The sequence below is a fragment of the Eucyclogobius newberryi genome, unplaced genomic scaffold, assembly GCF_026437365.1.
Source record: "Eucyclogobius newberryi isolate DKJ021-1_F unplaced genomic scaffold, fEucNew1.0.hap1 SCAF_8, whole genome shotgun sequence".
Classification (NCBI taxonomy): domain Eukaryota; kingdom Metazoa; phylum Chordata; class Actinopteri; order Gobiiformes; family Gobiidae; genus Eucyclogobius; species Eucyclogobius newberryi.
In genome coordinates, this window is record NW_027316500.1 from 14806359 (window position 1) to 14943072 (window position 136714).

General features: G+C 40.4%; 19 protein-coding genes across 25 annotated transcripts in view; 10 read left to right on the forward strand and 9 right to left on the reverse strand.

The window, feature by feature from the left end:
- Window positions 1-1923: 1923 nt before the first annotated feature.
- gclc (glutamate-cysteine ligase, catalytic subunit) lies at window positions 1924-7236 on the forward strand. Its single transcript, XM_072436681.1, has 16 exons — window positions 1924-2184; window positions 3373-3485; window positions 4348-4530; window positions 4616-4729; window positions 4821-4879; window positions 4986-5122; window positions 5274-5348; window positions 5455-5571; window positions 5640-5778; window positions 5855-5967; window positions 6038-6130; window positions 6204-6308; window positions 6372-6453; window positions 6522-6643; window positions 6835-6955; window positions 7028-7236. Exons 1-16 carry the CDS (start codon window positions 2035-2037, stop codon window positions 7207-7209), a joined length of 1905 nt encoding a protein of 634 aa, XP_072292782.1. The 5' UTR covers window positions 1924-2034; the 3' UTR covers window positions 7210-7236.
- A 4803-nt stretch (window positions 7237-12039) lies between these two features.
- elovl5 (ELOVL fatty acid elongase 5) lies at window positions 12040-23395 on the forward strand. Its single transcript, XM_072437078.1, has 8 exons — window positions 12040-12074; window positions 13415-13474; window positions 16189-16376; window positions 17145-17222; window positions 18678-18849; window positions 19548-19672; window positions 22172-22306; window positions 22823-23395. The coding sequence occupies exons 2-8, from the start codon at window positions 13417-13419 to the stop codon at window positions 22934-22936; spliced, it is 870 nt and encodes a 289-aa protein (XP_072293179.1). The 5' UTR covers window positions 12040-12074; window positions 13415-13416; the 3' UTR covers window positions 22937-23395.
- Window positions 23396-24626: 1231 nt separating this feature from the next.
- fbxo9 (F-box protein 9) lies at window positions 24627-27777 on the reverse strand. Its single transcript, XM_072436596.1, has 13 exons — window positions 27607-27777; window positions 26956-27036; window positions 26749-26871; window positions 26608-26665; window positions 26438-26525; window positions 26189-26319; window positions 26001-26115; window positions 25809-25930; window positions 25641-25731; window positions 25466-25561; window positions 25309-25402; window positions 25056-25210; window positions 24627-24985 (listed from the first exon to the last, which is right to left on the reverse strand). Exons 1-13 carry the CDS (start codon window positions 27607-27609, stop codon window positions 24877-24879), a joined length of 1266 nt encoding a protein of 421 aa, XP_072292697.1. The 5' UTR covers window positions 27610-27777; the 3' UTR covers window positions 24627-24876.
- Window positions 27778-32388: 4611 nt separating this feature from the next.
- Window positions 32389-48787, forward strand: LOC140351085 (serine/threonine-protein kinase ICK-like). 2 transcript variants are annotated; one of them, XM_072436746.1, is made up of 14 exons: window positions 32389-32525; window positions 32895-33144; window positions 43814-43868; window positions 44476-44597; window positions 44679-44758; window positions 44824-44956; window positions 45032-45203; window positions 45944-46111; window positions 46188-46673; window positions 46748-46950; window positions 47019-47161; window positions 47246-47362; window positions 47847-47954; window positions 48030-48787. In XM_072436746.1, the coding sequence occupies exons 2-14, from the start codon at window positions 33044-33046 to the stop codon at window positions 48173-48175; spliced, it is 2034 nt and encodes a 677-aa protein (XP_072292847.1). In that variant the 5' UTR covers window positions 32389-32525; window positions 32895-33043; the 3' UTR covers window positions 48176-48787. The 2 variants fall into 2 exon arrangements, with proteins under 2 accessions (XP_072292847.1, XP_072292848.1); XM_072436747.1 differs by lacking the exon at window positions 32389-32525 and adding an exon at window positions 44001-44035 and having other exon boundaries at window positions 33081-33144.
- Window positions 48788-50218: 1431 nt separating this feature from the next.
- LOC140350853 (glutathione S-transferase 3-like) lies at window positions 50219-51542 on the forward strand. Its single transcript, XM_072436362.1, has 6 exons — window positions 50219-50360; window positions 50461-50512; window positions 50703-50835; window positions 50901-51036; window positions 51099-51224; window positions 51300-51542. Exons 1-6 carry the CDS (start codon window positions 50274-50276, stop codon window positions 51438-51440), a joined length of 675 nt encoding a protein of 224 aa, XP_072292463.1. The 5' UTR covers window positions 50219-50273; the 3' UTR covers window positions 51441-51542.
- Window positions 51543-51558: 16 nt separating this feature from the next.
- tmem14a (transmembrane protein 14A) lies at window positions 51559-53741 on the reverse strand. Its single transcript, XM_072436363.1, has 5 exons — window positions 53648-53741; window positions 53283-53374; window positions 53093-53194; window positions 51900-51987; window positions 51559-51822 (listed from the first exon to the last, which is right to left on the reverse strand). Exons 2-5 carry the CDS (start codon window positions 53356-53358, stop codon window positions 51780-51782), a joined length of 309 nt encoding a protein of 102 aa, XP_072292464.1. The 5' UTR covers window positions 53359-53374; window positions 53648-53741; the 3' UTR covers window positions 51559-51779.
- Window positions 53742-54189: 448 nt separating this feature from the next.
- On the reverse strand, window positions 54190-60058 carry agpat5 (1-acylglycerol-3-phosphate O-acyltransferase 5 (lysophosphatidic acid acyltransferase, epsilon)). Its single transcript, XM_072436361.1, has 8 exons — window positions 59277-60058; window positions 58893-58962; window positions 58714-58829; window positions 58547-58636; window positions 58150-58240; window positions 57224-57385; window positions 56188-56311; window positions 54190-56028 (listed from the first exon to the last, which is right to left on the reverse strand). Exons 1-8 carry the CDS (start codon window positions 59493-59495, stop codon window positions 55803-55805), a joined length of 1098 nt encoding a protein of 365 aa, XP_072292462.1. The 5' UTR covers window positions 59496-60058; the 3' UTR covers window positions 54190-55802.
- A 946-nt stretch (window positions 60059-61004) lies between these two features.
- mcph1 (microcephalin 1) lies at window positions 61005-80432 on the reverse strand. The gene is made up of 14 exons (XM_072437037.1): window positions 80359-80432; window positions 80194-80285; window positions 79991-80109; window positions 79832-79913; window positions 79641-79752; window positions 79426-79557; window positions 79244-79318; window positions 77324-78463; window positions 76840-76925; window positions 75640-75677; window positions 75311-75473; window positions 75154-75231; window positions 61943-62180; window positions 61005-61357 (listed from the first exon to the last, which is right to left on the reverse strand). The coding sequence occupies exons 1-14, from the start codon at window positions 80393-80395 to the stop codon at window positions 61305-61307; spliced, it is 2445 nt and encodes an 814-aa protein (XP_072293138.1). The 5' UTR covers window positions 80396-80432; the 3' UTR covers window positions 61005-61304.
- angpt2a (angiopoietin 2a) lies at window positions 65503-74701 on the forward strand. Of its 2 annotated transcripts, none has more exons than XM_072437038.1 (9): window positions 65503-66009; window positions 69302-69457; window positions 70555-70676; window positions 70758-70996; window positions 71803-71942; window positions 72515-72616; window positions 72854-73020; window positions 73392-73522; window positions 74515-74701. In XM_072437038.1, exons 1-9 carry the CDS (start codon window positions 65743-65745, stop codon window positions 74685-74687), a joined length of 1497 nt encoding a protein of 498 aa, XP_072293139.1. In that variant the 5' UTR covers window positions 65503-65742; the 3' UTR covers window positions 74688-74701. The 2 variants fall into 2 exon arrangements, with proteins under 2 accessions (XP_072293139.1, XP_072293140.1); XM_072437039.1 differs by having other exon boundaries at window positions 65513-66009; window positions 71815-71942.
- Window positions 80433-81763: 1331 nt separating the features above from the next.
- Window positions 81764-86160, reverse strand: LOC140351632 (neuropeptide Y receptor type 4-2-like). Its single transcript, XM_072437548.1, has 2 exons — window positions 86022-86160; window positions 81764-83364 (listed from the first exon to the last, which is right to left on the reverse strand). Exon 2 carries the CDS (start codon window positions 83296-83298, stop codon window positions 81964-81966), a length of 1335 nt encoding a protein of 444 aa, XP_072293649.1. The 5' UTR covers window positions 83299-83364; window positions 86022-86160; the 3' UTR covers window positions 81764-81963.
- A 266-nt stretch (window positions 86161-86426) lies between these two features.
- Window positions 86427-87703, reverse strand: LOC140351502 (beta-microseminoprotein-like). The gene is made up of 4 exons (XM_072437352.1): window positions 87674-87703; window positions 87314-87413; window positions 86687-86789; window positions 86427-86612 (listed from the first exon to the last, which is right to left on the reverse strand). Exons 1-4 carry the CDS (start codon window positions 87674-87676, stop codon window positions 86495-86497), a joined length of 324 nt encoding a protein of 107 aa, XP_072293453.1. The 5' UTR covers window positions 87677-87703; the 3' UTR covers window positions 86427-86494.
- A 156-nt stretch (window positions 87704-87859) lies between these two features.
- LOC140351307 (sphingomyelin synthase-related protein 1-like) lies at window positions 87860-94974 on the reverse strand. Its single transcript, XM_072437089.1, has 6 exons — window positions 94872-94974; window positions 90619-91242; window positions 90405-90500; window positions 90178-90295; window positions 89910-90060; window positions 87860-88905 (listed from the first exon to the last, which is right to left on the reverse strand). The coding sequence occupies exons 2-6, from the start codon at window positions 91236-91238 to the stop codon at window positions 88598-88600; spliced, it is 1293 nt and encodes a 430-aa protein (XP_072293190.1). The 5' UTR covers window positions 91239-91242; window positions 94872-94974; the 3' UTR covers window positions 87860-88597.
- Window positions 94975-95777: 803 nt separating this feature from the next.
- On the forward strand, window positions 95778-102112 carry LOC140351410 (dual specificity protein phosphatase 13A-like). Its single transcript, XM_072437233.1, has 4 exons — window positions 95778-96004; window positions 101033-101247; window positions 101564-101764; window positions 102029-102112. The coding sequence occupies exons 1-3, from the start codon at window positions 95841-95843 to the stop codon at window positions 101755-101757; spliced, it is 573 nt and encodes a 190-aa protein (XP_072293334.1). The 5' UTR covers window positions 95778-95840; the 3' UTR covers window positions 101758-101764; window positions 102029-102112.
- A 66-nt stretch (window positions 102113-102178) lies between these two features.
- LOC140351411 (dual specificity protein phosphatase 13A) lies at window positions 102179-103251 on the forward strand. Its single transcript, XM_072437234.1, has 3 exons — window positions 102179-102358; window positions 102598-102815; window positions 102882-103251. The coding sequence occupies exons 1-3, from the start codon at window positions 102234-102236 to the stop codon at window positions 103091-103093; spliced, it is 555 nt and encodes a 184-aa protein (XP_072293335.1). The 5' UTR covers window positions 102179-102233; the 3' UTR covers window positions 103094-103251.
- Window positions 103252-103882: 631 nt separating this feature from the next.
- On the forward strand, window positions 103883-105357 carry dusp13a (dual specificity phosphatase 13a). The gene is given in 5 exon segments (XM_072436719.1): window positions 103883-104051; window positions 104146-104271; window positions 104340-104584; window positions 104946-105038; window positions 105041-105357. Coding segments are annotated over 4 exon segments (588 nt in total). The 5' UTR covers window positions 103883-104051; window position 104146; the 3' UTR covers window positions 105166-105357.
- Window positions 105358-114192: 8835 nt separating this feature from the next.
- On the forward strand, window positions 114193-116050 carry LOC140351066 (dual specificity phosphatase 29-like). The gene is made up of 4 exons (XM_072436718.1): window positions 114193-114310; window positions 114571-114758; window positions 114844-115067; window positions 115139-116050. Exons 2-4 carry the CDS (start codon window positions 114580-114582, stop codon window positions 115360-115362), a joined length of 627 nt encoding a protein of 208 aa, XP_072292819.1. The 5' UTR covers window positions 114193-114310; window positions 114571-114579; the 3' UTR covers window positions 115363-116050.
- LOC140351064 (adenosine kinase-like) lies at window positions 115504-121663 on the reverse strand. Of its 2 annotated transcripts, none has more exons than XM_072436716.1 (11): window positions 121521-121663; window positions 119599-119673; window positions 119108-119161; window positions 117825-117903; window positions 117576-117748; window positions 117301-117409; window positions 116943-117113; window positions 116824-116859; window positions 116639-116753; window positions 116477-116563; window positions 115504-116405 (listed from the first exon to the last, which is right to left on the reverse strand). In XM_072436716.1, exons 1-11 carry the CDS (start codon window positions 121616-121618, stop codon window positions 116281-116283), a joined length of 1122 nt encoding a protein of 373 aa, XP_072292817.1. In that variant the 5' UTR covers window positions 121619-121663; the 3' UTR covers window positions 115504-116280. The 2 variants fall into 2 exon arrangements, with proteins under 2 accessions (XP_072292817.1, XP_072292818.1); XM_072436717.1 differs by lacking the exon at window positions 121521-121663 and adding an exon at window positions 120734-120889.
- Window positions 121664-122294: 631 nt separating this feature from the next.
- Window positions 122295-126701, forward strand: ap3m1 (adaptor related protein complex 3 subunit mu 1). The gene is made up of 9 exons (XM_072436715.1): window positions 122295-122390; window positions 122929-123240; window positions 123955-124126; window positions 124209-124346; window positions 124425-124510; window positions 125136-125269; window positions 125356-125563; window positions 125655-125799; window positions 125878-126701. The coding sequence occupies exons 2-9, from the start codon at window positions 122968-122970 to the stop codon at window positions 125976-125978; spliced, it is 1257 nt and encodes a 418-aa protein (XP_072292816.1). The 5' UTR covers window positions 122295-122390; window positions 122929-122967; the 3' UTR covers window positions 125979-126701.
- LOC140351062 (vinculin-like) overlaps window positions 126694-136714 on the reverse strand; it is a 24650-nt gene continuing 14629 nt past the window's right edge. Inside the window, exons 6-23 of one of the 4 annotated variants that reach the window (XM_072436711.1) lie at window positions 136402-136562; window positions 135197-135287; window positions 134972-135119; window positions 134745-134898; window positions 134451-134626; window positions 133723-133913; window positions 133414-133440; window positions 132457-132656; window positions 132242-132370; window positions 131651-131800; window positions 131452-131560; window positions 131053-131355; window positions 130849-130979; window positions 130100-130285; window positions 129263-129439; window positions 128335-128538; window positions 128158-128262; window positions 126694-128079 (exon numbers count right to left, since the gene is read on the reverse strand). In XM_072436711.1, coding sequence (XP_072292812.1) covers window positions 127933-128079; window positions 128158-128262; window positions 128335-128538; window positions 129263-129439; window positions 130100-130285; window positions 130849-130979; window positions 131053-131355; window positions 131452-131560; window positions 131651-131800; window positions 132242-132370; window positions 132457-132656; window positions 133414-133440; window positions 133723-133913; window positions 134451-134626; window positions 134745-134898; window positions 134972-135119; window positions 135197-135287; window positions 136402-136562 — 2789 coding nt within the window. In that variant the 3' untranslated portion in view covers window positions 126694-127932. The remainder of the gene's footprint in view (window positions 128080-128157; window positions 128263-128334; window positions 128539-129262; window positions 129440-130099; window positions 130286-130848; window positions 130980-131052; window positions 131356-131451; window positions 131561-131650; window positions 131801-132241; window positions 132371-132456; window positions 132657-133413; window positions 133441-133722; window positions 133914-134450; window positions 134627-134744; window positions 134899-134971; window positions 135120-135196; window positions 135288-136401; window positions 136563-136714) is intronic. The other 3 variants (XM_072436713.1, XM_072436712.1, XM_072436714.1) reach the window with 3 other exon arrangements.

Genomic DNA, 136714 nt, shown 5'->3' on the forward strand with positions numbered 1-136714 from the left:
TAATAATAAAATATAACAACAATCTTTACCATAGAGAAAAAAACTAAATTGGGACGCAAAAGCTATTTCTTTTGAAGAGGAGAAAAAAACATACCCATCTTTTTATTTCTATTCAGCCAATGTAAAATGACATTCCAAAATTAAACATTTGAGGATCTTTCAACACCAATAATGTAAGTAAATAAGAATCAGAATCAGAAAAGGTTTATTGTTATTGTCAATGAACAAAATTCACAAACATAGGAACTTGCTCTGGTGCTTCAGTGCGATATATGAAAAAGGAAATGCGGTTGCACAATTGTGACTAATGACAATGGAATTTGATTAATTCCAGTTGGACAACTTCTTTGCCTTTGTTTTGTTTTGCAGAGTCATACTGACTTCTGATATTGCTCTCAACACATAAATGTTTATATGAGCAATTGTGACTCACATTCAATATCAAATAGGCAAATATCCTTGACAATGATTCAGCAAAAAAGTGGAGCCTGAATAAACTTAGTTTATCATCGAAAAACACAATAATGACGTTTGAAATTCACAATGCATTGTTATAAATTCTATGATTGCATTTGCTTATTATATTTCTATAGCCTTGTTATAAATGTAAAATTCAGACTTACTGAAGATTGAGTTTTGTTAGCTGCAAAAGTAACCAGTCTGCATCTGATTGACAAACTCCTTTTATAACACTTTTATAAAGCTTTCATTGTCAGTGGTAAGATTTTTCTCTCTCTCCTTTTTTTTTTTTTTACGGTATATCATAAAACACATACTTTGAAGGCATACAACTTTAATAGTTGGCGGTAAATGCACCTTTTCAGTTGGTGGCCAACCACCATTAAAGGTTCTGGTTCTCTTCCTGAGTGGGTCCAGCTCCACTGTCAGCTTGTCCGTCTGAAGGAGTCAGATCCCCCCGACACTGTGGAACTCCTCCAGGTTTCTATTGTTTCCCAAGGAGGTTTTCATCGTTTTTCCTGGCCGAGAAGGAGGGTCTAAGGACAGGGGACCCTGGGACATCGCCCCTCGTCCCTATGGACATTGTTTAATCTGTTCTTCACTGTCGCCCTCCGAGACAACCTCTGTTGTGATTTTGGGCGTTACAAAAATAAATTGAATGGAATTGAATTTAAAAGTAACACCACCACCACCACCAACCATTAGACAACCTTGATCTGTTCTTATTTATTATTTACATTAGTTGTGGATTATTTATATTACAACGACCATATTTTTCAGTAATAGCATGCAAATCAAATTGATGTGTATTAAAACAGTAAGTTTTTAGGTTACCATGGAAGTATGTAAGTATTACTTACTTACATATTATTTGTATTATTGTTATTAAACGTATCAAGAACATTAAGACCCAGTGACATTTGCTGTTGAATATATCATGTTTTTAATCATGAATCAATTGACCTTGCTCACCTATGCCCTTAAACGTGAATATTTCTGACTGTACCTGAAAGCGGCGCGGGGAGGAGCCAAGAACTGCTGAGTCACTGCGCCGACGTCACCGCGCTCCGCCTGACGCTGTCACGTGTGCAGCGGGACAGCGTGCCGCGAGCTGGGCGTTTATATATTTATGAACTGTAGCCCAACCCTGGGAAGCATAAACGAGCCGTACCGGTCCATCTCGCTCTCTGTGCATCACAGAGCAGCGTTTTCACGGCCACAGATAAGCCTGCTCAGCTATTCCTCACGCTTTGAGGTCGTTAGCATTTAGCATTATCTTCTCTTGTTGTGTGGGCTTTGCGGCGGTGGGGCTAACTAGGTATTAGCAGGTGATGTGCAAGGGGCCTTTTTCTTTTATGTTGATCAACGGCTACGGCTACCAACAAGGCACTCGAGTCTTATCCGTTTCACTTCCGCCAGTGGACTAGTTTTTTTGGTATCTCGAGAACTTGTGCCGGCCTTGAGATTCATGCTACGAGCCTCGGAGGAGACGTTAGAAAACTAGCTGAGAGTCACAGAGAGTTGAATAAGTTGGTGTAAGGAAAAGCAGTCACCGGTTCAGAGCCTGACTGTGCGATGGGTTTGTTGTCACAAGGGTCTCCACTCAACTGGGAAGAAACCAAGAAGTATGCCGACCACATTAGACAACACGGGATTATCCAGTTCCTCAACATCTACAACAAGGTCAAAGAGCGTCAGAAAGATGTGCTGAAATGGGGGGATGAGGTAAGAACCCAAAGTGAACGTGGGGCTGCAGCTCTGTTTTGGTTGTGAGCGTGTTAATGATGCAACAACATGACTGATGACAAAATGAGTCACGCGTGGCCCAGGAGAATTCATTTGTAGAGCACAATTCATGCTCAAAGTGATTCAAATGGCTGTCTGAGGATGGACGAGGTGCCACAAAATGCATGGCACAGTTTTCCTTGTAACTGGTTATGTCCTAAGTCACACTTCATTGCAATTGGTTAAATACAATAAAGGAATATCTTATCTTATCTCATCTTATACACCTGTCACTCACCTGGTATATTACTTAGGCTGACCAATGGGAGGAGTTGGTGGGGGAAACGTCATCATTTGAACATAGAGCTGCGTTCAATCATGATATGAATTACAATTTTTACATTTTTATCACCATGTCGCCCAGCCCTACATTACAGACCAAGAAAGATGCCTTAAAATCACAATACAAATACATTAAAATAAATAAAAACATAAATAATCTCATTTTATATTCTTGATGAGTGCAGATGAAATCCTGTTAGTCTTTGGCAAAGCTAAACAGAGCTGTTTTGTGCCTGGATCCCAACCAGGGGTACGTGGGCACTTGGGTCTTTGGAATGATTACAGATTTTAAAAGGTGAAATTTAATAGTTAGCATCTTCAATGTTTTGGAGGATTATGGACATACCTTATTATTTATATGGTATTACCCTATAACTGACACTAAACTACTGTAGTAAAAAGATGTATTTGCCTAATAGGCCTGCATGAGTTGGCATTATTCTGCATGTGAAACAAAGCACAAGAGACAAAAAAGGATGGATTCCATGTTATTCTTTCAGCACAGATAATTAAACTGCGATGTCCTCGTAGATTAAAAAATAAATAAACATTTTGCATGGATTTCTAATGATTACCTTCTACTCATACCTGCATTTGCCCTCCGGTCCACAAACGTCACCGTGCTGCAGCTTAAGCCAAGCGTTTTGATTTCGAACAATGTGGAATGTTGTTGTTATAGATTAATCCCACTTTCAGACAGGGATTACTGCCCAGTCCAAGTGAAGGAAACATGACTGATGGGTTGGAATTGATGTGGTGGCGTCCAAAGCCTGATCTTGAGCCCTTATAGTCTGGACCAGTTTCAGGATTTGCTTTGTTTTAAGTCTTCATGTGTTTACTATTCAGGTGGAGTACATGTTGATGGAGTGGGATGACAAAAACCAAAAGGTGAGGCTTGTCCTGAGAACTGCTGAAATTTTGGAAGCGCTCCAGGAGCAGGGGGAAAAGACAAACCCAAAGTAAGTAAGCTCTCCAAGGCACGCATTTTAATGGCTCGCATCCAAAAAGTCTTCCCTATTTTTAGTGAAATACAACAACACTATATACAAATAGACAGACTTAAATGAACTATAATGAAGAGATTGTAACTTTTAATCCACACATTATTACTAGTGTAAAATAGACAATAGCTCAAGCACAAATGTAGAACAATTATTATTTTAAAGTCTTCAGTAAAAGCACAATGTTAATTTAAGGTGTTTCTTGTTGGGAAGGCAGTGTTACTTAATGGTTTTCCTTAAGCCTGGCTTTAAAAAAACAAAAGCTTTTGAAAATGTTTATAGTACACTTCAACTATAATTCAAACTGTATGTACTGGCACAAAAAGGGTCAAATGACGTTTTAATTACTTGTTAATTGATATTTGCCTGAACTTGACAGGTAGACTCTTTAAGCACGCATTTGAAAATACAATAATGCACCGCTGTCAATGTGTTTGCACAGGCAGCTTGTGGGTGTTTTGCTTGCTCGCTGCACATGGCGTTGGTTTAAATCTATGGAGCCGACTTCACACAGGGGAAATACCAGTCCCGGGGGAATAGTAGAGCTGATGCATTCCTCATTACTGCCTCTCTGTCGCACACACCAAAGAACACACTGGACATCTCATACGCAGGTTTTGTTGCCTAGGCCTAAGATAACGGGTGACGTGTAAAGAATAAAGCTGAATCAAGGACACCACTTGACAAATGTATCTAGAGTACGGTAAATATGATCACTGTGATGTCAAATGTAAGAAAATAATACTGAAAATGATATATAGTAATGTTATGAGCGAATATCTAGTCAGACATCTTTCCTAATCACCGTGTGTGTTTGTAGTCACCCAACCCTTTGGAGACCAGAGTACGGCAGCTACATGATAGAGGGGACCCCAGGGCAGCCGTACGGGGGGACCATGTCAGAGTTCAACACTGTGGAGGGCAACATGGGCAAGAGGCGGCGAGAGGCCTCGTCGCTTCTCAAAGACGATGAGACCCTCGCCACCATCACAGCGTTTCCAAGGTACAGAAAGTGATTTCAACTGTCTTCCTGAACTCTTGGAGATTATTATAATTATTCATGTCATTGTCCTTTGTCTCTTGTGTAGATTAGGTTGCTCCGGTTTTACCAGACCAGAGCATGCACCGACTCCCGTTGAGAAGGGAGTATCAAAGTCACTGTTTTTCCCCGATCAAGCCATCAATGTACATCCCAGATTCAGGTAGGCCTTTTCACAAAGACTTGGGTAATAGTCTGATAGCAAAACATATCATTACTGTAAATGTAATCTTAATTTACTGGATTTATTTCAGTACCCTTACCAGAAACATACGTCACAGAAGAGGAGAGAAAGTAGTGATCAACGTGCCTAGTAAGAGACTAAACGGTGTAACAGCAGATATTTGAATACATGTGTGAACTTTGACCAAGATATTCTCATGTCACATATATAAATCCATATAAAACTGTGCTTTTAGTATTTAAAGACAAGTGCACTCCCTCTCCTTTTGTGGAGAAGTTTCCAGAGGACGATCGTGAAGCGGCGAGAGCCGCTCTACCTGATCATATCTACATGGACGCCATGGGCTTCGGCATGGGCAACTGCTGCCTGCAGGTAGGACATGACTCAGCAGAAACAAGCCTGCTTTGTTTGGATGTAAATGAGTAGTGGCCTCGTCGAATGTTGTTTGTGTGAGTTTACAGTCACAATGAGTCATGTATAAATGCACTTTGCATACAGTAGTTTTTTTTTTTTTTTTTCTTAGGTTACATTCCAGGCTTGCAGCATTGATGAGGCAAGATACCTTTATGACCAACTCGCCACTTTCTGTCCTATTGTGGTCAGTACTGTTTACAAGTCCAGTTATTTACGTGGACACTTGAGTTGATTGTACTTTTTTCAATGCAGTGTACTTTCCCAAATATAAGTTGAGCATTTTGTTCCAGATGGCTCTGAGTGCAGCGTCGCCCTTCTACAGAGGCTTTGTGTCGGATATTGACTGTCGTTGGAATATTATTTCAGCCTCAGTGGATGACAGGACAGAGGAAGAGCGTGGATTAAAGGTGGACATGGTTTCATGCGTAGACTCCACCTTTAGGCCTTTAGTAATAACTGAAATTCTCTCTTGCAGCCGTTAAAAAACAACAAATACAGAATCTCAAAATCGAGGTATGACACAATCGACAGCTACCTTTCAACCTGCGGGGAGAATTACAATGACATTAAATTAATAATCGATGAGGAGGTCTACAATCAGCTGCTCAGAGCAGGTGGGACTTTGTGAAACGGATGTTTGACCATTTCAAATTGTAGCACCTGATGTCACATTCCCCAAACTGTTCACAGGCATTGACAAGCTGCTGGCCCAACACATTGCACACCTTTTCATCAGAGACCCATTGTCTGTGTTCGAAGAGAAAATTCACCTGGATGATGAAAATGAGTCTGATCACTTTGAGGTTTGTTACTTCTAAATCTTGGTTGTTTTTAGTTTACCACATGCATTTGATTGATATTGTGTCGTTATAGAACATCCAGTCAACTAATTGGCAGTCGATGAGGTTCAAGCCCCCTCCCCCTAACTCTGACATTGGCTGGAGAGTTGAGTTTCGCCCAATGGAGGTAGAATCTACTGCTAATATACATATTATCTGTTTTAAAACTGTATCAACACAGCTTGTCTTTTTCTGTGAAGGTCCAGCTAACAGACTTTGAAAATGCTGCATATGTGGTTTTTGTTGTGCTGCTCACAAGAGTCATCTTGTCCTACAAACTGGATTTTCTAATTCCCTTGTCAAAGGTAAAAGATCTTCAGTTTGATGCACACGTAGCCAGACGTTACAGCTGTTGTATGTTTCTCCAGGTGGATGAGAATATGAAGGTGGCTCAGAAGAGGAATGCAGTACATGAGGGCATGTTTTACTTCAGAAAAGACATGTTCAAAGGTGGGTTTTCAACAAACGCCTGTATGTGATGAGGCCCGAGGCACATAGTGATTTATGTTTGAACACAGGTTGTAACCCAGGGCTCGATGGTGGTGCTGCTGCTGCTGCTGCGGCGCACAACGGCCTGGAGACGGACGGCACCAACGAGGAGTACACACTGATGAGCATCGACACCATCATCAATGGAAAAGTGGGTGTCAGTTATAATGTCATTGACAAAAAACGGCTAAAGTAATATGCCATTTTCATGTGTGAAGTGTAATAGAGCTTATAATTGTATATAGCATTTTATTTAGTTGTGATTGTCATTTAAAGTCTTCTATTTGAAGTGAGAAATGGCATCACTGCATACATTCATACTCAACATACATTTGTGTACAGGAGGGAGTTTTTCAAGGCCTCATTCCTCTTCTCAACTGCTATCTGGAAAATATGGAAGTTGATGTTGACACGCGATGCACCATTCTGAATTATCTGAAACTTATTAAGAAACGCGCCTCAGGTAACGGTTAACCTTTTTTAAAAGTATACATTTTATCCTCAATGTAAAGTTTCTTGAATGATTTTAAAATAGGTGAGCTGATGACCATGGCCAAGTGGATGAGAGAGTTTGTGGCAAACCACCCCGAGTACAAGCAGGACAGTATTATTACTGACAAAATCAACTACGACCTGATGAGAAAGTGCGACAGGATCGCAAAGGGAGCGGAGCAGTGCCTTGAGCTTTTCGGCAATCCACTCAACAGGGTCAAATAAGTCATTACATACAATAAAAGAATAAGACCAAATGTCGGGCCCAGAATGACAGTGGTCCAAACACGACAAGTGCAAAACTGTAACACGCCTGCATAAAATGTATGTAAATATTTACTCGTATCAGATTTTTTAAAATTATACAATTATTTTAATAGGGTTAAATCATATATAAGGGTTGTGTAATAGAAATCAAATATGTATTTATTTTTTTCTTAAATTTGAAGCTGTGTGAGAATGTACATGTAGAAAAGAGCTGTAAAGTGTCTTTTAACCTTATGTTTGTATGCACTGCACCTCTTAATTAATGTGTTTCTGGGCATGATCTTTCTTTGCATTACTAGTTTTTAAAATGTTTTCATTTGGTGAGGTGTTTGACCTGCTGACTTATTTTGTAGTGGGACCTTGGAAGGTGATGGAGTTGATAAAAAAAAAAAAAAAAATCTGTTTGCCAAGTGTTCCTACTTGAAATAAATCCATACAATTGATAAAAGTCCTGAAGGAACTGTGGCTGTATCGCATGTCTTTAGTTCAAGTTGTAAATGCTTGCACAAGCTTGCTTCACTGTCTTGGCCATAAGATGGCACTCTTTAGCTGTGTTTGACATACATACAGACCTTCACTCAGTCCATCCGTGATTACTCTAACGTTCTAAGAGAATGATTTCAAAATCAGAAAGGGTTTATTGCCATTGTTAATGAACAGAATTCACAAACACAGGAACGTGTCTTGGTGATTCGGTGCAACATAAAACAATTGCATCTGCCTTAAATTGCGGGTTGAAATCTACATTTTTCACTCTGGGCCATGGCCTTTTCCACAGTGTCATCTTCACAGGGAGAACTTCATGTCTGAGGAGGTAAATTCTACAGTTACCATGGTGACACAATTCACATGTTAAATATGTCTTCTGAAGCATGTGATCAATACTGGTCCTATTTTAGTGTTACTTTAAACAAAGTGCAAACTGTAAAACACTTAAAAGCACAAATCAGTTCATCTGTTCCATCTCTGTTATTTTCGGATGGCGTTGTGACAGAGCTTCTGACACAGCAGTCCTTCAGTTTGTCAGATCTATTTTACCACCACACTAAAGGCTCCTCCACCCTTGCAAAGTACTATACCGTAATGAACATTTCCATACAAATGCTATCGTCTAATCTTTTTGGAATTAAGACATTCATATTTTAATCTCAGGGTTACACACTTCAACAAATTTGAGAAATCAGTCTTTGAAGTTCAATTGTAACTCCATGATCAAAATAATCAGGGTGGAAAGTAATTACAAATACTCAAGTTACTGTAATTTTGCTGATGTTTTGGGGGAAACAGGATTGTACTGTCAGGTTATCTCACTGCTTCTTTTTACTGACAAACACTTAAAAAACAGCACTGTATCATCTGCTCCGATCACTTATAGAGAATAAGCACATAGTGGTTTGAAAACAACTTAATTGTTTTAAATAGTTGAATTGATCAAGTTTTGTATAAAAGACTGATCCAAAATGCGGCTTAAATTGCATAAAAAAAGGTAACTAGGACTTATTTTGTGTGTACATTTTACTTTTACAACATTTTGGCAGCAGCACTTGTATGCATATTTGTAATCGAGTACATTTTTAGCCATGTAACTATTTTTACTTGAATACACCTTTTCGGAATGCTTTCCATTACTGATAATAATAGCAACAACAGCATAAATTATCAATTTATATTTTGGACAATCAAAGACGCTTATTGTTTGTTGAGTCTATACCGCAAGTTGATATGTCAAAAATGTAGGACAGGAGCATTATTAGAAAGAGTTGGGCAATTTTTTTTTGCAAATATTGTACATAGTAAAGCAAAAAATAAGTGTAGCCTAGGTCCCCTAATATGCCTGTATTATGGTATTTGCCTATCCGCAGGCATAATATATCACAATAGTACAGAATTGATTAAAAATTCCAAATGTTCCACATTTTGTTATGTTACAGCCTTATTCTAAAATGGATTAAGGTTGTTTGAATTATTTGTGATTAAAGAAAAAAACATTATTATTATTATTTAAAGCACATCCTTCAGCACTAATTACAGCCTCAAGTCTTTTTGAGAATAATGCTTCAATCTTGCTACACCTCTTTATGGGCAGTTTTTCCCAGTCTTCTTTGCAGAACCTCACAGGCTCCATCGGATTGGATGGTGAGTGTCGGTTCACAGCCATTTTCAGTTGGGTCTGAGCTCTGGCTGGGCCACTCAAGGACATTCACAGAGTTGTCCTGTAGAGTTGTTCTCCTAGCTGTGTGCTTATGGTCGTTGTCTTGTTGGAAGATGAACCTTTGCCCCAGTCTGAGGTCCAGAGCGATCTTTTTTTCTTTTTTTTAAAGCTTTATCAGACAGGACAGCGTGAGTGTGAAATGGGGATGAGAGACGATGTGAAGGGAGGACATGCAGTAAATAGTCGGAGCCGGAATTCAAACTGACAACACTGCGGCATATGTGCTGCCGCCTTAACCACTCGTCTCTGTGCACTGCTGGATTCATCTTTCTGTTGATCCTGGCTAGTCTCCCAGTTCCTGTCTCTGAAAAAGAGCCCCACAGTGATGCTGCCACCACCATGCTTCACTGTAGAGATGGTACTGGCCACGTGATGAGCAGAGCCTGGTTTCCTCCAGACATGGCACTTGCTATTCAAGCCAAAGAGTTCAATCTTTTTTTCATCAGACCAGAGATTTTTGTTTCGCATGGTCTGAGAGTCTTTCAGGTGCATTTTTGCACCACATTTACTCTCTGACACTCTACTATACAGGCCTGAGTGGTGGAGTCAGAGAAAGTTGTTCTTCTGGTGGTTCTCCTCTCTTCACAGAGACACGGTGGAGAGCTGTCAGAGTGACCTTCAGGTTCTTGGTCCCTGACTAAGGTAACCGGTCTCGCAGACTGATCTGTGTCTCACTCTGAAATTAGTTCTTCACATGAATCAAGAGTTTCTGAACTCACAAAATGTGTGTGAATTCATCTTGCTGGCAAGGTCATTTATTCAAGGTGTATTTATCATAGGCGGACAGTCAAGTTGTATAAACAGCTCAAGAATGATGAAAAACGATGTAAGCTAAATTGAGTGTCATGGCAAACGTTGTACTTGTGTACAAGTGCTTTATAGTGCTTACTCTTACAAGTGGTAATAACCTTACGTTGTTATTTTAGGGTATTTAAAGTAGAATATTGAGGGAAATAATGAATTTAATCAATTTTGGAATAAGGTTATAATGTAACAAAATGTGTAAAAGGTGAATTACTGTGTGAATATGTTCTGGATGTACTGTATAAACAGCCTTATTTTGGTTAATGAATTCACATATTGACATACTTTATAAAACGTAGGCCTCTGTGTGCAAAAAGGTGACGACTCTCACCTGTCTCCTTCTGTCCTCAAATAGCCCAGCAGTTTCAGGAGCCGCGGCACGGCCATATAGCCTCATGGCTAACCCTGACCCTAACCCTAACCCTAACCCTGACCCTGACCCTAACCCTGCCCTAACCCTAACCCTAACCCTAACCCTAACCCTAACCCTGCCCTAACTCTAACCCTAACCCTGACCCTAACCCTAACCCTGACCCTAACCCTAACCCTGACCCTGCCCTAACCCTGACCCTAACCCTAACCCTAACCCTAACCCTGACCCTGACCCTAACCCTGCCCTAACCCTAACCCTAACTCTAACCCTAACCCTGACCCTAACCCTAACCCTGACCCTGACCCTGACCCTAACCCTGCCCTAACCCTAACCCTAACCCTGCCCTAACTCTAACCCTAACCCTGACCCTAACCCTGACCCTAACCCTAACCCTGACCCTGACCCTAACCCTAACCCTAACCCTAACCCTAACCTTGACCCTGACCCTGACCCTGACCCTGACCCTGACCCTGACCCTGACCCTAACCCTGACCCTAACCCTAACCCTAACCCTAACCCTAACCCTGACCCTAACCCTAACCCTAACCCTAACCCTGACCCTGACCCAGCGCGGCCTAACCCGGCGCGGTCAAATAGTCCAGCAGATTCAGGAGCCGCGGCTCTGTAGACACTCCCCAAAGTTAAAGGCCTTGTAAAACCTGTTTGGGGCGTGGAATAAGTCTGAGGTTAAATCACCACCAGCCTATTTGGATCCACAAACACAATACACACAACATGGATCTATTAAGATAAACGAGTGAAGAGTTATTTTCCCATTTATGCCTCATTCAGGCAATAGAAAAAAAACACTCAGCAGCCTGGTGCAGATCAATAGTGTTAAACCGGAAACGCAAACGTCGATCAATCAATCAATCAATCAATCGGCCAATTCTTTAATGGTTGCGCCGGAATCTAATTAAATATATGTATTTTTAATGTGAAGCTTTAAATGTTTCTTTAAATTATGTATTGACACATTCAATTAATTAATTTAACTTGTAATTAATTAATTGTATTATTTCAATGAATTAATGACATATATTTAATTATTAATTTAGCCTTTAATCATGAAAATTTGGCACACTGACCCCTCCATAAGAGGCCGTGTCCATGTCACCAAGTCCCGTTGTAATCTGTTCAAATTCTGGTTAATGTGTGACAGGGCCGTGGTTTTATCGGCCACGCGTGCTCAGTCACCTTTATGTCACCTTTTGGGCAACATAAACGCCCTAAAGGTGACATAAACCTCGACTGCATCACCTCCGACTGGGTCACCTCGTGGCTGGGACCTCCTGCAGGGCATGGGGCCAGGGCGCGGGTTCCTCCCACTCTTTCCCACTGAGCCACAAGGCTGCACTGTGCTCACACTGAGCTGCTCCTCACACGGGTCACATCAGGCGGGCTCCCTCTCCTCACCGGCTCTGCTTCACTTTGGTAAGGACTTCATGGGGTTTGGGGAAAGGAGAGTTTATGGTGCTGAAGCTGTGACTTTATGTAGGCTTTAGTAGAACAGCAGCTGGTGTTTGGCTTTCATACATTTGTTGTTTCAAACGATGCAGAACTTTTACTGATGTTTGTCACTCAGTTGTATTTCAATCTATGGTTTTATGATTCATTTATGTTAAGTAGACGCGTAGACTGGGGCTGATCTGATGGAATTATATAACAAAGTATAGGCTGAACTCATCAGCAGAGGGATGTGATGCTCTTCCACGCTCTGTTTTAACACACACAAAAATCTGTCCTTTGGTTGTTGTGTGATTATTTGTCTGAGAATGACCCAAACAACAGCAGCACGTTTTTCATTTAAATGCCTATACCATGTGCTTCCCAGCTCCATAATCTGTTCATTATCTATGTTTGTTTATGTTCAGCTGTAATTCAAAAATACAAAATGTTATACAAAAGACAGCTACATTATTCATCAAAATCAAGAGAAAATACAATTAAAAAGAATATAAAAAACAAACTATTTCCAATTTCCATCAATAATACACTTTATGTGCAAATATTCTTAATCTAGAAGCCTTTAGTCGCCACGTTTCAACCTTTATTTGGTTGATAATGTATTTGAAAATTCTCCATATAAAATATAAATAATTGTTTGACTAGTCGACAAATCAGAAAAATAATCGTTTTATTAGAATGGATTCCCTGTATTTTATTGGTTGACGATCCATTTTTGCTGCTGCCACTGTTCATCCTCGAAGCCAAAGCGACGTTGGCTGCGACTCGCTCCGCGCTCTGTTGTGGCTCATCACGCGCTGATTAAATTGTGCAGATTATCATATTTTGCTATTGCATCACTGAGCATCCGAACGATCACTGCTATTTATTTTACTCTATGTGTTCAAACCCACAGTGAGAATATAGTTTACTGGAGCACATCATATCACGTTGGCCGTTCTGTCAAGGTTAATTTGACATTCTTGCCCTGGATAAGTTGTGCCACGTCTCAGTTATCACAATAAACCAATGGTGAAGGTTGTAGGGTCGGACTGAAAGATACAGCTGAACCTTGTGCAGATTATAGTTTTATTGATCCTGTGAGCGTCCCGGTGTTTTGTCACTCAATATTATGTAGGCAAAACCAATTTGCAAATCACTGCAGCTTTAGGAGGTATTCTGTAGTGACGGCCCTGAGACGAAGTGAAACAAAAGATAATCGTGCTTCTGGATGTTTCTATCGCACAAACACAATAAAAGTAAGCTGTCTGGATGATAATGGTGTCATTTCTTCACAATCTGACTCTATGTTTTGTTTTATGTTCCAGGAATGGGGACAATCAATCACAACCTGGACAGTCACTTTGAGTCCTGGATTGGTCCCAAAGGTAAGTCTTTTGAATTAAAGACGTAATGACAGTAAACCACTGTTTAGTCACAAAGGTCAAATAACAAAGCATTTGATCCACACAAACAGTTCTCTCCTTGACGTAAAAACGATGATGACAGTGGTAAAGTGATCTTAAAGTCAATGCAGCAAAGTAAACACAGACAGAGCCTGACTGTAATACAAGTCAGTTTTTGTTTTAATGTGATCACTTTCCAAACAGAATGAATATTATTATTAGGCATCACAAGTAATTTGTGACTAGTTCAAACGTTTGACAGCAACAGATTTAGACAAGGACTTGCCACAGTGGCCAGTGAGCAAAGAACGTTTATGTCAGACCCTGAACAAACCCTAAGTGTTTTTCTTCAAAACTTGAAACAAAACGAGTATCTCTTCAAGAAACAAGTATTTACACCAAAATACAAGATATTAAAGTTCTCAGAATATGCTTATTTTGATCATATACATCTGTGAGTTTCATTTGGTGTGTTAAAACCCAAAAAAAGCAATGGGTACAATGAATAGCTATTAAAAGCCTCATTATTTCCATGATACTAAAGTTGCTCCTCGTCGATTGAGATATGGAGGCCCTCGTGGTCTCTGGTGGTCTCTGGCCTTCAAGAGGTTTAGGCAGTAGGACAGCTCTCACACTGAGATCAAAACTGGATTCCACTCACATTAACAAGTCATTGGTCATTATATGTGACTGTAGTAAAGTGAAGTCTGTGGAAAAACCTCATGGAGAGAAAACAAACATGTCACAGAATGGTAACCATAGTAAACTATTGTGTAGCTTAAAGTACATGTGTGCATAAAGTTGCCGTTAAATGCAATAGTTTTAACATTCCCATGTACAATATTTTACACAACTTTTATGAAACCCTTACATTTTAACAATAGTTTTAACGGAATATTTAACAATTATAACTTAAGGATTTAGCTTCTAACTAATATGGTAAACCACCAATGAAATTACGTAAAAAGGTGTTTTATATTTGCAGTGCTTTTAAAGTCTTTTATTGACTTTATATACAACTTCAGATCATAATTTAACATAAGTTATCCATCAAGTTACTGAAACTACGTAAACATTACATAAATATTCAAAGGGCAAAATTTGACAAAAGCATGTTTCTTTTTAATTTTGGATGGTTTTATTGTACTAAAATGTAATTTAAAAAATCTGTCTCCTTACAGTGCACAGATGCAGCTTGCATCTCCACAAACATGACTCGTATTTGTCCTGGAAGAGCCTACTGTTTCAATGGAAATTTTGTTTCTTAAGCGATAATATTACACAATGTGACATAAAAACCATAAAATGTATCTGCACAACGAATGTTCTAATGTATGGTTTTAACTTTTGATTTCCATTAAGGCGACTTTCCACATGAAGAAAGTTACATACTGCGCCTCTAAATCTTATTATTATCTTTCATGAGGAGTTTCAACTACAAATACATTTCATTATAACAAAGACAAGATCAACATTCTCCTGTGAGCTTTGTAGATACATTTTAAATCAAAGTTAATATTGGCCATAACACCTTGACCAAGTCTATTGTAGCAGAATTCTTCCTGCACAGTCTGGATATTAAAATGCCAGATGATACTGTCCTTTGTGTGCCTGCACTCAGTGTGCCCGTACTCAGTGTGCCCGTACTCAGTGTGCCCGTACTCAGTGTGCCCGTACTCAGTGTGCCCGTACTCTGCCCGTACTCAGTGTGCCCGTACTCTGCCCGTACTCAGTGTGCCCGTACTCAGTGTGCCCGTACTCTGCCCGTACTCAGTGTGCCCGTACTCAGTGTGCCCGTACTCTGCCCGTACTCAGTGTGCCCGTACTCTGCCCGTACTCAGTGTGCCCGTACTCTGCCCGTACTCAGTGTGCCCGTACTCAGTGTGCCCGTACTCTGCCCGTACTCAGTGTGCCCGTACTCAGTGTGCCCGTACTCAGTGTGCCCGTACTCAGTGTGCCCGTACTCAGTGTGCCCGTACTCTGCCCGTACTCAGTGTGCCCGTACTCAGTGTGCCCGTACTCTGCCCGTACTCAGTGTGCCCGTACTCAGTGTGCCCGTACTCAGTGTGCCCGTACTCAGTGTGCCCGTACTCTGCCCGTACTCAGTGTGCCCGTACTCAGTGTGCCCGTACTCAGTGTGCCCGTACTCAGTGTGCCCGTACTCTGCCCCTACTCAGTGTGCCCGTACTCAGTGTGCCCGTACTCAGTGCCCGTGCTCCGTGTGCCCGTGCTCCGTGTGCTCGTACTCAGTGTGCCCGTACTCAGTGTGCCCGTACTCTGCCCCTACTCAGTGTGCCCGTACTCAGTGTGCCCGTACTCAGTGTGCCCGTACTCTGCCCCTACTCAGTGTGCCCGTACTCAGTGTGCCCGTACTCAGTGCCCGTGCTCCGTGTGCCCGTGCTCCGTGTGCTCGTACTCAGTGTGCCCGTACTCAGTGTGCCCGTACTCAGTGTGCCCCTACTCAGTGTGCCCGTACTCAGTGTGCCCCTACTCAGTGTGCCCGTACTCAGTGTGCCCGTACTCAGTGCCCGTGCTCCGTGTGCCCGTGCTCCGTGTGCTCGTACTCAGTGTGCCCGTACTCAGTGCCCGTGCTCCGTGTGCCCGTGCTCCGTGTGCCCGTGCTCCGTGTGCTCGTGCTCAGTGTGCCCGTGCATTCTTACACAAAACACACATATCTTGCCGTGTACATTTGACAGATCGGCGGGTGCGAGGATGGCTGCTGCTGGACAACTACCTCCCGACCTTTGCCCTCACGGTGCTGTATCTCGTCATTGTGTGGATGGGCCCCAAGTACATGAGGAACAGGCCGCCATTCTCCTGCCGGGGCCTGCTGCTGATCTACAATGTGGGCCTGACTTTGCTGTCCCTCTACATGTTCTATGAGGTAATTCAAGCTCACTTATACCTCCAGCACCATCAGTATCGACCAGACTCTAACCATTGAAATGGTCCGGGGGTAAATGCTCATTGTGAAGAATGCATCCAAATAATATTCCTTCTGTAACTGCTTTAATCCTACAGTATCCCACTTCAACTACATAATTAACATTTTCAAAATATTCTTACAATAATACTTTTATTTACTTACTTGTAAAAAATGGTACTAAAGTAAGATTAATGTTACTTCAAAATGATAATACCCAAGTAGCAGAACAAAGTAGTGGTCCAAGAAATTACCAAAGTAAGAGAAAAGATATGTGGAGACACGACTACTCAAGTTAGAGTAAATGTTCATTTAACACTTCTGCAAATAATATTGTTGATAATTAGTAAATGTGCTGGATCCCTTTGTTAATCAGCAAATTAGATCAAGCACCACCTGTACCTGGATTATATTATTCCATTTTAATCTCATGTGTGCCCATAACCTGCATCAGATTTTTGGCTTTTATGTCAGTTTGTAAATCCTCTTATTGGCTTTGACAAAATGACTGAATCGGCTCAGCTGACCTTCAACAAATCTGAATATTTATTGATTGATGCAACAGCACAATCTGTCTTCATTTCATTCCTACATTTTACCACTGTTATTATCAATGTTGAATTCATCAATGTGAAATGTATGGTGTGATTACTGATGTTCATCTGGTGTTGGTGAGTTGGTTTATTTGTTCATATCATATCTAAGTGTCTCTTTATCTTTATTCTTTAGCTTGTCTCTACAGCGTGGCATGGCAGTTACAATGTCTTCTGCCAGAGCACCCACAGTGCACCTGAAGTGGACATTAATGTAAGTTTAGTCTGCGAATCACAACAAACCAAAGAACTTACAATTCAGTTAAAGGCCAGGACAAAAGGTACAGTACAGATCTGTGAATCAAGAGTTCAGAGGAATCGGTATTGATGACATTTACAGGTGAAGCGATTGATACTTTCCAACTAAATTCACTTGGAAAACATTCAACATACAGTACTGATGTTTTTGAGTATATTGTACTTGGACATTTTTGAGAATAATTTCACAAATCAGCTTGTGTGTAGTATGTGCCATGTCAGAATATATCATTACGTTTAAAGTTATTGCACTTACTGGTATGTTTTTTGACATATTGAAAAGGAATTAGGTTAAGAGCATTACAAGTGGGTGGTGGATTCAAGTATCTCGGGGTCTTGATCACGAGTGAGGGAAGGATGGAGCGTGAGATCGACAGGCGGATCAGTGCAGCGGCTGCAGTGATGCAGTCGCTGCATCGGACCGTTGTGGTGAAGAAGGAGCTGAGCCGAAAGACAAAGCTCTTGATTTACCGGTCGGTCTACGTTCTTGCCCTCACCTATGGTCATGAGCTTTGGGTAATGACCAAAAGGTCACATAAGCGGTCAAAATGAGTTTCCTCTGCAAGGGGGGGCCAGCTGAGATGGCAACATTTAGGCCACAAATAAATGTAATGACTTTTTGTGGACTTCAATTTTATCCATTTGTAGAGTTTCAGTTTAAACATTTCATTCAAAAATGCATTCCTCATAGAATCCCTGCCCTCCATCTGAAATATGGACCTATCTATATGGATCTCTTGCCAAGGCTGTGGGTCTAAAAGCAAAACAGTGCCCTTTTTCCTAATTTATGGCTCTGATGCCATGCTGTCAGAACCTGTAATCCATCAGATAAGCCTTAGAGATAGAAGGTCGATTTAATCCGACTTGTGTCATGATCATGACTGTTGGGTGGAGGCAGAACGGGAAAATGTGCCGAGCTTTGCAGTCTGACATGATTAAAAACTTCTCAGTTGTGTTCCTGCTATAGATGGAGAAAGGCCTTTGCAAAGACCTATTGGCATGGAGCTTATCACTTTACATTATAGATCTTGTCCCAGAAAAGTCCTGTCAAATATGTAAATGTAATGATGTCAAAAATGTAGCTGTTTTCTTTCAATCTTAACTAAACTAGAAACAAATATTTTATTATTCATATTTGTTGTGCACTATGAGCCCTGGGGTTTAAGCTGGGCATCTGGGATAATAGCCAAATGTCTCTCCCAGTTCTTCACTCTTTCATGCATGTCTGTCCTCCTGCCTAATAAAACATACCTCTTACGAAATGAATAAACAAGCGAAAATAAACCTGGTAATTAACTGTAAGATGTACAAGTCGTTTTGACTGATACATCTTTAGAGTTGAATATATAATAAACATTTATTTGTAAACTGTAACTGGCAGTACTGCTATTTTAGTTTATTTTTGTTGCAGGTGATGAGGGTCCTTTGGTGGTACTACTTTTCCAAGGTTATTGAGTTCATGGACACCTTTTTCTTTATTCTTCGAAAGAACAACCATCAAATTACGTTTCTCCACATCTACCATCATGCCTCTATGTTCAACATCTGGTGGTTTGTCATGAACTGGATCCCCTGTGGCCAGTGTAAGTGGTTATTATTCACCTTTTATTATTTAACTTTTCACTGTTGGGCCTCCGTAAGTTAAATAATTCAAGCCCTAACAACCCTAGAAAGTAGATTTCAGCCATGTTTTACAGTACATAAAACAATGCTTATTGACGTCTGCAACAAATAATGCATTACCATTGTGTTATTGTGTTGGCAGGTTCATGCATAAAACACAACACATTTTTATTTCAGGTTACTAAAAATAAATAAATAAATATATATATATATATATATATATATATATATATATATATATATATAAATATATATATATATATATATATATATTTAAATATATATATATGTATATATATATGGGTATATCAGAATCAGAATCAGAAAAGGTTTATTCCCTCTGTCAATGAACAGAATTCACAAAAACAGGAACTTGCTTTGGTGATTCGGTGCAACATAAAACAATGAACAATGATAAAACAACCTATATAAGTCAAAAAGAAAACCAATTTCCCTGCTATAGGATAAAAAATAAAGATAGGCTTACTATGTACACAGATGTTCAGTTGAACATGTAGTGCAGAAAGTTAACAGTGCAGTGAGTGATTCAATCATGGTTAAAGTGTATATATTATACCCATTTAAATATTGTAGCTTGTATTTGCAATTTGTAGCACGCATTCCTTAAGAAAAGTGACCTCATTCTGTTTTCTGCCAGCCTTCTTTGGACCCGCCATCAACAGCTTTGTCCACGTTGTGATGTACTCGTACTACGGCATGTCCTCCATCCCTGCCATGCGGCCGTACCTCTGGTGGAAGAAATACCTCACGCAACTGCAGCTTGTAAGTTCAGCAGTTCAAAGTAGTAAGATGAAGTCAAGTAAAATGGGCCATCAGGCAAAATTGTTTTTTAAATTCATGTATACCTTATTTGTAAAGTAGCAAAAGGCTCAGAGAAAACACAATTTTAAACATTTAGTGTGACAAATGAACACTGCAGCCACTCTTTGGTCCAAAGCACATGCTTATGTCGACCAAAACATAAACACATGCTTATGTCGACAAAATATGTACAAAAGAGTACATATTTTGAATGCAACCTTCATGTCAACCAAATAAAATATCACTGACACTTTTATTAAAGTTCAGTGCTGAAAGAGTTCAATATTAGGGATTGGGCCTGAACCTGGTCAGTGGCAGAACATGTGCACAAAGGATTTAGTGTGGGCTTTAGAGATGCTACAGACAAGACTCCTGCTCACAATAAAATAATTGGAAATAAGCTAGGCTGAGTCAGAACATTTTATAATTTAAAATACAATCAAATGTCCTTGATGGTTAAGCCTCAGATTCCCTGACTGGCTCATTTTACCATTAGATGGGGCTCATTATTTCTTAAATCATAAAACGTTAGATTTAAATTAAAGATTCTTGAACAGTAAACTGGATATTTTCTTCTGAATAATTGAAGTAAACTAGTGAGTCACGAAGGCCCAAACTGATGGAGGTTTACATTGATATTAACAGACCATTTATTCATTTCATTCATTAATTTTCTACCGCTTGTTCTCGTTCGGGGTCTCGGGTGACTGGAGCCTATCCCAGTGACTTTGGGCCTTAGGCGGGGTACACCCTGGACAGGGGCCAGCTTGTCGCAAGCTTGTCGCAACAACAGGGTTATTTTACATGTGTGTTTTTCCCATTGTAATAGTAATAGTGAGTAAAAGATAGTATTCATTGTTTGTGCTGGAGTGGATATACAAATCACTGAGTCCAGTTAGAACTGAAATTAAGTCACTGTTTAATAGGTGGTGGTTTATTGAATGGAGTTGAATTGAAGTGGTCGTAAACAAACGAACCAATGACAAATAATAATATATATGTAATAACACTCTTTGTTCATCAACAAGTATGACTAAACTGTACAACAATAACACTCTAAACATATGTATATGTACAAGTGTACCGACGTTAACGTCGCTCATTATTAGGATGTACAGGTGATAGACGCATGCATCAATTAAGTAGTAAAACCGATTATAACTCACCAAACTTAACATTTACACATATCCTTCAACACCGGGTGTTGAGCAGAAAAATACTGCTCTTGGATACTGGTTTACCTCCTCCGGGAATGGCTCTCTCTGAGCTTGTTGCAGAGCCTCGAGTTCAGCAGCAGCAAAGGAATCAGCACTCACAGGGTCAATGGGGTCAGCCGCCCATGTAGCTGACAGGGTGTGTCCTCTAAGTAGCTGTCCAAGTTCTGGTACTGAAGTGGATCCGGAACACTTGAAGTGTATATGGTTAAGAAGAGTTTTAGCTCACCTTCCGGTTCACTCTGAGGCGGAGGCAATGGCTCAGGCCATTCACTGGTTTCAGGAATGTAGGCCCATTTGTCCATCTGTGTCCTCAGCTGATGCCTTGGAGGGTGAGACCACGAGTGATGTCATCTGTCGGATTATCCCTCGAGGACATGTACCTCCTGGTGGCTACTTCGGTCAACTATTCTGTTTCTGCCACACAAGGGCCCACAAAGACCTTATAGCGGCTGGAATCTGAACTCAATCAGGTTAGGTGGCTGAATCAGCACAAAAGCTGCAGCTGCGGAGGGTTAACTGTTCTGAATCAGAATCATCAGAACTTCTGATGACACAGCTTTAAGGCGAGGAAAGGATTGCTGCTTTTTGAGGACAACACAAGAGTGGGCTGCATTCCCTCTGAATTCTCTCAAATAACTCGTGCCTGTTCTGAGGCGTTGCAGAACACAGGGATGTCCCACAGACTGCTGTGCTGGTCCATGTTGGTGTAACACCTGGGCAGAGTTATCTCACTTAAGTGTACAAGCTCTGCTACCCACAGGCCACTTCTCCTGGAGCTGTGGGTCATCCCAGTCCCTCTCCTTCTCCCACAGGTGGCGCACAGTGACTATGGCTCGGGTTGTAAATGGCTCCATGAAGCTGAGAGGATCAAACATTAGGACTGGATGTTATGGCTTGAGCTGGTCTCTGTAGCGTCCAGGGAAAATCTTCATGGCTGATGGTCCACCAGCCCTAATCAGTCCGACTGACTCTACAAATGTGATTATTTCTAACAGTATACGTCAGTAAAAGCACCGGGGAGGCAAACAAACTGCAAACATAAACTGAAGCTTAATAACTTTAATTAAATGCCAGCACTACAATCTCTAATGCAGCTTTTTAACAGTGAGACAGAAATTGTGTTATCTACATCCATTAAAGATATTTTGAACTGTCAATATATGCTATGCTATATGCTATCTATGCATGTCCTATATATGCCCCGGTCACCTTCTCACGCTGAGTTCTCATGTTTCCTGCACAGATCCAGTTCTTGCTCACTGTGGTCCAGTCCTCATGTGCGCTCATCTGGCCCTGCGGCTTTCCCACTGGATGGACATACTTCCAAATCAGCTACATGTTTACACTCATCATCCTTTTCCTCAATTTTTACTTCCAGGTAAATAGATACAAACTCCCTACAAAAATATAATAAAATATAATATAATAAGACTGTAAGCATTTTTGTTTTCGTAAAGATATGGAAAACCTTAACTTTGGATCTTCTAATATAAAGAAATTGATACTTTTATGTAGATTATTTTAGTCGTCAACTAGTCAGTAATTTTATTTCTATTGCACATTGAGATTTTTAATGTAGATTTTAACCAGGTTTAAATATGTGTGGTTTATAGCAGGGGTTTCCAAATTTTTCAAGCCGAAACCCCCAAAATGACCATAATAAGGTCACTATCTTTGTTATAAAAGATCTTTTGGCATGTTACTTTAGAGTCTGTATAGTCCAGTTTACAATTAGGGTTATTAAAATACTATTACAATTAATTTAAAGGTCAGTTATTCAACTAATTGTTCTACTTTTGTGTTGCATGTTTTTTTGCAGAGAGTTCTGTCCCATAATATATATTTGTAACTATACAATATCTGTAATGTTTTCTCTCTGTTTTCTTCTCCTTAGACGTACAAAAAGCGTGCACATTTGTCCAGAGAGAACCAGAATGGCTCCAGTGCCACAAAAGAACATGCAAATGGGACAGAAAACTATGCTCACAAGAAACTCAGGGTGGATTGACATCTTTTACATCCTAGCATGTGTGCTGTTGCTATAAGATTAAGATGAATGTATTATTGTTTATCCTTTTTAATATTTGTAGCCAGATATTTAAAACACTTTGCACGGAGCCTCGATGCATAACCAAATGTCCTTGTCTCACCAGAATTGATCTCCAAGTTATGATTCATTGCCAGGCAAGGGCAAAAGATTAGACCAATAGGTGTGTTGGCAAATTTTATTTGTTTACGTCACACAATAATGTAATCCAGGGAACAGGGATGCCTTTATTGCTGAGGTGGATTTGGCGTTGGACTTTATCTTACTCCTGTGTGTGTCTTGTTTGCACTGTTGCCTAATGTTTAATTTGGCCCAGTGTTGAACTATGATGCAATAATATACAACATATACAATAAAAAAGCAATAAATCACTTTGAAATCGCTGCACATGCTAAACAATCCTCTAAATGGCTTGAATGATCATCAGCATACTATATTATAGCAAATATCTTTTAATTAGCTAATTTATAGTAGGCCTTGTCATCATAATCATCCACTTATGTGTATATAATTACCCAAGTCAAGAACAGTTTAATGTGACCAAAAGGAGACTATTATGTATGTATGTATGTATGTATGTATGTATACGTTATATGTATATTAGGGCTGTGCTCAATATGTTGATATTGTGACTTCTTTGCAATCCATGCATCGATACAGATACGTATCGTGATACTTTTAAACAACATGAAGTCATTCGAAATTGCCGAGTTCTACACTTATGAACCTACAAACTGGTGCGTCAAGGCCGAATCTGAGGAGCTGAAAATGTGACTTAATTATGGGACAGTTGTATTCTGCTATTGAGGACCGTGTGAACATGAAATTCAAAAGCATTTTCATCAAAACATCATTTTAGTAAACTTTCGACTACGGTTTTAAGGGATATCAATGAATCAGGACGCGTATTGCATCAAGTTGTAGAGGGGATTCATATTGTAATGTGGACCCTGTATCGGAATATGTATTGTATCGTGAGGTACGAGGCAATTACCAGTAACAGTACACTAATATATGTATGTAAGAGAATAAATCAAGAATAAAACGTTTTATAGATAATTACTGGTATCATGTGTGTTGCATCTATTTTTCAAACAAAGCCATAGATACCATTTAGATATTTGTTGTTTTAGTCTCTTTCAGGTCCTTGCATATCAACTACTGTAACAGAAACAGATATATAAACATGTTAGATGCATTTTATAAAACCAAAACTAAAATACATTTTCTGATGTTTACTGCAGCCTAACTGCACCTTCACTAAAAACGATTTAAATATCTTCCATACTGATTGTACTCTATGAATCATTATTTTTGACCACTTGTGTGGGACAAGTGGTCAAAATGATTCGGAGGAGCTCAGAGTGGAGCTACTGCTCCTCCACATGGAGAGGAGCCATCTGACGTGGCTCTGGCATCTGTTCCGGATGCCTTCAGGACATTTCCCTGGGGAGGTGTTTCAGGCATGTCCCACGACACCTCTGGGAAGACCCAGGACACGCTGGAAGGACTATGTCTCTCGGCTGACCTGGGAACGCCTCGAGATCCGCCCTGAGGAGCTGGAACAATTATGTGGGAGCCTCTCTTGATGCACCTTTATGCAGACATGGGTGATTAGGCATGTGAGGGGGGTAAATAAGACTAGTTCTCAGTCTGTTCACCAATCTTTATTAGATAAATGAAAGTGCACCATTAAGATATAGTTTAAACATTCATTTTTAAGATGAAAGAAATGCTAATCATTTTAGCTTTGATTATGTAATCTTTTCTGAAATCAGAAAAATAGGTTGTTTCTATAACATAAATCTGGAAGTATAATCTGTCTGTGCATTCCACACTGCAGTGTTGAAAAGAAGAAATAGTGAATGAACTTTAATGTAATCATTGGTGAAAGCATGAGCTTAGAGGGGCTGGTTTGAGAAAGCTGTGTAACTCTTCACTCGAGCAAAGAAAAATGGTGTATACATCTGGTCCAGGTCAAACGATGTCACAACAGTTTCCCCTGTCACTCTGAAAGAAACACATGTAAATTACAATATAGATATTTATAGATTGTTAAATACTCCCCTTTCTCTTGCACCTGTATTTGATGTGGCAGGAGTGGTGGACCCACATCAGCTTATTGGAACACTGGCGCCCCCCAGAGGCCAGCTGCAAACCCACATGGAAACTGTGCTCCGCGTCTGGCAAAGGATTTCGCCTGGAGAACCGACTCCTAGTAAACTCATTCTTTTTCTGAAACAAAATATGAATAATACATAATAATAAACTAATAATTATTGCCACCTTTTACTGTGTAAGCAGTTATATACCAACTTCATATTCACACTTACCTCATCTTTTTTCTTGGCAAGAACTGCAAATACTTTGGTTTGATTGTCTGTCTCCTGTGATAGACGGTAATGGCCAAGCAAAATGGCATCCAATCTGCAAAATTAAATAAAATTATTTAAAGCAAGCTGGAATTACGTATGCGCTTGGAGACTCTACCTTGTGTTCTTGGTTTTTAGGTGAGGAACAATGGCGAGTGGGTCCTCAGGGGTGGTCATCATTATGACATGACCATCAGGGAAGAATCGCAGGTACCTGTAACACCGAGCATTTATTTAAAATGTATATTATATCTGAATAGTACAGATATAATAATAATACTATATGGACTTACCTGTAGTATTCAACATGTTGCCAAGGCCTATAAAACCCATCCAGTGACTCCTCTCCTTGACGAATATATGATGTTCTGCTGATATAGATTCCTAAATGTAAAAATATATTAGGGAAAAGAGTGTTTTCACATTTATTTTGAGTTCCTTTTGGTCTTTAGCGGGCTGACCATCATAACGAACACGTGGCTTTTGTAGAAACATCTCCCTCCATGAGGTGTAGGGTTTGGAAAGTTTAGAGCAACTCTTTCCCCAGACTTTCAAACAAGCACATCGCCAGATCTCTGTGTCTCTAGAAAATTAAAACAGATAATTAAAAAAATAGTTCTGAATTTGGTGTGTGAGTTTCCAAAAATCCAAACCTTGCACAAATGTAGAATCCACGACAAACCAAAGACAGTTGCTCTAGAGCTCGCATATCCAGTTCACTAGACACCACCCAACGAAATATGTACATGAGGATTTCTCTTGGCAAGACTGCGAGGGAAAAAAAAACTCTTTCAGAATGAGTATACTGGATTTTTGGTGCACTATTTTCCAGACAACATACCTGAGATATGACTTTGAGTCATGTCCACCTCAGGAGTGCAGAACTTTGGATAGGAGCTTTCCAGAGTGAGTTGCTGCTCAAAATATGAGAGCAAATCCTCAATGTCACCGTCAGCATCACTCCCCCCCATCCTGCAAATATCAAACAAACACTCACAGTCAAACTAAATTTACTTACTGGTCTATTTAACAAAGGAGGCTTAGAATGTGGAAGTAAGTCAGGCAAATTAATTCAATCTATCAGACTAACATCTTATCTGCATCAGTTGGGCGGTTGTAGTTGATTTTAGACTCAATGTCAGGCACAAGCTGCAGCGCCATGCGATAGTATTTGATCGCTGAAACATAAATTAAAGGCTTGACCTGGGTTTTTAAGAATTTTTTCAGAAACTGGCAACTGGTTTAATAGACTGATTGTACCTTCATAGACTGCTCCAATCTGCTCCTCGTGAACAGCTCTTAAGAACAGCTCTGTGGCCTGAAAGCAAGGGGCCCCACTGAAGTCACTCAAAACCATTGCAGACATGTTCCAAAACAGAACAAAACATTCTCCATTCTCACCTTTTCTTCGAGAGCCATTTCTTGCGTCTTTTTCTGCCCCTTACTTTGCAGGAGTCTACCCCTCGCGTCAGAGCTTGGTTTAAGCTCAGACATCCACTGAACTCTGAAAGCATTAAGCTCCCCCTGAATAAAACAAGAAATGATGAATGAAAGTTAAGGTTCTCCTTAATTTACGAATATACTAATATTGTACAATACAAGTCTCACCTGAAGATCTGGGTCCTCTGAACCCTCATCTTCATTATCTACATTCTCCACTGTACCTCCAAAATCTGCCTCATCGTCGGCCTGTTACAGAAGTCCCATCAATGGTTAAATTCTCCATGTGACTGTTGAATAAAACCAACTTTTCTTTAACCACATGATTTGAGAAGCGTCACTTGTGTGTATGGCATTTAGCATTTAATCTAGTACCTCTATGTTAGCTGATGAAGGATACTGTAAATGCTGCTGTATTTGCTGTAACCAGTCCATGGTCCAGCCTGAAAGTGCCTACACTGTGCTGTGCTGTGACTGAGCAGGTGCTTTAGTGGGTGCCAAACAGCACAAACAGGTAAGATGATGCCTCTGGGGATCGTAAACTCATAACTAGTCGGGTCAACGTAGCGAAGTGTAGTGGGACAAAATCACACAATTGGATGTTCAAATAAATACATGTTGCTTTCTGATTTACATGGCCTTTTATTGAATGCAACCATTGGACAGTCGGTCTCATCGCGGTGGGAACTTGAAGGAGGAAAGCACATTAAAAGCAGCTATATTTAGAACGAGATGACAGGTGACGTAGGCTAACACGCCAGCTAACTAGCCACTAGGTCTACCAGCTCAATTTGGTCTTTAAAAAGCATAGAGACCCACCATGACAGCTCAGCCAGTAGTTTTTAGTTTGCAGCTCTCGATCGGAACTTGCGTTTACAGTTCACGGTCAGAAAAACGCACAACACAGTCGACATATTTACGAGCTCGCAGGAACGCAGCCATTTCGCTGAGCAGCCACGAGCCTGTGTGCTCAGAACCAGGAAGTAAACTTTGAGGTTACACAAGACGTAAACAAACGAGAGGCGCGCGCACACTGTATTTATGATCGTGTTATTACACCAGTAAAATACAATATTGTAAACTAAAAGTAAAAAAACATGTTCAAGCTATATGCCTGACCTGACATTAATTTTGTTGAAATGTTGAAATATGATAAACGTTAAGATATACAGGCTCATGCACACCTACTTAAGCACCTCCACCGGCTTAGCGAAGAAGAATAACGATAAATATAGCCGCAAGCGGCAATGATCGGCCCTCGCCACGCCGCCATGCCGCAAGAGGAGGGGGCGCTAACGCGCCCCAATTGTCCTTTTAGTACGCCTACTGCTGAATCTATGACGCTGTCACATCTTCTCCCCTTTGTTTTACCATCAAAAAGCAATTTTATTTTGAATTCTTGGCAAAATGTGCGGCTTTGCCGCACAGACACCGTGACTCTTTGAATAAAAATGTGGATAACTTTTGATGGTCCACCCCTGAAGATGAGTCTCACCAGATTTCACATTGATAGGGCTGACACCCTGGGAGGAGTTGTTGAAAGTATAAAGTGTAAGCATGTTCTGGTGATTTCCCCATTGGAATAACATGGGAGGTTTCGGTCATCGCTACAGCAAAGCCGTAACAATTATGAGTTTTGTGTCAAATTTCAGATAATTGTTGTTGTTGTTGTTGTTTTATGGCGGTTGGCATCCAATTGTTGCATTACCGCCAGACTTTATTCCTCAGACTTTTCGTAGTCCTCAGACTCTGTCGTAGTCCGTAAAAGTACTCCTTCCATTGCTTTGGTGTTACAAGGTCATGACATGTCTTTGTGACTAGAATAGTTGTTGTTGTTTCAGAGACCAACCGACAAAGTCTAAGGAATAAAGTCTGGCGGTAATGCAACACTCGGATGTCAACCGCCATAAAACAACAACAACAACAACAACAACAACAACAACCGGCTTTATTCCAGGGAGACTCTTCTTCATCTTCCTCTCCTTCTTTGACGTTTGGTGCTTCCACCGTACAGCTTTATTCTTTAGGCTTCATTCTATAGGCTTTAATATTTCCACTGATGTCGCTGCTTGGTAGCCGTGCGTCTACGAGACTGGGCGAGGACAGGAGACCACCCCCACCCCCATCTCGTCACTCTGATCACTCTGACTCCCCAAAAGCAGACCCCCATCACTCCGACTCCCATTCAGCGCCTCCAGCCTGCTCTCCACATCTGCCCAATCAAGCTCCCCCGTTCCAAGGAATCTCCCTGCAGCTCCAGCAACGATCCTGATCCTTTCAGTTCTGCTCCGAGTCTGAGCAGCACAGTTTACAACATCCACCATAAAGAGCACAAAATCCTCTCCATCCACAACCAGGGCACTCTCATCAATTCTGGAACCTGCACACTCGGGACCCCCACTCCTGAAACCTTCACACCCCCTGGGAGCCACGCTGGCCCCTCTCATCTCGCCCTGGCCGGGAGCAGCGCCGGCTCCTCTCTCTGCACCCACTCCAAACTCGCTACTTGAAACTTTCTTGACTGCATCTGCATAGGACATACCCTGAGAGTCCTTTATTCCAGATAATTTCGCAAAACTAAACATTTAACCTCCATATAAAATCTGTAGGGGGCGCTGTGGCGCCAAATTAATTAATTTCACTTCAAGTAGGTTTAGGGCAAAGAGTTTAACAACTGATTCTAATTTGATGCAATTTGGACTTTATCTGCGCAAAGGGCAGAAATGTTAAATTTGGGAGATTTCTGAAATTCTAGCTACAGTTTGCGGCTTCGCCGCACAGAGACCGTGACAGGTATCAATGTAATTTGAATAACTTTTGATGTCCCACTCCTCAGTACCATTTTCACCAAATTTCAGCTTTTTAGAGCCAACGCCCTGGGAGGAGTTCGTAAAAGTACGACGTTTGGAAAAACTCCCGAGTCATGCTTAGCCATTTTTGAGCCAATATGGCCGATATTTGGTTGGGTGGACGGCGTTGCCGTAATAATATTTTTTACTTCTCTTGTCACCATCTACCTCTGCCCCGAATTTCATGATTCTACGATCAGATTTTTTTTGAGTCATTTCCTATCTCTCAATGCATTTTTGGTACATTTGGGGGCGCTGACGCGCCAATTTTTTTTATTTTAGAAAAGGGAAATAGCCAGAATGTATAGAGGCACGATTTTTAGAGGTGTGCAAATTTTTGTGACTTTTCGTCAATGTTCACTGGGTGAAAAATGGGGGGGTTGGTCCCGAGAAGAAAGAAAGAAGAAAGAAAGAAAGAATAATATTCCGATGCGAAAACAATGTTTCGCATTTTTCAAATATCATAAACTATACATTTTCGGAAAGCGCTCGCGCTTTCCTACCTCATGGTGTGGGTCCCTGGTCACTGACGGGTAATTTCGTTAATTTTGAGTGGGCTCCGCCCACTTTGTGTTTTTTGCCCTCTATACAGTAATAATGTTCAATTTTTGCATTACATGCTTATATGCACGGAACATGCAAGAGATGGGGAACGTATTCGTGAGCTACTTAGCGCAAATGAGTGCTTTATAAGGGGATGACGACCGCTTTGCGGTTTTGCGGTCGTCATCCCAATGTAAAGTGCTCGCTTAGTGCGCACTTTTGCACGGGCTTCGCCCGTTTACAACGGTAATGTTCCATTTTCCTACTACTAATTAGTATGCACGGGGCGTGCATGAGTGAAGGAGTGCGTTAGTGAGTGTTTAGAAGTGGGCGAGCGCTTTGCGCTCGATTTCGTGTGCACTACTTGCGCACTTTCGCAGCCGTGCTTTGCACGGCCTTACGAGTTTAATAGGCCTCTCGCCAGCTTGTGGCGCTCGGGCCTAATAACAATAAAGAAAATTGCATTTTAAAAAGCGGACGGTCCTAAGTTACATAGAATAAAAGATCCTAGTGAATCAGTCACCATGGCAAATGCGGCGGCCATCTTGTAATTGTAAGCGCAACAGATATTATAATAGATCCATGCAGTTGCAGCGAGTTACAGGGCTTTCCAAAAGTGTTGATTTACCGGCAATAAGATAGAAAATGAATTAATGAAGGCGCCATAGGTCAATAATAGCCAAGCAGATTAACATCGCTCACAGAATTTAAGTAATTGATATGTAACTGTCTCATAGACCCTCAAAACCTCAATGAACGAGAGATCCAACTGGACGGACAGGCTGCACATGGTTCAGGACTGACGCGTTTTCATTTTAATTTTCCCTATTTTCAGATTAAGACTGTGGAGTCAGAAAAACTTAGACAGAGGAAGAGGGCTCATCTAGTGTTGGGAGAGGTCATCCAGGCAGGGTTTACATGGACATAAAATTGTTTTTGGTTCAAAATTGCAGAGAACTTTGACTGCGTCCGTTGCATTCTCTGAATTATGGAAAGAAGATTCACCCTTAGCACTTAAAAACTGCCTTAAACTGTGTGTTTTTTCGCCATACGGACAGAACATAGATCATTATTCTGATTAGTTCACGCCTATAGCTAAAAAGGAAGAAAAAATTAAAAATAAAATAAACAATCAACGTATTTAAGAGAAAGCTGAATTCAATGGAGACGGAGAGGGACCTACAGTGGGAGAACAAACTAAATTCTCTCTTCCTGAGATTTTATCAATCACCCGCCCCTCCCCCTGCACAGCTGCATGCCCTCTCTTCCACAGCTGGACAATGGCCCACACCTGTTCCTCTCCACACCTCTGCTCCGGTCCATCAGCTCACCACCCCACCTGGACTCACCCATCCCCCCAGCACAGTCCCCCTGCCATCCACTGAGAGGAGAGCTGAAGAGGATTAAAATAAGGAAGGCAGTAGGACCTGACGGTATCAGCCCCAGGCTCCTTAAGTCCTGCACAGATGAACTGTGTGCAGTTATGGAGCATGTTTTCAACATGAGCCTGTCCTGGGGGACAGAAGGGTCCTGGCTAAACTCACATCTATGCTGGACCATGAGTCTCACCCCCTGCAGGGCACTCTGTCCGCTCTGGAGTGACAGACTGATCCACCCTCGCTGTGTGAAGGAGAGGTTTCACAGGTCTTTCCTTCTTGCTGCTGTCAACAAACACTGTTAGCCCTGAACATGTTTCATTCAGCCTCATAATCATGTGCAATACTGTTTTTTCAATATTCTCTGTCCATATAACAGCTGTAAATAAGAGTGTCACTATTGTCATTATTATATAGTATAAGAGGTTTTTTATAAGAGCTTTTCAATAGTGTTTTTTATATGTTTTTTATTTTTATTTACTTCTGTACCTACTTTGTGTTGCAACATTGGTATTTCCCCATTGTGGGACAAATAAAGGCTCATCTTATCTGAACAGTCAAAACATGGCTGCTGCACTATTCGTTGCCATGGCGATGTTCTCTGTAGCTCTCTAGTGTTTTCAGCACTACGCAAAAGCTCAGACTTAACCAAAAACGTAAGACTACGCACGTAATGTTTCACGTTGTAGTGTAATAGTAAGACAACCGACTGAATGTATTTATTTCATATCAACCTTAAGGCTTTTAAACATATTGTTGAAATATTATTATTGTTATAATTATTATTTTTCCCTTGGAGACGAGCTGCTGCGGCTGTGATTTGTTGAGTGACAAAAGCATCGCGAGATTTACGCCGCGGTTTAACAGAATCTGTAGCGTCCGCTGCAAATCCTCTCGCATGGGCTGAAGCAATTAGTTTATAGAATATGAATGCGTGGGTATGTTCTCCCGTGGATATGACACGCGTGGGGTGAGCTTTATCTTGTTATGTGATGTTTTTGTGTCGAGAAACTCTCCTCCTCCTCCGACCCTCGCATAGCGTAAGCCGTATGTTGTTTTGTGGCTGCTGAGGCCAAACACTCTGATTTTCCTGTGCCATTTGTCTTTGCAATTTGTCCAGAAGATGCGTTTGAGATGAGGTCAGAAGCGCGAAACGAACGCCATTTCTGTTATAACAACGCAGCACAGTGGTGAACTAATCTAGCTGCATTTGAAACCATAACCGCGTCCTTCTAGTTCATCGTTGTTCTCACTCAAACCAGGCCCGATGCTGTCACTCGGGAGAATGCATGGGGTTCACCTTTGTTTTGTGTATTGTTTTTTTTTGTTTGTTTCCCAGGTAGAGAGGAGCAGGCCAATGGGTCCTTCAGCTCTGCCGGAGATGTTCTGCTGTTGCCACAGGAAAATCTGGCTGCATTCAGCATCAGGAGCGCCGCGCTTTCCCACATTTCCACGTCCAGCTGAGCGTGCGATGGGAAAGCAGTCACGATGAACCGGTACAGTAACATCAGACAGCTCGGGGACGGAACCTACGGCTCCGTGGTCCTGGGCCGGAGTCTGGAGTCTGGGGAACTTGTGGCCATCAAAAAGTGAGTGGTGGGTTTGTCAGGAGGTGGTTGAAATGACCGCGGTGAAGTTAGTTTCACGTTGGACGTTGGACATTCGCCTCCGCAACTAGAGCGGGAGCTTCCTCTGAGTGTGCCCCGCCTGCAGTAGCTCGACACAGGGAGCTGCGCGCTGAAGTGCCGCTTGGTACGCCAGTTAGGGACCGTCTCTAAAGTACCGTTTGTTATCTTAAAAAATATAAACATATTTATAAAAAAAACAAAAAAAAACAACAACATTGAGCATGAATCCAAGTTGCTAATCCTAGATGTCATAGTCCTTTTGGGCTAAAAAATTAACCCTTTGTAGATTTTTAAAGAATATTTTTAGTCAAAAAACAAGGATTCTTTACAATAGCTCCTAAGTCAGCTGACCTAGAAAGTCAAACCCAAGTGATTATAGTAGTTGTGGTCTCCAGGTATCACGCACACCTTTTACTTTTTCAAAATAACCCTTTGTAGATTTTTAAGGAATATTTTTCATCAAAAAACAAGGATTCTTTTCAATAGCTCCTAAGTTAGCAAACCTAGATAGTAAATGCTAAGTGATTATAGTAGTTGTGGTCTCCAGGTATCACGCACACCTTTTACTTTTTCAAATTAACCCTTTGTAGATTTTAAAGGAATATTTTTCGTCAAAAATCAAGGATTCTTTTCAATAGCTCCTAAATCGGGTAACCTAGAAAGTCAACCCCAAGTTATTATAGTAAATTGAGTCTCCAGGTATCACGCACACCTTTTACTTTTTCAAATTGATCCTTTGTTGATTTTTAAGGAATATTTTTTGTCAAAAATCAAGGATTCTCTTCAATAGCTCCTAAGTCAGCTGACCTAGAAAGTCAAACCCAAGTGATTATAGTAGTTGTGGTCTCCAGGTATAACGCACACCTTTTACTTTTTCAATTTAACCCTTTATAGATTTTTAAGGAATATTTTTCGTCAAAAAACAAGGATTCTTTTCAATAGCTCCTAAGTTAGCAAACCTACATAGTAAAAGCTAAGTGATTATAGTAATTGTGGTCTCCAGGTATCACGCACACCTTTTACTTTTTCAATTTAACCCTTTGTAGATTTTTAAGGAATATTTTTCTTCAAAAAACAAGGATTCTTTTCAATAGCTCCTAAGTTAGCAAACCTAGATAGTAAAAGCTAAGTGATTATAGTAGTTGTGGTCTCCAGGTATCACGCACACCTTTTACTTTTTCAATTTAATAACCCTTTATAGATTCTTAAGGAATATTTTTCGTCAAAAAACAAGGATTCTTTTCAATAGCTCCTAAGTTAGCAAACCTAGATAGTAAAAGCTAAGTGATTATAGTAGTTGTGGTCTCCAGGTATCACGCACACCTTTTACTTTTTCAAATTAACCCTTTATAGATTTTTAAGGAATATTTTTTGTCAAAAGAACAGGATTCTTTTCAATAGCTCCTAAGTCAGCTGACCTAGAAAGTCAAACCCAAGTTATTATAGTAGATTGAGTCTCCAGGTAACACCTTTTACTTTTTCAATTTAACCCTTTTTGAATTTTAAGGAATGTTTTCCGCCAAAAATCAAGGATTATTTTAGCAGTTAGCAAACACCGTAGAGTTGCTGAACTGACTGGTAAACGGTCAAGGAAACGGCCTGTGCTACTGGACCCTGGACCACAGAATGTCAGCAGAGCTTTGAGGCCTTAAAAGCCAATCTCACCACGGCCCCGGTACTTTGCCTACGCTGACTTCTCCCTCCCATTCATTCTGAGCTCAACATGTCCAACTACAGCTCCATGAAGCTAGAGTTGTTGGCCCTTAAGTGGGCCCTGACTGAGAAATTCAGGGAGTAACTGCTAGGACACAAATGCGTGATCTATATGGACAACAATCCCCTGAGTCATCCCTCCTCAGACACACTGGGAGCTGTTGAGCAGCGCTGGGCCGCCCAGTTGGCCTGTTTTGATTTTGAATTAAAATATCGTTCAGGTAAGTGTAACCAAAATGCTGACACTTTGTCTCGCCAGCCTGGCACTTCCTTACAGGAAGTGGCACCGGGAACTTGGGGCACATGTCTGCCTGGGCAGTTAAAACAAGCCCTACAAGGAATGGTTACACAGGCAACACAGTCCTTGTGACTTTTCTACCGCAAGTTGCCCCTGCTGACCTCCGCGAGCGGAGATCCTGACCTTTTGGCAACAAAATCGACAGCCCACTCGTGAAGAGCGACGAGCCCTCTCTTCGACTGCCCTCTTAGTGCTGGCCCAGTGGGACCGCCTGGTAGAGTTAGAGGGGCTGCTGTATCGGCAGGTGTTTCGTCCTGACGGTGGTGGGGCTGTGTATCAACTCCTTCTGCCTAAAGCCTTGGTCCAGAATGTCCTCACCCAGGTCCATCAGGAGCACGGACACCAAGGAATAGAGAGGACTCTGGCCTTGCTGTGTTCCCGGTGCTATTGGCCAGGTATGTCACGGGAGGTAGCCCAATTGTGCCAGGCTTGTGAGAGTTGTCAGCATGCAAAGGACAACCAATCGGTTCCTCACGCCTTTATGGGCCACTTACTGGCTTCACAGCCAAACGAGATCCTTGCTATCGACTTTACCCTGTTAGAGCAGACCTCCACTGGTCTGGAAAACGTGCTGGTCATGACTGACGTTTTTAGCAAATACACACTTGTAGTTCCAACCCGCAACAAGCACGCTTCCACTGTGGCGCAAGTCCTGGTCACAGAGTGGTTTGCAAAGTTTGGTGTTCCGGCACGCATACACTCGGACCAGGGACGAAACTTTGAGAGCCCTCTCATCCAGCAGTTGTGTAAGCTGTATGAGATTACAAAGTCTCGGATATTGAACTATTGGCTATTGGCATGAGGCCATATTATCTGCCCCGGGAGTTCTCGCATGTGATTTTGATCGTAGTCTATGTGGCCCCGTCTGCCAATGCTGAATATGCTTGTGAAGCACTGCTCTCCTGCACTTGTAGGCTGCAAACACAGCATCCACAGGCTCTCTTCCTCATCTCTGGTGACTTAAACCACGCTTCTCCCTCTTCTGTTCTACCAACATACACCCAGTATGTCACCTGCCCCACCAGAAACAATAGAACATTGGACTTGTTTTTTGCCAACACCAAAGAGGCTTATTCTTCTTCCCCCCTCCCTCCCCTGGGCAGCTCGGACCACAACCTTGTACATCTGAGGCCTGTGTATGAACCCATCATGCGCAGGCAGCCTGTGGTGTCCCGTGTGGTGAGGATGTGGTCTGCTGAGAGCGAGGAGGCTCTGAGGGACTGCTTCAGCACCACTGTCTGGACTGAGCTTTACGGCCATGGGGAGGACATCAACACCATCAGAGAGTGCATCACGGACTACATCAACTTCTGTTTTGAGAACATTGTTCCCTCCCTGACGGTGCGGTGTTTTCCAAACAACAAGCCATGGATTACCCGTGAACTGAAGGCTCTGTTGAAGGAGAAGAAGAGAGCCTTCAGGTCAGGGAACAAGGAGGAGCTGAGGACTGTGCAGAAAAAGCTGAGGAGGAAGATCAGGCAGGCTGAAGCCGGCTACAAGAGGAGGATGGAGGAGCAGCTGCAGCAGAAGAACCTTCAGGGAGTGTGGAGAAGCCTGAAAACCATCTTGGGCTTCAAAATCTCCCCTGCCCAGACAGAGGGGGATCTATAGTGGGTGAATGATTTAAATGCTCACTTCTTGAGATTTGATTGGTCACCCGCCCCTCCCCCTGCACAGCTGCATGCGCCCTCTTCCACAGCTGGACAATGCCCTGCATCCGTTCCGCTTCATTTCTCCGCCCCGGACCATCAGCTCCCCACTTCGCCTAGATTCACCCATCCCCCCAGCACACGGTCCCCCTGCCAACCACTGACTGTCACAGCAGCACAGGTGAGGAGTGAGCGGAAGAGGATTAAAGTGAGGAAGGCAGCAGGACCTGACGGCATCAGCCCCAGGCTCCTTAAGTCCTGCGCAGATGAACTGTGTGGAGTTATGGAGCATGTCTTCAACATGAGCCTGAAGCTGAGGGTGGTAACACAGGTCTGGAAGACCTCCTGTCTGGTACCTGTGCCCAAGACACCGCGCGCCAAAGACCTCAACAGCTTCAGGCCGGTGGCTCTCACGTCCCATCTGATGAAGACACTGGAGCGGCTGGTCCTGGACCACCTCCGCTCCACCGTGAGCTCAGTCATGGACCCGCTGCAGTTTGCATACCGGCCTTGCATTGGAGTGGAGGTCGCCATCATCTCCCTGCTGCACCGCTCTCTCTCACCTGGAAAAGCCTGGCAGCTCTGTGAGGTTCCTGTTCTTCGATCTTTCCAGCCCCTTCAACACCATCAGCTCCTGAGGGACAAGCTGGAGACTGCTGGTGTGGAGTATGACCTGGCAGAGTGGATCCTGGACTACCTCACGGACCAACCCCAGTTTGTGAGAGCACGGGACTGTGTGTCTGACACTCGGACCTGCAGTGTGGGGGCGCCCCAGGGCACTGTCCTCGCACCCTTTCTCTTCACCCTTTACACTGCAGACTTCAGACACGACACTGCAGAAGTTCTCTGATGACTCTGCCATCATCGGACTCATCACGGACGACGATGATGCAGAGTACAGGGGACTGGCGCAGTACTTTGTGGACTGGTGTTAGCGGAACCACCTCCTCATCAACGCGGGGAAGACCAAGGAGATGGTGGTGGATTTCCGCAGACGCCACCCCACTGCCCCCTTACCAGTGAACATCCAGGGAAGGGACATTGAGAGAGTGGACTCATACAAGTACCTGGGTGTTCATCTGAACCACAAACTGGACTGGACTCATAACACAGACGCACTGTACAGGAAGAGCCAGAGTCGGCTCTACCTCCTGAGGAGACTCAGGTCTTTTGGAGTGACAGGGCCACTCCTGAAGACCTTCTATGACTCTGTGGTGGCATCAGCCCTCCTGAACGGTGTGGCCTGCTGGAGCAGCAGCATCGCAGAGAGGGAGAGGAGGAGGCTGGACAAAGTCATCAAGAAGTCCAGCTCCGTCCTGGGCTGTGCTCTGGACTCGGTGCAGGAGGTGGGGGACAGAAGGGTCCTGGCTGGATTCACATCTATGCTTGACCATGAGTGCCACCCCCTGCAGTCCGCTCTGGAGAGCAGCTTCAGTGAGAGACTGATCCACCCTCGCTGTGTGAAGGAGAGGTTTCGCAGGTCTTTCCTTCCTGTTGCTATCAGACTTTATAACAAACACTGTTAGTCCTGAACACTCGCAATACTGACTTAACAATGTGCAATTCCGTCATATGTGCAATATGTGCCGTCATGACACATATTCATGTGCAATTACTGTCGTGATCACATGCAATGGTATTTATGTATTTATTTTTATCTTTATTATTTTTCCCCTCCATCCCTTGTTGGGTAATGTGAGTTTTTGTTTATAAGAGATCTTCTACTGAAAGTGTTTTTCAAACTTCCTATAAGTGATCTGTTCTTTTCTTCTGTATCTACCTCTGTATCTACCTGCGTTGCATCAATGAAATTTCCCCATGTGGGACAATAAAGGAATATCTTATCTTGTCTTATCTTACTCCGTACCACCCAGCAGGAAATGGGCAGTGTGAGCGGTTCAATCGAACACTTCACAATATGTTGCGTGCTCTTCCTGCATCCCGTAAGAGGGACTGGAGTGGTTGCTTACCCCAGGTTCTCTACGCATATAACACCACTCTCCACCAGTCCACTGGTGAGTCTCCATTCTTCCTGATGTTTGGGCAAGAACCACGTCTGCCTATTGATTGCTTGTTGGGTAGGGTGCAAGACCCCGGGGGGGGGGGGGAAGTGTGCATGAGTGGGTGTTACGACCACCCGGCTCAACGGCAGCCAAACAAAGAGGGGAGTCCACACAGCACTCACAATAATTAATAGTATATTTTTATTATAAATAATCAGGCCCTGCAAAAGAAACTAATGTATCTGTGTAGATGGCAACTAAATAAGTGTAGTGTGATATGTATCATTGCAATGAAAATGTGCAAAAATAAACATAATTAAACTGTGCTGCCACACAGTACAGCAACCAGTCTTGGGGCGTGGCGAGAGAGAGAGAGACCGCTCCCACCAGCCTCCCTTATATCCAGGCTTGCTCCACTCAAGCCAAACGATCCTAAGGTGTGTTAGGAGGGACCTGCAGTGGAGAGAATCACCTGGCAACCAGGAGAGGGTGCTGACTCCCACTGCCCAGGGAGCTGACACCCCTACAGAATCCCTAGGTTCGTAACAGTGGGTGAAAAGAGCACCAGACGCGTCTTCAGGTGGCTTTCAACGGGGCAAGAGAAAGATTGCGTCTGGCGGCCTCACGCAGAAAGGCAAATCATGACCAACGGGTCATAGATGTGCCATTTAAGGAAGGCCAGCTGGTGCTACTTCGCGATTACAGTGCTAGGGGTTGTCGGAAGACCCAAGACCTGTGGGGTCCTCAACCTATGTTGTCCTGCAAGCCCCAAGGGAAGATGGTGTGGTGTACACGGTGGCTCCTGTGGATCAACAAACCAAGGTAAAAAGGGTCCACCGATCCCCGTTGAAGGCCCTGCTTTGCAGTGACTCCCCTGCCACTGTCCCTGGTGTGAATCCTCCGGATGCACCTGTAGCACCAATCGTAGAAGATGAACAGTCATTTGAGGATGATTTGTTTTTACAGCCGCCGGTGCGGCAGCCAACAGTTGTGCCCCAAAACTCCTCCCACGTCCCATTACACGTGCCGAGTGCTCAAGAACCATTAGTTGCTCTCCCCACCGTGGTCACTGACCAGGCTCCGCCAGCAATTGACGCTGTGGCCAATCCTGGCTTCAGCGAGGCATCTGTACGCCGGTCCACTCGCACGACCGCTGGCCAATACCTAAATCCCCACCGTATTCCAAGGTCCCTAGTTGAACAACTATCCGGCCAAGGTGCTCCTGTGTCATCCTCCAGGCTGACACAAGTAGTTTTTAGGCCTTGGTGTTAAGTTGTGTTTCATCGTCGGGGCGACGATGCATTTCGGGGGGGGTGGAATGTGGCAATATGGGCTGTAGAGGCCTGTGCTGAGGGTACACTTACCTGCCGCTCCGTGGCGCTCAGCTGGCAGACACTTTAAGCGCGCCCTCCTCATCCGCCTCTCGTTTCACCCACACGCTCCTCCGGGCCTTGGTTGTTGGCCACTCCGTCCTCCATTCCAGGTAATGACAATCCCGCGGCTTCGATTCATTTCACAAATTCATGAATTAAATTCTTCCGGTAGTGCCGCTGCAGTGCCACAGGCACCCATAATCCGGTCCGGGGCTCTGGCAAATCACCTAGCAGGTAATGAACTCCCAATTCTCCTCAGTCATTCAGTTTCAACGCTCCTAAATCCCGGTTTGCCCCAGATACACCGGTCAAGTACACCCGTTTGGCTTTTAACGCCTTGTCCATGACCACGTGCCGCAGATTGCGGCGAAGGCGCTGTTGTGCGGCAACAGCTGGCCAACGTTGCATGCGCTGGTCCACTCAGTTTGGATGCAGCCTGTGGTGTGGAGCGATCCCATTGAGCAGCTAAGGAAGTATTGTGTGCTACTCTGTCAACCATGCCCGGTATGTGCCGAGAATTTATTTTGATCAGTTTCGATTGAATGTAGTAATTCCACTGGTAATATTGCAGGTCTCCTGTGGTGGTCCGCAGCGGCTTGGGCACGCCCCCCTCTGCTGTTCAGTTCCTTCTTGGCTTCTTTTTGTTTTGTTCCTGCTCTGTTCTGATCCTGTATTGTGCCTATTTTGCCGTCCCGTTTTGTTCCTGTTTTGTCCCTATTTTGATCTTATTTCGCCTACTATTATAATAACTTGGGTTTGACTTTCTAGGTCAGCTGATTTAGAAGCTATTGAAAAGAATCCTTGTTTTTTGACGAAAAATATTCCTTAAAAATCTACAAAGGGTTAATTTGAAAAAGTAAAAGGTGTGCGTGATACCTGGAGACCACAACTACTATAATCACTTGGGTTTGACTTTCTAGGTTTGCTGACTTAGGAGCTATTGAAAAGAATCCTTGTTTTTTGACGAAAAATATTCCTTAAAAATCTATAAAGGGTTAATTTGAAAAAGTAAAAGGTGTGCGTGATACCTGGAGACCACAACTACTATAATCACTTGGGTTTGACTTTCTAGGTTTGCTGACTTAGGAGCTATTGAAAAGAATCCTTGTTTTTTGACGAAAAATATTCCTTAAAAATCTATAAAGGGTTAATTTGAAAAAGTAAAAGGTGTGCGTGATACCTGGATACCACAACTACTATAATCACTTGGGTTTGACTTTCTAGGTTTGCTGACTTAGGAGCTATTGAAAAGAATCCTTGTTTTTTGACGAAAAATATTCCTTAAAAATCTATAAAGGGTTAAATTGAAAAAGTAAAAGGTGTGCGTGATACCTGGAGACGACAACTACTATAATCACTTAGCGTTTACTATCTAGGTTTGCCAACTTAGGAGCTATTGAAAAGAATCCTTGTTTTTTGACGAAAAATATTCCTTAAAAATCTATAAAGGGTTAAATTGAAAAAGTAAAAGGTGTGCGTGATACCTGGAGACCACAATTACTATAATCACTTGGGTTTGACTTTCTAGGTCAGCTGACTTAGGAGCTATTGAAAAGAATCCTCTTTTTTGACGAAAAATATTCCTTAAAAATCTATAAAGGGTTAAATTGAAAAAGTAAAAGGTGTGCGTGATACCTGGAGACCACAACTACTATAATCACCTAGCGTTTACTATCTAGGTTTGCCAACTTAGGAGCTATTGAAAAGAATCCTTGTTTTTTGACGAAAAATATTCCTTAAAAATCTATAAAGGGTTAAATTGAAAAAGTAAGGAGCTATTGAAAAAGTAAAAGGTGTGCGTGATACCTGGAGACCACAACTACTATAATCACTTAGCGTTTAGTATCTAGGTTTGCTAACTTAGGAGCTATTGAAAAGAATCCTTGATTTTTGACGAAAAATATTCCTTAAAAATCTACAAAGAGTTAATTTGAAAAAGTAAAAGGTGTGCGTGATACCTGGAGACCACAACTACTATAATAACTTGGGTTTCACTTTCTAGGTCAGCTGACTTAGGAGCTATTGAAAAGAATCCTTGATTTTTGACGGAAAAAAAATCTTTAAAAATCTATAAAGGGTTAATTCGAAAAAGTAAAAGGTGTGCGTGATACCTGGAGACTCAAACTATTATAATCACTTAGCGTTTACTATCTAGGCTAGCTGACTTAGGAGCTATTGATAAGAATCCTTTTTTTGACAAAAATATTCTTTAAAAATCTACAAAGGGTTAATTTTTCAGCCCAAAAGGACTATTGCATCTAATATTAGCAACTTGGATTCATGCTCAATATTGTTGTTTTTTTAAATATAAATACGTTTGATATTTTTTAAGACAACACATTTTTAAACAAACGGTACTTTAGAGTTGGTCCCTAACTGGCGTACCAAGCGGCACTTCAGCGCGCAGCTCCCCGCGTCGAGCTACTGCAGGCGGGGCACACTCAGAGGAAGCTCCCGCTCTAGTTGCGGAGGCGAATGTCCAACGTCCAACGTGAAACTAACTTCACCGCGGTGTTGAAATGGCATGTAAACAGCAAAAGTCTAGTATTGGGGGCAGGGATGTCACCGTGTCAGGTTTTAGTCTTACGATTGTTGAGAGAAAATCATCATGATTTAACGATTATTCAGGATTATTGACCGAACAACAGTGGAATCTTTAATTTTCTTTCATTCCCATGGTCTAAACATGTTTCTGTTCCTCAAGTTTGTGACCGGCTTTACAGATTTGAACTTTCTGAAAGACAGAATAAAGATGTGACCTAAAAACAGCCAGGTAAACAAACAGTTATTTACGTGAAGATCTATTTTTTGGATGGACTAATCTAAAAAGACTTAATTTTGCTTCTAAAATTGTCATGATGGTTATTTTTTGGTTCTTACGATTATATTGTGAATAATCATGATTATCGATTAACCTAATAATCTTGACGTCCCTATTGGGGAGTAATCTGATTTGTTTCTGATTTGTTCCTTCTGATTTCTCACATCAGATTTTGGAGTTTGCCTGTCATTTAAATAATCTAGAATGTTCTGAAAGGGGTGTGCAATAACAGCTTTTTAATGTTCTATTAGATTCCAAGGCTTGAATTGACGATATCAATGCAGATTCTGGTTGCAAATATAAATTATATACACATACATCAAGCCCTTTATTTACAAACTCACACATATTATAACTTACATAACATATTTGTATCCTTATGACTGAAATGTCAAAAATCTTTTGACGTATGAGCTGTTCATGGGTTTTAGAGTGATGAAAATGTAGCACTGTTGCATTCAAAACAAATTATTATGTATTTTCTGCACAGTCACAGCAACGAGAAACTACTTTCAATTTACGTTTGCCGTATAAAGTTAATTTGAGTAAAACAATAGCTCCATGGACAATTGGAAACATTTTTGGCCAAAAAAGCAAAGAAACACATTTGATCAGTTGCGCAGCTCACAATTGAGGAGCATTTTTCAAATAAAGTGATGTAGAAAGGATTATTCTTCTGTAACAGCCCGAAACCTTAACATTGACATCCTCTCTTTACACCGCTATTTGTTGTGTTTATTTGTGATTCAACAATAATATTCTGTTTCTTTCAGGATGAAAAGGAAGTTTTACTCATGGGAAGAATGCATGAACCTTAGAGAGGTCAAGGTAAAATATAATTAAACTGACACAGATGCAGTCATTAAACTAAAAGTGTCATTTTGATTCAGTTCAGCTTTATGTAATGTTCATTGGTTTCTGTGGTGTTATTTGTACATTACGTGTTACTATTCCTCACAGCACAAAGTCGCGCTGCTGAGTCACTAAATTAGAAGGTGATTTTTATGTGCTCTTGGTTCCCTGACCCAGGCACCCCCCGTTTTCCACTGCAGATGAACCAAAGTAGCCACCTATATCCCGGCAAATACTGTAAACAAGCATGTGAAAAGGCTTTGTTAATGCGTTATAGCGTCTTAAATTTGGCATGAAATAAACATATTATTATGTCAGTGCATGGGAAATCTACATCCGCCCTGTCCACAAGTCTTTTTAGGCATTTCCCCCCAAAGAATCAACTCAGTTCCTCTGCAATACTTTTTGTGCTTTTTAGATGAATATTTTAAAGCTTTTATTTAGTAGTATTCAGGACCTGCTTCTATAAATCCCCTGAAGTGACCCGTGCAGTATGTGTTCTTTTCCAGCATGATTAGTTTTGCTCTCAAATTGAACTACTATGTTGTTATCCGCATGCTAACTTTATCTGTTTTTTTCCCAGTCCTTGAAGAAACTCAACCATGCAAATGTTATCAAACTTAAGGAGGTAATCCGGGAAAATGACCACTTGTACTTTATATTTGAGTACATGAAGGAGAATTTGTATCAGCTGATGAAAGACAGGTCCGTATGAATGTCCAAAGTCCATCATTCAGTTTTATTCCTGGACTTGATTAACTGTGGTTTCTTTTTTTGTGTGTGTAGGTCTCGGCTGTTTCCTGAGTCTGCTGTAAGAAATATAATGTTTCAGATACTACAGGGCCTGGCGTTCATTCATAAACATGGTTCGTGTAATATTTTCTGCCATTTTTTGCTGTATTTTTGCGTATTGATTGTGTTGTTCTTTCAGGGTTTTTCCACAGGGACATGAAACCGGAGAATCTTCTGTGTATGGGGCCGGAGTTGGTGAAAATCGCTGACTTTGGCCTTGCGCGGGAGATTCGCTCTCGTCCCCCATATACCGATTATGTGTCAACGAGATGGTGGGTGGTCGTCAAATAAGAGGTTTTTGAAACGCTGGCTGTAAAACACAATGTGTGTTCTGTCCGCTTTAATAGGTACAGGGCTCCTGAGGTGCTCCTCAGATCCACATCGTACAACTCACCCATCGATCAGTGGGCAGTGGGTTGCATTATGGCTGAGCTGTACACACTTCGCCCTCTTTTTCCTGGTTCCAGCGAAATAGATACCATTTTTAAGATTTGCCAAGTCTTGGGAACACCGAAGAAGGTATGTGTTTTAGCAAGGATGGAGTACATCATGTTGTGGGTGTGTCATTCTTTAGTTGTAGCACTCAAGACATTTCATCCATAACAGACCGCCTACTAGCAGAAAACAGTTGGATGAATATCAACTTCTTGAAACTGAATGATAATTAAACAGAAGTGCTCCACAAACAAATAAAAACTGTGCTAAAATCTGTGAGTCTTTGCTAAATGGGTCACACAGAATGTAAGTCTTGGGGTAATCCTTCACACAGATCCAATCTTCAATGTGCTTTTGCTTTAGAAATCTTTCAGAAATCAGACGTCGAGAAGCTGATTCTTGCACTAGTTACAAGTAGACTGGATTAAAAAATATATACAGACTACAGCTGATTCAAAAGTGTGCTGCAGAAAAAGAGACTACTGGTATATCACTCTTATTTCATCCTCCTTACACTGGCCACATCTAAAGACTTATAAATTCTTAAACTGCCCTGGCCCTGTCTACATCACCGGCTCCTAGGTTAATTGTAAATGCTGGAAATCCCCCAAAATATGTGATGCAGCCTTTGTACACTTTGCTCCAAAGCTCTGAAATGCAGAATCTCACAACGTTATAGGTCCCAGCTCACTCAGCATCTTCAAAACAAAAACTGAAAACACATCTTTTCACATTCACTTTTAAATAATTATTTCACTGTAAAAAAAAAATATATAAGCACTTTGAATTGCATCCGTGTCAATTAAATACATTTTTTTTCCTAGAATGACTGGCCTGAGGGATATCTCCTGGCAAATGCTATGAATTTCCGATGGCCTCAGTGTGTTCCCAGCAGTTTGAAAACGCTCATTCCCAATGCCAGTCCTGAGGCCATACATTTAATGACAGACTTTCTCCAATGGGACCCCAAGAAGAGGCCAGCTTCAGCACAGGTGTCCATTCATACATGTTGAGACAAATGCATTATGTAAAGGAGAGATATGTGTTTTAAACATTGTCTCTCTCAAGGCTCTCAGGTATTCCTATTTCCATGTGGGCCAAGCTTTGGGCACTCCTCAACAAATCCTAGAGCAGGGCAGACCCCACCCAAATCTTGTGCCAATGGAGACGCCATTACAGGCCCACTCGATGCAGCAGCCGCAGCCGCAGCCGCAGCCGCAGCCGCAGCCGCAGCCGCAGCCGCAGCAGCAGCAGCAGCAGCAGCAGCAGCAGCAGCAGCAGCAGCAGCCGCAGCCCCTGCTCCTGAAGCCTGTGCCCCCCTCACAGCCCCCTCCAAACCAGCACTGTTCCTCCAGGCCTCTGCAGCAGATCCAGGCCTCTCCTGTTTCTGCCGCTGCTCAGGCGGCTGCTCAGGCGGCAGCTCAGGCCGCCATTTACCAACGGCACACAGATCTGCTCCGCGAGCAGCCCAAGCACATCGTGAAACCGGAGCCGACACAGGGAACAGCACAAAGCCATCTCCCCTTCATCTCAGACAAAGCTCTTCAGACCAAGGTGTGACAAACATTTGTTTGTACGGTAGTAACTTTCCCTCATGTATATGTGCATTCATTACCTGTTTTGTACAGACAAGGGAGCAATCTGAGAACACAAACTTACCAAACTACCAGCTGAAACCCAAAGGTGGTCGCCGCCGATGGGGCCATGGCACGGGACAACATAAAGGCGATGAGTGGGAGGACTGTGGAGAGACTGACTTGTCTTTAAGTGTTCTTGGAAAGTCAACCTTTTCCTCAGAAATGTCTCGACATGGAGGCGGCCCCCTCCCCAGGTGATGCTCCTGAAAACATTTAAGATTTAAATTCCTATGACTCATTATTAAAGACTGTATTTTTACAGATATGGCAATGCTCTGGATTATAGTCGTCCTAAAGTACAGGAGGATGGTCCTTTGAATTTAAACAAAACCACAAACTACCAGGAGCCTTCAAGAACTGCCTCTGCCAAACAGCATTACTTGAGACAGTCACGGTATTTGCCTGGTAATTAATTCAATACCTTATGGTTGTCTGAAATATGATATTGGAGTGCTTTCGGACATACTGTAATGACACTTTCTTATTTAGGAATTGCTACAAAAAAGAATGTGGCGGTAAATGCAAGTAAAGACTTTAGTAGTAGCCATCTTTGGGGAAACGGTGCCATTCCATTTGGAGGCACTTTACCAAGCAGAGGTGCTCACGGTGAGAACAACTCTTTTACTCTGTTTTACGTTGTGAAGAAAAGCAAAAAACAACAAAAAAAACAAATCAAAAAGAAAGAAAGTAGGAAGTAGTAGAAATCCCTATGTAGGAGTAATTAACGTGCAAGGGAGGCATTCTTCTGCCAGTTAAAACATGATATTTACGATGACAAAGGTGTCATATATTTTTATTTGTCAGATCATAAATATTGTCTAAATTAGATGAGCTGTTGCCCTTATTTAAATTACCTCTAACTATGTCACATCTGCTGCCTGTGTCCAACCAGGAAGTAACATAGTACATTTTACCAAAATTGTCAAACTAAGGAAAACTGGTAAACATTTAACCCTCATTTCTGTTTTCCTTTGGGTTATTACTATATGATAACTGGTTTTGCTAAGACCCAGTCTTTGGTGGCACTAATCTGTCACATCATATGCACTTTAACTAGTCCGCATCTGTAATCATACATCTTCTCTTTCAGGTACAAACACAATACCAGGGGGATATTTGCCATCGTTTTACAAAAAAGACAGAAGTTCTCTCGGTCAAAGAGGGCCTCAGGTTTCATCCGTCGAATCAACAGCACCAAGTGAGGATTTTACTGGAGCAATTGGTCATTTTTGATGCTTCAGTTGAATAATACGTTGTCTGTCATTTATTATAGATTATGCAACTTGGCGGTCCGGACGCAGTCAGATTAACAGTAACGTGTCATTGCCCACCAAGAGCACGCTGGGTACTTTGCCTCGTGCCCCGGTCCAGTCTATCCACGGACGCACTGACTGGTCAGCCAAATACGGACACCGCTAGTGGCCTCTTTATGCTTCTGGACTGTGCTCCAGACCAGACACTGGCACTGTTGAAGAACTCTTTCACCTCCAAAGAGTAGGTTTAGTGATCTTGTGTACATACATCTTAGCACAGCAATAAATCTGTGTCATTGTATGTACTGTGGATATTGTGAGTTATAATATAAAGGAACATTTTGTGTATGATGAAATGAACCAGCTAAAACTTGAACCTGAGTTTTTTCTTGTTGTAAATGTTGTAAAATAAGTATTGCCTGTTTAAATGTGTATCTTTTGTATTTCAATTATCACTGAATGTTGCACCAAACTGAAACGCAATATGCATTCTATCTTGAGGAAAACATAACTGTGAGATGTTTTGGCTAAAATTCTGTTACTGTAAAATATAATTTTTATATTGAATATAATTTTTTTTTTTTAAATAATGGTTGTAGCCTTGTTAACTGGAAAATGTATGAATGTTTCGTTTAAACAGCAGTGCTCTATTTTAAAGTAATGCAGATTGTTGCCAGACAATTCAGTATGCAAGCTAATTCATATATTTTTAATTGCACTTGCACTATGAGATATGACGTCTAATTTGCCTAATTTGTTATTAAATCTTTCAGTGGCTACAATATTGTCACTTTGTTTGTTTTATTTTTTACACTGCTAAAATAATAAAGTAAGCATAGTAAAGCATAGATATTCTTTCTTTGAAGTATAAATCGAGGATTCCTATAGTTTAATACTGAGCTGGACACAGGTCAGGTTCTATGGTGAAACTTGCTGCTGGGTTTATCTGCACAAAAAATACTTAAATGTCCTCTCTAGCTAAGCCCAAGGGTAATAAGATAAGATAATCCTTTAATGTCCACACATGGGGAAATTTCGTTGTTACAACACAGTAGATACAGGAGGAAAGGACAGAAAACAAAAAACTCTTAACAAAACTTATCTCATATCTTAATAGGGAATGGAGGGGGTGGAAAAATTAAATAGAATAGATAAATGGAATAAAAAGATGAAGATAAAAATAAGATAATAATGATAAAATAAAGTGAAATAGCTAGCATAAGACTTAATAATACTAATAGTAAGTAAGTACAAAATAAAACACCATCTCAGATGTAGAAATAAAGGAATGTGTGGTGACTGTGGATGGAAATGGAGGGACAGACTCAGGAAATTTAAGCTCATAGATAATACAGCAATATTAACACCAGATTAAATTAAATCAAAAATCATGTATTTAAATCAATGTGGGACGAGGGACATGAACCTAAATGGACAGCCAATGGAGGGACAGATGGTCTGCAGAAATAAACAAATGTGTATTCTTAACAAACGACGTTTAGATATTTCTTTCAAACGTGTTGTTGGTGTTATATTAGCCCCTGAAATTACGTCCTCAGAGAACAAAATGTACAATGACATTCGAAAATGTACATGACATTCGAAAAAGGAAGGCAGACTGCCACGTGCAGCGCCGCATTCGGATGTGTCTGAAGCTTGGAGCTTGACTTCCCTACGTTTCTCCTACAAATGGGCCTTGAGCTTGTTTGGAGGTTCTAGCAGGGGAGCGCAGCTACTGGTATACCGACGATGGTGCTCGTCCGCCGGGGGGAGCTCGTCCTCTTCCACCGAGCGCGGAGCATCGGGAGGGACACACATGGACCGGTGAGGGAGGAAGGGGACACCCGCCTAGCCAGCCAGATCAGCCGAATCAACCCTAGCGATCGATGGGGTGACAGATGTCGCAGCCAGATCGCCCTCACATCCACATAACTTTAGTCTCTAGTGGATTTATATAGAACAGCAAGGTACTACTGTCCTCTGTCAGGGTGGAAATTCCCCATGATCCTTTGCGGCAGCCAAAGTATGGTAATGAGGGACAACCATGGGGACAACACTAACCAATGAAATGTTCTTTCGCCCCTTTATAAAGAATCCGAGTGTAGTTTTACACTCTGAGGTGCTTGGACGACGCAGAGGTAACGTGTCACAGTCACTTAAACTTGAGACATGCAATTTGTAATCGTCCTGTTTTTCGATGTATGTGTTTTTGTTTTTGCAGAATTCCAGCCTACTCCCCGTCTGTTGCATAAAACTCCCAAAAGATGTCTGATAAGGTCGTACTGCACTATTTCAATGGAAGGGGGAAAATGGAGTCAATCCGCTGGCTTCTGACTGTGGCAGGAGTCGAGGTAAGTTTATTTTACTTTATTGTTTAAGGGGGAAAAAAGCTTATGTATGTCAATTAATGCACCACAGAAAAGCATTGAACTTTTCTTTTTCCTTTTTCAGTTTGAGGAAGTTTATCTCACAACTCGTGATCAATACCTCAAACTCATCGAGGGTAAGTCTATCTAAGGCAATCTCTACTACCTGTGCACTCTAACCTGAAAGTGACTCGAGTTCAGCAAGTCAATGCACAGCATGACTCAGCATTGTATGAACAGCACCACACCTATAGACCGACTTATTCTAATCTATGCTGTGATCATTGTCAATGCGGGCAATGTGATGCCTTTGTATGTCGTTCACAGATGGAGCGCTCATGTTTCAACAGGTCCCTCTTGTTGAAATTGATGGCATGAAACTCATTCAAACAAAGGCGATATTGCAATACATAGCAGAGAAGTACCATCTTCACGGGAAAGACATCAAAGAGAGAGTCAAGTATGGAGTCTCAGCATATTATAATGTTGATGATAGACCCGCTCCTATGTTCTTCCTCTCTGCAGGGTCAACATGTATGCAGAGGGAATAACAGACCTTATGGAGATGATTATGATGCTGCCATTTACAGCCGACCCAAAATCAAAACTTGAAAACATTGAAAACAAGGCTAATGAGCGTTACCTGCCCGTGTTTGAAAAGGTACTTTCATAATACAGCAATCATGCTTAAATGTACAATATTATAATTGAATAAAACCCTAGGCACTGTCGGGGCCCGTCTTTCTGGTTGGAGGCAAAATGACCGTTGCTGATGTGCTGCTGCTTGAATGCACATTGATGCTGGAGGAGAAGTTTCCAAATATCCTTGCCAAGTTCTCCAACATCAAGGTGAATATGTTTAAAATTGAGTGCAATGTAACAGAGAAAAAGTTAAACATAATATACTTTTATCTTCCATTTCAGGCGTTTCAGGGGAGGATGACCGCGACAGAAGCCATCAAAAAGTTTCTGAAACCAGGCAGCCAGAGGAAGCCACAACCTGATGATAACTACGTGAAAACCATAATGGAAGTGTTTGCCATCTCTCAAATACCACCCATGTAAACCTATCAAATCAGAAATGGCAATTTGTGACATTTTTAAATGACTAACTTCTTAGCTGCTCAACACTATCATTCTTTAACAAGACATTCAAATGATTGTAAATAAAAATTTACAATCATAAAAACAAGGTTGCTTTATTAGTGTTCATTGCATTTATACAAAAGTTATTCATGTAATCTATATCATTACAAAATATTGATAAGAAACATTGTAACAATTATGAAACTTAAACACTTTCCCCGCTCTGACAATTTACACAACTTCTGTTACAAAAAGGGGAATGGTCCTTTTTCCCCCAAGGTCTCCTGATTAGATCCGTGGACTTAAATCTTTTTCTGGTCAAACAACGATAAGTAGTAGCAATCGAAACACCATAAATAAACTGTAAAAGAAAACAGAATTCATGATTAGATCTTCTGATTCATGGACATTATGATTCTATTACAATACAAGTCTGACCTTAGCCCTGCCATGATACCAGCAGGCATTATTTTCCTCGATTTCTTGTATCTCATTCCCATGACGACCGAGAGCAGACCAGAAGACACTAAAGTTTAACACAAGCAAAACAAATCGGTTTAATGTCCAATGGGAGTATTGTGATTCCGAGTTTCCCTCCGGGCATCGCCTTTAGTCTGAGAATTCATCAGAGTTTTGCAATCGGGGACTGGGCCAAATCTCCCACAGCAACACACACTGAAGCCCCGGATGACAAACTCTACTACAGAGGTGGTGCTAGGAGCTTCTGTCCCGGAACAACCCTACAGAGGTGGTGCATGGATCTACTGTCCCGGAACAATTCTACAGAGGTGGTGCATGGAGCTTCTGTCCCGGAACAACCCTACAGGAGGTGGTGCATGGAGCTTCTGTCCCGGAACAACCCTACAGAGGTGGTGCATGGAGTTACTGTCCCGGAACAACCCTACAGAGGTGGTGCATGGAGTTACTGTCCCGGAACAACCCTACAGAGGTGGTGCATGGAGTTACTGTCCCGGAACAATTCTACAGAGGTGGTGCATGGAGCTTCTGTCCCGGAACAACCCTACAGGAGGTGGTGCATGGATCTACTGTCCCGGAACAACCCTACAGAGGTGGTGCATGGATCTACTGTCCCGGAACAACCCTACAGAGGTGGTGCATGGAGTTACTGTCCCGGAACAATTCTACAGAGGTGGTGCATGGAGCTTCTGTCCCGGAACAACCCTACAGGAGGTGGTGCATGGAGCTTCTGTCCCGGAACAACCCTACAGAGGTGGTGCATGGAGTTACTGTCCCGGAACAATTCTACAGAGGTGGTGCATGGAGCTTCTGTCCCGGAACAACCCTACAGGAGGTGGTGCATGGATCTACTGTCCCGGAACAACCCTACAGGAGGTGGTGCATGGAGCTTCTGTCCCGGAACAACCCTACAGAGGTGGTGCATGGAGCTTCTGTCCCGGAACAACCCTACAGGAGGTGGTGCATGGATCTACTGTCCCGGAACAACCCTACAGGAGGTGGTGCATGGAGCTTCTGTCCCGGAACAACCCTACAGAGGTGGTGCATGGATCTTCTGTGGATGGTCACACCCGAGGCGAGTCCCAAGGTGAAACACACATCACTAGTTAAAAGGAAGTAGCGGGGGTTACACTGAGTAATTGACTTTAACTGACCCAGTAGTATCTTGATATCCTTGGGGTCATTTGAGAGGTTGTAGGCGCCATAGGCTGACAGTCCACCAAACACCAGGCCAGCCATCAGAGACATCACACTTCCTGCACATGTGGGAGGAGGTCAGGATAAACTATAGCCGGGGTCACCTTACAAATTAACTACGCTACAAGGCACACGTTACACACGCACCTCTTCGCTTGTATCCCATACAACCTCCAATGGCGACGGCTGCAGCGTAGCAGAACCCCATCCAATCAAGCGCCATCACTGTGGATGCGAGTCTGAAGAGAAGAAATGATGGTCAAAACACGTATAATAAAAGTACACTCAAAATAAGTGTTTGTTGAGCGTTGGCTGCGCAGGAATGAAGCCAGTCTCTAGTCGTCGCTGTTGTAAAGATGAACGTCAGCGCTACACTGGGCTAATGGGCCTGAAACATCGATCTATTATTATATTATCGGCCTGACAGCGGTAACATCACGATAACAACTGTTTGCAGATATAAACCAGTCAACTACCCCTTCCTTTTTGTCTTCCACAATTGAATAACTTACTTGATTTAGTGCACAAGAGCAGTAGATCTGTCTGCGCAGCTTTTGATCACTTCCTTATTTTGGTTGCAAAACTGCGCACGCGCGTTTTTCTGCCACTTGATGGCTCAGATCTAGATCCATGGATGTAAAGATACATAATATAGATGCTTGAATCGATGGAGGGAGAAAATAGAAAAAAATACAGCAACAAGTTTCACCAGACAGCAGTGCCCTCACGTGGACAAATGTTCTAGATCAAATGTCAAAATATTTAGCCGTTTTTTAATCTGTGTATTGGATAGTCTGTTTTGACAAAATTAACTCAGTTTAATCTTGGAAATCAAACCGCCCCAAAACACGACGAGTCGTGCCTGACAAAATGTGAGTGCAATGCTTTAAATACGTCCACACATCGTCTTCCCCTAAGGTACTTAAGTAGTACATAACTATTGAGGTTTCGTTTTTTATAATGCATTTACAAATGTACAAAAAACTGCCCAATGTTACGTAAGAAAGCAAAAAACAACAAAATCTTGAAGGAAAATTAAATAAATCAACGGAAATGCAATCCCCCCAGATTACTTTATTTATCAGACACCCTTTACCAAAATGTCCACACTTTAAAATGTTCCAAATTGAACAAGAAAGTTAGAACCAAAGCGTTATTTGAATAAAATAAGCACTCTGCAGTTTGGGCTGCGTCACATGCAGTCACCAGGCGGACTGTGGTCTTAAGGGCTGAGGACAGACTCCTCCAAAGAGAAGGCACACATTTCCAGCAGTTGGCATTGTACAGTCAGTCTGCGGTTTCCTGATGAGTTAGTCAGATCTTGTGTTAAAATACTTGTCAAATGTCTTACACAAGGATCATTTTTAACGTGAGGTATTGCAGCGACATGTAAAAACGTACATCCACACTTCACAACAGGGAAACAAGTCTAAACGCTACAGGACAAGACAAATGTAAAGTGACGCGTGAAAAAAAAACAGTAAACGTAAATAGACAATAAGAGCATAATACAATGACAGGTAACATAAATGGCTTTGAGTGCACAAAACCTGTGACATACTGTTTACATGGCTTTGTCAGATAGGTAGATACTATTTTATGAGCAATAACATAAGAATCAATGCATATAATAAGTTTCCATCTGTACCATCATGTATATAAAACACACAATAAACAAAATACTTTGTGCAATGGCAACAAATGCATGTAAAAATAAAATAAAAATATGTGGCAAACAGTCCCATGTTTTAGCAATAACTTGTGGTTTAAAGTAAAGCTACATTTCCATGAATAACCTGCTTTTCCTCTATAAAAATTCAATCAGTGTGTTAACATACCATTCAACATTAGTGGCTGTTAGACACACATTAAATAATACACAGCAAAAAGTAAATAACCGTTAACATAAATTAAACAATGTAGTTTTCATGGTAAAAAATAGAAGCTGGTGCAATCTCATGAACTCTGACAGAGGAGGGCAGGTCATATGTTTAATTTAAAACTGGGGGAAACAAATCAAAAAGGTGCAATGTTTGGCTTTTCAGTCCCCTAAAAATGAAGACATGCCTCTTGATTATCTATTGGAGTCAAAAATATCTTCAGGATTTAAAATTCTCAAACTAAATTGACTAAATCTAACACATTCCACATTTAAAGCAAAGTGCATGATCCCTGTGAGACAAACAAGAATAAAAACATGGTCAACTGATCAATAAGTCAGTGCACTTAATTTGTAATACTTTAAGAATAGGCTGGATTGTTGTACGTCAGACAAATACTGGTCATAATTACGTTTGTTGTACTTGGCACCCTTTTATTTCAATAAATGTAGCCTATTGCAACTACTATTTAATACTTTTGTCACTTATCAACGATTGATGACAATGAAAGCATGCAGGATATATAATCTTGATTAGGGGTCACCATTAAATAGATACATTAAATATTTAGTTTAGAGGGGACACCTTTTTTCTTTTTAGGGCACGAAACCGTTTCTTTAAACCTGCAGTGTTGCCGAGAACAGTAGTAGAAAACGCTGGGACAGTAGGAGCTTGTCGTCACTGTGCCACTCCACAGCTGTAATATACCTTGTGTTCTGATACAGAAAAATGGCACTGTTGTCTGCTCTTTTGTGCGTGAATATGTGAGCTACAGCTACAGCTTTTGTTAGGGAAAGACATTAACCCAGAGCCATCCGAGCAGTGTCCCATACACCCAGGTCCTCACATACACTCTCCTGCCGCCCTCAGTCAGCAGTAAAGGCAGTGTCAGCGCTCCAAGAATCACCACTGATGGGACTGTTTTAGACAGGCTCAGGGGGGAATGTCTGCCCTCTCCTGGGAACCTGCAAATCTTGTCTGCATCCTCCGATTCATAGAAATCTGTCAGCAACCTTAGAAAACAGATATCAGAGTTAGAATGTTTTCTTTGCTTTAGTTTTTGGAAATTCACGGAACATTTTTTATTTACCCCCCAAAGAAAAGGTTAGCATTAATGAGTTAAATTGTGTTTATGACAGAAGATCACATGAATCATTCCACCAGCCTCTTACCGGTCCTTGAGCTCAAAGCGCTGGTGCAGCCAACGGCGGAAAAACATGGGCTCTGGAGGAATTTCCTTAATGTCCACGCGCTCGAAGTGAATGTGGATACGGGGACATTCTTTACACAGGAATTCTGTCAAACATAAAAAAATAAAAAGACTAAACAAAAACAGGAAGAGCCTTTCAGCAAATCGGCACGTACATTCAACATAGGTGACAATGACTCACTGATTTATGAACTCAGTAATAAGTACAGAAAGTCCAGCCTAATCATTTACAACACACAATTGCAAATGTGCTTTAGGGTTACTCAGTATTGCAACAAAAACATACAACAGAATGACAGTAATAGTTACAACACAACATATAATCCTTTATTAAGTTTCTCACAATTAGTTATATCAAGATTGTTCATTTTACAGTTAAAGGTGCACCATTTCACTTTTCTGGTGGAGGGTCTGCTACCTGCTGGTTTTAAGATTGGAAAGCGATACAATGAAAAACATACATTCTCCACAGATCTGACCTGTAACTTTGTCAAGTGTAATGCCATACTGTAAAACATTCCAGGCAATGCAATAACATCTCTGTGAAGAGAAGTGGGGGGTGGACCCTCCACCAGGAGCATTATATATAGTGCCCATTGAGCTTCAAAGAATAACAGTTTTGTGATATTGAAGTCAATTACCAAAAATATTATTGGCCAACAATACAGGAAGTGCGTGATGGAAGACTACTTTTTTTTTCTTCCAAACACTTGGATGTGTACTTGCGAGAGAAACGGGATGTTTTCTTTTCCTGTTCAAACAGTGTTTATTGACCCAGGAACGCCAAAGAATAAAAAACACCTAAACAAAGTCAATCTGCAGGAAGGGAACACTACTGATGAGGTTTGTTTTGATTACTATTTGTTTTAGTTTTATTTTGGGAAAAACGAACTCAGAAACCAATTGGTCGTATAAATATATTTTTGTTGGGAATTAGTGTGAATATTTATCTAAAAAGACGCTATGAAAGGTTAGTAATTTAACTGGCACACATTTACCTGGCATGGATGGAGCAGGTTTTCTGTGGCCGTTGCTGTCCAGAGTACCCTCATAGGCCACAGTGATGTCATACACCGCGTCCAGATGGCCCTGCATCGCCTCTAAAGCCACTCGCGACGCTTTCATCCGAGGGGTCAGTGTGTGTTTGAGAACTGAAAGACCTTTGGGCAAAACAAAGAAAGCTCAGTTTGGTCCCTGCTCAAACTTTATTTTTAATCTCAATACTGTTTTTCTTTTTATTATTCCAATGACAATAGTGAAAGGATATTTTGGAAATCCATTAGTATTAGTGTCAATCCCATTTCATGCCTGTATGTAATGGTTGAGGTTAATATATTGCTGTTATTACGTCACTTCTTTCAGTCTATTACCCTTAAATGTTAACACTGCAAGTTGCTTGGATATTCACACTTTCAAATCTTCATAACATTTGCGATATTAATTTATCTTCATTGTCCACTGTGTGATTTGACATTTTTATATTGAAAAAAGAAAAGAAAAAAAAAGCTCTATTCTACAGTATTATATAGGCTTATAAAATGGTTTTGTTGTAACTCAAGAGTTACAACACACAACACACAATACGGTACTCATAATAAATGACTGAATGTTGTAACGTGGTGTAAGTGCATTCTTGGGCCAGATTTCTGTTTGTTGCCTCTAAACCACTGCTGCCACTAATGCCTCACTAATAACAGATAATGTCATGAGCGCATAATTCCTCCTTGTGATTTATTTGGATTAATGGGGGAAGGTGATATTTGGAGCTTTGGAAAGAGACTTAATCTCCACAAAGTGAAGGTTTGAGAGCCTACTTAACAGCACAAACTGTATAAATACAATTACAGTTAAATGTGAAGTGAAATATTATTTATTTCAACATGTGTTTTGAAGGTGAAGATGCAAAAACAAACTGTGCCGTTACCCTGTTTTTGAGCAAAAGCCTGACTGTCAGCGATAACACTCCTGAGCTCCGGATTATAGCGAGTTCCTTCTGGGAAGATGACAAGGTACATCTGTAGAGGAGAAGCAAAACTTAACGAAGCCAACCACAGTAAATTGTCAACATTTACACAGTGTGACCCAATTAACTCTGAATAAAACTGTCTACTCATACAATTCAGCATGCAGTTTGTTTTTGCAATTGATCGATATTGTTACAGCTTAGCCTCAGATGCATTATTGAAAGTGCTTAAGTAGATTTCCCTTATGTACACTTGTATAGGTTCTTATCGAATGCACGAGCCAAGCATCACAGGAAGTTTAATGCTAATGCTTAAGTTATGGCTTTTCTATTCTGAATAACAGTGACAGAAACATACTGGTGCTCCTTCTCCAGTTTGTCTCTGTAGTTTCTTCTTCATGGACTTCTCGTTGAACTTTGAGCTGCGTTTGACATAAATTCCTCCGTGCTAAATATACAAGACAAATAAACGACAGATAACAATGCACATTTTAAATTACATTTAAAATTATACCGCCGTATTACCTGAGAGAAGTACCAGCCGTAAAGTGGAAGCCACTTGAGCCCATCTTTGAGAACGTACCGAACATGACCAAGTGCACGCTGTCTGATGGCCATCATGTCAGCAATGATCCAGTCAGCTTTTGATCAAGAGGAGGACTTTAGAAACAATACATCAAAAACACAGACGTTTTCAATTTTACCTGTGCATTGATGATTGGAAAGGTAAATCACATTTTCTTTTTTCTTTGGTATATCTCCATACACAATAATCTAAAACAGAGGAATCATTCAATGAAGGCTGATGTATTATATACAGCAAAAAGACACACATTTTGAATTATACACTGATTCTGTATTTGGTAATTCTTGTACGTCACAAGCTAACTATCCAAATGTGTTTAATGCTAGGAGTGGAGCAAAAGAATGCAATTTATCTGGATTATCAGGACATGTCAAACAAGCTTCACGTTTGCACACCTAAACTAACTGTTGCATTTTCTATTTGTTTGCAAAGCTTTTGCGTTGCAATGTGTGCAGATATCTACAGTTACACATGTGGATGTGTAGTTTGTCGGGTCGCTTACCTCTACTCCTGTGTAGTTTTCAAAGAAGAATAGGACCATACTCTGGTAAATACAATACAGCCGGTCATCTAAAGTGTGGTAGACTCTAGCAGGGAGGACCGTGGAGAAAAGGCGCCACACTCCCCATGACAGGAGGTATGCTGGAGCTGTCCCCAGCATGATAGTGGCTGGAAACCAGTACCGCAAAGAGTACGTGTGCACTACCAGAGAGAGCAGCATGTTCCCAAGTACAGCAGCCCTGATCCAGACTCCAGGACTAATCTGATAGTCTGAGAGCTACACTTTGCAAACACTGCAATTCAATTATGGACAGCGAGTCCTATCTGCACTGCACCTGGCCTATTTTCAGCACAAATACCCCTATAAGTCAGCATCAATGTAAAAGAAAAGGCTGCAGTAGCAGATTGAGAAGCTAACCGGTGGCTAATGCTAATTTTAACCTTGTGAGCAGATACAGAAGGCAGTCTTAAGTCTTACATCCAAACAACGAGTCGTATAAAATAATCTTTACGAGGTATATCAAAAGCAGTAAAGTTTGAAAAGTGCTTTAGCATAAAATAACATGATCGCGAAAAGTTAGTTCCATAAATGCTTCTTCTTTAAACAGTCCGTGTTTCTTTGTGTAAGCTTCAGTTCATAGATCCACACCTCTCCATTGGTGTTAAGGCAAAACAAAAATAGTAGTCTTCCTATTATATCTAGGACTGCTTGAACTATTGCTACCTCTCTGGGAAATGTCACACACGCCTCCTCCGCTCCGTGCAGCCAAACCACTAATTCACGCTGCAACAAGGAGGGCTTCCATTGGCCAAGGGACCGCAGGACACAGCCAATTCGAACGGCTCACGTGCGACCACTACTACTGCACGTCAGGAGATAATATAATAGATCCATACAGGAGAGATGTAAATATCACTTTTATCACAATATTTATTCTAGATAATGTTTTTCTTTCTCTAAAATTCAAGCGCAGAATTGGCACTTCACTGCGGTAAATACGGCGTTTCAAGGAACAGATGCACTCACGTTCCCTCACGTCATTGTGGATCACCTTTACCACTGACGGTCCACGAGCCACAAGCACAAGGAGAGATCAGACCGGAAAGAAATCGAATGCACACGCATTATTGTCTCATATGCTTGACATTATCACATGAGCGGTCACTGGCAGAGCAAGTTCAAAAGTTAGATTCAAAAAGGGAACTGTTGGTTTAGTGAGTTTTTATTGATTAAATTTCGTGTCATTCAACCAGCGTCAGACTGGAGCTAGGTAAGAACAAATAAAGAATTACCATTTTCCCATAACATCACAGTTACTAGCCAATTGCATCAGCATAACTGTTTTGCATACATTTGTAAAATAAGCATTCAAAATGGTTCAATAATACATTCATATTACAAACATTGTTAACCTGTCGACTGTAGCTTGATCTTTCACCGTGTTTATGTTTTCACCATAGCTTACTTCACAACCTTTTTTTTTTTTTTTTTACTCCAGAGTAGATTTTCGGGTCACTGATACTTCCGGTCACAGGAAGTTACCAAAATAAAAGCGAAACCTTATCAAATTTGCCTTCACATGGAGGGAGACCATGATAATATAATACATCCATGACCAGTACAGACTGTTGCGCTTAAAGATGTCTCCAGAAATACTGTAGGTTTAGCAAGGTCATAGAATCAGAATCTAAAGTAGGGAGATTTTTTTTTTAATAAAAGATAGTGATCCATCACATTACATTTTTATTAATACTGCATGACATGAAATTATAGGAATACATTCAGTGTTAATTACATCTAATTCAACAGAAATAGAGAATTATTTCTTCATAACCAATGAAAGCAGTGAGAGTTAAGGCAATGTTTTTCACAGTGATGTTTTAAGTTGTTTTGTAACACGTCATAATCCTGAGATAGAGCAGGTTTCCGGATAACAAAGGATAAACAAATGACAACAAATGAAATGTTTTTTTAAGAATACTTCCCCAGAACCTCAGTTACAGCCCTTTTATTTATACAGTCCTCCTTTTAGTCCAAAGTGTAGTCGTCATAAGGCAGCAGCTTCAAATGAGTGATACTGTCTGTAATATAAACAAAAATGACATCAATAAAAAAATTATGTCAATAATTTTGTTCATATTTCTGTGTCAAGGCAGTGTTTTCCACTGAATCTACTATGGTAGCAGAGGCTTGTTGTTGGAATTATTATTTTTTCAACTTTTGGAGTAAAAATGTCATTAATAACACCTTATTTTCAACATTTCAGTTACCGTAATATAAATATTAACTATATATACATAAATAAATAACAATTAGTAAAAATTTGCCTCTCTTCAGACAATTTTGAGCAAGCAACCCATGATGAAAAAATGTGATGATAAAAAAATATTTACTGGTTGAAATGTTAAACAGCAATGATAATGCTAATGGTTGCGTTTTCCCCACCTCTGACTTGAAAAAATGCCCCGTGAACTGGAAAATCCCACTGAGCTCACTTCAGAGATGGCCGAGGGATTCCCACTTCACATGTTAAACTGTGACGTTTTACAAGAAAACCACCACAATGTGATGCGAGTGGTTAAGCAGCGCTCTGACGTTCATAAATCTGTTATAATTCATTCTGCTTGTTTGTTCTATTAAACGGGAAACCCTGGTAGATTTCTTACCAAGCACCCACTGCTCCGACAGCACCCTGCTCCCCTCTGGCCTCCTGCCGCTGTACTTGCCGATGCAGAGACCGGCCTGGCGGACAGTTCTGCACACAGTTCCTCCGCAGAGTTGAATGAGCTCGACGAGGCTTTGAGGGGGCGGCTGGGAGAGCTGTGAGACAAACATGGAGGGCTGGTCCTGGAACAAGTCCTGCTGGTGCTCCCCCGCGGACAGGTGCCTCTGGAGTCTGCAAATCTGAGGAGACCGAGAGGGAGGGAGTGAAAGTGCTCCTGTATCAGTATTGGCCAATATATATTTAATAAAATAAACATTAAAAATATTTACAAATATTTAGTGCCAATATTTTTGGCAGGTGCCCCAGTCTGTGTGGGCTCAAGTGTTATTCCCAGTTGGTCCTCGGTACATTCGATTTGTCTTTTTGAACGGACTAATGAGTAAAAATGGAACTGCAATTAGCCTAAAAATATGACCAAATGTTTACACAAATCATGCTACAAATTATGTTCATTCAAAATAAATATAATTATTTTCTACTGAAGTGAAAAGATATTTTGCGGTCTTCAATTTAATTAGTGGTTCTTATTATGGATTATAAACTCAAAATATCAGTATTCATGCAGTAACCGCTTCATAACTTTAAAAACACAGAGATTGAGAGACTGACTGAGAGAAAAGGGGAAAGCGAGAGGGAGATGGAGAGAGAGAGAAGGAAAAGAGAGACGGGTACGGAGGAAGCGTCAAGTCGAGAACTAAGAAGGAAAACAAGGAGAGAGAGAGAAAGTGGGAGAAAGGTGAAAGGGGGAGCTGTCAATCACACCTGGATGGTTCACTTCAGCACTGCTCTGATGTGCAGGTGTTTTCAATTACGTAGGTTAATTAGAGACTTTCCGGCGACTGAGATATTCTCGACGCTTCAGAAGGAGAGCTTTATTTATGCCGAATTATTTTCCAATCAGCTTTGGCCTTCCCTATAATTTTTGTGAGGCAGCTTTAAACTCGGCATCCTTCGACTGTCCGCCCTACCATCAATGTGACTCCAAAACATCTCAAATCTGTCTCTGATGTACTCATTTCTAGCCACATCCAATAAAATCATAGACAAATCACTTACTTACACATCACACATCACATCACAAAACTCTCAAAAATGGAGAAAAGGACTGTTTTTTTGCCACCTGCCGCCAATTGGTTCTAGTTTCTAAAGTACACAAATCCAAACATGCACCAACTGCCTTAATTATCAGTATTAAATAAGTTTGTGGTGATTTTCAGCTCAAAACCGCCTCTTTCAGTCAATGCAATATCTGCGCCGATCTGTATGATGTTGTTTGGCAGAAACTGATATATAGACAAAGTAATTTTTTAATCATTGACTTACAGGAAATATTCAAGGATTTTTTTAAAAGTTCAGAAACAAGATCTTGTTATAATAATAGCGCCAAACACAAACTAACATAACGTTTGTTTAAAGCTGTACATTTTCTGGTAGAAATTCTGAAATCTTGTCACCGAGGAGACCGTGGAGCAATTATCTACAGTATGGCATTAAAGTTATCCATCTCCATGGGGACAAGGAGGTAACGCCAACAGGCCAAATTATTTTTGTGTAATTGAATAAAGGTGATATAGACAAGTTTGGATACAGTGGAACATTTTAGGCAAATAAAACATAATAATGTTGCCATGAGATGAGCAGGTGGCAGACCATTCAGAAAAGTTACATAGTGCACCTTTACTGTCAGTAGACCTTTTGTTATTCATTGTAACTGGGGAATCTCAGTTCAATCTATTCTTCAAAAAATATGATATGATATAAGATAAGATAAGATAAGATATTCCTTTATTGTCCCACATGGGGAAATTTCATTGGTGCAACGCAGGTAGATACAGAGGTAGATACAGAAGAACAGAACAGATCACTTATAGGAAGTCTGAAAAACACTTTCAGTAGAAGATCTCCTATAAATAAATAAAATCTCCCATAGACAAATGAATAAATAAATACATAAATACCATTGCATGTGATCACGACAGTAATTGCACATGAATATGTGTCACGACAGCACATAGATTGCACATGAATTTCACAGTAATTGCACATGAATTGCACATGAATTCCAACAGCAATTGCACATATGACAGAATTGTCAATCAGTATTGCGAGTGTTCAGTACTAACAGTTTTTGTTATAAAGTCTGACAGCAGCAGGAAGGAAAGACCTACGGAACGGATATGTAACGGTACAAGATATGATAGTGTTTTTTTCAATCAGGCCTTTTCCCCCTCAGAAAGTTCGATTCCATAAAGTTAGTAAGGAATGATGATCCATTAAACTTGCGAATGAAAGCAAAGTATTTAAAAATAATTGTGAAGTCGCAATGTTTCTTCTCAAAATAAACATAACATTCGAATGTGATGTTCCTAATTGTAACTGGAGGCAGTGAGGCAGCAGTGTGAACTCTTGACAGCACAGGAAAACAAATAAAGCGCCGGGTAATTCTGAGACCGTTATGAATCAATGAAGGGCTCCCGGAGGCGACATGTTTAAACAGATTATAAATACACCTTCCTTTGTAAAACACCACAACAAGAACTGTGAAGTGATTCAAGTTGAACACCTGAAATACTGTGTTATTGGAACAACCGTCACTCCTTCCCCTTTTGCAATTCATCTTATATATGTTCATTTTCCTTTTAGAGAAACAAATTACATCAGCCGGCTTCCTACAATTCTACTGTACAATCCAAATAGGTTACAGCAAAACATGAAGCATTTCTGTCCTGTCCAATTGTCCTGAGACAATTTAATTCTGATTTACTGAAGTTATTATGAACAATAAAACATAAATTGATGGACATTTGAAAATAATAGAATGGAAATTAAAATCAATTAAAAATATGGACTATTTGCAGAGGATTACTTTGAAGACAAGACAATAGAAAGCTAAAATCAACCACTTTAACTCTAATTTCAGTTCAGTTTCTTTTTGGCAACCTTTTGAGTTTGACTTAAAGAGAAATTATTTGTTTTGAATTTTTAATTGTTGTGGAATGTGTGCAGCCAAATGTTAAACCTACAGAGCTTTTAAGATGTAAAATACTAAATATGGCAGTCATTCAATAGTATTCTGACACAAGTGTGATAAATGTATTTACCAGTAATGACCCAGCAGTTCATCGGGTCGTTTGTTTACTTTGTTACATGGCGGTTTTGCACGTCTGGCCAAAAAAGAAAAGATTTTGACGTTCGTTCCTGAGCTCTATTATATCCATGTCAGACTATGGTCAGTTTCCTTGGACTGTGCCGTTAAAAAGTGTTTGTACGTACGCCGGGAAATCGTGAATGAACGGCTTACAATCCCTGAGAGCACTGGAGGGGGACAGCTGCATCCTGAGTCCAGTTTAATGTGACACGGACAAACATGTGGCTCTTGGAGGATATAACAAAGCAGTGTATGTAATGTAATGCATGTGTGTGCAGTTTGTGTCATGTTAGTGTAAGCTCGGAGAGGAATCTTTACCTCAGTGACCGGCCACAGAGGAGGCGTGGTTGGGACAGTGCTTTGGCTAATCAGAAAGGGGGCTCTGGGCAGCGCTACAAAGTATCTGGACTGGGACTTGATGAAAGGCTCACACATGCAGTCTGGCACTGGTCACCTAAAGGGAACTGCTACGTCCAGATCCTCATTCCGCTACTGAGCACACACGCAAGGCCGGGACACTTCAATTTAACTTGGGACAGAACTTCAAACTATTTTTTTTTCTGTCTTCATAAATTGCCAGAGGAAAAGCTAAAATGTTGCTCATAAATGTGTTGACTGTAAGTGTGTGCCTTACATTAGGATCCTGCTATAACGGTTTAGATGCCAACATCGGTAAAAGGCAGTATCAGATCCAGAACGGGCCGTGCAGCTACACCTTTCTCCTCCCAGAGCAGGACAAGTGTAAAGGCAGCTACAGTGACCCAGTGCAGAGGGACGGGCCCATGGACAGTGACGAGTCCTCAGTGAGGCTGCAACAACTGGAGAGCATCATGGAGAACAATACACAGTGGCTGCTCAAGGTAAACGCTCGGATCAACTATCACATTTTTAGGATCATTATTTTGCTCTACTGTTAATTTGACAATGCAACAACAATACAGCGAGAATATACGAGGAACCTTCTCTTTACATTTCAAACAAGGACATGACAAGTGTACATGGCAAAGGAAAGATAACTGAGCCTTGAACTTGGGTGATTTAGTTCAGGGCTAAATGCTCCATTTAAGTTTGTTATTGCAATAAGGCAATATATAGTTTTACAATATTTTTTTCTGGTTCTATCACAAAGACATTCACCAGCCATTACTTGAGTCAAGAGAGTAACTAAGCAAAAACAGCATGAATGGTCTAAATCAGTGGTTTACAAACTGGGGTACCCCCAGGGCTAAGCAGAATGACCAAGTGAGGAGAGTTTGATTGGACCTCCCAAGCGTGCCAAAAAAAATTAAATATGATTGTGTGTTTTAATATGATAAAAAAAAAAACTATTATATGTTGTATAATGTGTGCAGCATCTATAGATATTTTTCTTTGAGGCATGTGACCAAGTAAGTTTGGGAACCACTTAAAAAATAAAATAAACTCTGAATTGTATGTTTTAAATTATGGCAAATGTATTTCCCCCATTGTATTATTCAGTGATGATTTCAAACTAAATTGAAATTATAAATATATATATTTTTTATAATAAAGAAAAATTACTCAACTTTTGATCTTAATTTTATGGACATCAAACATCAACTCTTAATCAGTAAAATTCTGCTCCAAACAACATGCTTTTATTTATTAATTTGAGAGCGACAGTAAATATTGATATACATCTGTAACAGTTACAGTGTATATATGCCAGATTATAGCAAAGAAGAGTTTACTTTTTAAAATTGGCTGTAAACTTATTAAAACTAGTTTAAACAAGTTTCAAAGGAAAAAAACATGTCAAGGGTGTGTTCTGCACAAAAGGAGACTTGTGGAGTGACAAAGACTGTCACAGGTGCGTGCCAGTGGGACGCAGAGTTCCCTTTCACTCATGACACTTTAGTCAAAAAGAGAAGCTGAAATGCAGCTTTTGTTGCAGGCACATTTCCACCATCCTCCTCCTCCTGTGTCTGATTAATGAGCAAACTCTAAGAGACAGAGAAAAGCTGGTCTCACTGTGCCATCGCTCATTCCTTTTGGCATTGGAAAAACGCTCGGCTTCATCACAGAAGAACTAAGAGCACTTGATCCTCACGCCATTCTTCCACACAAAAACAAGATGAAAAGAGCGGCTTCACAAATCAAAGCCTCGTCAAAAAACATGCACCGACCATTTTAGTAAGGCAATTAAAACCGGAATTATTAAAGGAAAAATAAAATCAACAACAAATAACAGTAAAATACTTGCAATCACTCAGACACCAAAGCGTTTATCATTGCATTATTCATTCGATCTACACTCAGTGGTGGTAAATCATGGTTGCCACAGCTGCCCTGGGGCAGATTTGACGTAAATTAAGCTCCAAACCAATCATTCAAACAAGATCGGGTATCGTCATGGTGGAAAGGCCATCTATAGTAATCACTGGACCAATGATACAGAATAGAGCTGAACATCAAAATCAAATAGCCAAGTCAAAAAATAATAATTAACAAAATATAATCATTTTCTGTTCATAGAAAAATGTTGTTGTACCTGTAGTTTAGACCTCTACAAATATGTTTTGAAATGCACCGGGTTCTTGAACTAGTTTATTTGTTCATATTTCTCTTGTTGGCATTTTGCCTGATTATTTAGAATATTTGCTGAACTTCAGATCCAGTATTCACTTCACTTCACTATTTTACAATCGCACCGTCAGTACCGGGTTAAGAAAAAAGGCCTTCAGCAACTTTGCTCACCGTCTGAGGAACAAAACAGACAATTTAAAAAGGTAAATTATTTTAATGATAGCACTGGTTATATGATTTATCTCATAGTGTATGTGTAGGTGTGTTTTTATGTATTTGTTAATTTCATTGATTGTTTTTTTGGCATTTTATTTGGATAGCCTGTGTTTGTTAAATCTGTATTCTGTTTTTAACAGGGTGCCCACAAAAAGTGTTGGGTTTTCCCTGTATGAATAAATGATGAATACATTTCTCAAACATTAGTTATTGCTCCTTTCCATGTCTGAAATGTGCATTAATATTGCAGATGAAACTGTAATCACAATGCATGTCAAACAAACAAAAAGCACTACAGATGCATGTGGAATGTAAAAAGATTTTGATAAAACTGAAAAGGTCAAGAACAACAACAAGGCCAAAAAGAGTGAGTCAACAGGACGAGCTCCCAAACATCTATTAATTGTTCAAACACAAACAAACAGGAAGTCCACAAACACAGGCAGTAATCACAATAGTTGGTCAAACATGCTGTGAGAAAAATCATGACGTTTTGGAAAGCCGTACATGAAACACCGAATGCCTTGCAAAGCTCCGACAGATGGCCGTGATAATTGGACAGTGGTCTGCGGCCGCGTCACAGAGGATGTAACTCCTCACTCATCACTCCATCCTGTTTACGAGGCGTGTGACCTGATTGCCTCTCAGGAACACCTCCAAGACGGAAATACCTTAATGACGGGTGTAGCTCTGAATCTGTTCATTCACAAAAGGTACAGGAGATAAACCACCACCTCTACGTGTATCATCAATAGGACTGCGTTATATGGCCAACAGATAAACTTCTCCGCGGATGAATGGAGTTTAGGGTCTAGGTTTAGAGGTGATATGGTAAAAGTAAATCTCAATGTTTAAATATACTTTTATTTTGCATCATCTCGATAATGATATTCAAACAATGCATCAAGAATGTGCAAAAATGTCTGTAAATGGTTCAATTAGTGAGGAAAGCGACACGCACATCCCTCCTAAACTCAGTGTGCAGGATAACGAATGCGACACAAAATGACAAAGAGTTAATTTCAACTTCGCTCTAAACCACAGATTTTACAGACAAAAGATTGGCTGTAGATCAAAGAGAAAGAAGCTGATCAATGACAATTTGAAACAACTGGATCTCAGTGAAAATGTAATTAATTGGGACAGCTCTAATCATCAATGTTCTTTAATTATAAGTGGAACAAAGCAGCACAGTACAAAGTCACGTCACGCCTTAATTGACACAAGAACTATGGGTCTCTATGGTTACCACTAATAAATTGGAAAAGGACAGCAAGTTCTATCAATGTGAGCAACTCCAGTCCAACGAACGAGTCTCTAATAACCTGTTGTGTTTCCCGAATGGGGACAAGTCCGGACACTAGTGAACTGGTGCGATTTGTGTTTCAGCTGGAGAACTACATACAGGACAGTCTGAAGCACGACATGGTTCAAATCCAACAGACGGCCGTCCAGAACCACACAGCCACAATGATAGAAATAGGAGCCAGCCTGCTGAGCCAGACTGTGGAGCAATCAAAGAAACTCAGCAATGTGGAGACGCAGGTATGTTCCTTTTCGTCTGAACTGCACAATGAAAAAAATAATAGAAATAAAAAACAAACCCTGAGCCAGGGGGGAAATATAGGGCACTGCACCTGTTAACACATAGAGTTGTTTTTGAAGCATTGGAACAAAAATATTTTCCGCACCACTTTCATTCCGCCATAGTTCCTCTCTCTGCATTACACAAATGCTAGAGTGAAAAACAGTGTTGGGTTATTATTGTGGCTACACATCAGTGACCTTACGTGAGCCAACTGTACATGCATTTCCTGTTATTAGCACGGCCGTATTCCCACAGTAAGGGTCTATCAGTTTGTCACAATCACACATCCGTCTGTTCAAAGACATCACCAGCCCCGATACAGACACAAACCCAGGATCTATAAACAGACGCTTTCTGCTGAGTTCAGTTCCTCTAAACCGCAAACTTTGGAGGCAAGGTCCGCAACCCCTTGTTTTGTTGAATTCATTGGTCTATATGGAATTAAACTTTCCCTCATTTAGATTTGTCTGGTCACTTTTTTTTACTTTGTTGGACTTTCCGTTTCAACAATGGTTTTAATTCACGCTTTAGATGAATGAACAAGTGCGTGAAAAACTTAGAGGACGCAAAGATCAGCCAAGTCAGACAGATTATAACAATGTTTCCTCATATGAAACTACAGGAGGGAAGTCAATGCTATGCCTCCTCGTTGTGGCAGATGGACTATGTCTACAACAAACATTCTCCTCCACAAGATTGAGGTGGCATTTAGGCAAACATCAACTGTAAAATTAACACAAACCTTAAGAAAATAAATACAATTTATTTATTCTCCTTTTAGAGGATAACATTGCACATTTCTGTCAGGTGTATTATTATTATTTTTTTTTACCAAATCTTTATGCAGCTTTGTAAGTTTTATTATTCAGGGGGTTCAGCTTCCTGTTCATAGACGCCAGCTTTGAGCACCTTTCACCAATTTTAGTTTTGAATTGTTCATTTATATGGCATTTCTTATATCAAACCCTAACCCATGGACCATTAGAAATATAGATATACCTTGTTATTCCAGTGTTGCGTATCTTCAGAACAACAATTTCTATTTCTGTTTTAGGTAATAAGCCAAACAACTCGACTTGAGAAGAAGCTACTTGAAAACGCGCTGTCAACAAACAAGTTAGAAAAACAAGTAATAGTTCAAACCAATGAGATAAATAAACTGAACGACAAGAACAGGTGAGTCTATACTTCTCGCGTTCACTTCTGCCGACAGAGCGGACACATTTAAAGCATTCCCATTGGCACCGTTTGTCGCAGTTACCTGGAGAAGAGGGTGGAGGAAATGGAGGGTCAGAGGCAGGTGGAGCTCAAGACTCTGCACGAGGAGAAGCAGCAGCTGGAGGCTCTGCTGCTGAGACAGACGGCAGTGATCGGACAACTCCAGCAGCAGCTCCTCAGAGTCTCCACAAACAATACTGTCCTGCACAACCAGCAGCAGCAGCTCCTGGACTCGGTCAACAGCCTCATTCACTCCATCGCCGTGAGAACAGTCGCAGGTGAGACGCACACTTTGCATTTGGGGAAATTATCTAACGGCGATCTTTCTGACATTGCGCTTTATGTTTTAATAAAAATATTCTGCCCAAAGTGCACATTCTAAACACGCCCAACAGAAAAGACAAATATGAACTGACAAACTAAAACAATAATCACATTTCAGAACATGCAAACTACAGGGATAGCAGTGTTTAATCAGAAGAAGACAGGATATTTTGTCGTGAATGGCAAATTGTGGTACTTTGCCTTTGCGATTTGCCAATTACGTCCATTCAGATTATGATATAGATTCAATACTCGATTAATTAATACTGCAAAATATATCACAATCGAGTCGACATTTGAATTGGCAAAGATTGTTTGTTAAACAGAATCTCTACGAACAACTAATAAGTAAGTTTAAACCTTTAGAAACCAATGTGAAATGCATGGAGGGTTTCTTGTGTTAGTTTAGCAGTTCAGATTTAATTCTTCTCTCAGATGTTAAAAGCCAAAATGAATACCAATTTGAAAACATCATTTGCAAATGTAATTACAATAGCGATTTTAGCATTTTTCCAATATCGCGCAGTCCTAACAATCAATTATGAAAATTTTATTTAAAAGCAAAAATAAACCAGCAAAAACAATACCAGGAGCAAAGTCAATTATAGCAGCAAGATTCACAATTAGCAAATAGTACTGAAGATTATATTAAGAAACAATTCGTTCTAAAAAAAAATATATATACGGTATATATCTCGTCTTACAATGTAAACGACCTCTATATTCTACTAAAACATTCTAAATATAATTAACTCTGAAGACATTTTTGCAGAAACCAAAACAGCCATGATGAAAGATATTCCAAATACATACGTCGACTGTGCTGCCGTCTTTAAGTCGGGAAATACTCAAAGTGGAGTCTACACTCTGACTCTCCCAGACTCGACACAAGAGGTCAAGGTGAGAACTCCAAATCTTTGTGGGACAAACTTCAAATGAAATGATGACGTTATGAAGGAAATGCCAAGAAAACGCCAAGAAACATTTGAATACATGTCAAATTTAGTATTTAGCATCTTAAAAGTATTCTGACTCTTGTGCGATAAATGTATTTACCAGTAGTGACTCTGCAGTTTATCGGGTTGTTCTATGTCTTTTGTTTACTTTATTCCACATTGCTTTATACTGTATGTTACTCTATGGACATATGGCAGAAAATGGCCAGGAGCTCTACAGTACATCCTGCTTCAACTGCACACCACCATTTGTGATTAAAATAAAACTGTAAACGCGCCCACACAAGTCATCCAAAAAAAATCCTTTAAGATGCTGAATATTTTAAATTGTAATAAACCCAATTGAATCACAGGAGGGAGAAGTTATCGTTTTGTGCACCTTTAATCAGCAGTCTTAAAAATTAAACAGCTTCCTCTCTCTCACTTTAACGTGATAACTTTTGCTTTCTATCTCAAGCGAACATTTGTGGTATTCATGTATGAGGTCATGTGAGTTTATGCAAATTGTGTTGGAAGGCCTTCTGTGACATGGAGACGGATGGAGGAGGCTGGACTCTGATACAAAAACGCTTTGACGGCCGTGTTGACTTTCACCGTATGTGGCAAGAGTACAAAAAGGTGAGAGCAAATTCTTCCTGTAGTAAAGTCAAACCTTGGATACGCTTTGCTCTCCAAATTCAATTGAAAAAAGTCCAGAAAAGTAAAGCGCGACTTTGGACTGCCTCAAAAAGCTGTTATTGGTCAAACTTTGCTGTTGCTCTATAACTGAAAACTGATTTAAAGAAGCTTCATTTTTGGTATTGATCGATTTTGTTATTCATTTCTCCTAAAAAAATCGATACATGTTTTTGGCAGGGTTTTGGCGAACCTTCTGAAGAACACTGGCTTGGTAATGATTTTGTCTACAAACTGACAAATGTGCATCCTTACAAATTAAGAGTTCAACTGAACGACTGGGAAGCGAACTCCGGCTTCTCACAATACGACCAATTTTCAATAGAGAGCGAGGCACAGAATTACAGGTGAGTACTTTCGACATCAAAGGAAAAGTTTTCTGTGTTGTCTGCAAATGTGTTTTGTATAATCTGTGCTTCTTGTAGCTCTAGCATTAACTTAAGGACAGACGAGCCCATCAGCAATACTAATGTTTTCTCTTATCACACTCTGTTCCTTTGAAGTCTGCTTCCAATTGCTTTTCCAAAAGTTTTTGTTACACAAGCAAAGCAACTTTAAGTCTCAGAAAGGCATCTTGTTAAGTCATAATTCAGAAAACTCTTCAGATGAACACAGAATTAAATACACACTTTTAAAAAACAGCAAAAAAGGCAGTGAAAGAGGCTGTGCACTTATCATCATAGAGGGATAAGGAATCATGGCAGCCCTTTCATTACAGGATAAACCTTAAAGGCTACAGTGGAACCGCAGGGAAAATCAGCAGCATCGGCCAGCCAGGAAGCGAGTTCAGTACAAAGGACGCGGACAACGACAAGTGTGTTTGCAAATGTTCCCAGCTTACGACGGGAGGTAAGAAACGCTCCTATCAAGCCACGAGGGAAATACATTACAACACCAATAATGCCCAAAAGCTTCCACTGTCTCACCCAAGTGGGCAAAATATTCTCAGAGGTATTAAAGGGGCGTTTGGCCGTGGAACACAGTCAGAATTAAGATAATCACCGTCCGACTCGGAGAATTTAGCTCCAACAATAGCTGACATTAAGAGGGCTGGGAACACGGCTCGAGTTTGTTCTGCTCCTTGAAGCCTCCTCCTGCATTCTCCTGAAAAGCCCTCGGCTGCCACTTTCTGAGTCTGAGTGGACCAAATAACAGTGTCGTTAGCCTTCTTTTTGAAAACGTTTCTTGTAGCACAATGGTTGAGTTTTACTTCGAACTATTCAAATTAAGGACGCAACAATAACCAAAATATCTGGATATTATATCGTCAAGTCTCACAATAATAACGTGGGCAGTCACAATATATTAAATTATTATCCTCTTTGCTTAAATACACAGTTGGTACAACAGCTAAAGAAACAGAACTACAAAAACCATGATCCTTTGCTCCATTTCACAGCAGACAACATGTTATTAGCACTTTCTTCTTAATCTTTGGAATATAATGTAATAATTCGCACCAAAGGCTAGTCAATGCATTTTAAAAGTTAAACGTATCAATTCAACAATTCTGTTCTGACTCTTCACAATATTGCTATAAATATCGTACAGCAAAATGAATGTGATCATTCTGTACTATGAGATTTGTGTATTTTTGCATCTCTAATTAAAATACGTTGCAAATTATTTGGCATCAACAGCCATTGACTCTCATGACAGGGCAAATCTTAAAGTATTATTAATTTTACCTAATTTAAATGAGTCAGAGTTGTAGGATTTTCAAGACAAGAGTAAACTGCAGGAGGCATGTGAATAACTTTTTGGTGCAAACCTGAATGTATTTCTGGACAAACTGCATTGCACTGCACTGTAATTGTTCTGTATCGTGTTCACTCGTCTAGGTTGGTGGTTTGATGCCTGTGGACCTTCCAATTTGAATGGGATGTATTACCAGCAGGGCCAAAACTCAAATCGCTTCAACGGAATCAAATGGTACTACTGGAAAGGCTCTGGTTACTCACTGCGAAGCACGACAATGATGATCAGACCAGTCGACTTCTCAAGCTCTCTCTGACACCGTAACCCAAACCCAACCAAAAGATTAAGGACATTCACTTAATTATCGCGAACAAAGCTCAGTGACTGTAATTGTAATTTGTGAACTTGTATCTAAAACTAAACAAGCCTTTTATAAACAACCAAGTCCTAACTATTTGTCCACCAAAATATAGCCAATAGGAATGAATTACTGCTGCTCGGATGTAGAAAATGGTACAAAGATGGCCTTAAAGTTACTACTGATTGATATTTTACAGGATACTAAATTATTTAAGATTGTAAAATACTTTTGTGTAACAAGTTTGGTCTATAAGTGTATATTTGTATTTATGTGTTAAAGGGTTTGCAGAATACATGTAGGTAATGCTTAATGAAGTTTAAAGAAGTATCCAAAATATTGTCTTCTAGGTTTTAGTTTTGAACTCCATTGTGATCATTTTAATATTGCATTTTTCTTTTTGCCGTTTCTCAGTTTTGCAAACCTGTGCTGCAGGAAATTTGTCTGAAAGTTCATAGGGCTCCTCTGGGATCCACTGTCTTTTCTCCAAGCTCCAAAGAATCTAATTGTCAAAGAAAATAAAACATTGAATTAAAAGGATGTGTGATGTTTGAGCCTGGCCATATTGTTCAGTGATGTACCCAATCAAAAGACAGAATCCAGCAGCCTCGAGCGATGCCCAGGAGGATATTCAAGGTCCGGCGATGACCACCTGACACCACATGAGTCGTACTTGCACTAACTTCATCCACGAGCGTGAACACACCCAGCGCCTTGACCACCTGAATCACCGTGCTCTGCTTACTGCAAATAAGAAATCACAGTAAAATACAACACAATACAACTACTATATAGATCCAAGTCACCTCATAATTCAATTGATATGAAAGTAATGTCAAAAAAATAATACTACAGAGTTGACTGGAATGACTGCAATGTAGATGAATTGGGAAGGATGATTAAGACTTACTCTGTGGGCATACTTGTCATAACCAGTGTCCTTGCTGCCTTAACAAATACAAAGAAATCAGGTTAGTCATTTCAGGCATTATCAGGTCGTTCATTTTAAATAACATCCTCAGAAGCTAAATAATTTGAAGTGAGGCGAAGGCAAAACATTGCAGTTAAGTACGCATAGTTTGCAGTAAAAGCACAGAAGCTAAAGCTGTGTTTGGTTGTATCCCAGCAGCACAAACAGCTGAGCGGCGGCAGTAAACAGGCCGTTGCAGTGTTTCCTGCCACACGTTCATATCTGCTGCAGCAGCTGGAAGTCAGGGGTTAAGGCCCACTGCGCACAGAGCGCTGCCAAAATAATCCACAAGCACAGCACAGCACAGCTTTCTACAACCACACACTCTAATTGGCACAACCTTTAGACAGCCATATGTTTAACAGAGATTTTGGCCAACGTTATAGAAAGCTTGGACTCACCAGCACTAAGAAAAGCTTTGTTATGAATTCGAGGTTATAAAGTTAAACCCTTAAACCCTGACAGACGGTGAAATATTGTTGTATTCAGCCTGCTGAAGTTGCCCCAGGTGCATTTCAGAGGAAAGGAAGTGGTCCATGACATCAGACTCAAAACTCAGGAAACCCTCTGGACTAGAAAGAACCACTTGTCTGGATGTTTCAAACCGTTTCATCCAATAGAAATGTGCAACAGATGCAGAGACCATCAGTCACAGCACTGTCCAGACAAATTAGGCTTTTATAAAAAGGTAAAATCTGCAAACGTACAAATAAAAGGCGTGGGCGATATTGACAAAAATGAATATTGCGATATTTCTATATTTTAAATCTTGATATCTTTAACAAAGCTGCACTGTTTTCAATTAGCTCTTTATATTGGCTTAATGACGATTAACTCACCAAATCAACAATCACAAGAGCAAGAGCATATATTTTGCCAATATATCTCTCACCTCTAACAAATGTAACACATTGTTTACTAGGATAGTATGAATTATTGCATTTTGTCTCTGAACTTTTGTTTTTTACTGAACTACATCAACTAATAAGATTCATATGTTTTCACTATAAACAAACTAACTGCACTCTCAAGTCTATTAGACTGAGACAGTTTAATTTAGTATTACTTACAAAACTAAAATGTCATTACACGCTCATGCAGCTTCAACAGAAGTGTCAAAATGAATACATAAATCTTTACCTTTGTCGTGTGGACCATCGTCTGGAGACTTGTGCCTTCTTCAGTCTGCGTTAACTCACTGACAACTGCATCTAGACTTCCTCTGCCTTCATTTAAAAAGAAAACAAACGATGCAGCTGTCAGAGGGAGTGCTGCCACTGCCTTTTATATCTATCCATCTACACATGTTGCTCTGCCACCCTCAACCCATGCAGTCTTTCATCAGATAATAATTGTTTGTCTTTGGTGTTCTAAATGACTAACAAAAACACAAACAGCCATACTTTAGGGTATATAATATTAAGATTTTAATTGAAATATAAAACAAATTACTGTATTAATAATTGACTAATTGACTCAGTGATGAGCATTAGCCACAAATTCACATGATGTAAAACTGACTTTCCTGTGCAGCATGTGTTGGTTGTATTATTTAAATCCCATTCCCTTGCATGACAGTCCATGTTGATGAATGTATCCCGTTGATCTGTGGCCCTTTACTCACTTGTCAAAGAGCTGCTCTGAACACGGCCGTCAGGTTGTTTATGCGGCTCCAAAGCAGCGTCGGTCTCCTCTGACTTTGTTGGCTCCACAGACAGTGACAGTCGTCTGCGTTGTGAGGGCGATGGGGCACAGATGTTTGTGAACGACACCGCACTTTTATGGCTTTGTTTTTTCAAATTGTCACCAGCCAGGTCAGACAGAAGTTTATTTTCGTCCTTCTGCCTTTCAGAAGCATCCGGTGAATCAAAGTCTTTTAAATGTAACATGTTCTTTATCGTTTTTCTCTTTTTCATTTCATGCAAAACGCTTTCACTCCTTCTCTGTTTTATTTTCTTGGTGTCCAGTTCAAAGGGAAGCTGAAATGCTTTCACAGATTGGCTGGAGGAGAGGGTTTTCTTTGGTTTCTGCTTGAGGTTAGCGGGAGAGAAATAGTCCTCAAACACATCGTCATCTCCACCAGAGGAACAAGACACTACTTTGCGTGATTCACAGGGTAAAGTGGGGGGTCGCACCAAGGCAGAGAAAATAGGAGTCAGTTTCGAGTCGGTTTGTTCTGGGGAGGTAGTTTTGATTGAGTGACCAGTAGCAGCAGCAGCAGCAGTGGCAGTATCATCAGTAGCAGTATAATTCACATTTATAGGTACCTGTGTTTTTGTTTCTGTGCAGGATCTGTTGCCTTTTGTCGTTTCCTGTCCCCCTTTGCTTGTACTTTTACGATATGGTTTGATCTCCTTTGAAGCCGAGCTAGAAGACTTGATTGTAGACCTCCTGCTTACTTTCTTACACTTTTTGCTGTCAGATGTGCCCGGCATGTCAGGAGTATCAATAAAAAGAATAGGTTTAATTGACTCCGTACTGCTTCTTTTAATTGATATCCTTCTTGATGCCCTTCTTGAACTCATCTTCCTTTTCTCTTCTTCATCCTCATATTCTTGAAAATCTGGACATTTCACAGGACTTACAGATTGTTTCAGTAACACCTGACTGCAGGGCGACATCCAGGGCTGTTCTGAGGTTGTTCTCCTTAAGCGTTCATGGCCTTTAATGTCGGGCAGTGATGTTCCTTCTTCTTTCGCGGGAGATTCAGCTGCAGACCCCGTTTCAGCCACAGAGGGACCAGAGTCATCATCGGACTGGTCATCTATAATTACAAAAATGGTAATTAATCATGTTTGCAAAGTTAAAATTCTCTTTTCTTTCTCTGCCATTATTGTTTGGGTTGGATTAGAAAGAAAGATGATGCAAGTCCAACATATTATCTTACCATACAAAATGTTATTACCTGCCTTTGTGGAAAAGCCAATGTGGGGAAACAAGCAGGGCACTAAAAACACGCATTGCTACGCATCGAAGTATAATCAGATGTAAAAACGTGAACTATCCTGTGGCAGAACATTTTGAACTCAAGCATTCCATTTCATCATTGAGCTATATTGCGATTGAACAGCTTAGACTTCGTCCAAGAGGTGGTCATTTGGAAGTCCTACTCTCAAGGAGGGAATACTACTATATCCACCAGCTAAAAAAAATCATGGACTCATCCTGACTAGGATTTGAAATGCTTCCTCTGAACACTATAAGTTTATGAAAATGTTTATGTAACATAACATATATAACACTATACTTTGTATACTTTTTTTGTTGCAAAGGGTGTGGTTTGGCTGCGACCCCACCACACACTCAGTGGGGAAGGATTTTATCTGCCCTGGTTTAAAGAAAATCTGACAAAGGATGAAACCTTATTATAAAATGTTTTTTTTAATCACTTCTGCAATCTGAAATACTTTGTTTTGAAGGATAACAAACAAACAAATACCAAAATCTTAATTTATGAAACTAGCGGTAAAGAGTGTTAACTGCTTCAAAAAGTCTCAAAAAGTTTTGCATGTTTCAAATCTTCTAGTATAACTGACTTGCTTACATGGAAGTTTGAAGATCGTTGGCGAGTTTCCCAGGGAAGGCTTCAGTCCAGAGGGCGATTCCACAATTTGAGATGCTAAAACAAAAATTAATCACTGTGGTACTTGTGCTTGGTACACTGTGTACTTGTTGCAATCCAGAAAAAAAAAAAACAACAAAAAAATCAATTTGAGATACAATTACCTGTAGGAGAAATGTTTTCATGCTTTTCTTTCATATCCTTTAAACGTCGTGCCATGTAATCAGACCTTTTTAAAGCCGGACTATAAATGATTCCATTCTCCTCATCAATAATAATTGGTGAAAAGTCTGTAGCTGTATTGAAAAAAAAAAAATAATAATAATAACTAATAGAGTATGAACTGCATGTTTTAGTACAGAGGATGACAAATGCTCACCCAGCGGCTCTATAGGATTGATGTCCTTCATCATTTTGTCCAGTTTTTTTCTCAGGCGTTTGTCATTGTCCGGGGTTTTTTCAGGTGAATCTTTGGGCTGCATGCATCGATGCTAAAAACACAAAACACTGCTTTAGTTGTCCGCTTTATTCGGCATTTGTAGGTTTAATGAGTTCAATGTTCTCACTCACTTTTTTATTCATTAATACTGGATTGGTTTCATTTAAAGCTGGAAATAGATCCTCACCAACTTGCACTGCCTCCTCATAACACCTGAGTGAAGAAATATAGATCATTCAAATGTGTGAAATTGTGCCTGAATTTAACACACTCAATAGGTTTACTTGTACCTGCCAACCCACAGAACTGAGACAAGTTTCACATTACTCTGTTTTGCTTTCCTCCACGTAGCAGGATGCCCATAGCTAAAGATTACATGAGTCACTTGTTTAGTGAATCTTTTTGTCACCTGCAAAACAAACACTCTAAATAAGTGTGTGCAACATACAAAAATGTATTCATTAATAAATAATTAGATGGCCACAGGACGTACCTGAGCCCCCATTTCTTCCAGTTGTTGAACAAATGGTTTGGAGTAATTTGCAGTTTTGTCTGACGACCACACATCCACATAAGCAACGACATCTGCACACATCAAGTCAGAGCTTACAATAAAACAACATTTTAAATCCGTGCAAACTAGAAAAATGAATGTTACCTTTCAGAACTGAGGATAGGTTGCTGGTGGTGGCCATTACAGGCCGTCAGAGTATTAAAGGTTAGCTACAAACATGACACAGAGTAAAACGGAAAGTGAATTCAGAACTCAACTAAATGCAATTACTTTGACTTATAACATACGTTGATCATTATGTTACATTTTGTTCGTTGTAAATTGCAATATTTATCTAAATTTGCTTGGAAATGGTTCCATTGAGACTTCCTTCTCAAAAAAAGATTTGCATGTTCTTTCTAATGTTTTTAAATAATCACATGTAAATGGGAGCCTCAAACGGCAGGACAAATTTCCTGGGACAAGATAGGATTACTCAAACAGGCCTGAATAAATCATGAAATACAATTACGAGTACGTTTATGACGGCGGAATACTCATTATAATTTGGTTAAAAGCTCAGAGAAGTAAATGTTATAATATTATGCTCCCTTAAATAGCCAGTTAACCCAATGTCCCTTTGCTAGGAAAGACCATTGACTTCTGACAAACAAATGTTATGACATTCCATTTATATAATCAAAAAGCAAAGCAGAGGTGACATAGTCCCTCTTAATGGCACAACAACCTAAGAGGTATTTTGTCTTGTGTGAACTGGTCATAAATATGCTAATATATTTAGCTAGAAAAAGAAGCTAGTTCCAAAAATCACACTAAAATGTCAGCTGTACCAAAAATACACATGCAAATGCAACACAACTGGGAAATATAGTATTTTACAATCATACAGAAATTAGTTGTGAGAAATGACATTCTCTTACTTTTTGTGTAGTTTGTTGCTTAGTTTGAACAAAAGTCGTGCATCGTTCGCGCTTGGCGTTTGTAACATGGTGCATTCTGGGAAATAGGCTGCGTGCGTGCTCCGTGCGTCTTTGCGTCACTTCCTTCTGAGCTGACGTCACGTTCACGTTTGGAGCGAGATACAGCTACTGACGGGCTTATAAAGCACTCACACGGCTTCAGGTGTGACTTCGTGTGGCAGGTGGAAGGGGAAAGGCGAGGGAGAAATGCATGTAAAAGAAAATTAGTGAGACAAAAAAGGAAGACAAAGAACCTAAATTAATCAACATAAAACGTCATCGTCTTTCACTTGCTATTAGAGAGATTTTGTCAAGGTAAGTTTTGATTTGGAAGTTTTGGGTCAGGTACAGTAATTAAAAATAATCGGGCACGCAGGTGTACAGTTGAATTAATAAAAACAAATCTAGACTATTCACCATTACCAAAAAACATGTTTTAATGTTATTGGCACATTGTCACACAGCATAATTTTGAATGGTTACAAAACTGGAAAATGTTGCCAGGCACATCACAAAACTAACTAACTAACTAATAACTTTAAATTAACACCAAAGCTGCCGAAAATAATTACAGAAATAGAATAGAAATATAATTAAATAATAAAGACAGTATGATTATAACATAACAGTTTGATTTGAGTCACATACAGTACGACTTCATTACATATTTTACAATCATGGAAATCATATCAAAGCACTGTTTTTAGAAAATGCACTAATACAGCTTGAGACAAATACTATTTAAAGTAGTGTAGTATAATAATATAACCAATATTTTGGTACATTAAAGTTAAAATGAGTTGCTCCTGCAGTTCTGAGGCATAGAGGTGCGGGACATTTCCATCTGCACTGTGGATATGGGGTAATGCTCTGACTCCTCCACAGGTCTCCAGCGGCAACAATGCAGTATCACCTCTCTCACCTCCTGCCTAAAGTTGGAGTTGAGGAAGCCATAAATGATGGGGTTGATGCAGGTGGAGGACATGGCCAGCAGATGGCAGAGAGAGAACAACAAGTTGTGGTGACAGACAGGCAGAGCGTCCTGTTTCCAATCTGAGAGCACATTAAAGATGGTGAGTGGCAGCCAACACAGAGCAAAAGCTGTGATGAGGGCAACCAACATTATGTTGATTCTTCGACTATGGGTAACCCTCTGACTCTCTGGGGTCCTCACTCGGTTCAGCATGTCTTTACGATGTTTCAGGCGCACAAACACTCGGAGATAACAGAGCAGCACCAGCAAAAGAGGGCCACAGTACTGAAATACCAATAGCCACGTGGTGTAAGCCAGCCTCTGTTTTGGGGACGGCCAATGCTCCACACAGGCCTCCATGTGTGGAGTTGTGGGGCCATGGGAGAAAAGGTGGCGAAAGGAATTCAACTGTGCTGATGTGTTTTTGTAGCTAAAAGATACATTATAAGTCTCAGCAGAGTCTGGAGTACTGAGTGACAATTTTGGCAGGGGCACATTAGTGTAGGGTTCATTGCTGAGTTGCTGAAAGGCCAAAAAAGGTGAAGATGTACAGCAGGCCACAATCCAGATGACAATGACAGCCATGTAGGCCTGGGGAATACTGGGCTTCCACCCAGAGGGGTTAATGATGAGCTGATGCCTTTCTAAAGCTATGAACACTAAAGACAGCACAGACACAGTCACAGACACACACTGGATAAACGGCACTAGACGACACATAAGCCCCCCAAACACCCAGTGGTCCATGAGTGTGTATATGACAGTGAATGGGAGGCAGAAGACGCACACCAGAATGTCAGAGAATGACAGGTTGCAGATGAAAATACTGGTGACATTGGCTTTTTCCCTACAACGTGATATGATGCAAATGAGGCCAATGTTCCCCACCAGCCCCAGCACCATAGTGACGCTGTACCACACCACGAGGCACGCGGTGAGGACGGGGGACATATGGCAGTCATCGTGGTGGCCGAGGAGAGAGAGGTTAGCCAGGAGGCGCGTGTAATTCTTCGGCCACTCTTCCCGTAGCTCTGGCGCTGGGTGGCCGGATTGGACCCATGAGAGCGAGTGAGGAGAGGCACTGCTGTTTAAGGGCACGAGCAGAGCAGGCGCTGACAGAGAAGACTGGGTTGTGTTGCCACTCAAGGACATTTCATCAGGACCTTAGAGCCTCCAGCCTCCACAATCAAACTGTCCATCGCAGCACGCTGAAAATATCTGAGCAGGGAGCAAAGCACAAAGGATTGAAATTACACTTAGATTAGAATTGCAGAGAACATCTTAATTCAACTGTCATATCTTTTTATCTTGGTTATTGAGTATGATGACCACAATTATACAGATGTAATAGAGCCATTCTAGGGGATTGTTGTATCCAATACTTTTTTAAACATTCTTGGTGCTGAGAATAGTCTTGTCTGAGTACTAACATTAATATTTAGCTGTCATCATTCAAGCATGTTTCAGTAGAACCTTGTTTCATGACTTATCACGCACTACTTGGAGGGCTAATTCTTGTCTTGTTCCTTCATTTTTAGGTGTCTATAAAGAAAGGCCTTGAAGCACAAAAAGGCAAGGCAAGTTTATTTGTAGAGCACATTTCATACACAAGGCAAGTGCTTCACACAGCAGGAAAAATGCATTAAAATCACTAAGAAATTACAGAAACAGCCCAACAACTAATTCAGGTGACCTTTATAAACTATATCATTACATTAGGACAATTAACCTTATTTTGACAATACGCATTTATTGTGGTACTGAACAACACTTGACCTACATTATTTGAATAAATGTATTATCAAAAATATAAGGTACAAATATCAGACAGAAACACAGGATATGAATAAAATCCATCATAAAATGCTAATTGGCGTACCCTTCTCAGTCACACCGGGTCATTCTTATTTATTCTAACTTGTTCAAGCATGCAATTTACCCTATTGTGTACTTAACAATTTGTAATTTCATTATCAACTTGATTGCCTGGATACAGTATTAAACAGCTCGATTTCTTAAATAATTATGCTTAATGGAGTCTTGTTTTGTAATGCCCTTATATTATTTAAAAGGGAAGCTGTATACGGCTTGCTTTGTTGTGTATATGTTCTTTGTATTTACCATTACGCTGCTTCTCAAATTGTGCATAATTAATTCAAATTTATTCTAGTGCCTGAGGTCATTGAATACAGCCAGGGTCAAAACACAGGAGTGTATGTGAAACAATAATTATAACAATCATTACTAACACCAGGCAGGTCTCAACTATTATGAATGCACTATGACAAGGAAAGTATTATACGCAGGCAGGCATGCACGCACATGTACACACGCACGCACGCACACACACGCACACACACACACGCACGCGCACACACATGCACGCACACACGCATACACACACACACACATGCACGCACACACGCATACACACACACACACATGCACGCACACACACGCGCACGCACGCACACAAGCCTAGACTTCAATTTTTAGATCAGCACAATAAAGCGTGAAGCAAAGTGAAAAGGGCATGACATTGTCATTTGTCAGAGTCCTAAAAATGGATTGTAGCTCTCTCCCTCGAAACCGCTGCCGTGTGCTGTGACAGTCAGACAAAACGAGCTTGTCATTTCCCATTAAAGGCACATAGACTTAGCATCAGTCACTTCATGGGGTATCATTACTAACCTACTTTGGCAGTGTGTGAGGCAGGGTGGCACAGAATCAATTATGCGTTGTTCGTGAAGAAATACATTATGTCACCTCTAACTAGAAATAACAGCTGCTGGAGAACGGTCTGTTATAGAGAATGTGCTGTGAGTATACAGTAAGTCCATTTGACAGCAGAAAGACACAAATTCTTGTGTGGTGTAGTGAAGCATCTTTGCAGCCTGAAGAGCACAATGACCTGTTACAGCCCTTTCCCTAAAACTCAGCTTCAGAATAGGCTTTTTCATATCACAAAGTCAACAATCAAATGGGACAATGATTCGAAGCCATTTCAGTTGGAAATCTGAATACACTTTTGAAGTTCTAATTAATTTACTTCTACGCCAAAATGTGTGGTTTGGCTTTGTGGCTTTATGTTCAGTGTTCAGATTTCATTTGGAGCAAAGATAAACATGGAACCACATTTGTATTATTTTGATCATTTAAATGCCAAAGCAACAAAAAAATGATACAGCCTGCTATGTGTGTCATATCTGATTACAAAATGTTTGTTTGCTTTTTACGAGTCCAGTTTGAAATCTAATTTGAACAGATTTGTTTTTCTACAGGAGACAGCCAGTAACTTGGGAAAATGTCACCCCAGAAAAATACATACCGTACCAATATCTTTATAAATATCCCTTCCTAAGCTGCTACAGTCAAAACCAGACATCATTGACTCTGACAGCATTTTGCCAATAACAAGAAGGCAGTATTTTCTACATATACATGCCCCTTAATTGGAACCATACTGAAAAAAACATTAAACAGTGGTTGCTCCTGCTGTCGAAGACATCCCCCTATAAAAGGCAAGAACCGTGACAGGCTTTCGACCTGGAAATAACAAACCCTGCCTCATTATTTGCCCCTGGGAATTTTGCATTTCTTAGATGTTGCTTTTCAAACACAAGGACAGTATCCAGTTGTCTCGTTGTTTCTCCACATGACTCCAATACAATTCAAATAATAGGATTGGTTTATACCATGAATAAAGTTAAAAAGACATTATAATGGAATAAAAATGGAAAGAAACCAAAAAAAGTACTGTGTTATGTGTTTGCATAATCTTAATCTCAGTAACAAGGCATCTGCATCATCATGATTAAACATGTTAAAAAATAAAACATGTCTTTGTCACATTACATGCAGAGTTGGGCACATACCTGTTTGATTGCCAGAGTGGTTGGATGCCCGGCTGACAAAGAAAGCGCTGCTCCAGGTGTGACTGCTCAGAGAGGAGTCTAAAAGGTGCGCATCTTCACAAGCTGAGCGTCTGAGAGAGGCAGCACTAAGACCAGAGACTACAGGCTGATTGAGCCCTTTGGGTGTCACTGCTGTCACGTAGTGGTGAGCTCGTGCAAATACATCAGTGATAGGTTGTTTTATGGGTTATGTATAGCCATGGAGAAAAAAATGAAGGCAACGTCATCATTTTGTATTTTTTTTATGTGCACCGTTGTCAGATAATTAAAGCGTAGGTTGAAGGTCAAATGCAGTTGCAAAGATGTATATAAACAAAAAAATAATAATTGAATCATTGTCAATTGGTACATTCCATTTGCATTTTTAGCCCAAGGCAAGTCAGATTCAACAGAATAACCTGTTCTGTTTGTAAAGCATACGGACAACATTGTAATTAAACTATTGTGCACTCTTTGGTCTTGTCAGATTTGAGCACCATTTTGGCAAAGCAGTTGTCTTTGTCCAGATCCAGCTCACAATCTTCAGGGATGTCCGCATTCTCATCAGGCATCCTTTAAGTGATGTGAAAGCGAAAGGTTATACCAAGCGTTGAAAATGCTATGGTTTTATTGAGTAAATGTCTTACTTGCTGCAGCAGCTCAAGCCTTCATTAGTACAGGAGCAGTCCATGCAATCTTCCACCCACTCAGACCCAAACTCATGCTCTGCTCCAGCATCATCCACACACCCTGAAGGAAAAGTCAACAGAGATATTGACCTTTATATTTAGGTGTGGTTTGATAAAATTACACTTCCTCAAACTCAAAATAAAGCATTTAAAGATGCATTGTGCCGTGTCCGCCACTTGCTCGTCTGCATGAAATGATGTTGCTTTGCCTGAAACGTTCCACAGTATTCCATCGAACTTCCCACATTTTGCCTTTATCTGATAACAACGGTTTTAATTTCCACAAAACTTTACAAACATGCATTCTAACTGAGAACAGGTTTGCATCTTCACAGAGCTGACCTGTAACTGGTGGAGTCAGCTTTCCGGCTCCATAGAAATAGAGGAGTTTAATGCTAAACAGTGGAAAAAGCAAAAACGTCCAGAGAATTTACAAAGTGTACATTCTAGACAGGAAAGTTGTTAATATATACGTCTAAATCCTGTCGCAAAGTATCAGACATGTTGAAGTAATGAATAACGATACTGTTTTTCATAATATGTTGCTAATGTTTGTGTGCAAAATTAGTATAGCGATGTACTTACCCGTGGGTGGGTTGTTATCCCAGACCAGCTCTTTAAAGAAACACTTGGAGTTACTGCAGACCACCAGCCCCAGCAAACAAAGTAGAACTCTTATTGGTGCCTTAAAAAATAAATAGATGTACGGTAATGTGTATATAATAAAATATGTATAATAAGGCAGTAATATAGTGTAATGGATTAATAAAATGTCAACAGTATCGAGTACACCTTATTGGCAATATTATCTGTATATTACATGAACAAATATGCAAAGTAGTATTCACTATAACTCCCGACTGTGGGGGCTTTGTAAATACAGTTTTACCAGTCAAATTACCTGCAGCATCAGTTCAATAAATGTAAAAGCTAAAAATTACATACCATTCTCAGAGGCAGTCAGTCTCAAGTCAGTCGGTCACTCTCAAATAAGCCTTTTTATACTTATCTCTAATGATTACTTTAGAGGTGGTGTTGGGTTTGTATTTGTTTAAGGGGTGGAAATGTGATATGCTGATAATATAACTTAGCAACAAATTTGATTTAAAAAAATATCAGACAAAAAAAATAGACTTTAAAATATGCACATTTTTATTGAAACCACCAAAGGGGAAGAAATTAATTGATGTAAACATTTTTTGCCAAAGGGAAGAGATGGCGCATTTGCAATGTTAATAAAGCATCAATGTGTACAACAATTGTAAAACAAGTACCTGCAGTATCGTAAACAACGAATTTGAAGTTTTGTTACCCATAATTTACGTTAAAGATTGAAACCAAACACCAAAAACTGCAGGTCTACAAATGTAAATGTTCATCATCTTAGTCAATAGAAAACTAAATTACAAAGATATCATTAGTATTATAAAAATAAATACTATATAAAAAATATATTACGCTTTGTAAACACCTCCTCAAAATTAAGAAAATATTAGCAGATAAAATACCACACAGTTTATTTAAGACATTTTCAAATAGATATAGGTAAATAATGCATAGTTTGGTTTGGCCTGTGTAAACCTATCCGAGCATAAATGGCTTTTTTCCCCAAAGTATTCAAAAGTGACTCACCACGTGTACTAATTTATCAAACAAGTATGTGTCAGCGTTAAGGCTTTTAGAAAGAAAAGCTACTCTTTGAACAATATTTTCAACAAATTAGCCGAGACCACATTTACTAACTATACCACCCAATTTTTAAAATGTGTTATAAATAAAGGTAAAGCACTGAGGTAATGCATACATTCATAAGAGGAGCAAAGGACTACCCAAAGAGAAGACCAGAATATTAACACTTAAAGATGGCTCCTATTGGCCAAACATTGTTTTCATGAAGGCAGGTTTGCTGAAAGGCCAGTGGTACTGGTTAGGGACGGGTCCATTTACATTGCACTCAAAGAATGAAAACATGGGGAACCAAATGCGCGCCCGTCGGCTGTGCTGGAAGGCCCGTGTGTTGGCTAACGTGTGGTAGTAGAGGAAGAGGCGAGTAGTGATGTAGAAGGCAATAAACACATCGATGGAGTAGTGCTCGTGAGCCGCCAGGATAAAGAAAATCCCAAACAAATTCAACACCCAGGAAATGGTGTGAATGAGATTCCAGGTTCGAGGAGTGTCTGCAATGGAAAACACAACGTAAGGCTTGAGCCCTGGTCATTGATACAATGAAGATATCTAGTCTAGTGGTTTGCAAACTTTTTACGCTGTAAAGTACCACCAAAGAAAAAACTATTTGGCTTTCCAAGTAAGAGCAGATCTAAACCGGGATAATATCAGGACTATTCCAGGTCTATTCCTTAAGGTACACCATTGTCACAGAATTGACACTTAAGAACTTACTCAAAGAAGAACAAAAATATGAATAAAACTCTAGAACTTAAGAGTTGTCCAACGTAACACCTTTTACATATAATACATTTATAAAATCTAATACATTTTAGTTCTATATACAGCTTCACAAAACAAAAAACTAAATCATTCTGAACACGTTACCGTTTGATAGGAAAAAATGCAGACAGGAAACAGTGGGAATGATACAAGAATAAGGACTCAGGTGGATCAGGTTAAACACTTAATTAGCAAAGTGAGCAACTGAAGCTGAGGCAGTATAGATCCTAAACACATTAGTTATGTGAGTGTGGACTTGGTTTCACTCTATAGAGTACATGTATCATCTATGAGTAATGCTGGCCATTATGAAAATTATGAGTGATTGTGCTTAACTTGCGAGCTTGTTTCCTAAATGTGTTTAGGTTATACTCCTTTCATGAATGCTCACAGTGTGCGGTTGGCCACAGCATTGCCAGTTCAAATCTGTCTTTTTACAATGTTCTTTTCTTTTTCTTCTCTTGTTAAGGGTTTTTTGGGCCGTAGGCTTTCTTGGACAGGAGGGCTCAGCGTGAAAAAGGGATGCAGTAAATTGTCGGAGCCGGGATTTTAACTGATGACACTGCAGCGGGCTGCACATGGCATGTGTGCTGTCGCCTTAACCACTCCACCACCAGGTAGCACAGCTTTTTACAATTTTCATACCACAGTCTCATTCCCATTTCACGCTGCACTGTCCTGCCAAGTAAAGCCAAAAAAGCCATTGGAAAAAAAGATAAATGTGTAAACTTACATTCAGTTACAAAAAAGTTGAGTATAGTAATGACTACGGTGTGTCCACTGAACATGTAGTCGCCACAGGTTTTGACCCCAGTCAGAGTCATGCCAAAACCAGTCCAGATTGTTAAGGCTCTCTGGATCTTCCCCCAAGCGTCATCATACGTCTGTAAATAGAAAAGAAAGAATTGCAGTTTTTGTTTTTTATCTCCTATGATAACCTGATGGAACATTCAACGACAATCTAATCTTTAAAGAGATATGCATGTGCATGTTCCTCCCACCTTACTGGCACACTGGAGGTGTTGCCCAGGTACAGACAATGAAGTGGCAAACATGGTGCAGCAGCGAAGCAGAAACACAGTTCCCATCAGGGAGCACAGTCGTCTCAAGAGTATAGACCTGAAATACAGGGAGGGACATGTTTTGAAATCATAGCTATTACTGAACAGTAACTGGAGAGGTTTGTGTTTATGAGAGATCTGTATAAAGTAATATACTGAATATTTACCTATGCTTGTGAAGTAAAAGTATCAATAGGAACATGTAGCAGAGGATGAGACCACAGGCCTCGGCCATTGCAAAAGCCCAAGGGATTCTGGGAACACTGTTGGCACACAAACATGAATATCAGTTGCTTGATTGAATACAGGTGAAGGGTTTATCAGGACTGCTGTACAACATTTCAATTTCAATATTTTTTCTTTAACAGTCAGTCTTTTTACCTGTCGAGAAATATGTCTGGCAGAGGTGGGTATGTCCTCATATCCGGGACACGCTCATGTACAATGACCATGACAAAGGAGGTAAATCCAAAAACAAGGAACACATATACACAGCTGATGATGGTCTTCCACACCTCAGGGTCTAGTCGCCCGGATATGTGCTGACGACACATCCCATTGGAGTTAATGTGGCACTGTGTGTCTCCTGAAGTAGACCTTGATCTATCCGTGATTCTCTGCCGCACTTCAGTTCCTTTGCACAGATCTGTTCCATTATGTCGATGCTCTGAGCCTTGACAGCTCCATTCGCCCCCCTGAGGAGTGAGAGAGAGCCCAGGGATCAGACTGTCCACGGGCTGGAGGCCGAGCACTTGCAGCTGTGTGTGGTTATGGCTCTGCAGTCGACGAATGGCTAAGGCAAGTCTCTTGATATCGCCTAACACAGTGAGGCCGAGAGGAGGGCAGCGCAGGTCAGTCTCTGTTAGGGCGAGCAGACAGGGACCGTCCAAACGATGTTGGGTACAGAGCAGCTCCACATACTCCCCAAATCCTTCATCTTGCAGCCACTGGGCCACCTGCCGGCAGCTCCAGCCACTGACACTGTCCTGCAGCGCTGCCATGCCACTGCAGAGAGACAAATGACACAAGATTACCTAAATCAGGGGTGCCCAATGAGTCAATCGCGATCTACCGATCGATCTCTGAGGCAGTGAGGGTCGATCCCAAAGACCTGTCTGTTTTGAGTTTATAGCCTGAAGCACGGGCCCCGGAGTGCGGGCCCCGGAGCGCAGCCCCCGGAGCTGTGTAAGGCATGCAGAGATAGAGTCAAGGCAAGAAGCAGGAGGAGGAGAGAGAGTAAAGGCAAGAAGCTGGAGGAGGTGAGTCAAGGCAAGGAGTAGGAGAGAGAGAGAAAGTCGAGGCAAGAAGCAGGAGGAGGAGAGAGAGACAGAGAGAGTCAAGGCAAGAAGCAGGAGGAGGAGAGAGAGAGTCAAGGCAAGAAGCAGGAGGAGGAGAGAGAGAGTCAAGGCAAGAAGCAGGAGGAGAGAGAGAGAGAGTCAAGGCAAGAAGCAGGAGTAGAGAGAGAGAGAGAGAGTCAAGGCAAGAAGCAGGAGGAGAGAGAGTCAAGTCGAGAAGCAGGAGGAGAGAGAGAGAGAGAGAGTCAAGTCAAGAAGCAGGAGGAGAGAGAGAGAGAGAGAGTCAAGGCAAGAAGCAGGAGGAGGAGAGAGAGAGTCAAGGCAAGAAGCAGGAGGAGGAGAGAGAGAGAGTCAAGGCAAGAAGCAGGAGGAGGAGAGAGAGAGTCAAGGCAAGAAGCAGGAGGAGGAGAGAGAGAGAGTCAAGGCAAGAAGCAGGAGGAGGAGAGAGAGAGAGAGACAAGGCAAGAAGCAGGAGGAGAGAGAGAGAGAGAGACAAGGCAAGAAGCAGGAGGAGAGAGAGAGAGAGAGACAAGGCAAGAAGCAGGAGGAGGAGAGAGAGAGAGTCAAGGCAAGAAGCAGGAGGAGAGAGAGAGAGACAAGGCAAGAAGCAGGAGGAGAGCGAGTCAAGGCAAGAAGCAGGAGGAGGAGAGAGAGAGTCAAGGCAAGAAGCAGGAGGAGGAGAGAGAGAGAGTCAAGGCAAGAAGCAGAAGGAGGAGAGAGAGAGAGTCAAGGCAAGAAGCAGGAGGAGGAGAGAGAGAGAGTCAAGGCAAGAAGCAGGAGGAGAGAGAGAGAGAGTCAAGGCAAGAAGCAGGAGGAGAGAGAGAGAGTCAAGTCAAGAAGCAGGAGGAGAGAGAGAGAGAGAGAGAGTCAAGGCAAGAAGCAGGAGGAGGAGAGAGAGAGTCAAGGCAAGAAGCAGGAGGAGGAGAGAGAGAGAGTCAAGGCAAGAAGCAGGAGGAGGAGAGAGAGAGTCAAGGCAAGAAGCAGGAGGAGGAGAGAGAGAGTCAAGGCAAGAAGCAGGAGGAGGAGAGAGAGAGAGAGAGAGAGACAAGGCAAGAAGCAGGAGGAGAGAGAGAGAGAGAGACAAGGCAAGAAGCAGGAGGAGGAGAGAGAGAGAGAGTCAAGGCAAGAAGCAGGAGGAGAGAGAGAGAGACAAGGCAAGAAGCAGGAGGAGAGCGAGTCAAGGCAAGAAGCAGGAGGAGGAGAGAGTGAGTCAAGGCAAGAAGCAGGAGGAGGAGAGAGAGAGAGTCAAGGCAAGAAGCAGAAGGAGGAGAGAGAGAGAGTCAAGGCAAGAAGCAGGAGGAGGAGAGAGAGAGAGAGAGTCAAGGCAAGAAGCAGGAGGAGGAGAGAGAGAGAGTCAAGGCAAGAAGCAGGAGGAGAGAGAGAGAGAGTCAAGGCAAGAAGCAGGAGGAGAGAGAGAGTCAAGGCAAGAAGCAGGAGGAGAGAGAGAGAGAAGTGCTGGTTAAGCTCTGAACTCATTTAGCGTACTTGTGGCCAGTATATTTTATTTAGCTGTATTAAATGGTCTAGTTAAATAGCAGATTATCTATTTCACGTATATGATAAACAATATCAGGCTATTAATGAAAGCCTGCATTGTGTTTCTATAGACTAATTAAAACCTGCTTAATACTGACAATACAAATAATACTAAATTATACAATAATTTAGATCTATAGGTAGATCTTCGGGCTTTGTTGAATATAAAAGTAGCTCGTGAGCCGAAAACGTGTGGGCACCTCTGCCCTAAATTGTCGGGAGCCGAATTTGACTGCTGCCAGAGGAAAACGTAGAGACTGATATCCTCTATTATGGTGTGACTTGATCAAAGCCATTTTAAATGTTCATTCAAGGCCATTAGCCTCTTCTACAGCCCTTTCCTCTACAGAAGCACCCTTCAGTTCATAACAGCTCTTGATTTTCAATTTACAACTGTCATTTTATATGCATCAGTCTGACAACACATAATATTCACAGAAACATAAGTCCCTATCACAGTTTGAGATCATATTGTATACGAATTATTCACAAATGTTTAAACCACCAGAGAGACATTATTTAGGAGTTCATTGTGAACAAGACAACCTCTTTTTCCACACATGTTTATCATATAGGCCTATTCTGTGTCATAATACACAAAGCCAACATGACTTTAAAATGCAACTAAAGTGAGTGTGACACTAATGATTGAGAAAATAACAGGATTCAGGAAGTGACATCACATGAGTAAGTTATAATTAAAACTGTATTGCCATATGCAAATTATAATTCAACATCAGCCCGACTGAACGTATTTGTGGACAACACAATAACTCTCCCACTGACTCCTCAGTGGATCAGCTCTGTCCTCTGGGTTTTTCTCTCCCTTTGACCTGTAGATAAGCACTTTGCACTGAGCTTGTGCTCCAAAGGTCTAGGGTCCATTCGACAGAGCTGCCCCCTGTCATAATGTACACCATGAAAGAGGACAGGCTGGAACATGGGCAAAACTACAGATTCAAGATCGCAAGTTGTGAATAAGAATGACAGTCAAGATTACCATACCTCAGAGTACAATGAAGTATTCTACCTCTATAGACCTAAGAGCTGAACCAACATTTGGACTCAAATGTTGTGTAGCTCCAATAATAATGTAAACCAGTACTTGACAACATGTTCCAGCATCCACTGTCGCTTCAAAGGTTTCAGAAAAGGTCAGCTGGTTTAACACAAGTTGTTGAAAGAATATCACGCCCGCCCTGCCCTTTATCAATAATGTAAAATGTCAACGAGGAGTACAAACATGGCAATTAGGTCCCTATAGGCACCTTCCATCTATACTTCCTCAGATATTAATATTTTAAAAGGCTACTACTACTCACCCAGTGCTGAAACTCACCTGAGCGGGGGGAAACGGGGACTCAGTGAAAACAAGATATTTTAAACCAGTCATACGAGTTTACTGGGAACATCACGCAGCTACTCTGGCCTGGGGTTTAACTTTGGGATGCGCAAGTGCACAGTCAGCTGTTTGGCAGTGAGTCACAGTTTATAGGACGTGACAGCGCCAGAGAAATGCGCTTCTGTGTTTTAGCGCAATTCACAAAGCGCTACAGTGTGTTGCGCCACACGCATGTTTTGCGCATTTATGTAATACCACACGTGAGAAGAAATTAAAAAGTATGTAAGAAAAGTTACGACACATTCTGACATTTACGTTTCAAAGACAAGAAGAAGAATCGCTTAAATCCGCATTCAAACAAACAGTCTAAAGAATAAAATCTGGCGGTAATGTAACACTTGGATATACCAGACGCCATAAAACACCATAGAAGAAGAAGAAGAAGAAGAAACGTTTCATACCTAAACGTTGTGTCAGAGCGCAGTGGGACGTGGTGCTTTCGCCCTCGGAGTTGTATTTATCTCCAACATGCTTTTGACAACCAGGCAACGCCAAACAGGAAGAGACACGCACTGTGCTCATGCAAAACAGACACGAGCCACTCGACTGCCCCCAGGTGGCGCTGCTGAGGAACTACAACAGTGTGGGTAGATCCAAGGTCATCATCTATTATCATCTATTATCATCTATTATCATCTATTATCATCTAGTACAGTGGTTCTCAAACTTTTTACACCAAGTACCACCAAAGAAAAGAGTTGGCCTTCAGACCTAATCTGGTCGTTTGCAGGTCAATTGCAGGTCTAAATTAGGGCCAAACTAGGCCTTCAGTATAATACACCATTGTCACAGTAGTTTTAACAAAGAAATGATTCAAGGAGGAGCAAAAATGTGAATAAAATGTACTTACCCGAACTGAAGAGGTGTCTGTGTACCACCTGAAGGCACAATCATCTTGGAGCTTACATAGGAAAATTATGTATTATTTAAAGGTGCACTATTTACCTTTTCTGGTGCTGCTTGTTATCCTACGACTTCTCAAACCTAACTCACCAGTGTGCAGCCCTTTTTGGTCTGAGCCAAATGTAATATTATAATATATTTTATAAAGTGACATAATATAATACAATATAAATTATATTTCTGAAATTAAGTGATATAAAATAAATACTTTAGTATAATATTCTCAACTTTCCAAGTAACCTACCTTAAACTTGAACAAATCTTAAAAAAAAAAAATCAATTACAATTCAGTGTCATTTACTTTATAATGCACTATAGCTATCTTATTACAGTGGAGAGTTAAATCCTTAAGTTCACATCATTGCCAAACTGCACCACCTGTCTGAGACACTCAAACACTCTGCTGCTCGACGTCTGCTCGTCAGTAAAGTTCAGCTCAGGAAAAGACATTATTATTTATTTAAAACATGGAAGCAACAGAAAACAATCAGAAAGAATCAGAAAGTAAGTTGGATAGTAACTCCAGTAGACGTTGTCCCTCTGTTAGTGATCTTGAGCAGATTTTACATTCAGCTCCTCGCTCATGCCGACATGGAGATGAGGTTTGGCCAAACCTGTATCTAGGAGACATGTGAGTATTAAGCCACATCAAGGTTTATAAGAGATCTCTGTTTTCCTTAAGGATGGTTCTTCACTTAGTAAATATGATATGAACTTAAGCAAATTAAAAGACGATCGATTGCAAAAGGCCTGTGAATATGAGGTTTCTATCAAATTTGACCCACATGCTGCATGAGGACATCCCAATTTAATATATTTATAAACTAAATAGTAGTAGTAGTAGTGGTTGTTGTTAAACTCAGAAACCCTAAAACAATTTTCCTGTGAGACTGTACTAACAAGTTGTGTTTGTTATATCTGATGATTATTTCAATAATCAATTCGTTTGATGAATTAATTAGCATGTTTAAGGCCAAGAAGGGTGTAATAAGCATTAAAGAAATATTTCCTTAAATATAATTATGTAATGTGCCTGGGGTAAATATGCCATTTCTGACAATGTTTTATGATTATTACTGAAAACAACAGCTAGAAAAAATGTACTGCTGGTATTAATGAATAATGTTTGATAACAGCCAATTGATGGATTAAAACAGGGTCATTCAACAGGAGGCCCGGGGCCAAATCAGGCCCTCCAAGCAATTTAATCCAGCTATCTTCCAAAATATGCATTTTCAAATCTTGTTTACTTGTTTATTCTGTGTTAGCACTAGTTTAGATCTGGTTTGGTCTGGTTTCCCAGATAGCAAAATTACGTTGAATCAACGTTATATGTTCCATCAGGCTCTTCGTTGAATCAACGTTGATATCTGACATTGAATCAACAACATGTTGCTCGCGTTGATCAGCATTGAAATAGCGTTGATATTAACGCCAGATCAATGTCAGATATCAACGTTGATTCAATGTCAGATTTCAACGTTGATTCAATGTCAGATTTTAAAATGCCTATAAAAAAACTTGAACAAAAAATAAACATCTTACATTATTGTTAGTAGTCCATTAAAACAAATTAATGACAATTATTTTACCTTTTGAGGAATTTTATTGCATTTATCAATTTTTAGACAAGGTACAATATCAATGCAACAATAATACAAAACTGTAAAAGAAAAAAATACATATATGTTAGCATTGAAACATAAACCTATTCCTTAATAAAATTGTTTTTTTGGTTAAATACCTGTTTTCCAGCTCTAGTCCTTTTTTAAAGTTTTTCCTTTTTAAACCATCCTTGTGGTCTGGTGCATAGCGCAGTCACTTCATCACTACTTTACTGAACACAAGATCCGGCGACGTGCGTTCAGACTGACGTGCAGCCGCTGAGGGAAAAACAGAACAAATCAAAATAGTGGTTCTGGTGGTTCTCGCTCTCTTTGGAGCTTTACCATGACAAAATACATATTATGAAGCACAAAATGAAGGCTTAAAGCAGTGAGTTTTGGCCTGTTGCATGAGGATTTCATTATCTGAGTTCATGTTTCATTTACTTAGATCTTGTGTAAGTTGTAAATCACATTTAACTAGCCTTTAGAATTTAGTTATTTCACTTGACAATGATTTGAAAATATATTGTGGCATTTTAAGTTACCTAAAAACATTATTTGTACTGCTAAATGCAGATAAAACTGCAAAGCAAAAAAACTAATCAGATCTGCACCTCTGTGAATCTGTGCCTGTCCAGCCCTCTCCTCCTGCATTAGATTAGATCTAAACCAGGACTAAAGCAGATCTAAACCAGGACTAAAGCAGACCTAAACCAGGACTTAAGCAGACTTAAACCAGGACTTAAGCAGACCTAAACCAGGACTAAAGCAGACCTAAACCAGGACTTAAGCAGACCTAAACCAGGACTAAAGCAGACCTAAACCAGGACTAAAGCAGACCTAAACCAGGACTAAAGCAGACCTAAACCAGGACTAAAGCAGACCTAAACCAGGACTTAAGCAGACCTAAACCAGGACTAAAGCAGACCTAAACCAGGACTAAAGCAGACCTAAACCAGGACTAAAGCAGACCTAAACCAGGACTAAAGCAGACCTAAACCAGGACTAAAGCAGACCTAAACCAGGATTACAGGCTGCTCCTCTCCACTTGTGTGGACAGGTTTAAATGCAATGAGGCATTACTTTCCATGGACTCAACATTCCCTTAAGAAAACATCTTTTGATATAATATAATTTAATAAATGATATCAAAGAGACAGAAATGTATCAGACTGACTCAGCATGGACATTTTGATTGGCGTTTCTGTCTATAGACAGATGATGCGGTTTAGAAGACGTACGTGCAATTAACAATAAAATATGTTTTTTTACATAGAAGTTCCTTCTTTGTTATTTATCTCTATAAACTATAACTTTTATTAAAAGCAAAATCATCCAATTACTCGATTACTTGTTAGAGGTAAATAATCAATAGCTGTGGCTCTAAAATACACAATGTACCCTATATAATAAGACTTTGAAATAATGTTAAATGTTAAAAAATATGGGGCAAGAAAAAAAAAATATTTTTGATGAATCTTGACAAAAGAAAATAAAGAAACACAGGATTTCCTTCTCCAAGAAAGAAGTAGAGACTCACCATTCCCACTGTAGTGACACACCTTTGCTGTTCAGCCTGAGCTCTCCAGTTACTATGGGAATAATGACATGTTTTAATGGAGGAATGCATTTTATTTGAGACTAAATGTAAGTATCTGAGGGAAAACTTACCAATATTTGAATGTTGATATGTGCATCACTGAAATAACAAATAATACATTTATTTAAAGGAAAACTGTATTACAGCAGTAACACTGACACAACAACATACCTGGAATGGTCATGTCAGAGGGCAAAGGTCATGTCAAGAGGCTTTGCACATTTTCTTTTGCTTTGAGGTTCTGATTCAATGTAAAGGGGATTTTCCCTTGAAATACAAAAAACAGTATTTATCAACTGAGCAGTATAGAATATAAATTTTATACAGAGGGTAACTGGAGTAAAGCCATGCAGGTACAGGAGGAATAAAGAAACAGTACAAATATTACTTTGTGCTAATGAAACTGCATTTTACCTTTTTTTTTTCTCCAGTTTTTTTTTACATATTTTCCTCAAAGTTTTTGTCTTTGGTGAATGACTTTGTGGTACCAAAAAGGCAACATACAGAATGAATTAATGTGACTTGTACAAAAAATGTAGATTTACATAATTACAATAAAAAGTATGAATTCCAGTGCTATAAATGCTTACCACAAGTAATTAAATCCAGACGTCTTCATATGAGGTCCATGCTTTGTTAGGCTGCATGTTGTCTTTGAGGGCTTTTGAATAGTGTATACTTTTGGGTGGCCACATCACATTTTCTGCCTTTTACTCCAATAGGAAATGATAACATGGAAGCTGAGGTTGTCATGGTAACTGTACTGTAATTCTTTGATTGTCTTTAGTTTGGTGAATGGTCTTTGTCCATATCAGATGCAGCACGGCCTGAAAGTGGAAGAAAGTTAAATTAGTAATGTACATGCAATACTTATTCTGAAACATTTTCAGGTGTAACAAAATGTATTTAATTGATGTACATCTATAAACAATAAAACATAATTACCCACTAAATAAACAGAACCATCATAAGTATGGCAGAGTAATGAGGAAATAAAAAATACAAAGCACAACTGGTTTTACAGCTGCAGAGCTCAAGAAACAAGCCACACAAAAGTTTCACCTAGAAACTTGCATGTCGTTTGTTTGCTGTTGTATGAATGGATTTAAGTTAGAATAGCATAGAAGTAAATCATATTGATGAGAAAAATTAAATGTTTGTTTTAAAGCCAAATTAATCATTACATTTCCAATATTTGGTCTTCACTTTAGGCAATTTATACATTTTTAAAAGTAAACATTATGCCAAATCATCTAGAGAACATAATGCAATAAAATATAAATGGTAAACTACATCACAGGACTGTTCTATCCCTGTCATTACTACCAGCATAGGGTACTTGTACTTTCAGAAAACAATACATTAATGGTAACCTGCTCTATGAGCTATTCTCTCCTCCAGACGCATAGACACAGACAGAAGCTCTGCCGTATCTCGAGGCTCCTGTCCCCACATAGCTCCTTGTGAGGCAGGTAAGCCCCATGGTCGGCCCCTGAGGGCGGGCGCACAGCCCCGAGTTTACTCCCTGTGTCCACATAACACACATAGATTGGTCCACTCTGTGCCTATTCAACCCATATTTTATCCCAAGTACAGATTATGATTATCTGATGTTGTACAAATACATTTTCTAGCAGTTAAGCTAAATGCTTGCACATGTTAGCTGCTGCAGCTAACAGACGCTAGCTAACAAGACAATCAAGGTTAACAATAAAAACTTGCGTTTACAAAATATTTTAGCCGAATGATTGTGTGGGATTTCTATTCACTTCTCAATAATAAAAATATCATGATGACTCACCATAAGTTGTGTCACTGCTGTTCTCCTGGAGACAAGTGTTGTAGATGTGGCTCTTGAGTGTCCGAGTTAGACTGAGGCACAGGCATTTTGACACTGCCAAGAGGCTCGTGAGACTAAGATTTCCCGCTCTTTTTGCACCTGCAGAATGATCAGGTCTATGTACATTGAAACAACGTTGAATCAATGTTGTCATTTTAACCCTAAAATACAAGGTTAAAACAATGCTGAATTAACAACCTTCTTTCAACTATTGGTATTTCAACGTCTTTTGCTATCTGGGTTAGTCTTTGTTAATTCTATTTTAGACCTGTTTAGATTCTGGGTTAGTCCTGGTTCTACTAGTCTAGCCCGGGTTTAAGTTTGGTTTAGCACTGAATGGGCAATCTTGCAAAGCAATGTTGCTAATGCATTTTTATGTTATTTCTCACAAAAATCTAATCTATCAGTTTTCATTTGATTATATTAAGAAAATGTATTGAAACAGTGTTGGGGATATTTTGAAAGCCCGAAAATGATGTTAAAGTAGAGGCCAGAGGCCTTGGCCCTCTGAAAAAGCTGGCCCTCAGGAAAGTTAAGTTGAATATCCCTGGATTAAAGAAATGGAATCATGTGTGTCCCTTTTTAAGTGGCCTCTTTTGTGGTTTGGACCAGGTTTATGTCCCATGACAAGTTGGGGCTCTGGCAGCTCGGTATCACCCATGTGCTGAACGCATCACATGGAAAACTGTGCTGCAAAGGGAACGATGATTTATATGGGACCACGGTGAAGTACTACGGGGTCCCAGCCAACGACTTGCCGACCTTTGAACTGTCGCCTTTCTTCTACCCCGCTGCAGAGTTCATCCACCAGGCTTTGACCACTGGAGGTAAAGATAAAGATAACAGGTGGACATATGATTTGCCAAAATGGTCAATTACAAGTAATAACATTAAAAAACTATATTTGTATTGGCCGGTGATGTTAAATAATACAATCAATTCTAATTCTATTCTGTTTTCTATAAGGAGCAAAAACTGAAATAATACTGCACTAAAATTGATCAACAGCAATCTACTTTTTCAATCAAATGTATAAGGTTGAACTACACATTTCACTAAAACATGAACATGAACTGAACTGAACATGATTATATTCAAAATTGTTTTCAAGATTGTTGAATTGGTTTTGTGACTGTTTTGCAGGAAAGGTGTTGGTGCACTGTGCAGTGGGAGTCAGTCGCTCCGCAGCTCTGGTCCTGGCTTACCTGATGATTTACCATGACCTGAGTTTGCTCTCTGCCGTTCGACACGTGCAACAGAAACGCTGGATCTTCCCAAACAGAGGCTTCTTACGGCAGCTCATTTCTCTGGATCAGAAACTGCAAAAGGACAATTAAAGAAACAGTAAGTAAAAAATAAGTACACCTACTGTATTTAGTTAAAAAATATGACCTAACCATGACCCTCTACACCTCTACATCTAGTTTATGAGTTAGCGTTGTAAGCAAGTTATATGTATTTAAATGTAGTTTCACGATAAACAAACCACTATTACATTATTTTATCATGTGCAAAGGACTGTTTGTTCTGTATCGCTTTTGATGTTGAGTCCTGTCTTTTATTTCCAAATAAAATGTATGCATGTTAACTGGTATGTTTTGACCCCAGGACCTTTAGGCACCAGCAACCAGGCCAATCAATGCAGCCACACCATTAAATAGCTTCACATCAGCCATAGCCCACAGAAGAACACAGGGAGCTAAATTTGGAGCCAGGCACCTGCTGCGGTCTGTCAGTGTCCCGTCTGACACAGGGCTGGCAGAGAGGGGCAAAGTGGACGCAGGCAGCCACAGAATCACAACAAAAGCATATTATGTCCGACCACAAACCATCACAGGAGCTGGGGCGCGTTAAACAACTAGAGACCATCTTGGATTCATGCACTTTGGAGCTCACACCAGTCGATGAGGTCTGGCCTGGGCTGTATATAGGAAATGTGTAAGTATATTTCAAATGTAGAATAACTGCCATTGATTTCATTCTCGCCATTTTCCTTCAAGCATGCTCTGAACTGTATGTTAATTGGTCATAGACATCAAATGCACTTTCTTATGCAGTTTTCTCAGTTTTTCAAGGCATGGGACAGGCACAAACACAATAGATGCTTATGCCATCTAGTGTCAACAGCATATAATAAAACTGTATGTTTATAATTGCATTTTGTATTCGTTTGGCAGAGCTGTGGCACAGAACAAAAAGACATTATGTAAGCTCGGCATCACTCATGTCCTAAACGCAGCGCACTCTAAACAGGGGAGCATCGGTGACCAGAGTTTTTATGGAGACATCTGTGTTTACTTTGGCATCCCAGCAGAGGATTCAGACAATTTCGACCTCAGTCTGCACTTCAGATCGGCAGCTGACTTCATTCACGCAGCTTTGAAGGCCAAAGATGGTAAAGGTAAAGCAAATGCCGCCACACAATCACATTATTCAACACTAATGTCTGTTTTTTGTACAGGGAAAGTGCTGGTGCATTGTATCATGGGGATGAGTCGCTCCGCCTCTTTGGTTCTGGCCTATTTAATGTTGCACCAGCGTCTGACTTTATCGAATGCTTTGAAACATGTCATACAGAAGCGGGCCATTTATCCTAATCAATATTTCCTCTCTCTGCTCCTAAAACTTGACGACCAACTGAGTTTCAAAAGGAGGTTTTGCCCACTTCTTTAATATTCCATGTTCAGCTATCTGTTTGTGTTTAATGCTTTTATATGGCTTTTGTAACTATTCAAACAATGTTATTTTGTATACACTTCACATTATATTTACAAATGTATTTATTGCATTTTATATCTAATGTCAAATATGTATTAAATTGTGGTGGCTAAGGATCTGTTCTTTTATTTTCGTAAATAGTTGTATAACACTATAGTATATGCATTGTAATATAAATTTAGGCCGTGGCTGCAGAGCCGCGGCGCGGTCAAATGGCCGCGCGGTTTCAGGGACCGCGGCATTTCCCTTATAGCCCATTATAGCCTCATGGCTAACCCTAACCTTAACCCTAACCTTAACCTTAACCATAACCCTAACCCTAACCTTAACCCTAACCCTAACCCGGCGCGGTCTAAAACGGTGCTAAAACGCGGTCAAATAGCGGCGCAGTTTCAGGAGCCGCGGCGCGCGGCCGGCACAATAATAACATGGGAGTTTCGGCCGCGCGCCGCGGCTCTGCAGACACTCCCATATAAGCTTGGGTATGGAAACTTTCAGACAGGAGTTTGAGCCGAAGTGTGAAAAAAGCCAATACTTCTATTGTGGATTTAAAATAACAAAAACACTTAAGATGGAAGATGTTTGTTGGCCTCTTTTTTCAGCACTACAACTTTAAGTGTTACTTGGCTCTTGAATGGCAGCCCACAAATGTGTTTAGCAGTTAGTGTTACATAACAGTGCATGCAGAGAAACAAAGTTAATGATTAAGTGCAGCGGGGATATTATCACTTTTCTTTATCTGCACAAATTAGGTTTTGCACGTGACGAGAATTGTTATTTAGATGCATCGCAGATTTGTTCTTAATGAGTATAAATAGTTTAGACATTACAAAGTTATAAAAGGAAACAGTTGAGTCTGGAATAACAAGTGCACAAGACGCCAGGACAGGAAAGGCCTGGGGTCATGAAACAGGTAAAAATATCTAACTGAAATCAAAATAGTGTGTTGCTGTACTATTATTGTCGTTATTACAAGCCTTTTATAAGTCTGTTTGCCTTTCTCTCAGTATGTCACTCAGAGATCAACCCTATGAACCTCTGTCTGTGGCAGAGCTGCAGGAATATTTGCAGCGAGACCAAAAGTCTACTGGGCACGTCAATCAAGTGTGGCCAAACCTGTACCTCGGCAATGAGTCAATAAACGATTCACATTTTAGCGCAAAAAAGTCAGCAAACATAAATGTTGCTGTATGTGTTTCAGGGTGGCAGCTCGGGACAAGGGCACTCTTCACAATTTGGGCCTAACACACATTGTTAATGCTGCTCATGGACCTCCAAACCCAAGTCCAGGACAACTCTATTTCTATGTCAACACAGGCCCACGCTTCTACAGAGATATGGCTGTAGATTATTATGGGATAGAGGCAGACGATGCAATAGATTTTATCCTGAGTCCATTTTTCTACCCAACTGCTCGCTACATTAGAGCAGCTCTGGGAAAAGGAGGTAAGACGCAAATAGAACGAGGATCTTATATAAGTAAAAATAGCTTGAATTAAATGTATTCATCTTGATTCGAGTTCATTTTAAATAGTCAAGAAAAATACCACTGGAACAAGCCACTCTCTATTCAATAGTATTATTACACTCCTTTACACAAAATAGTCTCATTTAGTCCAAAATAAGACCTGATTTAGTCTAGGTTTAGACCTGGTTCAGCCCCAGGTTTTAGCCCAAACCCAGAATTTCCTTTGGTTTCTCCATTGCACATTGAGTTTACATTGAAAGAGGGTTGTTTGGTGCAAAAGGTTGATTATATTTCTGTGCAATACCTTTATCTTACACTGTTTGGTTTGTTCTCACACAGGACGAGTGTTTGTCCACTGCCTGATGGGAGTGAGTCACTCGGCCACTTTAGTCCTGTCCTTCCTCATGATTTGTGAAGGTCTTCGTCTTCAGGAGGCAGAGATATTTGAGATATTTGCCCAAATGCAGGTTTTCTACAACAGCTCCGCAGTCTCGATAAAGGTCTGGAAAGACAGAGAAGACAGCAAGCACAAAAACTGTTAAATGGCACTTTAACCTGACAAAATCAATACAAAATATTAAAGGAAAAAAGTTGGCCTAATCAGTTAATTTTTTTCAGTTTCATTAATTGATTTTCTTTTAATACATTGTAAGTAAGTTTCCTGCATATTGTTATGATTGGTTTATCTGGATAAAGCTTTAGGTTTGGGGCTTGACCTGTTAAAGATTATATTGATTCAAACTGACTGAAAATCCATGATGAAATGGAGAGTGATCTCAACATTAGTAGGTTATTTGATATTTGTGATTATTCAGGTCACAATACAAGTATAAATACCATACAATAATAATTGTGACAACTTTAGAAGCTACATGTTCAGTTCAATATATAGTTAGAAATTATACCTAAATGTAAAGTCCTTTTAAATCTATTAAAGGCTGTTAAAGTAAAATCTTGGGAAAGGGAATGAAAAAAAAACAATTAAGATATCACTGTTTGGTCAGTCTCAATAATCATGAATCATATCATTAAATTGTGTGTTTTTTTTATAATATATATCGTAACATCCCTACAATGGGCGGCAGTAGCTCAGTGGTAGAGTGCTCGTCTTCTGATCCAAAGGTCGGCGGTTCGACTCCCCGCGGTCAGATCCACTGGCCCGCAGGTTGGCGGTGCGATCGCAGCTGCCTCATGTGAATACTGCCGTTGTGTCCTTGGGCAAGACACTTAACCCAACTTGCCCCCCAGTGTCTGCGTACATCTGGGGTGTGAATGTGTGTGTGAATGGGTGACTGGTTCCTTGATGTAAAGCGCTTTGAGTACCTTGACGGTAGAAAAGCGCTATATAAATGTGACCATTTACAATAGGGAGGTCTGTGGCCTGGGACAAACTCCCCCGCTCCAGTCTTGGTATTGTGGATATTGTGGATATTGATCAAATTATTGTCATGTCTGTGTCCTATTTATCATGAGTCAAGACGATCTTGCTGCATATGGGTCACAATGAACTATTCTGTGTATTTTAACTATTCTGTGTATTTTCTGATCATCTGTGGACTAGTCTAAACAATCTTAGAGCGGACGTCATAGTGAAGGTCAGGCCCTTTTTATCAGACCCAAGCAACAGCGATATAAAACACAGCTAAATCTTGTGAAGAGTCGAATCTCAGCTGCAAGACGAACAACATGCCGCTGTTTTGCCTGTTTTTCCATGTTTTCATCAAATAAAGAACTTGAGAACGATCTTCGCCTCTCGCAGTCTGTATAGACTAAACTTCAACAGAATTGGTGGAGGATGCGGGTCTCTCATCGTGCTTGGAAAGGAAACATCTGAATTTTGCTCTAAACGATTTCCTTCTGGATGTCGGCTGACGACGCATAGCGTCCAGTAACGGTTCAGCTGGGAATGATGGAGAACAAGGACAGAGCCGAGAGAGAGACAAGAGGAGTGGATTGCCAGTTTATTTTTGACTCACAATTGTGACTAGGACATTCAACAAAAGTAAGGCAGAAACCTCTTGTATTTATTACAAAAATCTGCACATTGAAAATGCTAAATTTGCCAAAACTAGACCTAAATTTTCCACATTGTATGAATTTAGTGAATGTTAGCTCATTAGTTTAGACAATCAGTTGGACTGATTTAAAGAAGAGTTGGACTCCAAAACACGTTGGACGTGTAAAAGTACGTACAATCAGTTGGACTGATTTAAAAGGGACTTGGACTCCAGAAAAAAATAAAAAAAATAAAAATAAAACGTGGGATGTGTAGGTAACTAAAGGGAACTAAGAAAGCTATTACTTGGCTTAAAGCATTCTACTGACAAGATTAACTACCCTCTGTGGCTAGGTAGAATTTTTATTTATTTAGTTAATTTCATTTTTTCATGTTTGTATTCTATTTACATTTTAAATTTATTTATTTTTTAATTTAATTTAATTTTTTTTATTCGATTTTTTATTTTTATTTTAAATCTTTAATTTTAAAATTAAATTTTAATATCATTTTTTCCCTAAACGTATTTCATTTCATTATTATTCTTATAATTATTGTTCAAATTATAATAATAATAGTTATTATTATTAGTTGTATTGTTTTGTTTGTTTTTGAAATACCACTGACTGACACACTTTTTTATTATCAAATAATAATAATCAAACATTTTAAATTAAGATACAGATAAATTAAATAAAATGGACCTTATTCCAGTCAAAATGAATACATTTTTGAAGGCTCTCGAAAACACAATCCGTGCAAATGAACAAAACCCAAAGGAAGCAAAAAAGCAAACTACACAAATGAAGAACCTCTTCCAAAAATATGCAGAGAAAAAAATTATTAATCAGCAGTGGCTCCCACAGCACAACAATGGAATTATATTAATGAATATCATCAATCTAAGGTCCTGCATTACAAAACACATCAAATTTGGACAGTGAAAGGAAAAACTGTTGACAAAAAGAAACTGAAAGAACATGAAGAAAAATTATCAATTTCAGTGAATCTACATAAAATGGCAAAAGATATTTTAATCAGAAAAGAGAGACTATCTTTGGCCAATATTCAGGGGAAACCAGAAGAGTGTCAAACAATCAGAAAAAACAAAATGAAACAGAAAAACAGAGCCGATAAGCGCATGCCTTTTGGAGTGAATAACAAAAACAAAGATGGAGGCTCTAGAACAGAGGAAGAGAGCGAGCAGACTGGGGTGCAAGGTCGATGTCACAGCTATAGCGCCCCCCCACCTCTGGACAAAGGAGAACTGCAGTGCCCCTTCACTGAAAACAAACATCATAGCGCATATGCACAACTGGCGAAAGAACTGAAGAAAATTATGACAGAAACGGAAAAAGAAAAAACAGCTCCCCAAACTTCTACTCCAGCGGCTCCTCCCCTGCAGTGCTCATCCATGGATTCATTTATGATAAAAGATACAACCAGCACCATACCACAGCTGCCAACGAAACATGCTGTAGTCTCGGGTACTCTGACTATGGTCCCGTCAGAACCCACTCAAGAACAAAGACAGATGCAGGATTTGAAGCAACAGGTGTTAGCTTTGACAACATTGGTTTCCAGCCAAAATCACATCTCCAAATTCATGCTTGAGCAGACAGTGGCTCAAAAAGAACAACTTGCCACCAATGCATGGTCACCACCTGGATTGGCTTCGGACTCAGATGAAGAAAGAAGATTACAACAACTACTGGAAGGAAAGGAACGGGAAGTGGCGGCTGAGCTACGCAGGAAACAAGAAAAACAGCTTGGACGAAAGGGGGAACCAGTCACAGTCCTAGGAACTGGGCTAATAGAAGCTAAAAGTAAGCAGCAAGTACAGCAGAAACTCCACATTCAAAGAGGAGTGGAGCAACAGAAGAAAACGGGTTTAGACCCATTTGTGTCAACACCAAATCAATATGTGGCGGGAGCATTCACAGGAATGGTGGCTGAGCATGGATACGATGATGCTTTCCTGAGTGGAGAACATGACCCGCTCCTTGTACACAAGGGTACCAAGGAAGAAGATGATGAGGTTTCTAGCACTGAAGAGGCTCCTCCTCTCATTGCACTTCTCCGAATGACTGCAAGTAACCAAGAAGTGTACCAACCATTCGCACTGAAAGATCTAGAATGGCTGATGTTAAAATTGCCCGAACTGACACAAGGTGCGCCGGCCTTCCTCAGAGCATTGACCACGAATACAGCGGGAGAAACACTTTGCTGGGGAGATGTGTCTGCAATTCTTATAAGAGCAACAGATGAGAACACGGCGGCCAGGATCCGTTCTGAAGTATCCAAACAGATTCATGCTCCAGTTAGAGCATCCACATCATTTGCCACCATAAAGCCTCAGTTAACTCAGGTACTTAAAGGAATGTATCCCACCTGCCTTCCTGACGCACTGTTGGCTCTGGAAATGAAAAATGGTGAAGACTACTTTACATATAAGCAAAGAGCTAAAGCACAGTTCCATGATGCAACTGCAGAGCCCATACAACCTGGTACTGGCAACACTCTCATGTTCTTTTCGACTCTGGTGAAAGGACTACCTAAATGTGTCCAGGATCATTTGGCTGATGTTGTTGGTCTTTACTCAAAGACAGAAAAAGAGTTTGATGCCAACTGCCAACATCACGTTGCTAAGTACCTGAAGGAAAAAAAGGGACGAAATGAGGATATGGAAAAAATGAAAATGGCAAAGATCAAATTACAACTCAAAAAGCTCCAAGAAGAGGTGAATGATAAAAAGAAGCAAAATAAGTCTGCCAAGGTAATGGCTGTGGCAACAGAAGATAATCCAGTGTCAGACAGTGCCCAACAGATTGCTATGGCGGTTAAAATGGTCCTGGGACAAGTACAACCCACTATGACACAACCACAGGCCGTCCCATCCGCCACAGGACCAAAGAACAACACACCTGCTTCAGAAATCATCTACAATCAAGGACGTGAACGTAATACATTCTCTCATGGAAGAGGACGTGGGGCAGGAGCTGGAAGAGGACAAAACAGGTTCAGCGTGACTCCTGATCAATGCTTAAACTGCTTTGGAACTGGACATTGGGTTCGAGACTGCCCCATAGGGCAGACACAAAGAGGTCAACACCAAATGGCCCCAAACCAACCTGGCCAATTTCAAGGACCTCAAATGATGAATATGAGCCAACTCATGTCAAGCCAGAATCATCTACCACCACCCTTGCCCCTTGTGGTTATTATACCACATCTTTGGGCTTTGGGCTGGCACTGTTTCTGTTTTTCACCAATATTATTGTTATTGCCTGTGTATTGATTATGATTGGATTCTGTGCTGTCTTAGATCACTTATAGAACGCTTGATTGCATCTGCTCTTACTAGACAACCTGCTCATCTTTTGACCCTGATTACACACGCTATTACTCCTATACTTTTTCCAGGATCTGACTAATCTGATTACTACATCCCACATGTGTTTACACTAACTGGGGATGCTCCTTGTCCCACATCATTTTTTACTAAATGAGTTATTTTAAGGATTTGCTTGATTATATAATGATTTGATTTTTAAACATTTAATATGTTTTTGGGGGGTTACGTTCTGTTATTTTGTGAGGTTGCGTCTGGCGCCTCTTTAGTGCGATCACATGTGAATGTGATCAAAAGGGGGAATTGTGGATATTGATCAAATTATTGTCATGTCTGTGTCCTATTTATCATGAGTCAAGACGATCTTGCTGCATATGGGTCACAATGAACTATTCTGTGTATTTTAACTATTCTGTGTATTTTCTGATCATCTGTGGACTAGTCTAAACAATCTTAGAGCGGACGTCATAGTGAAGGTCAGGCCCTTTTTATCAGACCCAAGCAACAGCGATATAAAACACAGCTAAATCTTGTGAAGTCGAATCTCAGCTGCAAGACGAACAACATGCCGCTGTTTTGCCTGTTTTTCCATGTTTTCATCAAATAAAGAACTTGAGAACGATCTTCGCCTCTCGCAGTCTGTATAGACTAAACTTCGACAGTATAACACATAATGCTGTAAATGCAGCAGCAGTAAGATATCGACCGAGGGAATAAAGTACTCTAAAGTGGAAGCTGCCGATCATCCAGAGTTCAACATAGCACCTTATCTTAGGCCCAGTGCAGAGTTCATAGACAGGGCGCTCAAGGAAAAAGGTAAACAATGTCATAAATGTGTGCACTGTAATTCCAATTTAAACAAATACATTGTAGCAATATGTAAAATAAGCCTTGAAATGAGTTTGCTGTGTAACAGCCAAATAAAATGCATGAATTAAAGCTTCTGACAACATTTATTGTATAGCATTTTAGATATGGCACAGGAAGGATGAAATGTTGCTTTAAAAGGGGTCTCCTGCCACCTGCTTTTATCAAAAGGTGTCATTGCTTTGCCTGGAATGTTTCATTTCTTTCATCATGGAAACAAGCAAGTGGTGCCACCAGGCCAAGATGTCAGATCAGTGGATCAGTAAGAATGCACGTTTGAGTTATATTTTTTACTAAGACAAACACCTGTAATTGAATAAATACAATATACCATAATTAAGTTAATGTTATAACTTTGAATATAAGTAGAGCAATGCCATCTTCATTTAGACAAGCAGGTGGCAGATCCTATACCAGACAAGCTACATAGTGCTTGCTTAAATTCGTGTTTTCAGAGGAATGTATTCAAAATCAGTACCGGTAGTTGTAAAACTAAGATATACTAACCCTTTAGAAATATCTATAATCACTGCAAATATAGTGTAGTATATTTCATGTGTGTGTTCACTGTGCTACGGGCGTCAGTCGGTCAAGAGCCCTGGTTCTGTCCTTCCTAATAATCTACTCAGGCGGTCTTTGGTGGAGGCCATCATTGCTGTGCATCTGAACTCACATTGGGCCAACTCTGGGTTTTTGGAGCAGCTCAGACAATTGGCCGTGAGTCTTAAGCCCAACACTAAACCTCTTCTGAAAAAGCCTAATCTAGATCCCGACCTATTGGTAAACTACAGACCTATTTCAAATCTTCCCTTCGTCTCTAAAATCCTTGAAAAAGTTGTAGTAAAACAGCTTTGTCGCCACCTGCAGGATAATAACTTATTTGAAGTTTTCCAGTCAGGGTTCAGAGCCCACCACAGCACTGAAACTGCACTAGTTAAAGTCACAAATGATTTGTTATTAGCCGCTGACGATGGACTGGTCTCAATCCTGGTTCTGTTGGACCTCAGCGCAGCGTTTGACACCATCGACCACAACATTCTACTGCAGAGGTTAGAATGTGATGTAGGTGTTGGAGGAACAGCCCTCAGCTGGTTTAAATCTATCTGATAGGTACCAATTTGTTAATGATAGCAGTGGAAGTTAATGCCATGCTTTCTGATAATGTTGCCTAATGGCAGCATATAAAGAGTAAACAGAATTGGACCGAGTACCGAACCCTGTGGCACACCGTAAATTACTTTAGAGCAAGGTGAGGAGCTCTGGTTTAGCTGTATTTATCAATGAAACCTGATCAGAGCGATCAAGTAGACAGACTTAGTACTTGTGTGAAGGAGATAAAAACCTGAATGACACTAAACTACCTGCTTCTTAACCCTGAAAAAACCGAGGTCATTGTGCTTGGCCCTAAGCATCTACGAGACGCTCTATCTGAGCAGATAGTCACACTGGACAATGTCAGTGTAGCCTCCAGTTCTACTGTAAGAAACCTTGGAGTCTTATTTGACCAGGAGCTCTCATTTAAAGCTCATATAAATCAAGCTTGTAAAACAGCCTATTTCCATTTGCGCAACATAGCCAAAATCAGAAGAATCCTGCCTAAAAGTGATGCCGAAAAACTTATCCATGCATTTGTAACGACTAGATTAGACTACTGTAACTCCCTGCTTGCAGCGTGTCCTAAAAGCTCCATAAAAAGCTTTCAACTGGTTCAAAATGCAGCAGCAAGATTACTAACAGGAACAAAAAGAAGAGAGCACATTACGCCAGTGCTGAAGTCTCTTCACTGGCTCCCTGTCGAGTTTAGAATCAAATTCAAAATTCTACTCTTGACCTACAAAGCCATAAATGACATGGCCCCATCCTACCTCAAAGATGCTATAGAACCATATCATCCAAACAGAGCTCTTCGCTCTCAGAATGCCGGCCTTCTGGTGGTGCCAAGAGTCTCTAAAAGTACTGTAGGAGGTAGAGCGTTTAGCTACCAAGCTCCTGTGTTATGGAATCAGCTCCCGACCCATGTTAAATATGCTGACACAGTCTCTTCATTTAAGTCCAGGCTTAAAACGTTCCTCTTCGAAATCGCTTATGGTCAGAGTAGTTAGGAACAGAAACATAAACCCACAGCTTTAGCTACGCTGCCCTAGGAGTAACTATGCTGGGGGAAGTATGACAGCTTGAGCACTATCCTCTTCTTCTGACTACTTATGCTATCAAACAATATTTATTTTTTGATTCCACTTGCAAACTGTTCACCGCCTTTTTCTTTCTTTCACTCCTGAGGACCTGTGGACCCAGATGCCCCTCCCCTGGTGAAGTGGTCCCTGCCCTGTGTGGACGGTCCCTCATCTGCCTGAGGAGTGGGTCCAGCTCGCCTCAGTCGGTCCCTCATCTGCCTGAAGAGTGGGTCCAGTTCGCCTCAGTCGGTCCCTCATCTGTCTGAAGAGTGGGTCCAGTTCGCCTCAGTCGGTCCCTCATCTGCCTGAAGAGTGGGTCCAGTTCGCCTCAGTCGGTCCCTCATCTGTCTGAAGAGTGGGTCCTGCTCGACTCAGACGGTCCCTCTTCTGCCTGAAGAGTGGGTCCAGCTCGACTCAGACGGTCCCTCATCTGCCTGAAGAGTGGGTCCAGCTCCAGTCTCCTCGTGTCCGTCTGTCCGTCTGTGAGAGTCGGATCTCTCCTTCACTGGAACTCCTCCAGGTTTCTACGCTTTTTTCCCAAAGAGGTTTTTTTGTAGTTTTTCCTGGCCGAGAAGGAGAGTCTAAGGACAGAGGACCCTGGGACATCGTCCCTCGCCACCACAGACATTGTCTGACTCCATCGCCACCACAGACATTGTCTGACTCCCTCGGCACCACAGACATTGTTGATTCATTTCTCCCTGTGGCCCTCAGAGGCAACTGTTGTTGTGACTTTGGGCCTTACAAAAATAAATTGATTTGATTTGAACACATCCACACAAAATTGAAAAATGTAAATGTAAACACTGCTCTGTCAAAGTGTGCACAAATTGTTTTAGAAATGAATATTGAAATTAAAAACTACAAAACAAGAAGCTTGCAGTGTGACATTAAAACATGCAACACTTTACAAAACCAGTGGTAAAACATCAAAAAATAACCAGAAAAATGAAAGCAGATTGTTACACCTGACCACACACTGGTTTAGAGACTGTACTTAATGTGCACGCCAGGTTTAGTGTAACAACAACCACATTTTATTACAAGCAGAATTCTGTAGTACAAAAAAGGCTTATAATATTACAGAAGGGAGTCTCAAATAGCTTACAGCTTTAAAATACAATTGCATGTGTTACATTTGTGTTGTGTCAGAGTTGAGGTCTGGTGTCGGAGCCCAGCTGACTCAAATATCAGGTTACCAACAGGGAGCCTCTCATTCTGGGGAAGTCAAACAGCCCTGTAGTGACCCACACGGAGCATTGACCGACACATGGACACATACACACATGTCCAAGAGGAGGACATTCTCTCAAAAGTAAGTTAGATTTGTTTATTTTGTTGTACATGTTTAGTGGCACATGTTATCCAATCCCCAGTTAGATTTCCTGCCTTTTATTTGAGTTCATCTTATACATCTTTGCATCAAACCATCCTGATCAGATCAGAATTATTCCTGTAAATGTCCACTTACTCAATAATCACATGCATGCATGAATACTTGCCTAATGTGATTAAACTCTCTGGGACAATGCTGTTCTTGTGTCTAATTCATTCATGTTTGTTTCTACCTCTGAGGGTTGAATCATGACTTCCTGTGTGACAAAGAACAGACTTAGAAACCCTTATGCAGCGGTGCGCGTGGATCCTGACAGTGATTATGTCACTCCTGGGACATTAGAGCTGGAGCAGCTGTTCTGGGCCAGCTCTGGGGCTCAATACACGCATGTGGACCAGGTCTGGCCCAATATCTTCATCGGAGATGAGTGAGTCCACAAACAGCCTACAGGGAAACCTTCTTCCATTATAAGAAATCTAACCATATGATGTAATTTGTTTTTTCTGAAACAGAAAGACTGCTCTGAAAGTGGAGGGTCTGAAGGAGCTAGGCATCACACATGTCCTGAACGCAGCTGAGGGAAAGTTTAATAATGTGCTGACCGGAGCCAGTTATTACAGTGATTCAGACATTCAGTATCTGGGTGTGGAGGCTGATGACAAACCCACATTTAACATGTCCCAGTATTTCTGCTCCACAACAGAGTTCATCCATGAAGCCCTCAGAGACCCCCACAGTGAGTGTTGGACCAAACATGTTTGTAGACTCTGTGTTAAATGATGTAACCCTTTTATCTGTGTGTTTCAGACAAGGTCCTGGTGCACTGTGTGATGGGGCGGAGCCGCTCTGCCACCTTGGTCTTGGCTTACCTCATGAGCAAACACAGTTTAACTGTGGTGGATGCATGTGAGCATGTGCGTCAGCGTCGCTGTGTTCTCCCCAATCATGGCTTCTTAAAGCAGCTCAGGGCTCTAGACATTACACTGCAGGAGGAAAGACTGAAACAGAAGAAACAGCTGCAAAGTCAATGAACTGTTTACAACGTACTGTGGACACACCTTAAACTGAAACTGGAGCTGAAACACTAATGTATGTGAATGTGTTAAGAGCATTTGATATACAGTGCTTTTACAGTTTGTTGCAACTGTTAATGGACTTTTCAGAGTCAGCAATCTGATTAACAGTTTTATTTGCCAGTGGTCTAGTACAGAGATGGGCTGAAGTGCCTTAGAACAAATAAGACTTTTCATGCATTTAACAGTACAAAGCATCTGCAGAAATCTGACAAATCCAGATCATTTTACAAACACAGTAGATGTTAAATATACAGCAGTACAGTTAAGTGACATCTGGCCCTCCTAATTTTAAAGTTTTCTCAACTGTATGACTATTGTGGTGACAAGGTAAAATGATGATTGCCCATCACTGCTCTAGATGGGGAAACAAAAAAAATGTACTAGCATCATTTACTTTATTTTACTCACAACTAAAAATATATTAATGAATAAACACTGTGTGGATTTGGCTTTATAAAAAAGTAATAATCCCTAATGTAAAACAAAGCTGCCCCAGTCCATTTTATACTTCCATAATCAAAAGTGAGCTCTGTTGAAGAAAAAAAAAACAATTTAAATATGGTCGTGCTGCTGCTTCAATCGACTTAATCTGTGATATCCATCCAATGTCCATTCAATTGCAGTTCGTTTTAAAATCTTTTTTTTTAAATCCGTGTTTTCTTGTGTGCTACTGACGCGTGGAAGAATTTGCTCAGTAATTTACTCTACTGACCTCAAGTGGACGAAAACGGAATCATCATAAAAAATGTTCTATTCTTTTTCAAAGTGACTTGGACGGATTGAGGTTAAAGGCAGTTCTGAGCAGAGATTAGTTTGAAAATGGGACAAGTTTTGACTAGAAGCAAAATAGCGGGTTAAAAGCAGTGGGAATCCTCAGCTGAAGTTGGGTTTTTCTGGAAAAGTGCACCCGGCGCGTTGAATGATGACATTGGCAGCGTAGTGAGCAGCTTTAACACATTGATCCAGGGGCTTCTCCTGAACCAGCTCTGATAAGAAACCTGTGCCACAACACACATTTTAGAAACTATCACAAATTTCAACACAAGATAAGTTATAAATGTGTCCATACCTCCCACAAAGGCATCGCCTGCACCATTTGTATCCACAAGGTCTTTAGGGTCAACTTTTATTACAGGATAGGTCTCCAACTTCTCACCTGGTCAAAAAGGAAAGTCATTTATATTACATTTGTAACAAGAGAATATAAAAATCTGTAACTTTAAAATCTTACTTAAGGCCATGATGGTGTCATTCTTTCCTTGAGTGAAGACAACAATTCTTGGTCTTTCCTTGTTGACTTTTGGCAGAGCCTGGGTTTTCTTGGCGATCTCCTTTAGGTCTTCGGTCTACAGGGATGAAATATGATCGTAAAAAAGGTGTAAAGAATCTGCTAAAAAATGAGTCCACCTTTTGTACCTCAAAGTCTTGCTCTTTTGCAAATGCTGCCGCTTCCTGCACAATAAACAATGTAATTTGAATTATGGTAAGCTCAACATTTCCAGCTTGTTGTATAAAAAAATAAAGACTGTATTTACCGTCTCGTTGCCGAAGAGTACATCTACATATGGCAGAACCTGCATGAGGTTATCTTTGAAGAACTGGCTGATGAAGGGCGCAGACAGGTTTAGACAAAAGATTTTGTGGTTTTCAGAAGCATGTTTTGCCACTTTCAGGATGGACTCCACAGAAACCGTTAGGAAGAAACCCTGTAAGAACATAATGCTTTATTGAAAAAAAACATTATCTTTATAATTATTAAAGGAGTTATTTTGAATCCAATTGTTATCATGATTATATAAACAACACGTTATCAGAGCTACCGCTAACAAATAATAACTTGATGGGGATTAACAAACAATGCATTTTATATAAATAACAGAAGGACCAACGTACAGCAATGTAGTAGACTTTGGCCTTTTCCACAAGCTTCCAATTATCCTTCATGTCAAGATGTTTATCCTTTTTATAACAGTTAGCAGCAGCAAGGTTGGCAACCAGAGACCTGAACAAAAACAAGTACATTTGTTTCCACTTGTTGAAATCTGCTACAAAATATACAAAGCAAATACAAAGGAAACAAGTCAGAAAGAAGTGTCCATTTGATTTGTAAATAGTAAAAGTCATTTGTAATAGCTCTGTTATTATTAAAGGCTGAGACGTGTTAGTACCTGTTGTCTCCAGTGATGCAGGCAGCACATGTTCCCGTTGGCTCCTCGTTCTGCTCGTAGTAGTGAGCATCGATGTGGGCCTCCTTAGCTTTCTCTTTCAGGATATCCCCAAACTTGTCTTTGCCAATGCAGCCAAAGAAGGTACCCACTTTATGAGGCTCTTGGATCATCCACTAAAACATTGACAAAAATAAATGGGTCATTCTGTCCAGTTGTAGCCTGTGAAACCAAAGTAAATGTGTGACTTACCTGGGCAACCTTTATAGAGTTCTGTGTTGCTCCACCTGCGTGATATTCAACATTGAACTTCTTCACCAACTCCTCAAATCTATCAAACGTAACAAAATAATAACCATGATTTCTTGGCAAAAAATAAATATGCAACACATAATTCATGTGAAAAATAAACTACAGCTAAACTTTTTAAGTAATATGTTGGCCCATTAAAGGAATGAACAATTTGCATGAATTTAGATGAGCTTAATACACAGCAGTTGAACATTAACAACAATATCTCATGTTTGCTCAATTAATGTTGGGAGGAAGTTTCTAAAATATTGTAAACATGCAACTTAAACAGTTCAATAAATAAAACATCTATATTCCTGATGCATTTATCAATTACATTACTGAATGATGTGAATTAATATATACCCGTACTTAGCATGCTCTATGGTCGACACCCCCTCAGTTCACACAATAAACACGCATGTCATGCATGAATGCTCATTTATTAGTAATGTGCATTTGTACTTGCACAACTCTGACTAACTGAAACAGGTCTTTGATGAGTAGCCTCAAGCTAAAAAATACATTCACGTTTGGACATGTTTGGTAATACAAAACTAGGATGTAAATGTATAGTACCGTATATAGTTTCAGTACAGCTGAAATAAAGCAGGCTTGTGATAATATGGGTTATTTGGCCTGGAGCTAAAAGAGGCATCTAGGGAATTACGAGTTGATTTAATTTGAGTACTATCTACTCTATGCCAAAAGTAATAAAACAAAAATAGACTCAAGATAGATAGACTCAAAAAATTGGAATCACAAATACTGATAAAATAAGTGATTACTCCAATAACAGCTTCCCAGGATTTCTCCAAAAAATGCTACTGACTTCACAAACATGTTCAACACCCATCACATAGTCATCAAAGTAGTGTACGTGGTTTTGGAGTTCAAATAATTTACTAAGACATTACAATCTTATCCTGCAGTAAATGTTTGCTTTTTTGACTCGGCCACGAAGTAACTGGGAGGTGTTCTGTCCTGTTTTTTGATTGGCTGACACTGGCTCATGAAGCGCTCTCTCCACATCTGCCATTGGCCAGGTTAAGAACTGAGGTCAACTGTGAGGATTCTGGTGTATGCCTGTTTTGACTGAACTACTCCGGAGAAAAGAGGAGAAAACTGTCTCATCCAGCCTCTTATCAGCACAAATTGGATTTTTTTTGTAGACACAGTAGACACAGCATGTACGTCCAGCAACAAATCAAATGTCAAGGGAATATAAATATAGGAATACAAACAGTGCTTTGTGCTTGTCGTCAGCCAGGATCTGATCGTTTGGCTTCAGGGTGTATCTGAAAAAAAAAGGGTACGATGGTTTATTTGGATTGTCAATATTAGATCAAGCAAATGTTCCCGTTTAGTTAATCTGTAACCAATATTTGCATACAATATTTCAAAAGAACATAAGAAATGCTGAGCAACAATGAGATGACAAAATGACAACATAGACAGCTGCCAAATCGACATTAATCTTCTATAATGCACCAACGCTTAATATTGAGTTTCTTAAAATAAACTAACCCAATTGAGAAAGAGGCCAAAGTTATTTTGATACAGATTTTTGTTTTCTCCGAGTTGTCTTGTTAACGTTCAGAATTGTAAGTTAAGAGGTCTTGAAAGTGGACTCTTGAACCAAAAATCAGCTTTTGACCTGTGGCACTGATGTGTATGATGAGATGTAGCAAATCAGACAGTTTGTAAGATAGGTAAAAAACAACAGGCCACTTACTTGTCCAAGAAATCCTTGTCCACTACAGCACAGATGTCCAATAAAGGGTTTCCCATACCAAATAATGAATTTGGGCTGAAACAAAAAAAGAATATATATATATATATATAAAACAGTTATTAGTATGTAATACACCCTGATCCTCCTCTATTCCCTTTGTAACAGATCAGAAGCCCTGCCCCCACAGAAGACAGAAGATCTGTGGAGGGCAGATGATTTGTTAATTGAGTAAATTAAATTTAGATCGATGATAGTGCAGTGCTGCGAATGCGAACCCCTGGCTCCAGTTCAATTGGCATAAAGTATATTGGTGCATTAGGCACTATCTTCATGCAGTATGCAATTCTTGCACATGTTTTCCCATATGGCCTTAATCATGTGACCATTAAATCATGGGCCACAAATAAACTGATAATTAGAGGGGAAAGTCAGCCTGCTTAATCATGTAAAAAAGAAAAAGGCGCAGAAGTGTGCTCTTTTTCCTGGGGCAAATTCTTGGAGCACAAACACAATTTTATATCTGCATATCTATTACATATCTATCCATCTATTACAAAACAACAACATTCCAACAGCCACACAAAGACCTCGTGCAAAAAAAAAGAAGTCCTTGTGGTGCAGCGCAGTGCTTTGTGTCAATGCACAATAATAGGGGTTGTTTCACCAACAGTAATCACATTTCATGGTCAGTGAAATATACCAGTCTGAAGGACTGAAATAAAAAAGATCCCTGTGCGTTCTTTCATGTCCATGCGATTGGCTTTGTTTCGCTGTATCATGTCTCCATTACATCCCTGATGTTGGCGTCAGTGGGAATAACCCAGATGGAAGACAGCCTCTCCACACATTTGTCCCGATGCCAGCTCCACATGATCGTCTCACATATTCTACATCAGACTTCCAGCATGAAGGGAGAGATTGATACAGAACACCAAAAAGCAGGAAAGACACCTATTCACAATAAGAGATTTACACAACAAACACAAGACTTGCTTGCTCTGCTTTGTATATGTATACTAGTATATATCACCATTTATGCTCCTGCAATACACACATTTCTCTTTGCTTCCAGTTGATGTGCATTCCCTCCCAAAAACAAGCTCATGACACCATGTCCATGTCAGCCAAGTCTTACCTTGCAGAAGACATGGTGTGCGTTTGTGTTCCAGCAGGCAAACAGTGACAGACCTGTTGAACAACCTCAAACCTGCTCTGAAAAGGCTAAACACATTCAAAACTTCTCCATTTGAGTGGTTGATGCATCGATTTTCCCCTGCAACCAGCACTCCTATCACGGATTGGTTTGTCTGAAGATGGGCGGGACTGAGGCGGTCTGTCCATAGGCTCCTGCATGTGGTTTGTACTGTCCACCATCAATTCGAGAGGAGCACAGCCAAAAACATGTGTGCAGAGCCAGCAGACAACATACAAATACTTGAACTGGTTGCTGTATATTCTGCAATATCGACAGTATTTGAGGACAACACCACTTTTTGCACTGGCTGGAAAACAGAGGCAAGACCCGGCACTATTTTCTCGGATTAAACGCTGATATAGCCAAAGTGCTTTATCAACAACTGCCAATCATCACTGGAAAAAGAGCATAGACACAGGCCTATCACTCTCAAACATTAGATGAGTTGATTTGTAAGGTATGCCACGAGAGGTAATGGACTAGCAAACCATTAGCCAAAGTTATATCACTCAAAGCAGAGTAAGGGGCAACTGTGGCTATAAAGTGCAACCACTTGAAAGACGACCCTCAGATTTGCTTAAAAATAACTGTAAAATAAAGAGTTGTCTCACTCTTATTGAATTCAAGCACACTTCAGCAATGAATGAGCATCTGTGCATTATTGAAAGAAGTGAAATTAGTTGATTTACGCTTGATTTGCGCGTAAATTACGATTGTTATGGGTCACCTTAGCTTAGGAAGAATCTTTTTGCACGGAGACACATCTTCATCTTCTTCCTCGTCGGAAAGTTTATGTTTCTTTGCCTTTGGTTCTTGGGAGGCCATGGTTTACAGACAGAGCTTTGTGAACCGCAGCACGATGCCGGAGGAAAAAATGCGAGCGCTTTGCGGAAACCAGTATGTTGTGCCCCCTGCGTAAAACTGAGCAGGCTCCGACATGATATAACTTCGCACTCCACCAATCATGACGGTCTCCCCTATTCGTGTTTACAATTCATGTTTACATCTAGCACCTGTAATTAATTCTTGCTTAAAATAATTAAGTTAAAGGTTGGGTGAAGTTGCTTATTATGTTTAGACGTTTAAATAGCTGTAATCGTGTGTTGTGTGCTCGTAACGTTTGCCAAAAGAGAAATGATTGATTGTGTCTGAATGTGAAATTTAGCCAACATGTGTGTGTTTTTTATATAAGAAAATAAATAAAAATAAGTAAATAAAATAAATATTTGTATAAACCAATTACAGTATCTAAAAACTGGTAGCATTTTGACAACTGCTGACGCCACATTGAGCCCGAGAGACACGATTGAGGGCACAAAATCCCAAGTGCTTCTTTTAGCTGTCTAATTATTTCGCCTGAATAAAAAAAAAAAACATAAGATTTCAAACTTCAATCATTTGCATAGACCTTTTAGCCAGGTTTGAGTTTGTTTCTACGGATAAACAATGTTGTAACACTTTTCAATTGTTAAAGTGACTGTCGATTACATTAACCCCTTGATGTCGATGTGTTTACGTAGGCAAACCATCTGCAAGCGCCTAGCCTCTGCCATAACCGCTGCCACTGATAATCATCGGACGAGCACTACGACTTCAGGTGAAACTTTCTAAAAACTATGAAACTTATTACAATGTACGATTTGTCAACAGGGCCACGTCAGCTAAGAACCTTTTGTATTTGCTATTGATCTATTACTTTACTGCAACACGCGTCCAACTTTGTTATTTATAATTATACATTAACTTATTTTTCGCATAACTTATGTAAAGGTATAGTTCACAATACATTCTCAATAACCCTTTAAAGCTTTACATTTGAGTCATAACTAAACATGATCAGTGTTTCAGTTTAATGTAATCTGAAACTTCCTGAAGATGTGAGACAGGCCTCTGCTCTGACAATGTTAAAAATCTTGGCTCAAAACCTGTTTATCTGTGCATATGACAAAGGATTTGATCTGGACTCTTCTCTCTGAAAGTAAATTCTATAATGATTAAATACGTTTTTATTTGTTTGTATTGTGATTTTAATACCCCCTTTTCTGTACATGTTAAACAAGAATTATTTTGTGTACAAATTGTGCTTTACAAATAAACATGCCATGCTTTAAATGTGCTTGTTTTCTTTTACACAGCGTTCTACTGATAACAGAGCGTGCATTGTTGCAGCTGAAATGATTCACAGCCTGTTCCTGATTAATAACACGGGAGACATCTTCCTGGAGAAGCACTGGAAGAGTGTCATCAGCAAAAGTGTGTGCGACTATTTCTTCGACGCCAAAGACAAAGCAGGCGACCCTGAGAATGTGCCCCCCATTTTGCAGACGCCACATCACTTCCTCATCAGTGTCTACAGGGGCAAGCTCTTCCTCCTCTCAGTCATCCAGTCTGAAGTCCCCCCACTGTTTGTCATTGAGTTTCTGCACAGAGTGGCAGATATGATTCAGGTGGGAACAAATCATTTTTTGTTTAAAAAAAAAAAAGAAAAAAAAAAAGGTTATTCCTGTGCATCGATTGGTCAACTAATGTGGCTAAATTACAATCTCTCAAATCTTAATTTACTCTCTCTATGATATGACCATAGATCTGAGTCAAACGACACACAACATCAACACTGCAGAAGGAAAATAAAGCAGAGAAGTTTCGGTTACAAGGTTACAATTTCTTCCTTAGGACCGGACTAACACAGGGCTGCTTTCAATTCTAGCTCCTCAAACCAGTACCTTCAGATTAAACATGACTCCTGAATGGCTGTTGAAACGTCTCAATTTCAAAAACAGTAGAAAAAGTTTAATTTGTAGTCTCCTGGATGGGAGTGGAAACGTTTTGGTTTTCCATAAACAGAGGCCAGATCCAGAATCTTTTTCAACCATGGAACACTCCTGGACAAATGAGGGATTACAGTGAAATATGTCGGTGTAATCATACATACATCAGACATATTTCAAAAACTGTGTTTTTCTCTTGCGTTTATTCATTCACAGTTGCTTTTATTGCTCAAAAATGTCTTGTAAAAACATTAAAACTAAATCTTTGGATGAAGAATAGTGTTGCACACAAAATATTCATCCAGGAGAACCTTTATAACCGTATATTGTTAAATTGGTTGGAAACTTGTTTGCCTAAAGTTATGTTTTTTCCACACCCATGTCTAATAACAGGACTATTTCGGAGAATGTTCAGAAAATGTAATCAAGGACAACTTGGTCATTGTCTATGAGCTGTTGGAAGAAATGCTTGACAATGGCTTCCCGATGGCAACAGAGTCCAACGTCCTCAAAGAGATGATCAAACCTCCAAACATCCTTCGATCAGTCGTCAATACGCTCACGGGTAAATCACTCGCATTGATCAATAACATTGGATTTTTGCTTACCAAACCTGATCAGCTAAGTGTGTTATTATTTAATCACAGGAAGCAGTCATGTTGGAGATACACTGCCAACAGCACAACTTTCTAATGTGCCATGGAGGCGTGCCGGTGTGAAGTACACAAACAATGAGGCATATTTTGATGTAATAGAGGAAATTGACACTATTATTGACAAATCAGGTGCACATAATTCAAACGAAAAACTAGCTGACTGATGATATAATGATACAAAAATTTAATTATTATTCTGTTCTTCAGGTTCCACGGTTTTTGCAGAAATCCAGGGTGTAATTGAAGCTTGTGTGCGGCTCTCTGGAATGCCCGACCTTACTTTGTCCTTTATGGTTTGTAACAAGTGTGACTGAATATATTATTATAATTATATTATATTATTTATGTACGGTAATAGGGATGAGTATTGCCTAGTACCTCACAATATTTTACATATCCCGATACAGGGTCCACAAACTTGATACGATACGTGTCCTAATTCATGGATATCTCTCAAGACGAGTGTTAAAACAAAATTATGTTTTGATTAGAATAACAATATTCATTAGAATTTCATCCTCAATAGTTGAATACAACTGTGACTACAACTTAGACAAAGAAGATAGTTTTTTGCTGGTGAATTACAATAATATTCCAAAAAGCAATGTTCCAATGACAGCAGAATTTATGATGAAATCGATACAAAATTGTAAGGCCAAATGAACTAAACCGCCTCAATTGTTTCTCATAAATTATGTCAAGTCTTGTCTCGCTTTCTCTGACCCAATCTCTCGTATTGTATAAATTGTGTCGTCCCATCTCTTATTTTAATGGTGCCAGAGTGTTTTGCTAAACGAGGATCTGTTGTGATAAATTTGTTAATAAATATGACTCTTTCACAGGTGTAATAAGAAACTTAGAAGTTAGAATATATGTATTTTGCATTTTGTAAACTTATTTCTATGTTTTTGTTGACAGAATCCTCGTCTCCTCGATGATGTGAGCTTCCACCCCTGTGTTCGATTCAAGCGCTGGGAGGCGGAGCAGGTGCTTTCTTTCATCCCACCAGATGGAAACTTCACTCTGATGACGTACCATGTTAACTCGCAAAAGTTAGTCATGTTCTGGGTCATTTTAAATGAAAAAACATGCTCATTATTATATTAAATGTTCCCTAAACTGCCGTTTCTTTCTCTAGTTTAGTGGCTATTCCTGTGTATGTGAAGCAGAACATAATTTTTTTTGACTCTGGATCCTGTGGACGCGTGGACATCACCATTGGACCCAAACAAACTATGGGAAAGATGGTTGAGTGTTTATCCGTTACTATACATATGCCTAAGACTGTGCTCAGCGCCAACCTCACAGCCACACAAGGAAGCTACACATTTGACCTCACTACAAAGGTAGTTTTATTTTTACCTACATTTTGTTTATTTTCCCAGTAACTATATGATTTCTCTCTCAACAATAGTTGTGGTTTGTATATTTTGGTAGGTACTGATCTGGGACATTGGAAAACTCAATCCCCAAAAGCTTCCTAATTTAAAGGGAAGTTTGAGCTTGCAATCAGGGGTTCCTAAACCAGAGGAGAATCCTTCACTCTGCATTGGGATGAAGATCCAGCAGTTGGCTATATCAGGTATTACAGAAAGTCGATGTATATTAGGTGCTTGGTCTGTGTTAGTGTTCACTCTCATTTTCTCTATTCATGTTTCAGGCCTTAAAGTTAATCGTTTGGACATGTACGGAGAAAAGTACAAGCCTTTCAAAGGAGTCAAGTATGTGACCAAGGCGGGGAAATTTCAAGTTCGGACATGAACACGTTTGGCATTTAAGGTCAACAAGCCAGTGTGCCAAAAATGTTTTGTTAAAAAATATTAATTTATATTTTATTTATTGTTTTTCTATATTGTTTAGTGATGTAAAGGGAAGACTTAATATTCATTTAATGCTATTAAGTAATAAGTACTATTAATCGCTAACAATTTTATGTATTACAGTGTTATTGAGGGAACTATTTAATATGAAGAGGTACACATGCAGTCTTAAGCAAGTTAAAACAATCTATCATGATGCCTTCAAAGACCTACAGAGGGACTTGTAGTAGCCACTATTATACATACAGCAGATATGCATTTTTATGCTAATGAATGCTCTATAGTCTCATTGAAATGTCTTTATTACAGGTATTTTTGTACATATTCTCTAAACTGTGGCCTTTGATGAATTTAGTTAATGTTTTAGGTAGACAATCAACACTTCTGCACTATTTTAATGCCTTGTTTAAGAATTGTCTCTGCCAAAGTCTTTTATCCAATACCTGTTTACCTTAACATTTGGGACCGACTACAGTTAACAGCATAATCTGCCTCAATGATACAAGCACTCACTGTATTAAGGCAACCGCTGCATGTTGTTTGCACAATCAGCTGTGAAGAATTCTACATTTAGCTCTGGAGTAATTTTGTATTCTATTGTCACTTTTAAAATATGCAAAATAGTTTAATTTACCATGACACAAATAAACACAATATTATATTGTTTTATTGTAGTCTTTTATTCTTCCAAGGCACAGCAGTTGTGTTTGGCAGGGCTCAAAGCTGTTCAGTACACTATCATTCTCTGTGACTGCTACATTTTCATTACGCCCAAAAAAACATTTAACATTCTGTGGTGCAATTCATAGCTCTGGCTGGTAGTGTCAACCGCACTGCTCCAAATACTGTTTGAGTGAAGAAAGTTCACACTTACACATACAAATCTGCCAATTCTACCACAGCCATGTAATAAATACAGAGACCTCAAAAGGAGGCGCAATTGACATCATAAAATGTGCATTCACATGTTTGTATTCTGTTTTTTTTACTTAAATAAAAAATATATTCAACAAATCTAGCATTAGTACGTAAACCACCAGGGTTGTGATCAACACTTGTCAAATGTGCTTTAGAGCTGTGAAAATTAAGAAGCCAAAGTCCAAAACATGCTCTTCTTTGACTACAATCACTGCCTTGAGGGAGTTCATGTTATGCATAAACAGTGCAACAAATTGTACCTTTAGACTAAAGGAGAAAGACACTACTGTTTTTTACCTGACTATTCTGGGACAAAACAAGATAGCTCACAAAATAAATCCTTTGGTATTTCTCCTATAAATCTATAGAAAACTCAAAAATTTGATTTAAGATCTGTAGTCTCATATTCAGCACCTCAGAAGTAAAACCTCCTGGCCATTAAGTGATTTGAGTGGCAGAAAATAGTACAAAATATCTAAAATGCAGATTTTCTTGGTGGCACATAGCCATCACCTGAAAGGACTATAAAGTGTATTAATACTAATTTGTGTATGTTAAGAACAAAAGTAAACATTTTAAGAGTCCAGATGACTCTTTAAAAGTAGTGTCAACATGTCAATAAAGCTAAAATAATGTGTCCATAAAACTAAAACAATGTTGTACATACAAAGATTACTCTTACTACAATCTGAATAAAGAATAATTGTGTGCTAACATAGTTTTTCATAAAATGGAAAACATAAATCTTCATGCCAAAATATATACCTGGGATCTCTGTAAATTCTTCAAACAAAATATATATTAATACCGTTTAGCTTTTGTATGTTTAAATACAACTGGGATAAAAAGCTGTTTTCCCATTTTAAGGAGCTTGACGACTCGTCCTTCTACAGCAAACCAACTATCAGCTGTAGTCTTAAGACATCCACAGTACCATCTTCTCTTTCCAGGCCAAATGTGAGTATTATGCGTGTATTTTATTGGTACCAAGGTGTTTTACGAACCCAGCGAAGGGTGAAGCCAGCGTCTGTGCGGATCTTAATGGAAGCTGCTTCTGCTTCTCTAACAGTCTCCTTCACCGACTGCATAAGATTCTGGGCATTATGCACCAACATGTCTGTGGCCTGTGAGGGAAAAATGTAACTTTGTGAGAACATAATCACGAATTGTTATGAAGTTTGTGTTGTTTAGTTTTTACTTACCTGTTCAGACTCCTCCTCACTAATGTTAGTTCTTCCCAACATTGTAGCTTTAACGGTTGAAAGGATCTTCAGCTGAGTACTTATGGTGGGGATTCGTTCACATACCTTTCAAAAGATTAATGAGCATTAATGGATGATCAAGGAACAAGTGAAGAAGTGTGTGAATGATAAATGTACCTGCAGCAGGTTGGTCCGAATACGCCTGTCAGTGCACTGTTTGGCCACTTCTTTAGCCAGCCTGGTCACTTCATCTGAGGCTTTAGCGATGTCTTTTGCACACTGAATCAGGGCTCGTTTGTTTCCACTTCCACCACGCACCAGTCGAGACATTTCTGCCATTAGCAAAGCCATTCGCTTGGCTGCTCCAATAATGTCATTACCCTGGAATAGGAAAAGTTGCACAGAGAAGTACATTTGTCAAGACTCAAGAGTATCTGGAAACCTTTTATATTGATTATGCATTATTCAAATTGAGTATTTCAGAGGATACAAATGGTGCAAACAAACCAAGCTTTACAAAGCATGACTGGCAGAAGGCTGCGTGCAGTGCAAATACAAATCCACTGAAGAAAGTGGTATTAAAATGTGTTAGTCTTATACAATACAATTAGCACTGACATATTCGTTAATGTTAGTGGAAGAGCAACATAAACACTATAAGATTATGCTTGAAATACAAAAGCAAGCAGAAAGTCTAATGCCAAAGCTACATCACCCAGAAGTCTTTAGGAAACTGTCATCCTTGGCTTCAGAGGTTTGTGAGTCAATAAGTGATTGAAGAGTGAAAACAGCGAAAACCATTTTTACCCTTTTAAGAAGGCCTTGTGAAGCCAGTACCAGTTTATTCATGTGGTGCACAAACCATTGCCATTCCCAACAATCCTGGTTCAGTATGGTATTAGCAAAACCACATGTAACCATAGTGTGATGCAACAGCAGCCACAGATTGTTGTTTCCAAAGTAGTGGCAGATACAGAGCGCAATGTTTCCACTTTCAGCTAGTGGTCCAAAGTTGTCCTGCATGGTTTGCATGCGTGGATATGCGTGTAACCATGGGGACAGACAGTACTCCCACTTATGTACATGTGCATGTATGTGCGCAGACCTTGCTGGACCACTTGCGCGCCTCCTGATGCAGAGACTGGGCTGCTGCCAGAATGGGTTGATTGACTGGTTGGTTGGAGGGCATCATCAGCAGCTCTGGCTCATAGTCATCCTCACCATCAGTAAAATCATCTTCCTCATCTACCTCCCTCTCTTCTCCTGCCTCCTCATCCTCAGGCTGGGCAGCGTTTCAAGGAGTGTTGTTTGGGACAGAGGAGGGGGAGGAGGAGGGGGTCAAAAGAAGGCAGGGTCGGCAAGAAGGGGAGCATGGGAAAAGGAGCGATTTAGTAAGGTATAAGGCATCGGAGGACAGACCAGAGGACAAAAGCTTTACAGGAAGAAGGACCAAAACAGGATTTGAGAAGCAGCAGGGAGGGGCAGGAAGAAATGGTTTCAGTGGGAACAACAGAAAGAGGCTGGGCTGAAGCTGTTGAATGGTATTGAAGTAGTGTGTATCGGCGGTCTACCCAAAATCAGTCTTGTTTAGAAGACTCATTTGATTTGAAAAGTTTCCAAAAACACCATTTGACTCAGATCAAACACTTAAAACATGTTAACATTCAATATACAGATAGTTCTCTGAGACATATAACACACAAATGAACTTGCATGTACCCAATAAAATAGTTCTGCATGCAGACACCTGATGACAGTTTCCAGTTTCCCACTGAAATTGGACTCGAACTTCTGATCCAGATTTCAGAACAATCCTAACTTCACAGTTTGAACTCCAAGACATTAGAAAGTTCTGACAAACCATATCAATTTCAATCCAAAGTACTTCAGTCATCAGAGAAAATGCAAAACCGAACATGACATTGTTGAAGTGATTACTGACCTTGCTCGACCACTTGCGAGCCTCATCGTGCAGCTGTCTGGCAGCCACCATCATGGGCTCACTGACCACTTCTCCAGCCCTCTGCTCCGGGAACTCCTCGTCCTTCTCTTCAGGAGGAGGAGGGCGAGGCGGAGGCACTTCTCCTTCAGGTAGAGGGGGCTTTGGTGGGGCGTGGTCATCCACCACCTAAGAAAATGCACAGATAAACCTTTGAATTATAAGACAACAATGCAGTGGTCTCCTTATTCAGTTGGGGTTACACTGGATACCCTTCTCCTTTACATTTAGGTTAAAATATAGGTAGGATATAGGAATTAAACAAATTACGCTAAATAATTTAAATAGAATTCATCACGTCTATCATCATTGTAAATGTATCCTTGAGAGGAATGGTTTATATTTTATGGTGATCTAACTGTGCCGTCGCCGTCATAACAACTCATATTTTTGCGAACGCTAACACAAGTAGCTCTCATTTTTGTTTTGTAAAAGTAGCTTTCTGGGGGAATAGTTTGGAGACCCCTGGTCTAGACACTAACAACCCTCACTGTTGGTTGTAGCCATCTATACAGTTTGAAAACCACTATTTGTTAAATCATTTGGTCAATTCAGTCCATTCAGTCTGCAGTTGGAAGGTTTACAAAAGCTCATAGAACCTTTACAGTCAGAAGAAGAAAGTGGCCATCACCGTATACAAAGTGCCATTTATAAAGGCTTCTATTTATTTGTGGGACAGGTATTGAGCTTACATGGAGCTGGTCTAGATCAGGAGGTGGAGGTGGAGGTGGGAAATCGGGCTCCTGTGGCTGGAACGCTTCTCTGACTCTTCCTACTGCAGCCAGGATCCGCAAACATGAGTCGAGATATGCTTTCTGTAGAGCTATTGAAAAAAGTACACCAATTTGTCAGTGAGTCAATTAAAAGTGTAATCACATTTCTCGCTGAAGCTGCACCTTTGTCTTGTATGTTCCCAGCCACAGCCTTAGCGTCCATCACCATGGGGGAGATGGTGTGAGAGAGGATGTCCGAGGCGTGCTTCACTGTGTCTCTGAACCGAGGATCTTCAGAGTTTTCCACTTCTCTTTTGGCCACCAACAAAACTCGATTAGCTCGCCTCGCAATACTCGTAGCCCCGGCAACCAGCATTTGAGGTTGAACATTGGCCATGGCGACTCGGCACTTGTCAATGTCTTTCTTTATCGCTTCCTCTGATGCATCCAACAATGACTTGGTGTCTATAGCTTCATCCACGAGACCTGGTCAAACATAAACGAATGAAGGCCAACTTAAGCTAATTATTCAATTTGTAATCATTTTATTTAACATGCATGACTGTAAGACATTCAACTCACTAGTCAGCCGCTCTACATTGTCAATCCATTGGTTCTTCATTGTGTCAAAGTGCTCGTATGCAGCTTTGTTTCCTGGATTTTTCAACAAAATACGAGCAGCAGAAGTCACCTAAACATCAAATTTAAAACAAGATCAAAAATGTTGTTTTATTGTGTTATACAGATGTAGATGTAGGAGACAGAGAGGCAAAAGAAGCACCTGTGGAGTGAGTTCCCTGGCGTGTTTCACAGCAGCATGGATGCCCTCCACTGTGCTCCTATTGGCTGTCCCAACCGCAGCAGCCTTCTCTGCTGTGGCCCCAAGCCGACCTGCATGAGCTTCAAAGTTCCCTGCACGCTCGTCAAAGACCTTCATTCAAAAGTGAAATTAAATGGTGGAAAAATGTATAATTCTGCAATCGTTGTTCTGGGAATGTGCAAGATTCGAATATTGTGTATATATTCTATAATTTAAACTATTAAAAAAGAGATGGGTAAAACATTAACCTTTTAATAATACTGTGAATGTTGTTTTGCAAATATGCAAAATTAGAATATTGAGTATATTGTTTATGGTAAAAAATGCCACAAAAATAACCTTTTTTTTTTTTTAAAAGAAAAATTGTATGCAGTGAATGTTCAAATAAGAGAATAAAGTGATATTTCAGCTTCCTTTTTGGTTGATTTGGTCCATCCACATTTTGTGCGATTTTGAAAGTAATTTACAGACACATTTTGGCACATTCCTGATACGTTGTTAAAATATTGTCTGAAAATTGACCACCCGTAACTACAGGTTTTGGTCACTAACCTCTTCTCTATTGGGGGCATCAGCAGGGGCAGTTGCAGCCACACCAAGGAGTTTAACAGGAGTGGTGGTATCACTGAAAACATCAGAAACCTCCTGGGTCATCACGTCCTGCATGTGTTGTCTGAGGTCCTGAGAGCGGCGCAGTTCAGGTCAGTCCACCAGAGGGAGCCATCAAATAGATTTAAGTTCAGCCCCTTAAAAAATCAATGTGTTACCTTCAGACTGTCCTGAAGCTGAGCCGCTGTAGCTCGTGCGTGAGGTGCCTCCGCCTCACCATGGCCTGCCATGTCAGCTAAAGACACCATCAGTGCTTCTGTTCGGTCACAGCGCCCAACCATGTCCTGTCGATATGGACCCAACAGACCCCCTGCCAGCCTCTTGCCCTCTCCAACCATCCCCCTGATCGCTGCTTGACCTGGGCAGAAGGAAAAACCAGTAAGCTGCTGACAAATTCAAATCCAGTGTCCAACAGGATGGGACATGTAGGGAAAATAGTCTGGCTTATTTACACTCTGTTACTCTGTTTGCTCAGTATGAACAATCCCTATCAAATAAATAAAAAAGCTCCTACCATATTCATCCCCAGTGTCCAAAGACAACTGGATGAAACGTAAAGGAAAAATGGAAAATGTATCTGATGTAGAGATGGGCAATATACATAAATTTAGATATTATTATGTTGTTTTGAAGATATGGAAATTTTTAATATCAAGTATATTGTTAATAGTAAACAATCTGATAATTAAATCAACTAATTTGAAAACATACGGTACATGGTGGCAGAGTAGTTTGCGTTCTCTCTCCTGGATCTCCGGCTTCCTCCCACAGTCCAGAGACATGCATGTGTTAGGCAAAATTGGCAACTCTAAATTGCCCGTAGTGAATGAATGTGAGAGTGAATGTTTGTCTGTGTGTCTATGTCTCTGTTTTAACCCTGTGACAAGCTGGCCCCAAGCTGCACCCCACCTAAGGCCCAAAGTCACTGGGATAGGCTCCAGTCACCCGCGACCCCAAACGGGAACAAGCAGTAGAAAATGAATGATAAACATAATATTGTCGGAATATCATTTACAGGATACTATTGTCAACTATTGCCAACCCCTAAGCTCATTTAATGGATTATGTATGGCTGGACTTTATTTAAGTCAAATTGTTGACTGTGTGGGTAATACCTTCATTCCACTGCAGTATCTCACATTCTGCCCCCGAACGGAAGCATAAGACAAAAATAGAAAATATACAACCACAAAATAGGGAAATGGCATTACACACAGCATTACAGAATTTCAAAATACATCAAAATGAGATAATTTCCTATTTTATATTTATATTTTGTTGACGTGTCAACTTGGGTTTTGAAAGGAAATATAATCAGTCAACCAACCTAATATTGGCAGAGTGTCTGTATCCAAAAATAGTATATCTTTCAGTGTGTCATAGAGCCAAATTGTTCACGAGGGTTGTTACTTAATGCCTCTCACCTACTCCTCTGTCGTCCACTCCAGGGTTGTTCGTCCAGCGCAGCGCTTGCTCCATCTTGCCTTCCAAAGTGACTGCAGCCTTTGCCGGCCTCATGTTAGCCACAGCACGGTTGGTTTTAGACTGTAGAGTAAGCAATGCTGTGCCAATCTGCTTGGCGAGCGCACGAGCCTCTGGGGTGTCACCTTTACCCCTAAAAAAAATCAGTTTAATTAAGATGAGTAGCAAAGTAACAAAGCCCTTAAAGCCAAGAAATGCAACGCACACAACCCAATAACTCCATTTCATAATGATTGGAGATATGATAGAAAAGCAAAGACCTCTAGTTGCAGGCAGAATATGTGCCAAATGTAAGATCTACAGCAGAAGAAAGTATGTGATCTGGGATTTCCTTATTAGTATGAGTTGAGCAAGTTAACTCATACTATATATCATGATATCAGGAGATAGCATACAACATATGGAAAGTGAAGAGAACATGTTTCCCTTTCCATAAATAAATAGATTCATTTAGCCCATTTACAAGAGCCCATGAAAGTCCCTCACCACATCCAATGAATATAAATTATTAAAACCTTATCACAGGACTGGGAGTAATGCCTATGTTGAAAGGCAACAACATATTTTCCAGGTTGGTAAAATATGGCAGGGTTGTATTTTGAACCTAAAACAAATCTTCTTTTGGTTATTTAAGATTTTGTATTGTGGATGGAAGAGCAGAATGACATACTGTTTTCTGAGCTCCACGAGTCTGGCTGTGAGGGCTGCGATTTCACTGATGGAGCGCAGGATGTCATCTCTTTCTTTGGGGTCTTCACACAGATCAGCGATGCGTTTAGCTTCAGCTAACAACGCTCTGATGTTTTCCTCTCCTTCTGGACCCCCGTTAGGATCAGCTAGCCAAGCCTAGCAAAATCAAAACATTTTCCTTGTGTCAGACCATTGCTCTTCATAAGTTAAATAGAGGAGCATATGTATTTAAACACCTTGTTTTAACATGGATGTCTGTGTGGTTTTATCTGACCTGTGCAGCGTCCAGTCTCCTGGCAATGGCCTGCTTTGCGTTGATTAGAGCCTCTAGTCTGCGCGAAGCATTGTCCACTTTACCAAATAACAAGTCTAAGCACTGAGAGCACTGACCGGCCCGCTGCACACATCCCGGCGTCTGCCCTTGGCCTCTGTTCAAAGTATAATCAGCATCAGTGTCTGTTTGTTAACAACGTCCTGCAGAGTGAATAAAATCACACGTACCTGGCCCTCAGCTCTACAACCTGGTCGCTCATCTGTCCCAGAGCTTTAGCAGTGGCTAAAATCTCTTTCCTCTCTTTTCCAGCACAAAGCTCCCCCACTTTACCAGCCTCATCCAGAATAACGTGGAGAGCCACCTCGCCGGCATCTCCTATACAAGACAATGTAAGATAAATGATGATCATACAGTGAATCCTTCCTGCAAACAGCGTTAAAAGGAAACGTTACCAGGCTGTCCTTGAGGGTCTTTGAGCCAGGCTTTAGCTTGAGCCATCTTTGACTCCATTACAGCCAGAGATCTCTTCAGGGCCTCCATATCCTGAAAGACACAAGATAATTGTTTACAGTTCTACAAGAATAACAATATATCAAAATACATGCTTTTCAAAAAATCCAAAACTCAAACCAAGTTAGTTTGGTAGTGCTCTCTTCTAATAAGACTTGCCCTTTGGTTTTATGCATCCATTTATTTATTGAATTAATCAATACCCTAAAATGGTTGTGTTGTGTAAACTGTATAAAAACCTGATTTACTTGATATATATAAAAAATAAAATTATTTATGACACCTAGTAATTGTATTTATCATCCAAGCAAATACCACCATGTAGCACCAGTAGTGAACCAATCAATTAGTAATACAAGCACTCATGCTAATAAAATTCAGTTTTAAAGACAGTTCTGCATAAACTAGATGTAGCTTTAGGTGAAAAGCGGCTTTGGTGAGCTGCTCAATACAGCCGATCATAAATTTTGAATACGTTTGGACACCAAACAGAGTATTTCTTTAATTCATGACCCGAGAGGACATCTCTGTTTCACAAACTGATCACATCTCATCCACTGGGTATGCGGCAAATCCACTTAAGACATAAAAACAAACACACACAGACTGATCTTTGTTTGAGGAAGTTGTGTGTAAAGAGACATGCAGGGATTCAGGTTAGACAAGTGGGACACAACTTAACCCTGTGACACAGTTTTGAACTCATGAAGACAATTGACTTTTCCTACAGATACAGTCCTCTGGCACATTAAAGCTGTTAATCCCACGGTTATTTCATCTGCACAACTTGAGACGCACAGATGCACAATAATACTGATGAGATATGAGTACATGATCGCATCAGGTACAGTCAGTGAACAACACACATATTGTTAAACCAGCATGGAAGAGAAGCGTAGAGACTGTCTATCCCACATACACAACGCATGCTGGAAACTGCAGAGATGCATATGAATAGGCTTACCTTCTACAAGGAGGAAAAGAGACGAAGGAGGTAAAGAAAGAAAAGGAAAGTTATACCATCAAGCAAAAAGAAAAGACTGGATTTGGAAAGAATGGTGTTTGTAAGACCTCAGCTTTAAAAATGTGTGTGACTGTGAAACAAGCAAATAGTGACTTTGAAGTGCTTGTAAAGAAAACTTTGCACCTTGTTGGCCCAGGCATCTTCGTCCCATGTTGTGAGCTGCAGCACTCTGATAATCTCAACAATTTCAGTGCTCATCTTTTCAAACGTAAACTTTCTGTTGCGCTCAGCCTCCTCCACACCAGCTCCTCGGCTCGTCTTGGTTGCAACAAAGATCTTGATGGCTGTTGAGGAAAAACAGAAGCGTTAAATTACTTTTGGCACTATTTTACAGCAAACGAGCTCAGCTTGAGTTTGGAACAGAGCTTGTGATATCAGGGAAGATACCAGAGTAACACAACATTCAGACTCACACTCAAAAACAGACAGTAAATAC

Coding starts and splice junctions, on each gene's coding strand:
- LOC140351632 (XM_072437548.1), bottom strand. CDS start 83,298: ATGTCCTTGAGTGGCAACACAACCCAGTCTTCTCTGTCAGCGCCTGCT.
- LOC140350853 (XM_072436362.1), top strand. CDS start 50,274: ATGTCTGATAAGGTCGTACTGCACTATTTCAATGGAAGGGGGAAAATG. Junction 50,513..50,702: donor ATACCTCAAACTCATCGAGG/GTAAGTCTATCT, acceptor TGTCGTTCACAG/ATGGAGCGCTCATGTTTCAA. Junction 50,836..50,900: donor GACATCAAAGAGAGAGTCAA/GTATGGAGTCTC, acceptor TCCTCTCTGCAG/GGTCAACATGTATGCAGAGG.
- agpat5 (XM_072436361.1), bottom strand. CDS start 59,495: ATGCTGCTCTCTCTGGTAGTGCACACGTACTCTTTGCGGTACTGGTTT. Junction 58,241..58,546: donor AAACTGGAGAAGGAGCACCA/GTATGTTTCTGT, acceptor TCTCCTCTACAG/ATGTACCTTGTCATCTTCCC. Junction 57,386..58,149: donor GGCTTTTGCTCAAAAACAGG/GTAACGGCACAG, acceptor TTTTGCCCAAAG/GTCTTTCAGTTCTCAAACAC.
- angpt2a (XM_072437038.1), top strand. CDS start 65,743: ATGTTGCTCATAAATGTGTTGACTGTAAGTGTGTGCCTTACATTAGGA. Junction 70,997..71,802: donor CGCCGTGAGAACAGTCGCAG/GTGAGACGCACA, acceptor TTAACTCTGAAG/ACATTTTTGCAGAAACCAAA. Junction 73,523..74,514: donor TTCCCAGCTTACGACGGGAG/GTAAGAAACGCT, acceptor TCACTCGTCTAG/GTTGGTGGTTTGATGCCTGT.
- fbxo9 (XM_072436596.1), bottom strand. Junction 26,666..26,748: donor AAATGGCTCTCGAAGAAAAG/GTGAGAATGGAG, acceptor CCTTGCTTTCAG/GCCACAGAGCTGTTCTTAAG. Junction 26,526..26,607: donor GATTGGAGCAGTCTATGAAG/GTACAATCAGTC, acceptor TTTATGTTTCAG/CGATCAAATACTATCGCATG.
- LOC140351066 (XM_072436718.1), top strand. CDS start 114,580: ATGACTTCCTGTGTGACAAAGAACAGACTTAGAAACCCTTATGCAGCG. Junction 114,759..114,843: donor AATATCTTCATCGGAGATGA/GTGAGTCCACAA, acceptor TTTCTGAAACAG/AAAGACTGCTCTGAAAGTGG. Junction 115,068..115,138: donor AGCCCTCAGAGACCCCCACA/GTGAGTGTTGGA, acceptor TGTGTGTTTCAG/ACAAGGTCCTGGTGCACTGT.
- gclc (XM_072436681.1), top strand. CDS start 2,035: ATGGGTTTGTTGTCACAAGGGTCTCCACTCAACTGGGAAGAAACCAAG. Junction 4,880..4,985: donor AGTAGTGATCAACGTGCCTA/GTAAGAGACTAA, acceptor CTGTGCTTTTAG/TATTTAAAGACAAGTGCACT. Junction 5,572..5,639: donor AGGAAGAGCGTGGATTAAAG/GTGGACATGGTT, acceptor TCTCTCTTGCAG/CCGTTAAAAAACAACAAATA.
- ap3m1 (XM_072436715.1), top strand. CDS start 122,968: ATGATTCACAGCCTGTTCCTGATTAATAACACGGGAGACATCTTCCTG. Junction 123,241..123,954: donor GAGTGGCAGATATGATTCAG/GTGGGAACAAAT, acceptor GTCTAATAACAG/GACTATTTCGGAGAATGTTC. Junction 125,564..125,654: donor CATTTGACCTCACTACAAAG/GTAGTTTTATTT, acceptor ATATTTTGGTAG/GTACTGATCTGGGACATTGG.
- LOC140351502 (XM_072437352.1), bottom strand. Junction 86,790..87,313: donor GGATAACAACCCACCCACGG/GTAAGTACATCG, acceptor CTTTTCCTTCAG/GGTGTGTGGATGATGCTGGA. Junction 86,613..86,686: donor GGCTTGAGCTGCTGCAGCAA/GTAAGACATTTA, acceptor CATCACTTAAAG/GATGCCTGATGAGAATGCGG.
- LOC140351307 (XM_072437089.1), bottom strand. CDS start 91,238: ATGGCAGCGCTGCAGGACAGTGTCAGTGGCTGGAGCTGCCGGCAGGTG. Junction 90,296..90,404: donor CTTTTACTTCACAAGCATAG/GTAAATATTCAG, acceptor CCTGTATTTCAG/GTCTATACTCTTGAGACGAC. Junction 88,906..89,909: donor CAACTTTTTTGTAACTGAAT/GTAAGTTTACAC, acceptor TTTCCATTGCAG/ACACTCCTCGAACCTGGAAT.
- LOC140351410 (XM_072437233.1), top strand. CDS start 95,841: ATGGAAGCAACAGAAAACAATCAGAAAGAATCAGAAAGTAAGTTGGAT. Junction 96,005..101,032: donor AACCTGTATCTAGGAGACAT/GTGAGTATTAAG, acceptor GGTTTGGACCAG/GTTTATGTCCCATGACAAGT. Junction 101,248..101,563: donor CCAGGCTTTGACCACTGGAG/GTAAAGATAAAG, acceptor ACTGTTTTGCAG/GAAAGGTGTTGGTGCACTGT.
- elovl5 (XM_072437078.1), top strand. CDS start 13,417: ATGGGGACAATCAATCACAACCTGGACAGTCACTTTGAGTCCTGGATT. Junction 16,377..17,144: donor CCCTCTACATGTTCTATGAG/GTAATTCAAGCT, acceptor TTTATTCTTTAG/CTTGTCTCTACAGCGTGGCA. Junction 17,223..18,677: donor CACCTGAAGTGGACATTAAT/GTAAGTTTAGTC, acceptor TTTTTGTTGCAG/GTGATGAGGGTCCTTTGGTG.
- LOC140351064 (XM_072436716.1), bottom strand. CDS start 121,618: ATGGCCTCCCAAGAACCAAAGGCAAAGAAACATAAACTTTCCGACGAG. Junction 116,564..116,638: donor TGACACCATCATGGCCTTAA/GTAAGATTTTAA, acceptor CTTTTTGACCAG/GTGAGAAGTTGGAGACCTAT. Junction 116,406..116,476: donor AGGCGATGCCTTTGTGGGAG/GTATGGACACAT, acceptor GTTGTGGCACAG/GTTTCTTATCAGAGCTGGTT.
- LOC140351085 (XM_072436746.1), top strand. CDS start 33,044: ATGAACCGGTACAGTAACATCAGACAGCTCGGGGACGGAACCTACGGC. Junction 43,869..44,475: donor TGAACCTTAGAGAGGTCAAG/GTAAAATATAAT, acceptor TTTTTTTCCCAG/TCCTTGAAGAAACTCAACCA. Junction 44,957..45,031: donor GATTATGTGTCAACGAGATG/GTGGGTGGTCGT, acceptor CCGCTTTAATAG/GTACAGGGCTCCTGAGGTGC.
- mcph1 (XM_072437037.1), bottom strand. CDS start 80,395: ATGGCCACCACCAGCAACCTATCCTCAGTTCTGAAAG. Junction 80,110..80,193: donor TGGAAGAAATGGGGGCTCAG/GTACGTCCTGTG, acceptor TTTGTTTTGCAG/GTGACAAAAAGATTCACTAA. Junction 79,753..79,831: donor CAGTATTAATGAATAAAAAA/GTGAGTGAGAAC, acceptor TTGTGTTTTTAG/CATCGATGCATGCAGCCCAA.
- tmem14a (XM_072436363.1), bottom strand. CDS start 53,358: ATGGCGCTTGATTGGATGGGGTTCTGCTACGCTGCAGCCGTCGCCATT. Junction 51,988..53,092: donor GGATATCAAGATACTACTGG/GTCAGTTAAAGT, acceptor GTTAAACTTTAG/TGTCTTCTGGTCTGCTCTCG. Junction 51,823..51,899: donor GGTATCATGGCAGGGCTAAG/GTCAGACTTGTA, acceptor TTTCTTTTACAG/TTTATTTATGGTGTTTCGAT.
- LOC140351411 (XM_072437234.1), top strand. CDS start 102,234: ATGTCCGACCACAAACCATCACAGGAGCTGGGGCGCGTTAAACAACTA. Junction 102,359..102,597: donor GGGCTGTATATAGGAAATGT/GTAAGTATATTT, acceptor TTCGTTTGGCAG/AGCTGTGGCACAGAACAAAA. Junction 102,816..102,881: donor AGCTTTGAAGGCCAAAGATG/GTAAAGGTAAAG, acceptor TTTTTTGTACAG/GGAAAGTGCTGGTGCATTGT.